The sequence below is a fragment of the Lissotriton vulgaris genome, chromosome 2_1, assembly GCF_964263255.1.
Source record: "Lissotriton vulgaris chromosome 2_1, aLisVul1.2, whole genome shotgun sequence".
NCBI lineage: Eukaryota > Metazoa > Chordata > Amphibia > Caudata > Salamandridae > Lissotriton > Lissotriton vulgaris.
Genome location: NC_141687.1, coordinates 1,863,537,307 through 1,863,681,485, shown reverse-complemented (window position 1 = coordinate 1,863,681,485; position 144,179 = coordinate 1,863,537,307). Strand labels below are relative to the sequence as shown.

General features: G+C 46.9%; 1 protein-coding gene across 1 annotated transcript; it reads right to left on the bottom strand.

Moving 5' to 3' along the window:
* Nucleotides 1-32,272: 32,272 nt before the first annotated feature.
* On the bottom strand, nt 32,273-139,630 carry SNRPA1 (small nuclear ribonucleoprotein polypeptide A'). The gene is made up of 10 exons (XM_086958054.1): nt 139,579-139,630; nt 138,447-138,557; nt 112,246-112,393; nt 92,143-92,221; nt 60,747-60,793; nt 58,120-58,222; nt 54,224-54,303; nt 53,726-53,801; nt 51,784-51,877; nt 32,273-32,505 (listed from the first exon to the last, which is right to left on the bottom strand). Exons 1-10 carry the CDS (start codon nt 139,589-139,591, stop codon nt 32,444-32,446), a joined length of 813 nt encoding a protein of 270 aa, XP_086814180.1. The 5' UTR covers nt 139,592-139,630; the 3' UTR covers nt 32,273-32,443.
* Nucleotides 139,631-144,179: the final 4,549 nt, after the last annotated feature.

Below are 144,179 nucleotides of genomic sequence, written 5' to 3'. Positions count from 1 at the left end.
ACCTTTGTTGAGTGTATTTTTTGTGACATAATACAAATCCTACCTCGATCCCCTGTGCCACGTGATACTCCTAGTGTGGACGCCCTCCCCTGGGACACGCAGGCCACGCCCACCACCTGTCAGGCCACACCCCTTCCTCCACCTCTACTTATTATGTGTTGCCACCGGAAGCGCAGCGGACGAGCGCAGCGGGAGCGCCGTTTGCGCGCCGAAGGCGCGCCTAAGGCGCGCCCGTCTGCGCCCGTCCGCGACCATACCGCGGCCGGGGCCAGACATGCTGCCGGCAGTGGACCACAAGGTGGAAGGATAGCGTGGTCAGGTGAGGACCTAAAGGCGCTCGATCCCCCATCTAAATGCTGCCCTCACTCTACAGACCCTATGACCTTCGACCCCCCTCAGATCTGCAACAACTGCGGGATAGCTATCGGCAGTGATGCCTCTGTGATACCCCCTAATCCCAAATCCCCACCTCAAACAAGCCTTAGGGCTGGCCTACTTAACTGCAGATCCTTAGCCAAACATGCAGATGATGTCTGGCTTCTACTAGAAGAGCAGGAATGGGATATCCTGTTTTTAACAGAAACTTGGATCAAGGAGGACAACTTGACCTCCATTGCACTTGCAGTCCCTCTGGGATTTAAAATATGCCTCGCCAACCGCCCTGGGACAAAAAGAGGCGGTGGTGTAGCCATTATTAGGTCTCGCCTGTCGATGCGCATGCGCATCGAGCAAGCGAGACTATGGGGGCTTATCCACTCTTTATCCACTGCAAGGAATCGTGGCGATTCCTTGCAGTGCCCGTGACTTTTAAGCTCAATGCGCATGCGCATTGAGCTTAAAAGCGCGTGCACGTCCGTCTTGTTTTACCCGCTCCGCCCCCTCCCCTTCCCGCCGTGTCGCATTTCTCCTCCCCCTCCCCTCTCCTCCGTCCGTCTTGTTTGTTTAATTTAACCCGCTCCGCCCCCTCCCCTTCCCGCCGTGTCGCATTTCTCCTCCCCCCTCCCCTCTCTTCCCTCCGTCTCGTTTGTTTAATTTAACCCGCTCCGCCCCCTCCCCTTCCCGCCGTGTCGCATTTCTCCTCCCCCCTCCCCTCTCTTCCCTCCGTCTCGTTTCAGACTCCCTCCCATCTTTCAAGAGACCACCCTTGTGCGCATGTAAGCTGTATAGCGCCATGTGGGTGTAGTAGGGTATCCTCTCTCCCACCCCTTCACCCCATAATATTACAATTATCGAACCAAGAGCAAAAAAGTTGGCGTCAAGGTTCTGTTTTTTTTTTCTGAAAGCCCCAAATGTATATTCCTTCTTTCCTGTGCACCCCATCCACAAATGCACCTTTTCTTTTCGTTTTAAGCAGTTAAATAGAAAAAAAAACATTTCCACACGCTCGTATTTCTGCACGCGCACTAATGTACACGAAGCCACAGCTGTTTTAGCTCTAAAACGTCGCGTGGTGGCTATGCGGGCTCTAAGCCACTGCCCGGGGTGATGCCAACGGCAGGCTGGTTCTCCACAATGCCCGCTCCCTGGGCACTGAGGCTCCCGCCAGCCTGGGAATCTTTCACGAGACGCGTGTTGTTTCCGAGAGCGAGAACCCCCGATCGCTTTCTCCTGCCAGGCGGCTGGCGTCTCTCTTTTCAGGCCTGGCAGGCGATAACCACCCTCCTCCTCCCCGTGCAGGAAAGGCAGGCGCTGCTGCCGCCAGTAAATAGAAGCCACGGCCGGGGTTCCATTCTTGCGCTATTTGGCCATTGAACCGCTCAGTACGAGCCTCCATATTCTCTTCCCTCAATTTTTCCAGGTGCCATGTTAATGCTCTATTTGGAATCACCCTGGTTGGTCAAACTGCAGGGTAATGTAATGCACGCTTAATTACCCCGCAGAGGCAGGCACTACAGAGCGGGGCTTTCTGAACTGTGCTTCACTTCACTGAGTTTAATGTTTCCGGCTTAGTTTTGCCCCCGATTCTTTTTTACGATGCTTGCCAAAGTTTTTATTTTTATAATCTTGGAGCGAACCTACCGCATTCTTGCGTACTGTATTTGCGGTTTTGTTACCCAAAGCTAAGCTGCTGTTTCTTTTAACTTTTTTTTTTAAAGCGCCGTTTTTATTGTCGTGTTTTGTGATTTCGCGACACTGTAGGTTTGCACGACTTCCGTTCACGCTTGCTGCGCTAAGTTGGTGGTTTTAAGACAGTCCCAGCCAAGAGGTGGAACCAAAGTTCCACTTCAAACATCCAGTGAGATAGCTCTGCTGAGTTTGTTTGGCTGCGGAAATCTGTTTGGAGGCTGCGGACAACCCGTTCTGCCCTGAACGAAAACGGAACAATAGAGTAAGTTATTTATAGCTCAATGAAGGTGCAAGAGCGTGGCAACAGACGCTACATGACACAGGCTCTTAGCACTTATGCGAGGCCATGCTGATGACAGGAACACGCATACGCTCAAGCTACCTATATCTTTATGTTACTGTGTTCTTGGATGGGGCATCGGCCTCCATCAGTCGTTAGCCGTGTGAATGGTGAGTCACTTGTTGAGTAACATTTTAAACCCCTCACCCTCCCTCACCCTCACCCACACTCACCCTCACTCACCTTCAACACCTCACCCTCACTCACCCTCACCCACACTCACCCTCACTCACCCTCAACGCCTCACCCTCACTCACCCTCAACACCTCACACTCACTCACCCTCTCTCACCCTCAATACCTCACCCTCACTCACCCTCACCCTCACTCACCCTCACCCTCACTCACCCTCACCCTCACCCTCACTCACCCTCACCCTCACCCTCACTCTCACTCACCCTCAACCCCTCACCCTCACTCACCCTCAACCCCTCACCCACCCTCACCTTCACTCGCCCTCAACCCCTCACCCTCACACAGTGCAATAGGTCTCGGAGCATTTGAGTTAGAGCTTTTAGAAATGTTTATGGCTTTTTTTTTTTTAATTCTTTAGCATTGGCTACAGGAAACAAAAATGCTAAAGATTTACAAAAAAACCCATAAACAATTCTAAAAGCACTAACTCTAATGCTGCGAGACCTATTGCATTTCCAATGCTTGTTTTTAAAGAGCATTTAGTATTAACATGCTCAGCCCCCACTGCTATTCAAGGAATCGAAGGCCTCACCCTTTTGCTTCCAAGTGAGCCCTCAGCTATCACTAGCAGGATTAGTGATATATCGCCCCCCGGTCGGCGCAGACCCCTACCTAACTACTTTATTAGACACGATTGTCCAGAGCTCGCTCCTCCACCCCCTTTTTATTGTGGTAGGCGATTTCAACATCCACATGGATAAACCCGACTGTGCCATGGCAGAGCTGCTCAGAACCACGTTAAATACGGCCAGTCTCAGACTGATCAATGAGAGCCCTACACACACAGGGGGCCACACTATTGATCTCATCTTTTATAATATCAAGAATGTGCTGTCTGAGACACCTCTCCCTCTGACATGGTCAGACCACTCACTCGTCCCATTTACACTGAACATTGTGAATGACATCCCTGCTTCGAGTAAATGCTACTTCCTGAAGAGCCAATGGAAAAAACTGACCCCTGATACTATGTGCCCGGTCCTAGCGCAAACCACCCCTTCCTTGACAAACAATGCCAATACGGATGCTCTACTACTCAATGAATGGATTGGAAAGATGGTTTCCACCATTGCTCCAGCCTCTCGGGCTCTATCAAAAAGACTCCCCCTCAGCTCCCTGGTTCTCGCAGGAACTTAGAAATGAGAAAGCGGCCTGTAAAAAACTGGAGAGACTCTGGAGAGCAAACTACGGTCTGGAAGAAAAAGCTAGGTATAAGGAAGCTTCCAAAAAATTCCGGAAAGCCATCAGAAAAAGCAAAAAGCGTTTCTATGCGGACTCGATTCTTCAGGCAGAACAGTCTAGCAAACAGGTCTTCAAAGTGGTACAGTCGTTCTTCAAACCAAAATGCATTGAAAGAGAGGTTGTACCCACAGCTACGCTATGCGAGCAAATTTCAGAGTTTTTGACCATAAAATTAAAAAAGTGTACGACTCTTTTGGTCCAGTAATAAAAACAGTGAAGCAGGACCTAGCGAATAATGGCGAGCCAGGAGAGACCCTCACCCAGTTCATGTATATCCCCTGAATGAGGTAAGGCAAGAACTTAGCCGCTGCAAATCCGGCTCCCCTGACGACCCCTGCCCAGCTAAACTATGGAGTGCCATAGCGGACTCGGTAGCTCCCACACTGCAATGTATCTGGAACTCTTCCATCATTTCGGGCATTTTCCCGGACGTCTGGAAGCACGCTACTCTCCTACCCCTAAAGAAAAAACCTAATGGGGACCCAGATGACCTTACGAATCTCCGCCCAATATCCCTATTAGCTGCCCAGGGAAAAATGCTGGAAAAAGTTATACAGCGCCAACTGAGCAAATTTGTGGAAACTAACAACATTTTACATGAAACTCAATCTGGCTTCCGTCCCGGCTTTAGCACAGAAACAGCGCTCATTGAGGTAGCCGAGTCAGTGAGGTGGTCGATGGATGCAGGAAACTCAGCAATGCTGGTACTCCTGGATCTGTCGGCCGCCTTCGATACGGTGGACCACGCCAGATTACTCAGCCGGCTGGCTGAGATAGGTATTCAGGACAGAGCGCTGGGGTGGATAAACTCCTACCTATCTCTGAGAACGCAGAAGGTGGCACTCGGGACGATTTCTTCTACACCCAAAACCCTCAGCTGTGGAGTCCCGCAGGGGTCGGCCCTCAGCCCCCTTTTGTTCAACATCTACCTGGCTCCTCGCTTTACGCTAATTGCCAACTGGGGCGTCAAGGCAATCTCATATGCCGACGACACCCAGTTGGTATTTCCGTACTCTGAGATGACGCAGGATTCTTTCTCAAATTTCAAAGGCTGTCTCCAGGATATAGCACACTGGATGAACACTAATGAATTAAAACTAAATGCCAATAAAACCGAAGTCATCTTCTTCGGCAAGGGTCCCACCCCCGCCCCAGAACTCTGGTGGCCTACGGAGATGGGCCCGCCCCCTTCACCCAGTCACTCGGCAAAAAATCTTGGAGTGAGATGGGATGATAACATGTCCTTTACATCCCATATGCAACAAGTTGCCGGTTGCTGCCTGAGCAAGCTGAGAAACCTCCGAAAAATCCTAAGACTCCTATCGGAGAGCTGCAGAAAAACGGTTGTCCACGCGACTGTCACCTCACGGCTGGATTATGCCAATGGTTTATACCTTGGCCTCCCAAAATACCTGACTCACAAGCTTCAGGTAGTTCAAAATGCGGCTGCGAGACTGCTACTGCGAATCCCTTTCAAGCAGCCAGTCTCTCCGCATCTTCGAACCCTGCATTGGCTGCCAGTTGCCAACAGAATAAAATTCAAAGCTCTGACGCTTGCGTTCAGATCTCTGCATGGCTCCTGCCCACAATACCTGAAAAACCGCCTTCCAAGATACTCCCAAAGCCGCGCACTACGGTCTAACGACCGTGTCCAACTGGCCGTCCCGCGCGCAAAAAAGGCCCGACTAGGCGGTCGGACCTTTTCAGCAAACGTCTCCGCTCTGTGGAACTCCCTGCCACAAGCAATCCAACAGGCCCCTTCCGAACCCTGCTTTAAGAAACTACTAAAGACCTGGCTTTTCACCCAGCCACGCTAGCTTTCCTATCTTTGGCCCAGGTCATCTGTGTTCTACTAGCGCCGGGACACCTCCTCGCGAGGTAGCTGTTCGCGCTGTATAAAATCCAGTATTATTATTATTATTACTCGTTACCAGATCACAAAGACTGCCATTATTGTTTCACTCATGCCGCTGGCAGTCTCCACAGTACCTGCAGCGCCCCTCGCTGTGCTTTTTCTGGCTCCCTCCACTTGTTTTCTCAAGCATCAATATTAAACGCAGCTCCATTCATCCCTTCCTTCATTTGAAAAAGAACCTTAGTCAAAAAAATAATTGCTTAACGTTCACATAGGTATAGGATGGCCACATAGTGGTCTGAACATCTTGGACATTTTATTACATTTGATAGGGGAATGAAATGTCCATGTTATCACGTCTCTTATGATTCCGTCCAATAATAGTTTATTCCATGTGAAATAGCAAGTTGCTTGTAGGTGATCCACGGTGCTACAGTACTGCAGACATGTGCCCACCCCCTCTCTGCAGAGGAGCCTCACAATCTACTAGAGCACCGTTATTTTACTTTACCATCCCTGCCACGGAGAGCTCCCCTATATCAGGTCTGGCTGCTAGGTGTTTTCCCCTCCTATGCTGAATTATCGTCATTCCTACTAATCATGACGAGCTCAGCTCGTCATCAGCACAGCTCAACCGTGCATCATGACGAGCTGAGCTCGTCATGAGCATGGAAAGGGTTAAGCATTTCCTTGGCTGGCACTCTCCACTCTTGGGAGATGGCGGGAAGGAAAAAACAGCATCAAATAAGCCCCATCCATCCTAATCAGAGGCGCTTTATTGGAGTTGAAATGCAGTGCGCGCAGAATCCTGCAGCGTTAGGAGAGTCGGGATTCCGGAGCCACGTGGAGGTTTTTCCCATTTTAGCATGCAGTAACAGTCTCATGATGCAGTCAGAGTAGCTTCCCTGACCCTCACATACATCAGACATGTAACAAAGCGCAGAGATGACAAAGCCGGACGGCGTTTCAGCTGCCTGCACAACTCTTACAGTAGTAACCTTGCAGGCTCCCCTCCAAAGTTACCTGCAGGCAGCAGCTTTGTGTCCTGTATCGTGTTCTCTACAAGCTTTCCCTTCATTTTCATGAAAGCTTTTGTCATGTAGTCGAACAATTCAAAGTGTTTGGTGCAGTGAAGGAGAAATACTGTGATTTGTTGGAGCCAGATAGGTCGGTACGTTTAGAGTCTGCAGCATAGCGTTCTGTAAACTGCCCTTAGATGTACATCACTTGACAGGGAGGAATCAGCCCGAAAAAAAAAACGGACCCGATTTTCTTAATGAATTTTCTTCAGCTTACGTTCAGTACCTTCATGTGTATTCCACAGAAAACAGATACCCCCATCATTCACACCCTGTAGTGCTGCCACAAAACCTTGGATATTATGCCATATTTTGGATCCTCTCTCCATCCTGGTTCTTTGCTAGTCTAATAAAATATAGATGTAATGGCCTAGCATGTCTCAGTTCAGCACCATGCAAGTCTGAGCTGATCACATTTCTGTGAATGGGAAGTGTTTAGAGACCCCTTCCCTTCTTAAGCCCCTGCTGCTGCATATCTTACAAATGGTCCGGTGTCATGTGTAATCCCATTAGCCTTTTTTTTTTTAGATTTTTTTTTAAATTTTATATTTTTGATTTTAACTTTGTATGTGTTGGCTGAACAATCTCATCTTACAAAGCGATGTCTACTAAAATACCAGGGCTGGCTGAGGATAGGTACTTAGCTCCTTCAAGAAGGGTGTTGAAGCAGTTAGGGGAATCATCAGCATTCGAAACAAGCATTGGCATAGCCAATAGGTCTCGCTTTTGGTACCTTTTAAGTATTTAGTTATGCAGCACAATATCCTTGGTGCAACAACATAAACTGTTGCATGGCTAAACACTTATATGGTCCCAAAGGAGAGACCTATTGGCTATGCCAATGCTTGTTTTGTATGGTGTAAATGTACCTAAAAATGAATACCTGTTAAAAACCCTTATAAGTACTTGTTCTATCTGCCCTGAAAACATACATATTATGTAAAGTAACCCCAAAAAGACAGCATATTAAACACCACCTTTGACTTTAATAAAAAGCAGGACTTCTTCACCAACTGGCCTGGCGAATCTCCAATTTTATTACAAAACAGGAGGCTCATACTATGCATGTTTAAAGCATCTCAGCAATGGTCACATCTGCATATTAAATTGGCTAAAGGTCTTAAATATGGACACCATAGACCAAACCACCAACTTAAGGCTATTCTCTTAAGCTAGCTCCTTCCCAAAATGCTTTTGATGCCATAGCTCCCCAGGCCGAATAAGCACCAAAACACTTTAGGTTCAACCCCGCAATGGCAATCACCCTTCTAGCCATCTACTTCGGGTAGTTGCACATAATGGAATGGGCTGCATAATGACATTAAAATTCGGGGTGAAAGTCCAGTACCTCCATCACCTTCACATAATGTAAGTCACCTCACCACACACAGCTTAGGGTGTGAAGGAAATAAAGGAAACTTTGTAGAGGTAGAAGCATTCTTGGCATATCTCATAACTGTACAATTGATCCCTCCTGGCGAAGAAATATACAGGACTCTAACATCATAATTGCTTAATCAACTTAGTGGACAATAAGGTAAAAGTAAGCTTCCTCATGATTGGAACATTTGTAAAAAACAAATTTACATCCCATATAGTAGGGTATGTGCTGTTCCTGGAGCCAGAGCACCTCTTCCTGTAGTTACTCGGATCTCCTCACAGCTAGATTCATGTTCTTCCAGCATGGAGACCCCATCTCCCATCAACGATAGTTCTGGACGGGTCTCTTTCAGGACCTTTGACGGGCTCTTAATGGTTTGAAGGTCCTCCCATAGGTTAGCAAACAAGGCCTCTAGGAAAGCAGTCAACTGGCCTCTTATTATCATCGCTCTTGGTATGGTGCTCCGTGCAGGCTGGAGGGGGTTGGTCTCCTGTCTGGCTTCTAGTTGGTTTGGTCAGCATTTCTTTTAGGGAGTTTTCTTAACTGGGGCGATAGCCATGGCTGGCCCAGGGTTTGTGTCTCCTGTCTGGGTGCAACACTGTGGAAGTCACTCCCCCACCCCAGCATCCAAGTGCGTGTGCACTGCGCTTCAGAGGTCCACAAGGCCTGGCACCCCTCCACAGATCTCCTAGGGGCGGGCCCCTGTATTACTCAGCACCCATCCTGCTTCAACTTCCTCTTGCTGGCAGTGTCTCAGGCCTTCATCCTAAGCTCATGGGGTCAGTCAGATGGACCCTGGACAGGAGCACCAGGTCACTCCCCTCAGATATCCAAAAGGCAGTGGACCAATTTCTTCAGCCAGGCTCACACAAGTCCTGAGCCCCCTCAGTGTGGGCCACTTAGTGTCACTTGAACAGCCCTCCTCCCAACAGGTCCCACCAAGTTTCACAGCAGGCGCAAGGGAGGCCCTAGTCTATGAATGCACAAGGCAGGGAGCATCTGGTCAAAGATCAGCCAGGGGAACCGAATTCCAATCACATACTGCCCTCGCTTGACCCGGTCAAGATTCTCTCACCCTCCCCGCCAGCACCTCATTAGGGTGCACAGGTACTCTCACCTAGTCTCTCATCATTAATACTGTGGCCTACTTCTGTGGCACTTGTTCAGGTTGATCGTAGATATGCTTTGGTGAGATCTGTTAGTGCGAGAGGAGTCCACAGGGTAAGATTGAATACTGAGATAATGATGCCTGGGGGGGGGGTTCTCGGCAATTTGTGAATGTCTCCCGCTTTCTCTCTATCAAAGGCTCTCACTCTTCACAGCAACAGTCAGTCTCCAGGGCCCTCCTCATCATCTCGCCACAGCAGCCCCTCTGCAGCTGTCGCCCTGATTGGCCCAGGCAGATTGCGGATTATCAATCTGCCAGCTGATGTGGTGGCGAGGGGTCTCACGCTTGCCTCCACTCCGCTGCAGCTCGGTGTGGAGCCGTATGTAGGTTCCAGGGGCACCTCTCTTTCTGCAAACACCTACCCTCCCAAGATAACTTGAGGCTCCCTGGGTGCATAGCAGCTTCTGTCAGGCTTTAAGGAAGGCCACTCTGCAGCAGGGACAGAGGAACAGAAGAAGAGTCCTACACATCCGCCATCTTGGCTACGCCCTCTTTGACACCTTTTAAAAAGACACGTAGAATATAGACCTGGCAAAACCTCACATTTTAACATAGCAACGTTTAAAATTATTAAGAAAATCTAGGCAACGAGCAGAAAAAAAAAAGGCAAACTCAAATACACACTTACATCGAGATCTGACAATATGGAACAGAGCGTGGTATGCCAGTTAGAGGGAACAAATGGCTATGGAACAGCTTTTCGCGCTGTCCTCTGCAGTAAACTCACCCGCCAGCAGCTTCAATAAACTCCAAATGAGTATTCCTATATTTTTTCAATTCCCGTAGCCCACCAAATGTATGGCGAAATTCGGAGACACACTTACCCTAATAAAGGCTGTATCTCGCAACAATCCAAAAGCGAAAGAAAAACAGAAATGGTGTAGTCGCCTCACGCAATCCAGCAGAATGAACACATAATTTGATAATGGCAGGACATTTGTGACAGTGGTTTGAAAAGTTGAACGCTACTACAAAAGTACACGAATTTCAGTTAAATTAGACATACACATTTCTCTGCTCAAGTTGTGAGCTCAATACACAGCTGATATTGACAAGTGATTTGAACATCTGCATCTCACGATAAAAGAATTACTTGGTAATACCAACACATCTTCAGTTTTATCAAATCAAAAGTGCGCTTTTCCACTGCATTGTGTCCATAACAGTCAAGGAAGTAATATCCATAAAGGATCACCTCCATCCACTCACAAATGACACACCTTGGAGAACTTCTACCCACAAAGCCCATAAAAACCCAGGAACAAAAAAATGCCAGTCAACTTCAAATGGGACAGAATGTGTGGTAGCATAATGCATATACATTGAGACATTGTAGACGAAAACAGGGGTGAACAGCCTAGCCCCACTGAATGCTCAGATAAAAAAAAAAGACCTATTATTGGAACCACCGGTCTTCTCAAATAAAACAAGCATTGGCAATGCAATAGGTCTCGCATTATTAAAGTTTGAGCAGTTGGCATTGAAAATGGCAATGTTGTTAGTGCTAGTTATTGAATTGCAATTATACTGAAATTCAATCACATGTAATGTGTAGATGTATTAAAAAGTTAAATGATAGATAAAGGTGTTGAAGAAGTAGTTAATAAATTATTGATGTATGTATTTTGCATCTTTTTTTGAAAATCTTAGTTATGCAATGGGTATGTACGAAAAACATGTTTGTGACTTTGATTCACAGTTTGCGAAAAAGAAAACGCATTTTGCAAGTAAAACATGTTTATTGATATTGAAAATGCAAACTTCTTTAATGACAGTTGTAGGTAAGAGCACACATTACTAAATTTGACTCTATAGGAAATATTGCACGCTTTGAATAAGTATACAGTTGTAGGTAAATGGCCACATTACTAAAACTGACCTTATAGGAAATACAGGAAACTTTATTCAATTGTTTCTAAAACCAGCAATCGGTGCATAAACACGCACTTTGAACGTATAGTTCTTGCTTACGATGAGCAAGGCTGAGCAGTAAAAGACTGCCAGCCTTGCTTCTCATAAGCATGGACTATAAGTACAAAGTGCTTTACGCACCGATGCAAATTAATAAAAGGCATAGTAATTTACAATGCCAATAGCTCAAACTTTAATAATGCAAGACCTATTGCATTGCAAGATGAGGTGCACCTCCAGGTTCAACTAACAACCATTGACAAAGTCAATGGTCCTGCCTTGTTGTAGGTATGAGGTCACTCGTATATCTGGATGCAATGACAGAAACATCAAAATACAAGTCGGGCGGCACAGCGTGCTAAACACAGATTTTTAGCTCAAGTGTTTTAAATCAAGCCCTTAATTACAGTGCGAAACAAAAGGGGATGATGGACGGAGCGTTTGAGCAAATCAAACACTCACCCCATGTCAACTGATCTGGGTTTAATCCATCACCATTCTTTAGCTCACTCAGCCACCCCAGTTCAGACATGGCCATATGCAAATCAGTCTGACCCTGTGCCTCATGGGAACAGTCCAGCCCGAACTGCCAAGCCATGTCTTCCCTGGACCAGAAACAAGCTTCCGAGGACCGGTTTCTGGCATTTCAGCCATCTTCAGCCCGGCTTGCTTGAATCCAGTGGTGTGGAGAGCATGGGACTCACGTCTGAGCATACCCTTCACACTCTGGGTGACAAATGCAAGAACCACAGTTGATGGACAGAATGCAGAACAATGTCATACATTCACCCCAGTACAGAGATCTGGGCCTAAATCCATCGTTTTTCGGTCCAGGAAAGACATGGCCTGGCAGTTCGCGCTGGACTGTTCCCATGAGGCACAGGGTCAGACTGATTTGCATATGGCCATGTCTGAACTGGGGTGGTGTGGAGTGCAAAAACCGATGGATTTAGGCCCAGATCTCTGTACTGGGGTGAATGTATGACAATGTTCTGCATTCTGTCCATCAACTGTTTTTGCATTTGTCATCCCGAGTGGGATGGGTATGCTCAGACGTGAGTCCCATGCTCTCCACACCACTGGAGTCAAGCTATCCTGGATGAAGACGGCTGATAGCCAGAAACTGGGGTGAATGTATGACATTGTTCTGCATTCTGTCCATCAACTGTTTTTGCACTGAATTAAAGCTAGCCTAGCTGATGGATAACCTGGAGGACTGGGATGCTGGCGAAAGTCTAATTCTGTCGAATCAATGGAGAATTAGAGCCATGTCAAGGACCACCTGGTTGCGCACTCTATGATTATCAAGAAATGCACTTAAAAAAAGAAAAACAGTTGTATGCCTGTTTCGTGGATTTCACAAAGGCTTTCGGCCATGTGAACAGGAACAATCTCTATAGAACGCTAGCTGGAATAGCACCCACAAAGCTGTTACAGGCCACTCAATTACTATACTCCAATATGTTTGCAAAAGTTATTTGTGGCCTGAACCAAGAGCAGTCGTCAAAAAAAATTAACAGGGGCTTGTAGAAAGGATGTGTCTGTTTGCTCGAACGCATTTTAATGTTTTCATTTCAGATTTAAAAGACAAACACGCACACAGGTCAATGCCAGGTGTCTTCACTGCAATACGTGGATGATGTAGTACTCATGAATTTGACTGGAATAGGACTGCAGAGGTTATTCTTCAACCTACTGCATTAAAAATGAATGGGTCAACCTTGCAAAAACACAGGTTGTGGTATTTGGAAGAAAAATTAGGAAAGGAAGCTGGTCTCTGCGCAGAAATTCTGTTTCTAGAAGGATGATTCATAAATTCCTTGGGGTTTGGCTCAGTGCAAGATAGTTTGTCTCATCGTCTGCACCTAAACTCAATAAAGCAGAGGATCACTTCAACTGCAGCATTCCAGTCCCTGCAAAGCAAACTGCATCGACCAACTCTGTCCCCACTTCTAACAGTCAAAGGCCAAGCTCTTTCCAACAATGTTTTAGAATGAAAACAATGTTTTAGAATGAACGCTTTCCCTGAAAGGTTAGGCCCTCTTTCGAATTTTACATAGAGCAAGGTTTTTAACCTTATTTTACCTCCTACATAGTTGATCTCAGTCGAAGATCCGATTGGAATTTGGCCTAATCCATCCAGAGCTGGCACAAAAGTCCCAACACGCAAGTAATAGTCTTTTTTTTTTTAAATTGTTTTTTTAAAGAAAACGGACCAGGTAACACTGCTTTCTCAGATATGGAAAGAAATACAAAATAGGCCTCCTGACAAAATCAAGTAGTTGGGTGCGGGCCTTTGAGTTGACACTGAAGGACTTCTATGCAACACAGATGTGGGAACAGGCCCTACCTCACAACTCATTTTAAACAGTTCTTAATAAACAAAGAGGATTTCATGGAAAAGAGACACATTTTCAGCAAAAGAGGCTCTGCATGGGTGCCTATTAACATCTACAAACATCACTTATCGCAGAACTACTTAACAGTCTTACTTAAATGCTTTCATGAAACTAAATGCTTTCATGAAACAAAATCATTTGGGCATTTCTCAATGGCTGACTGTCTTCCAAAATGGATCTGAGGTCTTCCATAACTAAGTGCAGACTTTGCCATCAAAAAGAAGAGACCCCGATTCACATCTTATCAATATGCCCTGTTTTAATCACTGAACGCAAGACTTTGATGCATAACATCCTCAACCAACACAGCATTAGATCTTGCCATTGTAGGAAAGTGGTTCGGTTGCAGCAAGCCCTACCCACCCACACACTTTTTGCCAGATTTCTGATGCACTTTGACTAAGTGTGGCCTGGGTCCCTGCCAATCAGATTCCCAGGGCCTGTGTTCTTTCCCCAACCTGCACTACTGTTCCCACAAATAACACTATTCTGGCCTACCTGCAAGTCCCTTATAAGGGGTACCCATGGTTCGATGGGCCTGGTAGCCAGTGAAAGGCCGCCGAGGGCTGCAGCATGCATTATGCCACCCTCCGAGACCTCTCACCACAAACATGTACCACTGCCATTGCAACCTGCGTGTTCTGGTGCAGCTAAAATTGAAGTCAACATGACACATCCATGTGTGCCATGCCTGCCCAGCACTGCATGAGTGATAGGTTAGTCACCCTTAAGGCAGGGTGCCCTATACCTCATATGAAGCCCTATCTGCATGAGCAGACAGGCCCCTAAAATATCTAAGGCCATTCTTAAGATATTCTAAGTGCACAGTAGAGCTATACGGAGTATATAGTCTGCAAACTGGACACTACGAGTTTCATAGTACCATAATGGCTGTTCTCAATCCTGGGATGTTTGATATCAAACATCTCAGAATAAACCTGCACTCAGGTGTCCATTCTAAGGGGGGGGGGTCCCCTCAACCAAGCCAACCACTGGTGGGTTTCCCAACTTGCTAACACGAGACAGGGTTCTGGACTCCTGGGGTGGGAGCCTTTGCTCCCAGGGCCCAGAAACAAAGCCTTTCCTGGGCGGAGGTGTTCACACCTCCCCCAGGTCAGGAAGAGCCATCTGTGGCCTGGAGATTCAAAGGCCTTGCCGCCTTTTTGTAATGCAACCCCAGCCTCCACTGCTATCAGGAGCAGGACCCTTTCCTGTCTCACCCCCATTTCGGCAGGAAAATGTTGAATAGCCTCAGCCAACCCCACCCTTCAGTTGTGGAGGTACGAGGGGGTAGGGGGGAAGGCAAGGTGAAGCATACTTAAGTGCCCGCTGTTGGAAGTTGCCCTTTTTGCAGGGTTATCCCCAAACTTTATGCTTCTTCCTCTTGTTTTTCCAGACCCGTGGTTGTTGGCAATAGGACTCTGGGCACTATAACCACTGATGATCAGTGCTAAAGTGCATATGCTCTCTTTGTAAATTGAATTGTGATTGGTTATCCACGATTGGCATATTTGTGTTATCAGGAAGGCCCTGGTAAAGTGCACTGAGTGTGCCAGGGCAGGTGATTCAAATGCTACTAGTGGGCCTGCAGAACGGATTGTGCCACCCACATGAGTAGCCCTAAAATAGTGTCTCAGGCCTGCCACCGCAGTGCCTGTGTGCAGTTGCTAAATGCCATATTGACCTGACAAGTGTCCACACTGGCCAGGCCTAACCCTTCCCTTTCTGTACACATTGGACACCCCCATGGAAGGCTCAAGGTACCTCCCCCCCCCCCCACGCCGCCCCCCCCCCCGGGCAGGGTGCAGTGTATGTGAAAGGTAGAGCATGTACTAGTGTAGGTGACATGCTCTGGTAGTGAATTACAGCCATTTTCGTTTTTCACTATTGAAAAGCTATCTTGCCCATAGCCTATAATGGGGAATGCTGTGTATAATGTTTACCTGCATATCTTCCCATAGGAGCAAGATGGAAAATTGAAGTCTGGTATGCCTGAACTCAGAATTTAATAGGAATATGCTACTTACCAGTATGCATGTTCTTGGCATGTAGGGCTGCTGACATTCATATCTGTGCATAGATCGCCGCCTAGTGTTGGGTCCGGATGATTGCACATTGTTGTCCTGGCAGAGTCTTCAAAGTATCACTAGATAGGTGGCTCCTCCCGTGGACTACAGTGCGCATGGGCATCCTCTCCATGCTCAGATTGTTTTTGCCATTGTGACAGATGGAGTATAGTACAGTAAGGGATGTCCATGCAAAGAGTGAATGCTACAGCTGCGACAGGCACCGGGGAGGCGGGTGGGCGATATGAAGGTCAGCTGCCCTACATGCCAAGAACAGATGCATACTGGTAAGTAGCATATTCCGTTCGAGGCATGTGGGCTGCTGAATTCATATCTGTGCATAGAATGTATAGCAGTATCTCCCCTAGCGGTGGCTGCCTGTGCCAGCTGCAGCAGTCTGAAAGAGTGTTTTGAGAACAGCCTGTCCTACAGCAGCTTGCTGTTTGGAATGTACATCTACACAGTAGTGTTTGGTAAATGTATGTATGGTTGTCCATGTGGCTGCTCTACAAATTTCATGTAAAGGAATGTTTCCCAGAAAAGCCAGGGATGCCCCTAGTTTGCGTGTAGAATGCGCCCTAGGGGGAACTGTTAAGGTGCGTTTTGCCTTTAAGTAACATATCTCTAATGCACTTAACGATCCATCTGGCTATCCCCGATTTAGAAATGGGGTTGCCTTTGTGTTGTGGGGCGAAAGCAACAAACAACCGTTTTGTTTTTCGAAATGCCTTAGTTCCCTCTATGTAATATAGTAGAGCTCTTTTATTTTTATTTATTTTATTTTGAAAGTTTTATATAGCGCGGACAAGATCCTTGCAGATATCAGAGCGCTTTACAAAGAGAAGTACATGAGGGAGCATGGTTAAACAGATAAATCAATAGTTCAATTAGTACAAATAGGTGGCAACTAAGCCCAACATGATTACAAAGTAGTACCAATAGGTGGCTACAAAGCCAAACATGTGAGTAATAAGTCAGTTAATACAAATAATCAAAAGGGTCAAACATGTAGTATAGATCGGTGCAGAGTACTAACAGTGATCAAGATAGTAGTTCAGGTGTATTTAGCCATGAGGATAGCTTTTACTTCATTTTTAAAGAGTGTGGTGGAAGAGATAAGCCTGGTTTCGGGCGGGAGAGAGTTCCAGATCCTAGGCGCCATTCCCGAGAAGGAGCGCTTATATGTTTTTTCCTTCCGGATTCTTCGAGGTTTCAACAGAAGATTGTTAGTGCCTCTGGTGTTTCTAGCTCCTCCAGAGATTGTCAGTTTCTGAGCGAGGTATCCGGGTGAGTTTAGATGTACCGCCTTGTGTGTCATGCAGGCGATTTTCAGATGTATTCTAGCTTCAAATGGCAGCCAGTTCAGGGATTTCAAGTCAGGGGTAATATGGGAGTGTTTTTTTTTGACCCAGTGATGCGTCTCGCTGCAGCGTTTAGAGAAGCTCTTAGGGGTGCGGTTGTAGTTAGGGGGAGTCCACAGAGGGCGATGCTGCCGTATTCAATTCGAGGGATGACTAGTGCTTGTACTGCGGTTTGGAAGTTTTTGGCTGGGAGGTAGGGTTTAAGTTTCCTCAGAGTGTTGATCTGGCAGTTTGCTCCCTTTGTTGCCTTGCTGATATGTTGCTGCATGTTCAGATTGGTGTCGAGTGTTATGCCTAGGGATTTTGCTGAGTCCACGATGGTGGGTTGGACATTGAGTGCAGTTAGGTCTTTGAGCCAAATTTGAGTGGTGGAGACCTTCGCTGGAGGTGAGATCAGAAGGAACTCTGTTTTCAGGGCATTGAGTTTGAGATGATTATCGGCCAGCAAGGATTGGGTGCATCTGATCGTTGAGTTCAGGAGCAAGATGTCCTTGGGGGACTGTAATTTGAGATAAAGTTGGGTGTCATCTGCGTACATGTGAAGGTGTACATTGGATGCTTGTAGCAAGGTGGTGAGCGGTTCCATGACTAGGTTGAACAGAGTTGGGGATAGAGAGGATCCTTGGGGGACACCTAGCGTTACGGGTATTGGCGAGGACATCAGGTTGTTGCTCTTGAATTTCTGCGACCTGTTGTGAAGAAAGGAGGTGAACCACTTGAGAACAGTTCCAGATAAGCCCATTCTTGTGTTTAGAAGCTCTAGTAGATTCTCATGTTTAACGGTATCAAATGCTGAAGAGAGATCAAGGAGGATGAGGAGGCAGGTGTCGTTTTGGTCTAGCATTTGAAGTGCGTCAATTATGTGAGTCATAGCCGTTTCTGTGCTGTGCCCTGCTCGGAAGCCTGACTGGTGTGGGTTGAGGAGATCAAATTGCTCAATGTGTTTAGTCAATTGTAGTTGTGCGCATTTTTCCAGCAGTTTGGCGAGAGTGGGAATATTGGTAATGGGACGGTAATTGTTGAGATCAGAGGGGTCGGCTGTAGGTTTCTTTAGGAGAGGTGTGACCTGACCAATTTTTAGGGAGTCAGGTATGCTACCTTGTTGGAGAGCTGTTGATAATTTTAGTCCAGAGAGGGATAAGCAAGGGGGTAAAGTCTTTTACTGCTGCAGCAGGAAGGGGGTCCGTGAGGTGATTGGATGGTTTCAGGGTGCTGAGCAGTTTGCCAATTTCTTCTTCTGAGTATGTGCCAAAGGTTGACCATGTGGCATTGTTTTTTGGTTCAGTGGCTGCTAGGCACTGTGGTTTGGAGTAGAGGCTTGCGTCAATGAGGAGATCACTCTATGTTGTCAGTTTTTTGGGAAAAGAAGCAGCGAAGCCTTCACAGGATGGTGCCTCACGCGCAGTGATGAGTGGTTGGGGTTGATCCTTGGATTGTGATCTGATTAGCTCAAACCGTTTTCTCGGACGGTTTTTTGCTTGGTCAAGCTGGAGGCTGAAGAAGTCTGATTTTGAGCGTTTTATTTTCCTGAAGTAAGCATTTCTCTTTTTCTTTAGATCTTTTAGGTGCATTGCTGAGGGAGCTGATCTCCAGGTACGCTCTGCCATTCGCATGTCTCATCTATCTTCATTGAGTCTCCCGTCGTACCATGGATTGGAGATTTTGGTAGAGGCTCTTTTTAGCTGCAAAGGTGCAGCCTCATTAATTATGGAGGTCATTGTGTTGAGATAATGGTCAGTCAGTGTTTGAACGTCCGTATCGCCTGTCGGTGGCAGTAGGAGATTGCACCTATTAGGGGGCAGAGAGCCTGGGTTGAGTTTTTTCATGTCTCTTTTCCAGACTTTTGGCTTGGATACTTGAGCCGGGTTAACTTTAACATTGATAAAGAATGTGACAGTATGATGATCTGACCAGTCACAGGATTGGATGGAGTCGAGTTGGATAGATTCCTCTTTGGAGATGACCAGGTCGAGGATAGAACCGCTCTCGTGGGTCGGGCTGTTGCATATTTGGGTGAGGTTGAAGGCATCGAGGAAGTTAAGACTATTTACCACCGCGTCCTTGCAATCGTTCCAGTGGAGGTTGAAGTCACCAAGGTATATTTAGGTGAGCTGCCGTCCGGAATTGGATGAGATCATATCCATGATTTGTTGGGAAAAGGTGAAGTTGTTCCTGGGTGGGTGGTAGATGCTGTGAAGAGAACATATCGGTTTGCCCTCACTGATAATGTCAAGGCAGATGTATTCCCAGGTTGTTGGGGATGGTAGGGAGGAAGAGTTGACTTTCTGAACAGAGAGGTTATTCCTGTAGATGCATGCGATTCCACCACCTAATTTACCTGTTCTATCTAGCCTGATAATGTGGTAGTTGGGAGGAACCAGAATGTCCATTATAGGTGTCGAAGATTCAGTTAGCCATGTTTCGGTCAGGATGATTAGGTCAAGATCCGTTGATAAGAGGAGATCAGCAATAGCGGCAGAGTGTTTCGAGGCCGATCTACAGTTGAGGAGAGTGCATTTGAGACAAGGTGTGTTGAGGGTGGGAGACGGTTCTAGAGAGAGAGGGTCTTTTTTAAGGTTATTGGGGATGGAGAATCTGCTGTTTAGTGTGGGGGGGTCTAAGGGGATTTCAGTGTATTGTGGCAATGTTGAGGTGTGGGGTGGTTATGTGATTTTGGGGGGCTGGGTCGTAGGAGCGGAGAAGGGTGAGAGTGTCGCGGTCAGAAGTAGAGTTGTGGGTGCGACGAGGGCGGTTGTTGCGATTGCTAGCTGGGAGTGAGGTCAGGTTGGGGGAGAGTTGAGTGAGAGAGTTAGTCGGAAGGGTGGGGGACCCGTTGGGCGGGGAGGTGTAGTTGTGTGAGGGGGGGGGGGTTGTAGGGACGACGAGGGGGACGAGGGCAATTGCTGCGCCTATGGGCAGCAATTGACGCCCGGTTTGGGGCGTATTGAGTGAGGGAGTCAGCTGGAGGGGTAGGGGACAGGTTGGGAGGGGAGGTGGGTGCTGGGTGTATGGGGTGGGTGGTGAGTAGTTCCTTGATGTTGTGTATGTCTTCTTTGATCGATGTGAGGGTGGCCATGATGATGTCCATCGTGGGGTAGGTGGTGGAGGTGGGGGCAGCAGTCAGAGGTGAATGGCTGACCAGGGAATTCGTGTGCAGGTAGGAGCGTGGGCTGGTGTTCGAGGAGGTATGCGTTGTGTTGGTGTACGGGAAGGTGTTAGGGAGGAGAGATGTTTTGGGCGGGAGGGGTGTGGATGAGGTAGGGAGGAGGTTGGTGGTATGTGTGAGGGCATTGGTGGTAGGCGGGGGGGGTCAGGGTGTATGCTGGGAGACTGATAGACGTGGTGGGGGAGCAGGAAGGGTAATGGAGGCTGAGAGTAGGAGGGGAAATGGGATAGGGGATGGTCATGTTGTGGGGAGGGGGGAGTTAAATTAAGAGAGGAGATGTGTTCTGCGTGATTGGTTAGAGGGTAATGGGGACTGAGAATGGGGGGATGAAGGGGGGGGGATTTGTCGCAGTGCGTGTTGTTCTGGTGCTGGACTGGGTTAGGTGTGTTGTGTGTGAGAGCTGTGCTGTTAGGGGTGAGCGGCGTAGTGATGCCCGCTGTAGGTGTGAGAGGAGTGTTGATGGTATGTGTGTAGGTCTGGGTGTTAGTAAGAGGGGTGGGGGTGTGATTGTAGTATGAGGGGGAGCGATCTGTGTATGTGTTTGAGGCGTGTGTTGCAACTGCATGGTGCTGAACTGGGATAGAGGGGTTGTGGGTGGGAGATGGGCGATCAGGGATGGTAGGTGTGTCCCTGATTAAGGAGTATGTGGCTGTGAGGTCATAGTTGGTGGGACTGGAGGGGATATGAGTGTTGGACCGCGAATGGGAGAGGTGCTCTTTGAAGGTGGGGAACAGGTTGTCTAGCAGTTTAAGGTTCCGGTCTGTGGATTGAGTTAGGACAATCCCGTTATTGTAAATGGTGATGGTGGCTCTGCCTGGAAAGAGATGGGATGGAGAGAGTTAGGCTGTGAGCGGATTTCCTGGTGGAGGAGACGGTGAGTAGGGTGAGGAACGCTTTTCTCCATTGAGCTCTGCGAGTGGTATGGAATATGATATCAGTGTTCATGGATCCATTGACCGGTGAGAAGTAGGTGTCAGCAAAGGGGGTTTCAGGGTGTGACCTAAGGAAGTTGTGTTTAAAGCGTTTAGCGGCTTTTTTGGTGAGTGACGGTGGGTAGTTGATTTTATAAGTGTGATTGCCGATAGGATCCATGTTGCGATGATGGTTTAGGAGGGAATGGGGGAATGCAGTAAAGTGGTACACATGTGCAGGAAAACAAATACATACAGTAGGTTACACAGTGCAAGAGTAGTACTAGTGATCAATCAGCATAGCCCAAATGTAAGAGTGTGCAGAGAAACATATACATACAGTAAGTTATAGAGTACAAGAGTGGCACTAGTGATCAATCAGCATAACCAGGATATACGAGTGTGCAGTATATCAAATACATACGATAGTACAGTATAGCAAATACATACGATATTACAAAGTAGAGCAAATATATAAGGCATTACAACGTACAAAAGTGAAGTAAAATACTGGGAAAGGGTACAGATGCATGTATCAAGTTACATTGACGTCTAGAGTATGCAAGGCCCTTTCAGCAACCGTCTGTGGGTTTTGAAAGAACACCGGCAGGTCTATTGTTTGATTTATATGGCGCTGGGATACCACTTTTGGCATGAATTATGGTTTGGTTCTGAAAACTACTCTATTTGCATGTACTTGAATGAATGGATCCTGAATAGTTAGGGCTTGCAGCTCACTAACTAAGTGAAGTAATGGCAACAAGGAAAGCCACTTTCCAAGTACGAAATTTTAGTTCGCACGAGTGTAGTGGTTCAAAAGGTGGTCCCATAAGTCTGGTTAAAACGATGTTCAAATTCCAGACTGGTGAAGGGGGTGCCTTGGGGGAATTACTCGTTTAAGTCCCTCCATGAATGCTTTAATTGCTGGCACTCTAAATAGTGAGAGGTGTTGCCCGTTTTGGAGATATGCTGCTAACGCAGCTAGATGTATCCTAATGGACGAGTAGGCTAAGTTGCAACGTTGTAGGTGCAAGAGATAGCAAATGTTTTGCGTGGAAGCGTCTAATGGGTTTAGGTCGTTGTTTCTGCAGTAAATGACTAATCGTTTCCACTTGGCCGCATAACATGCCCTGGTAGTGGGTCTACTTGCCTCTTTGATAATATTCATGCAGTCTGGAGGCAAGTTCAGGTATCCAAACTCTAGGATCTCAGGAGCCAGATCGCTAGGTTCAGTTGTTGCGGGTCTGGGTGTTGGATTTCGCCACGGTTCTGAGTTAGAAGACTGGGTGTTAGTCGCAGTTTTTGATGAGGCACCACTGACAGTTCTAGGAACGTCGTGTACCATGGTTGTCTCGCCCATGTGGGAGCAACTAGGATAAGCGTCAGTGAATGTTGGTGCATTTTGCGTGCCACTAGCAGTATTAGTGGAGCTGGGGGAAAAGCGTACGCAAATTTGCCTGACCAGTTCATCCATATCGCATTGCCCTGCGAATGTGGGAACCTGGCGGCAAAGTATTGGCATTTTGCGTTTTCGCATGTGGCAAACAGATCTATCTCCGGTTGTCCCCATAACCGAAGAATGGTTGGAGCACATTGGGATGAATCACCCATTCGTGCATCTGTTGTCTGTGCCTGCTGAGCATGGTCGGCCATCTGATTGTCTTTGCCTGGGAGGTGTTCTCCCATGAGAAACATGTTCCTTTGAATGGCCCATTTCCACATGCTTTGAGCCAGATGCGACAGCTGTGGGGAGTGTGTCCCTCCTGGTTTCTGGATATAATACATCGCTGTCATGTTGTCCATCCGGATCAACAGTCTTGTTGCATAAGTGTTTTTGAATGCTTTTAGTGCTAGGAAGATTGCCATCAACTCCAGAAGGTTGATGTGCATTTTTTTCTGTTGCATAGTCCATAGTCCCTGAACTGTGTAATGCAGGACATGAGCTCCCCAGCCTTGCATCACTATTTGTGGGACAGGCTCTTGGAACAGTCATCCTTTGCAAAGGTTTTGTGGATTCCACCAATGCAGAGAGTTGTATGCCCAACTGGTCACCAACACTAGGTGTTTTAATTGCCCTTGAGCCTGGTTCCACTGCCTTGCTAGGCACTCTTGAAGCGGACGCATGTGTAACCTGGCATGCGGGACTATGAATATGCACGAGGCCATCATGCCTATGAGTTGCATAAACACTCGAGCTGGCAATGAGTGTGGGGGTCTGAACCTTTGGATTAAGTTTGCATTCCGTTGATTCGTGCTGCGTTGGGATATGCCTTTGCTGCTAGTGTATTTATAGTTGCTCCCAGGTACTGTTGTACGTGGGAGGGTTGCAGGTGGGATTTTGGGTAGTTTAGCGAAAAGCCCAGGCTGTGCAGGAGATGAATGGTCTGACATGTGGCTGGCACATTGTTCGGCTGATGGCGCGTGTATTAGCCAATCGTCCAGATATGGGTAGACATGAATGTGTTGTCTCCTGAGATGTGCCGCCACTGTTGCCAGGCATTTGGTGAACACCCGTGGAGCTGTTACACCAAATGGTAGGACTTTGAACTGGTAGTGTTGTCCTTGAATTGTAAACCGTAGATACTTTCTGTGAGCAGGGTGTATTGGTATATGAAAGTATGCGTCCTTGAGGTCTAGATTTGCTAGGAAGTCTCCCTGTTGAAGAAGCGGTAAGACTTGAAGAGTGAGCATATGAAAATGCTCTGACAAAACGTACATGTTGAGGGGCCTGCGGTCTAATATTGGTCTGAGCGAACCGTCCTTTTTCGGAATGAGGAAGTATAGTGAGTATACTCCTGGTCCCTGATGTTGTAGTGGGACTGGTTCTATGGCCCCCTTTTGTAGCATACTGATGAACTCTTGCTGCAGTAATGTTATATGTTCCTGCGACATTGGACGGTGTACGGGTGGTATGTTGTTGACGTGAGTTCTAGGCAATAGCCATGTTGGATAATTTGCCTTACCCACCTGTCTGTAGTGATGTTTAACCAGACTGGTAGGAATTGTTGCAGTCTTCCCGACCGGTGTTATATGGCCTGGGGGTAGTGCCAAGAAGTCACCGTTTAGTGAGGGTGGAGGATCTATTGGCATTGCCTCCACGACCACTGCCCTTTGTGTTATTTCCTCTGTATCCACCCCTGTTCGTGTTTTTATTGTATGTGGATTGCGTATTAGTTTTGCTGCGATATCTTACCTCACGCCATTCCTCTATAACTGGAGTGACGAAAGGAGCCTCTGTGTTGTTGGGACTGAAGGGCTCCCATGGACTTAGCGGTTTCGTAGTCCTTTTTCATTTTGTCCAGAATTGAGTCAACTGCTGGACCAAACAAAAAATCTGGATTTATAGGCTGGTTAAGAATTGTGGCCTGTACTTCGTTTTTGAATCCAGATATGCGAAGCCACGCGTGCCTTCTAAGCAGCACGCTTGTGTTAGATCTGGCAGCTGTATCTGCCGCGTCTAGAGCACACTTACTGGAGGCATTGGTGATTAGCTTTCCCTCCTGTATAAGTTCATCTGCCTGCTCTTTGTAAGGCTCGGGTAAATGTTGGAGAAGTCCTTCTAAAGTATCATAGTGTGCCCAGTCATACCTGGCCAGCAAAGCCTGTGTATTGGCTATTCTCCATGAGTTTGCTGCTTGCGCTGCTACTCTTTTTCCCGATGCTTCTAAAATCTTAAGACTCCTTGTCAGGAGGAGGAGCCTCACCAGTTGTTTGTGAATTTGCACGCTTTCGTGCATTGGATACTACCAATGAGTCTAAAGGCAGTTGTACCCCGATGTATGTAGGGTCTACTGGTGCAGCCCTATACTTTCTCTATTCTAGGGTTAATGACACGTGCCCTAGCAGTGTCTTTGAAAATGTCATTTGCGTGCTTTAGGACGCCCTTTAACATGGGGAGTATTTTGACCCTCCTTTCTGATGTTGCCAGTGTGTCGAATAGAAAGTCCTCTTCTATAGCATCAGAATGCATGTCTACATTATGGTAGGTTGCAGCTCTGTCTATTAATGAGTTAAAAGCCACTGTCTTCTGTGGGTGATGGCTTAGCTGGGTATACAGTAGGGTCTGTAATGGGTAGAGCCCCCTCATTGTCTGGCTCACCCCCATGGTTGTGTATTGGGGTCTACATATGGGTTTTGATTATCTCCAAAACCCCCCTCTGCATCCTGATCTTCATCTAGGTTGTAGTCAGAGCGTGCAGGTGAGTGTGGCATGTATGGAGTAGCAGGCATAGCTGGAAAAGAATAGGAGAGGTAGCACAGTCTCTTTTCTTTTTGAGGGGAATTTTTGAAGGGTCAATATATAGTTTTGACTAATCTTCTGTGGATGGGTCTGGATGGATGATCTCTTCCACAGTTTTTAGCTTCAGTGCCGTAGTTTTTGGGCTGTCCTTTTTCGGTGCGATACCTTTACTGGGTTCGACCGCTTTTGGTGCCTGGATTGGTTTTTGAGGTTTGTTGGTCCGACGTCTTTTACTAGCTTCACCACGGTTTTCGGACCGAGCGGTTTCGTCGGTTTGGTAACCTGTTTAGGTTTTAGAGTTGCGTCTGGAGTTAGCTGTTTTGGCTCGACGCCCCTTTTCGGATCGATGGGCTTTGGCTCGACCGATCTGGTGTGGTCTACTTTTGGTTTCTGTTTCAGTTCGATGACCCCTTGGGGTAGGCCTTTTTAGTTCGTCGACGCCCTTTTTTCCTTTTGACAGTCGAACCCGATTTGCTAGAGTCGACGGCCTTTGGCTTCGAGGTAGATTCGACAGCCTTTGGCTTCGAGGTAGATGCGACAGCCTTTGGCTTCGAGGTAGATGCGACAGCCTTTGGCTTCGAGGTAGATGCGACAGCCTTTGGCTTCGAGGTAGATGCGACAGCCTTTGGCTTCGAGGTAGATGCGACAGCCTTTGGCTTCGAGGTAGATGCGACAGCCTTTGGCTTCGAGGTAGATGCGACAGCCTTTGGCTTCGAGGTAGATGCGACAGCCTTTGGCTTCGAGGTAGATGCGACAGCCTTTGGCTTCGAGGTAGATGCGACAGCCTTTGGCTTCGAGGTAGATTCGACAGTCTTTGGCTTCGAGGTAGATTCGACAGCCTTTGGCTTCGAGGTAGATTCGACAGCCTTTGGCTTCGAAGGTGTTGATGGAACGGTAGCCTTCGAGTCGATGCCCTTTGGCTTTATCACCTTTGGTTCGACAACGTTCGGTCCGGAGACTGTCGTGTTGATTAGTTTCGGTTTCGATGGGCTTGGCCTTGGAAAATGTGTCTCAGACGGCTCTTTTAGTATGTTCTTAGCCGGGCGGTATGGCGGGCTGTAGAACCAGTATATTGGTCTAGGCTAAGGCCTGTTGGCGATGCCTCGCCCTGAGTCCGATATTGGTCTAGTGTCTATATGGGGCGGTGTACTCACAGTTCGCCCCTCGTTGCCATCGGAGTAGTCTTCGACAGCTACAATATCTTTGTCGTATTCTTCGACCTAGACGATTTCTTCGTCGTCGTTGTAATAGTCAGAGTCGTGCTCGGAGAATTGATCTCTCTTGTTCCGAGTCTTCGGCGTCAACCAGTTCATCGAAGATATTCTCAGGCTCTGGTGCCGACCTCTGCATTTCTTGCCTTTGCGCCCGTCGATTACGGATAGTCTTTATGGATCAGAACTGGGCACAAGCTAGGCAACGGTCTTCATTGTGATCTGGAGACAAGCATTTGTTGACACTGGATGTTTATCTGTGTGCGGGAACTTCGAGTTGCACTGCGGGCCACGATTCGACGACCGGAGTGCAAAGTAAAGTTAAAGAAGGTTATCGGTACCGATCGCAAACAATACCGACGAAACAGAAGGCCTTTTGGCCTTTCGAAAATTTTTCCGAACTTGGAGTGCTTGAAAGTGCATCCTAACCCAATGGCGGAAAAAAACAATCTCAGCATGGAGGGTATGCCCATGCGCACTGTAGTCTAAGGGAGGAGCCACCTATCTCGTGATACTTCGAAGACTCTTCCAGGACAACAATGTGCAATCATCCGGACCCAACACTAGGCGGCGATCTATGCACAGATATGAATTCAGCAGCCCACATGCCTCGAACACATCTTTTAGGAAGGATGGTTTTTAAATCCGGTGTTGGAAAGCGGCACTTTTAGAAAGTGGCTGCTTTGTCTGACCTTTGTGTGCCTTTTGCGGTTTATGAATGGACTGTCTGGTTTGTGAGTAACAGGGCTGGGGGATTCCAGGAGACAGAATGAGTCCGCCCAGTGGTGAATAGAGATCTGCATCTAGATGGGAAGGAGTTGCTGCAACTGAGACCTATATAGGACTGTGCCTGCCCCACACAGTGCTGGCTCCACCCCCTGTGGTGCGTCTGATGTCTTTGCCATGACCTGTGAAAGGAGAGACTGAATCATGTCAACAATGTGCTCCATGGCTGTGCTGTCCCTACACAATGCTGGCTCCATCTCCTGTGGGGCGTCTGATGTTTCTGCTCTGCACTGTGAAAGGAAAGAAGGAGTCATGCAAACAGAGTGCTCCCGAACTGGTTTGGACCGGGCTCGGAACCCTCCTGCAAGGGAACACAGCCTTTTTGGGGTACAAGTACAGGACCCCAGACCACTGAACTTTAGATCACCCTGGAATCAAGAAGGAACCTTTGCCAAGGTGCAAGTTGCAGTGCCTCTGCAAGTTGCAGTGCCTCTGCAAGTTGCAGTGCCTCTGCAAGTTGCAGTGCCTCTGCAAGTTGCAGTGCCTCTGCAAGTTGCAGTGCCTCTGCAAGTTGCAGTGCCTCTGCAAGTTGCAGTGCCTCTGCAAGTTGCAGTGCCTCTGCAAGTTGCAGTGCCTCTGCAAGTTGCAGTGCCTCTGCAAGTTGCAGTGCCTCTGCAAGTTGCAGTGCCTCTGCAAGTTGCAGTGCCTCTGCAAGTTGCAGTGCCTCTGCAAGTTGCAGTGCCTCTGCAAGTTGCAGTGCCTGTGGATTATTTTAACGCAACCGTAGGAACCCATTTGAAACATTCTTGAACTGTGTATGTTGGATTTTTGGCGTTTTGGTCTTGTTTAGTTTAAATACTTCTATTTTTCTAAACTGTTTTGGAGTCAGTTTGTGGTGTTTTCACTGTGTTACTGGGAGTGTTGGTACAAATACTTTGCACATTGCCTTCGATAAGCCTGACTGCTCGTGCCAAGCTACCAAGGGGGTGAGCAGGGGTTATCTGAAGAGTAAAGCCTTCTTACCCTGACTAGAAGCAAGGGTCCCTATTTGGACAGTGATACCTACCTCTGCCAACTAGAGACCCCCAGTTCGAACACCCGCCATCTTGCAGATGGCAGGCACCCTATCAGGGTTAGGGATGGTGCCCACTCCCCTGTAGTCACCCTACGGTCAGTAGCCCACTGGCTACTGACCTCGAGACCCCAAAAATGTCCCCCAAATACAGTATTTAGAGGGCATCCCTGAACCCGGGACACTGGATTCCTGCAACCTATGAAGGCGGACGTAAGAAGTTGCACAGCAGCAGAGACTGTGGAGAAGAAACGACTTGGCCCCAGCCCTACTTGCCAGTCTGCAGTTTCCAGAGATCCTGCGCCAAATGTTGACTTGTCATGCAGCCAGCAACCTCCAAGACCACTGGTATTTGTTTATTTGTATTTAGAAAGTTTTATATAGTGCATACATGACCACCGAGGGTATCCGAGCGCTTTACAGATTGCATGTACTCGTCCTACTGCACAAACACAAATAACATATCGAAAAGTACATGAGTCTAGCATCTAGAATACAAAACTGCATCGGATGGCCCGGGAGTCAAGGGGGTGGGGGGTAGAAATGTCTTGATCAAGAGCCTTTTAACTTCTGATTTGAAGAGGACAGTGGAAGGGACTTCGGGGAGGTGGGAGGGGCGGGGGGGGAGAAGAGAGAGAGAGAGAGAGAGAGAGAGAGAGAGAGAGAGAGAGAGAGAGAGAGAGAGAGAGAGAGAGAGAGAGAGAGAGAGAGAGAGAGAGAAGAGTTCCAGATCCTTGGCACCATACCTGAAAATGTTCGATTAGGTCTTTTTTATTCTTGAATTTGTGTGATTTGAGTAAGAGGGCTCTGGCACTTCTGGAGGCTACATCGGGGTCTTGAGGTGGATGGCTTTGTGCGTCATGCATGCAATTTTCAGCTGTATTCGAGCTTCATATGGGAGCCATTTCAGAACGAGCAGGTCCGGAGAGATGTGGATTTTTTTGTGCCCGGATAAGGAGGAATTCAGTTTTTAGAGCATTTACTTTTGAGGTGATTACATGTCAGCCAGCTTTGTGTTTCCAGTAGGACTGAGTTGAGGGACTGAATGTTCTCAGGGGAGGCGATATTCAGGTATAATTGAGTATCGTCCGCATACATGGGATAGTGAATGCTGGATGATTTCAGAATTTCTGTTAGACGCTCCATGAACAATTTAAAGAGCGTGGGACAGAGTGCTGAACCTTGGAGAACCCCCAGCAAAACCGGTGCAGGATGGAACAGGGATTGGTTCACCTTGAAGTGATGGTATCTATTCAGGAGGAACGAAGAGAACCAATTAAGCACAGGCCCAGCCAACCCCATCCTGTGTTCCAGGAAGAAGGATCAGTAGGCACAACTCATAGCGGTCCAGCATTCTGAACACCTCATCGACAATGTGCGTTAGGGCAGCCTCTGTGCTATGGTCCGAGCGGAAGCCAGATTGGCATTGGTCCAGGAGTTGGAAATGGTCGATATGGTTACAGAGTTGGCCAAGCACAATTTTCTCCAGGAGCTTTGCTAAGGTGGTGATGGGCCGTAAGGTCGTGGACATCCGACATGTTCAGTGGTAGGGGCAGGATGTTATCATAGAGAGCAGCCAGATTATGAGGGTTGATGTTCCGTAGGCATCTTTTTAACTGTTTTGGGTTCTTGGGCTGGGCTTTACTTGTTCTTACCAAATCCAGGATACGGAAGGTGATGCAATAGTGATCTGTCCAATCCCATGGGGATAAAGGCTTGGAGCTTGTTGAGGACGGAGAAAAAACTCCTGTAACAACCACTGCACCCTTCACCTACGGCCCGAGTCCAAGTGGCCCAATTGTCCCAACGAGATAGCCCCCTCCAGGACAAAGTGCTCCTACATCCTCAAACCTCCCAACTTACCTGCCCAGCTGTTGGTTCCTCTGTTAAGACTTCCTGGACCAAGCCTGCAACCAAAATCCCAAACCGGCATCCTCTATAGGATTGCATTGGGCTCCCGACACCGCCTAAGCACCCTGCCGCCCCTGGTTGTGTGGATTTGGTGCAGACATGGGACCCCCTTTGCCCGGACCTGAAGTCTAGGAGCTTGGCTCTCTAGACAGAATGGCCTGCCTGTGAGCAGTCCCCAAACAAGGTGCCCCCAACCCCATTGGCTATGATTGGCACCCTGCACCCAGCTGCCCTAGTGCAGCTGCTCCTGGAGTGCCAACCTGAACCTTGGTTCTAACCCCAAAAACTCCAATCTTAAAACAATTTTGCTCATCTGTAAACTTAACACTTAGTCTTCACTATAGGACCTAATGATGGGTTTCCTCCGAAAATTCTTTTAAGTGTTGAGCTGTCTTGTACTGCAACAAAAGTAACTTAGTGCTTTGAAAAAGAGTTCAACTGTTTCCTAATGTCCTGTGTTGCTTACACTGTTACGAATTAGTAACTAGAAAAGTCATTACAAAGTAATCTCAAAGTTAGCTAAAAGTAATTTTTTGAACAGCTAACAAAGCTTTTTTCCAACTGCAAAAGTAATCTGAATGTTCCAACAAAACAAGTGTTCGCTGTCTTTTAAAAAGTATCATCGTATGAAAAGTATAACTTACCTGCTACAAAGTAAATCTTGGTTCAGCAAACAAAACCTACTTTTTATACACACAATTGGTCTGGATTCAGACAGTGTGTGAGATAATTTCTTGCCTGAGTGCGTACAACAAGTGCTTAACACTACCCTTCTGATAAGCAGGGCTGCTTAACCACACTACCACAAGAGTGTGGTATTATCTACTTTAGCCTTGGCTATACCTTTGGGGATCCACTGGACTTTGTTCAAACTATACCTTAATTTGGTATAGTATATACAGAGCCAGCTTCCTACAGCCGTCATACATTATTCTTTTGCATGAAAGGAGACTCACCTCCCCCTGCCCCGCACCCCGGGACTGCATCTTTCATAAAATTAATGCTAAAAGAAAATATGTTGCTAAAAGCTGAGGGGTCAACAGTCACTTGGATTTTAGTAAAAAAAAAAACAAACTGAGCCAGTTGTACCACTTCACTTTAAATTTCAAATTTGCATTTTATAGCACAGTTTGCACGTACACCTCTGCACTCCGTTTCAGAAACACAGGAGTGATAACATAAGGCGCTAGAGGAGCTTACCTAAAATGATCATCAAGCAGCAGAAGGACTCCGCGATTTTAGAATTATTGTTGGACTTTGTCAAACATTTGTTCGTAAGACCCACACTGCTTTTATTTCATCTTTTTAAGTGGACTGAAATGTCATTCTGTTGATATGTAAAATGTTTTTGGTTTTATTTAATTTAATTAAACTTTTTTGGACTCAAGTTTTATTTGACACTGTAGTATTCCACCATGAGTCTTTTTAAAGATGATAACTTGCCTACCCCTTTGAAGTAGCTGCATCCACTTTTGCAGGTAGCTTCAGCTTGAACGCTTAGTTGAAAATGAATAACAATTTTTATGACTAAATACTTTAGGGAGAGTTCTTGGGTTCCACTGGACCTCCACAGAATATACCACATTCATTGAGGAGACAGACAATCATGTTTCAAAACCATAATTATATGAGTTTTATAATATGAAAATCTGCAATTTGTCTTTGTGAACAGCAAAGCGGTAAACAGACACAAAAATCCTAGCAGCCATTTTGTTCAAAGAAAATCATGAATGGACAACCATTAGGATAGCCCAGTAGAAGTAGCATTATAGTAAAGACGAAAAATTTAAATATAGAAACTTTACTCCGGTATAGCGAACGTTGTAACCCTCTCAAACAGAAAGCAAGGGCATTGTGAGTTACAGAAAGCAGCAGCAGTCTACTGTCCAGGCACATTTATAATACCATGCTAAAATGTTTAGATTAAATTGGTAATATAACTAAAATGCTCACCATTAAACGGACTCAAAAATAAGGAAAATACAAGAAGTTTATTAAATGAACATTTACAATTACATCACAGTTTCAATTCTAAAACAAAGAATATCCACTGTTAACAAAACCATCTTTAGGGCATTACAAAACAAGGAAACAATAACACTTCTGACTGCCGTACTGTACACTTTACAAACGATTCAACACCTCATGATCCATTAGTTACTGTTTCTTCTAGATCATCTTCTTCTGCAACATCCACTGTTGGACCTGTACAGAGAAAAAGACAGAAGCATTCATAAAACATACATGTCAGGGAAAGTCACCAGCTCAAATAGAAGAATCCAGTTAATGGTCCAATACACATTTAGGCATGCAAAAATCAGAGCCTAAAATATATTTGAAAAGCATTCATAATACAATTCCAGTGTACTTAACCTCTGGGAATAAAATCAGCCTAACATTTTAATTTCAGCCTGATTTTTAAGGGATTAGATCAGAGTTGGATTGGCGGAATGTCTCCTGGCATATTATCACTGAGAGGTACAGAAACATGTTGGCGGCAGCCAGACTACCATATTTTGGTGCATGAACACCGTGACGTGATGCGATTATTCATGTACAAAAGTACTTGCATACATCCCAGATGAACTGGTATGTATCCCACATTACATAAGATGATGTAGCTTGAGTTGATGGTTTTGGGCGCCCAAGAGGGTGAAGGGGGTTTTGGCGATGGAAAGCAAGCAATGACTGTTAGATCATTCGTACACCTGCGGCACCATACATGTGCAAGCCAGCGAAATAGCAGGGGGGGGGGGGCTGGAAGGGGGGGGGAGGGGGGGTTGGGGAGTCATTTCCTTTGTTTACCAGTCAAAGATGGAGGACGCCAACAGGATAGGTAAGGATTATGTTACGTACCCAGTAAGCATCAGTTCTTGACAAGTAAAGCTGTAGATTCACATGCTTTGCATACTCCTTTCATATAGTGTTTGGTCAGGATGTTTGCAAGTTGTTTTTCTTTGATGACGTCTTTCCAGTCACAAGGTAAGGTGAATCCTCCTTTTGGTGATAATGTGCATGGGCATCGACTTCATTGTTAGATTGTCACGCAAGAGGGTGAGAATGGAGTGGGTGTAGTAAAGAGATGTCCATGAATATGCAATGTAATAAAAGAGAACCGCAACTACAGGTGTACGGGGAGGGTGCATGTGAATCTACAGCTCTACATGCCAAGAACAGATGCTTACTGGGTAACAATACGTTCAAAGCATGTGTGCTGTAGACACATGCTTTGCATAGAATATATAGCAGTATTCTCTCAAAGCGGTGGCTAACCAGTAGATGTTGCAGTGGTCTGAAAGAGTGGCTTTAGCACTTCCTGCCCTACATTGGCTTGTTGGCATGCTAATACATCCACACAATAGTGTTTAATGTGTGTGGTTTAGACCATGTTGCTGCCTTACAGATGTCAGCTATAAGAATGTTACCTAAAAAAACCAGTAGATCCCCCTTTTTTGCGAGTGGAATGCGCTCTAGGGGGTATAAAGTTATTTTAGCTTTTACATAGCAAGATTGAATGCATTTAACAACCCATCTTGAAATGCCATATTTGGAGATAAGATTGCCCTAGTGAGGTGGCGCAAAAGCAACAAACAGTTGCTTTGTTTTCAGAAAAAGTGGTCCTTTCAATAGAATACAATAACGCTCTTCTGTCATCAAGTGGGTGAAGTGCTCGTTCTGCAACAGAATCAAGTTGAGGAAAGAACACCGGTAACGCATGATTGGTTAAGATGAAAAGCAGAAACTACTTTAGGGACGAATTTTGGGTTGGTACGAAGAACTACCCTATCTTTATGAAGCTGAAAGAAGAGTTCTTATAAGGTGAATGCCTGAAGCTCACAAACTCCATAATGAAGCGATTGCAATGAGGAACGCAAACCTTCCACGAAAGGAACTGTAAAGGACAATTGTGTAATGGTTCGAAGGGTGGACCCATGAGTCTTGTAAGTAAAATGTTGATACCATCCAGAATACCCCCGGCACCAGTATGTTATTACTCTTTTTAAGCCTTCCATAAAGGCTTTAATCATAGGAGTTTGAACATAAATAAATGCTGTCTGTTTTGAAAATATGCCACCACTGCTGCAAGATGCAATTAAATAGATGTGTAGGCTAGATTAGTTTGCTGTAGGTGTTGAAGGTAACAAACAATATTTTGAACTGAAGCATCCAGAGGATTCATTTTGTTATTACTATCTATTGTGAAAACAAAATGAATCCTCTGGATGCTTCTGTTATCACATGGCGGGAAATAAAGATCATCAAGAAGCAGTATAAAATTCAAATTTGGAAGGATCAGAAAGCGCAACAGGAGACCCTCTGCAGGAAACTACTTTTTAGTACCAAACAAGTAAACAGGCTCTTCTGGGAACTATTTTAACAGACAATAAGATCAAAAAAAGTGATCAACAACGCCTCGGTATCAGAGAATGCATGGGCAGTCCATCTAAATAAAACATTTGAAGAAGAATGTGAATCTCCTTGACATACAGATCAATGACTGGTTAAAAACAGCAAGCGATCACTTTGCCCCCCCATAAAAGATCAAAATTAACCGGATAAACTTAACACATTCTTCCTAGAAAAAAATCACAGCTATTAAAGCCAGCATCAAGTGTTCACCGTCAGCTGTGATCCCCCCTGACTGTCAGGAATACCCATACAATGGACTGTTTCCCCACTATCAATGCAGATTCACTCATCTCCTTGATGTCCAAGGTCAAATCTGGATCCCCCCGGGATTGCTGCCCCCCACATATTATGAGAGAAGTTTTTTCCACCATTCCTCAACCTGCTCTATCCCTTTTAAATTCATCAATTACTCAAGGCTGTGTCCCAAAATCATTTAAAGGTGCCACTGTGGTCCCCCTGATAAAAAAGGTTGGCGCCGATTTATTAGAGCCATCTAACTATCGCCCCATCTCTTTGCTTCCCTACTTAGCTAAGATTTTGGAGGCACATGTTGCAAAATCTTTGTCGGCCTTTATAGAACAAACCGAACATCTAGACCCTCATCAAGCTGGCTTTCGCCCAGGGCATTCAACTGAGATGGTCATCTTGGCAGTCCTGGACGAGCTCCGCAGGGAGGCTGACACCGGTACCCCCCAGGCTCTGGTTCTCCTTGATCTGTCTGCCACGTTCGACACGGTGGACCATAAGATCTTGTTGGACTGTGTCGAGCGCGCAGGCATCCAGGGTAGGGCCCTAAGTTGGATCACCTCATTCTTGGAGGATCGTACACAGGCTGTTCGCCTGGCAAATTTCACAGCGCCTGGGCTGAATATTACATGTGGGGTTCCCCAGGGCTCCTCCCTATCCCCACATTTGTTTAACATCTATTTACTCCCCCTAATTAAAGCCTTAAAACAGAGGAAAGTAACGACCTTCAACTACGCAGACGATCTGCAGCTTTCCTTTACGATAGACAACTCCACTGAATCAATCTCCAACTTTCAGGACACCTTGGTGTTTATCCGCAACTGGATGGATCACAACCACCTAAAATTGAACCCCGGAAAGACCGAGGTACTGCTGATAGGAGATAGTTTTATCTCCTGGGGGCCTCACTATTGGCCAGCAGAACTAGGGACGTTCCCTAAACCCTCCTCTTCTGTAAAAAGCATAGGGGTGACTATTGACAAAGATCTGTCCCTAAACACTCAAGTGGGCTCGGTTGTATCTAAATGCTTTTTCCAGCTTCGGAAGATCCAAAAGATACACCACCTACTCTCCCAGGCAGCACTGATACAAGTTGTGATTGGCCTAGTCTTATCCCACCTAGACTATGCAAATTCAATCTATCTAGGCCTCCCCTCCTATCAGATCAAGAGGCTCCAGCTTGTACAGAACCAGGCAGCAAGATTTATTTATCAGCAGCCTAAGTGGCAATCGGCCAGAGCTCTGCTAAAAAAACTCCATTGGCTCCCACTGCTTCAGCGGGCCACCTTTAAAACTGCCTGCCTCACATTTAAATCTCTAAATTGTTATAGCCCAGTTTTTATTAACAATCTGATACTGAGGTATGTTCCATCCCGGGATCTCCGTTCCAAACATCAGAATCTGCTGGTGAGCACAGAATTCAAACGCAAACGACATGGTGGGTGTCGCTTTGGACATTTGGCACCACAACTATGGAACTCACTTCCATGGGAAATCCGTTCTTGCCCCGATCTACTTCGGTTCAGAAAGCAACTTAAGACATGGCTGTTCATATAGGCACATGAGTAACCATCCCTTCAGAAGTCACGTCAGAACAGTTAACTCACAATTGCTCAAAACAGCGCCATGAAACCTTGGTCTAAGTGCGCTTTATAAATTGGTTATAACATAACATATCACATATCATCCACGAAACATGTGAACAGAGATATTCCAATCCCAGAGCTCACAGGGAAGAATCACCCTGGATCGCAAGATCCCAGGACCATCATAGCCCTGGAAAGTCAATGCCACACAGTAGGAAATATTGCCAGAATAATAAAAAAAGGGTCGCAATGATGGGGCCCCAGGCCCAAATGGCATCCCCCAGGCCATTTTCAGGGCTGATCCAGACTATTGGGCAAAATCGCTCTCAGGTCTTTACAATGAAATCAGTTTAACACCTTCGCTGCTATTGATATTTTCCTCCAGTGTTGAATTGTTTGAAAGCCCATTGTTCATGACGAGCTCAGCTCGTCATCAGCACAGCTCCACTGTGCCTCATGACGAGCTGAGATAGTCATGAGCATCGAAGGGGTTAACAAATACCCTCCCCACAAGCTGGAAGGGGTCCATTTTTAATCCGATCCTTAAGGGGGGGTGACAGGGCAGATGTGGCAAATTATCGGTTAATTGCACTCATGCATGTGGAAGCACAATACTTCGCCTCAATCCTGGAGGATCTGGTAGAGTGGTCAAATGTAAACTGGCTGATTCCGTTAAACCAAACCGGATTCCGTAAAGTATGCAGCACCACAACAAATATTTTAGCCCTTGCCACAATAGCTGATAAGTGCGAACGTCAGCAAAGACCACTACAATTGTGTTTTATAGATTTCAAGTCTGCATTTGATCGAGTGAATCGCGGGCTACTATGGACCAAACTACAGAATCTGGGTCTCCCGGAAATAATATTACGTCCCATTATACAACTGTACACGCACACGTGGGTTCGTGTGAACATGGCAAATGGTACTAAATTATCGAAAAAGATACAAACTGAGATTGGATTAAAACAAGGCTGTGTATTAGCCCCCCATTTATTCAACCTTTTTATGGCAGACCTCTAACCCAGATTAGATCTAGCAAACACACATCCACCCCGTCTGGGAACATTGCCCATAACACATCTCTTAGGCAGATGATATACTTTTGTTCAACCTGACCAGAGTAGGTCTACAAAGAGCACTTAATGAACTCCTGATGTTTGCCAACACCAACGCACTGGAGATTAACGATACCAAAACAAAAACTATGAAATCAAATGAAAAGAGCATTTATATAGAGCAATAGTTACCCTCAGGAGTCCTAGCGCTGCAGACATCATGCTTAGTACACAACGATTCAGGCTATTCTGGTTTGTTAAAAAGCAGGGTTTTTAGGAGTTTACGGAAGGTGAGTAGTTTAGGCTCTGATCTGAGTTGGATGGGGAGGGAGTTCCAGAGCCTGGTCGAGTTGAGGGAGAACGAGCGGCCTCCACATCTTGCTCTTGAACCTCGGTGTTACGGGCAGAAAAGAGGATCCGGATCTGAGCTGTCTGTTTGGGTGATAGGCTTTTATCAGAGATTGATTAATGGTAGCGCCTGTTCTCCAGAAGGCTCGGTAAGCAATGAACATTGCTTTAAATTCGACCCTTTCCCTCACTGGTAGCCAGTGGAGGTCCTTCAGTCTGGGTTTAACCAGGACTCGGCGGGGGATCTGGATAAGGATTCTGGCTTCACAGTTTTGGATGATCTGGAGCTTGCTTTAGGTCGTCTGGGGTGAGCCTAGGTAGAGGGCATTCCTGAAGTCCAGACGAGAGGTTCAGACCCTGGACCACTATCTGTCTAGCATGAAAAGGCAGTAGAGGAAGAATTTTTTGCAAAAGCCTTAGCAGCCCAAAGCAAATGGCTGAGAGTTTGGCTGCGTAGTAGTTGAAATTAAGGGATTTGTCCAGCCAGATGCCCAGGCTTTTGATCGTGTCTTAGGCACAGGGGCAGGTCAGAGGCAGGGGGGACAGAATGGGTTGATAGTGCTATAAATGGGACTACCATGGAGCATGAGCTCCGTTTTGTCCCCATTCATTTTGGGGCAGGAAGAGGTCATCCACTCAGCGACTGCTTACAGGCAGTTTTTGAGACAGTTGGGTGTGGCTTGAGGGGGGTTGAGAGCCACCACTAGCTGAGTGTCGTCCGCATAAGTGACAATTTTCATTCCAAGAGGGCGGACGATCTTGGCTAGGGGGCTCATGTATAGATTAAATAATGTAGGGCTCAGGAAGGAGCCCTGCGGCACCCCGCAGTCAAGGGGCTTGCTAGGGGAGATAAAGTCACCCTCAAAAACCTGGAAGGAGCGATTGGAGAGGAAGGACCTGAGCCAGGTGATTGCGGTCCCTGATATTCCCTTACTGCTAAGTCGGTGCAGTAGGATGTTATGGCTCACAGTGTCGAAGGCGGCACTTAGGTCGAGGAGGATGATGGCTGCAGAGCCTCCCTGATCTATAATTCTCCTGGCCTCCTCCATCACAACGATCAAGGCGGTTTCAGTCCCATGTAGGGGGAGGAACCCCGTCTGAGTGGAGTATAAGAGATTGTTGGCTTCCAGGAACTCTGTTGACACTGTGTTGGCAGGATTTTACTAAGCCAAGGCAACAGGGAAATGGGTAGATAGTTGGTGGGGTTGTTCGGTTCCAGATTAGATAGGTCACTCACGAACTGCATACGCTATCAGTATCTATTCAAAATGGGAGGGACGCGCCTCGGAAGAGTAAGTACCTACAAGTACTTGGGGTATACATAGACAAAAGACTGTACATTCAATTTCAGAAACAATACCTTGAAAAAAAAAAAAGAAATTTAATTGTTTTTGCTTGTTGTGCTATCGCAAAAAGCTACATGGTCCTTAATTTACGCCACTAATTTCTGTGATGGCCGCGAAGCTACTACCTGCATTAACCTATGCAAGCATAGTGTTGAATGGTAAAGATGGAAAAATCCTAGACTCTTAACAAACAAATGCCTACAAAAAAGTCTTCATTCTACCACAGTCAGCAGCTCAGTCACAGGTCTGACTGGAATTCGGTCTTGTAAAGCAGGAAATTGTGAGAAAATATGCTGTGATCAAAACTTGGTACAAATTGTGACAGAATCGATCAAACATACTGAACGACGCTCTGTGGCAAGCCCAGGACGATCCAAACTCAAGCTATGGCAAATTCTTGAGAGGCTTTGAAGGATACCGAGACGATTGATCTATGGACGAGGAACCCTTCCTTCCAAATCTTTCGTAGCTTAACAAACAAAGCAGCAAAGTTACAATCATTATTGGAAGATGAATGTACTTTAGCAAAAAGATCTCACAGCTGGATGGTTCTGCAGTCCTATACATCACTCCGACCGGCAGAATATCTCGGCGCAACATACTCGCCCCACATGAAACGTAAACTAATGGCAATTAGATTTGGGGTTTTACCAAGCTTGGCAGAACAACCATCATGGAAGTATACTGGCGTCAAATCTTGTGGCTTATGTGGTGAAGCCTGGCAAGATATTATCCATCTAATATGTGTCTGCCCCAGCCTAAAAACAAAATGCAGGAATTCGAACTTGTAGATCTGCAATTAGAGGACTTGGCACTACAGACCCTCAGCTGACCTGTAAAATGATGACATTCCTATTGTTTTATGAGAAAAACTATGTGGCACTCCCAAAACAATAATGTTTAGAACCTTATTGCAACTGTATAACAAAACGTTAAAATATTTATATATCGCTACGTGCAATATGATTACAACATAATGTGGCAGAATTATGAACATACTTTAAATTGGCATCATGAGAAGGATAGTTTCTGGTTATTAGGACTGAACAATTAACATGTTTATTCTTTTTTTTTAAAAAGACCTTTTAACCCCTTCGATGCTGATGACGAGCTGAGCTAGTCATGTAACGCGGCTTTTGGAAAAAAGCCGCATAGCGCAAAAATAACCCCCGCACGCATGTGGTTAATCATTTTATAGGGTATCATATTTGTACTATGACCTAGTTATGGTTTTAAATAACTTAAATATTATTATTATTATACACCAATAGATAACTTTGTTTCCATTTTGCTGCATAACCAGCTCCTAGTGGGCTTTCTTGCTTCTTTTAGAATAGTCATACAGTCTGGAGGCAGATTTAAGTATCCAAACTCTACGGCTTCAGGAGCCAAATCGCTACGTTGAGCTCCTTGGGGTTTGGGCGTCTCATGGTTCTGAGTAAGGCTGGAATTGAGGTACAGTTTTTGATGCAGAACTACTGAGTTTCAAAAGTGTGGTGTACCATGTTTGACGGGCCCATGTGGGAGCTACCAAAATCTGTGTGAGCGAGCGAGGTTTGAAGCTTTCAAATCAGAAACAGAAGGACTGGGCAGGAGTGTAAGCAAATCTCTTTGACCAATAGATCCACAGGAAATTGCTTTTGGAGCAAGGGTGTGGGAACATGGAGGCAAAGTTTAGGCAATTCACGTAGTCCCATGTGGCAAACAGATCAATTTGTGGTGATCCCTATTGTTAAAAGAATGGAAGGTCACCATGCGCTGCATAGAAGACCTTTAGCAATAGATTCCCTTTTTCTGCCAAAAAAAGTGAATGCATTGCTTTGAATAGCAACGTGTGCACGTTTGGCGATTCCCTTGTGGGAGCGAGCTTTGAAACCATTAACAGATGGTTCCTGCTCGCTCCCGCAAGGGAATCAGGTGCAGGCCCCCTCCTCCCCCTGCTGCCTCCGTTCAGCGCAAGGCGGCTCGTTTGTTCTCCCTTTCTTCACCTTACATTTTATGGGCTCACCATTGCTTTTTACTTTCCCCGAGGGTGCTCTCTGCTAGTCTTTACGTGGATCTCTCACTGTGCTCCTACGTGGATCTCACTGTGCTCCTCCGTGTGCATCTATCTTTTATTCAGGCTCCCTTTCACCGACCACCCCTCCATCTCCCTACCTTCCTACCTCGAAGGCTTCGCTGTGGAGTATTTTGCACTGCTCTTCCTCCCGATAAACGACTACTTCACCTTTCTGAGCGGCTGCGTCCCTCATAGCTCCTTTCTCTGTTGCAGCCTCACTGGGTTAGAGACACCGACCTTCCCCTCTCACGCCCACATTATGGGCAGCCAGCATGTGTGCTGCCACCTTTCTCCGCAATTTGATTCTTGCAATAACTGCTTTTCTCACTTCCTGGGCGGCCCTCAGCCACTGCTCTGTGTCAGCTTCTCCTGATGCCACTTTCCATGCCGTGTTTGCTGTGGAGTTCGGGACAAGCACTCTCCTCCTCCTCCTCCACGCCCCCCTTGTCAAGTGTTTCCATGTCGCACGTAGTGACAACAGAGGTGCGGTTATCGTGTCCGGAACACGGCGCTCCTCAGTGTGAGGGCGGAAGAAGTGTTAGGCACACTGTTCAGAGCTCAGTAAGGAGCAGCTCTGGAGGTTCCTTCAGGGAGTTTCTTAAAAATTCACTACATGAACCCAGCACAGGTTTCACCAATTAATTCCTCCCTCCCCATGTCAGCTCACCAGATTGTTCAGGATTACCGTGATTAAACTACCAGAGCCCAGTAGTGGCCCAAGAGTCCGGTCGGACAGGTGGCCATCCTCACAGCCTCCCCTCAGTGAGATCACAGCGGCCCCCTCCCCTCAGACACATAGGCTCCCTCAGCCGGCTCACCACAGCTCACCTCAGTCTGGTGAGCACAGCACCATAGCTCCCCTCAGTGAGATCACAGCGCCCCCTCACCCCTCAGGCTCACCAAAGCTCTGGAGAGCACAATCTCCCCTCGGTCAGATCAAAGCGCCCCCTCCCCTCAGAGACACTCCGGCTCTCCTCTGCCTGCTCATCACAGCTCCCCTCAATGCAGTGAGCACAGCCCCACAGCACCCTCGCTGGCTCCTTCAGCCAGCTCACCACAGCTCCCCTCAGTCCAGTGAGCACAGCCCCATAGCTCCCCTCAGTGAGATCACAGTGCCCCCTCCCCTCTAAGGCCCACCACAGCTATCCTCCCTGTGTAGAGCACAGCCCAACAGGCTGCCCTCGGTGAGATCACAGCGCCCCCTCGGAGGTAACAAAAATGCTTAACACTTGATTATAACTTTTCAACATGATGCACAGCAGCCACAATGCTCTACAACAGGGGTCTCCAACCTTTTGTGTAGTCAGACTTCTGGCCAGTGAAAATCGTTTTGCGCTACTGAACCAGAAGCAACTCGTGCATTTTTCCGCAAGACAGGCCTGACTTAAGAGTTCCCTAGAACACCAAAAAGAATGACCTTGGATTTGTGACGCTTCAAGACATTTCAATTAATAGGTCCAAAATTTCAGAGACACTGCTAACGAGTACTAATTATAAAACAATAAAGTAGTACTATCAAAAAATTAGCTGCAATACACCATATAATTTGTCTTTTTTGCTGCATGATTTTGTCAAACTTGCTGCATAATTTGGTCCCCCAGTGCCACATAATACCAGTGGCCCTGAACCATGACTTCACAGTCATGCCCCCTCAATCCCATGCCCCCCATACCCCTCTACTCCCCCCGCCTCATCATGAGCTTGGCCTGGACTACTGGATACAGATAACTGTAGAGTTGTAAGAGGTAGTGGTACCCAAGGGCTTGTGGAAAGTGAGCAATCAGACAGCAGCACGAAAATCCTACTGCTGATCCTGGCTGTATCTATTTTTACCTGCCTGCCAAGTAGCGGTAACCTAAACACATGTGACTCAACATTTTATTGCTTTTATTGTATTGCCTGTATCATCATTGTTGTGTCTGACTGCTGTTTTCTGTCTTCCCCCGCTGCCTGTACGTGGTCCGTGCCCCTTTTTCTTCCCTCTGTCCCCTCGCTGTCCCCGTGCTCTGTCCTGTCTTTCCTTCTGTACCCCTCGCTACCCCCGTGCCTCTGCCCGTTCTGCCTTCTGTTCTTAGCTGCCCCTATATTTCTGTATTCTGTATTTTGCCCTGTGCCACTCGTTTGTGCTCGTCAGCCCTCTGTTCCACTCGTCTCCCCTTGTTTTTTGTGCCTTTCTGCCCTCCGTTCCACTCGTTTTTCCTTCCTAACTGGCGCTCTGACGCATTGTCAGCCATCCCTCCCACGGGATCCGTAATTCCACCATTGAACTTACCTGCGGTGGTAGTCACGTCTCCCACTGCTCCGCGCTGGCACCAGACGATGATGTCACAAGAATCAGACTCATGAGGAGTCTGCAGCTCCAGAAGAGCAGCGTCATCCTCTTCGCCCGCCCCCACCCCAGCGTGGCTCCAATCAGAGCGGATGGTTTGGGCAAGGGCGGGCAAATGGAGCCGGAAAGCCTAATAGCCCAAAATACCACCAAATACTACTGAAGGGCTACACGAGCTACTCTCCGCGAGCTACCGGTAGCTCGCGATCGACCAGTTGGAGACCCCGGCTCTACAACATAGCAAAAAGTTCTGGCTAAACACATAAGGTCCCAAAGGCGAGACCTGTTGGCTATGCCAATGGTTGTTCATTTTTTTATAAATCCTGATCGACTTCAGGACCAAACCGGTGTTGCTTGTCCAAAGAGGTGTTTAAAAAGGATTGCAGTACTTTAAAACCCAAAATCCTAAGCCATGCAGGCCTTCTCAAAAGAATGCTGGTATTTACCACCCCCTTTTCTGAATCGTTTTGTCCACCATAAGCGTGGAAGGGTATGCTCAGACATGAGTCCCTTGCTCACTGCACCATCAGGATTCAAGCAAGCCGGGCCGAAGACGGCTGTAATGCCAGAAACCGGTCCCCGGAAGCTGGTTTCCTTTCCAGTAAAAGAATTGGCTTGGTAGTTTGGTCTGCCCTGTTCCCATGATGCACTGGGCCAGGGACAGACTAATTTGCATGTAGCCAGGTTCTGATCTGGGATGGTGCAGTGAGCTAAAAAACGGTGATGGATCAAGCCCTGATCTGTTGACTGGGTAGGAGTGTTCTGCTTTATTCAGATACTCTGTCCATCACCACCCCCTCTGAATCGGTATTTATCTCCATAGCAACGGTTTCAGCAGCATCTAGAGCACATCTGATAGAGGAGTTAGAAAGGAGTTTGCCCTCCAGAACTAACTCTTGTGACTTGCTTTTGTGTTCGTCTGGGAGATATTGGAGCAGTTGCTCCATTTCATCACAGTGTGCCAAGTCGTACCTCGCTAGTAGGCCCGGTGTGTTTGCGATGCACCAGTTGTTAGCAGCTTGAACAGCCACTTGTTTCCCCCCCCCCCGAGGCATCTAGAAGCTTGGATTCTTTATCTGGGTGAGGTGCATCAACAGAGGTTTGTCAATTAGCCCTTTTGCAAGCATTGGACACCACTAAGGAATTGTGTTAGCTGTCCTTTGACTAACCTAGGATCAGGTGGACAAGGTTTAGATTTCTTATCAACTCTGGGAGTTAAAATACATGCTTGACAGGGTCTTTGAAGAGGTCATCTGAATGCCTCATAAAGCTCTTTAGCATAGGGAGCGTTTGACTTTACCTGTGTGTAGACCTAAGAGTTTCAAATAAAAAGTCTTCCTCTAAGGACTCCTTATGTATATTGCTGCTCTAGCAATAAGTTCCCGATAAGCTACATCATCATCAAGTGGTGATGGGGTTTCAGTGTAGAGGTCTTGGTCAGTACCCAACGGAAGGTCAATGGTGTAGTAACTCCTTGGGTATACAGGCAAATTAGCATCTTCATCAATGATGCCTCTTCTCATCCTATCCCTAGTTTCCTAGGGTCATACCTCGCCTGTTACCTTCCCAGCGCCTCTGGGACCATCTTCTTGCACTCTGCATTTCTGTAACCCCTTTCCTAGGACAGTATTCTCAAGTTACTTGCATCACACTTATTTCCATCTCCCTCCAGCTCCACTAAGCTCAATATGGATACCAATTTATCCACAGCCTCACTCTCGCACCTGGAGCCTACAGACCTTAACGCGTATAAAATCATATAGCCCCTCCCCAACTGGTCTTACAACCCAGCAAAAAAAAAAAAACTTAACAGCGACTCCTTAAATCACACCCAGAAACCTTGATCTCGGATCCTTTTTTCTGCATAAGAGGAGCTTTAATCTGATCTTATCTTCTATACCCAAAGGTGCGCACTATGGAGAAGCGCTTTATACTCACTACTCACAATCCCCACATCCAAAAAAACTTCCCACGGTCTAAGAATCATGGTTGCCCACTCACCAGCTTATAATATTAGCTCCCTCTACAATAATGGAACTAGCCTTATTCAATCCTCTACTCGCAACATTGACCTGTTCTCTGCCCCCCTCCAATCATCATCATCATCATCATCATCAACGTAAAACCGTAATCCGCCCCCACCCGAAACCATCTTAGCCCTCCTGCCGATCCTTGGTCCCTCACCCCACATCCGTCCCCAACCAAGATGGCCTTCCTGTCCCTTCCCTCCACCCCCACTCCTCTAATGATATCTGCTTACCTGACACCAACCCATCATCTCCTTCTACGGGGTCTGAGCAGCCAGCCCCCTAGCATGCGCCAAACCTGCCCTCACTCCCACTGCCCTCCCAGAGTAGTTAGCCCTGAGACACACAACTGACAATCTCATTTGCCCCTTCCTTACCCATGAGCTACCACAACTCTAGCAACAGGCCCAAAACCATAATCAAAGGCTCATCTTCCTCACAGTCCGGTACAGAACTTCCAACCCCAGATAGTAGTCTGACCCCCCCCCCCCCCCACTTGCCAGTGTCCACATATAGCCACTTAATGTGCCCTCTTTTATTGCCAGTCAAAACACGCTCCTCCCATAACCCTCCCTCACTTCAGATGGCTCTCACTGGCCAACCTCTTCCAGTGACTATCCCTTTGAACACCCCCCTCCCACACAACTTCCTGCCTCAAGTTTTTGATCCTCACACCTACTCTCTCTGTTCCAAGTTGGAGATCTCCCTGGCCATCCTACAACTCAAGTCCGACATTAAAAGCATTCTACTACTCACCTCGGGACTGGCGAAAAAGGGGCGTCTATGCAATTCTTGACTCAAACATTCATAACTACGCCTTTCCCACATACCTCGAACTTAAGCCTCCAGCAAGTCACCCCTCAAAAAGCTCTACAAATCTCAACCCCCCCCCCAACCTCAAATGGAAATCTTCCCCCTCCCAAATGACCCCTTCCAAACCCATTACAGCAACACATCCTGTGACTGACATGGATATTCTCTCGCTCCTACGACTCAACATTCGACAATACTCCCCATCACGGTCACATCGAGGTCATTAAAGCTGACCTGCACAGAGAACCCATGACTAATCCCAGAGCCTTAACAATAACCTAACACTAGTCTCCACCTCCCACAAATCCCCGGTCAACACCAATCCAAAGCACAAATGCATCCTCCTAAACAGATCGCTGCCCTCATTCTTGGCCAAGAGCCTGATCTCTTAATGTTGAATGAAGCCTGGCTAAATGTCTCCTCTCCTCCTATCCTTGAGCTACTTGTCCCGCCTAACTATGACATTATTAAGCTAGACAGATCTTGCGGGCGGTATTGCTTGCATCTATCACAGCAATCTGGTGGTTACACAACTCTGTTCTGCTGCTCCTCCTGCGTACGAATACCTATGCATCGACGCAGTGAGCAAAACCAGACAAGTCTGGCAATTCCATTTGTTCTATCTTCCCCCCAGTGACAATATTTCCTTTATTGAACTGATTATGGAAATTATCTCCAACAAAGCAAATCATGGCACAAGATCTTTCTTGGAGATTTTAACATCCACTGGAATTACCTTAATGACCTTTCTGTAGATAGTCTCAAATCTTTCCTGACCAAATTCGATCTAACCCAGATATTGGACAGCCCAACGCATGTCAAAGGAGCTACCCTAGATCTAATAATTGGCAACACGAAATCCATCCAACTTGACTCCATCGTCCCTTGTGAATGGACTATAAACCACTGCACCTTCCTCATCTCAAATTAAGTCAGCACAAGCATAACGCAACCAAAAAAACCAAGCATTGGCAAAGATAACTGAGAAAAATTAACCTTGAGGCCTTGAAAACTCAATAACATACTACCCACCCGATCCTATGACCGACGTCCACGATCTCACTGACCACTACAATGGTTCCATGACAACCATTCTAGACTCAGTAGCCCCTTTAGAGCTAAAAAGAATACCTTCCAAAGTCTCCAAGCCCTGGTATAACAGCAGTCTAAACGCTGAGAGAAGGAACCGGAGACAAGCGGATAGACTGTGGAGATAATTCCCATCCCTTGCTCACCTCAAACATCTTAGATCACTTAGGAACCTCTATAACAAACACATAAGGCTATGCAAATCTAACTTTTTCACAAACCAAGAAAACCTAGCAAAAAAAAAAAAAAAAAAAACCTATTTGAAATTGTTAAATCCCAATCGAACAGCAATATCAACATTTCCCCCGATCTGAGCACGTCCTTGCCGAATTGTGAAGATTTCTCCTCTTCATCGGAAAGACATCCAAGAAGGAACTTGAGCTGCAGTCTGCTTTGGAGTTCTTGCCTATCTCTCCTCCTATCAGTTCATACCCCCCCTCAATGTCTAGCACCATCTCTCGCTCCAGCTCTTACCCAAGAACGCATCTTGAAGCGCTTTCGAAATCTTGGACGATATCATTCTCCAAACGCTCACAACACTGAAACAATCCAATCAATTAAATTACCGTCTTCCATCGAATTTCTTCAAGGAGATAAATGTATCCCTACTCCAGCTTTGGGCCAAAATGGTCACTGCCTCACTGATTCAAGGCTCTATTCAAGACTGTCTTAAAGCTTGACAGGTTACCCCCATTCTTAAAGAACCATCGGCAGATCAAGCCGATCTTAACAATTTCTGCCCTATCTGCAACATTTAGACCTTGGCCAAGTTATTTGAGAAATGTGTCCACCTTCAGCTTTCAATACCATAGATCGCTTCCAACTTCTAGACCAATTCCAATCTGGGTTCCGTCATGGTCATAGTACAGAATCCGCCACCACTGACATTGTTGATGATGCTCTCAAAATGCTGGATCAGAACGACTCCTGCCTTCTAATCCTCCTCCACCCATCGTTAGCTTTTGACACAGTACAACATGACTGCTTACTCGACCTACTGGAACATAGGATGGGGTTTTAAGGGCACGTCCTTAATTGGTTCACATCCTTTCTCCACAATAGAACTCAAAGATTAAAGGTGAACCAATCTTTCTTACCCTTCTCAGTCCACCTCGGGATTCCGCAAGGGTCCACACCCTCTCCAACTTGTTCATGGAGCCTCTAACTGAAATCTTAGAAGTATCCAATATCCACTATCATATGTATGCTGGCGATACCCAACTGTACCTGAAAGTCTCCTCACCTGATGAGGTCAATGCCCTCAACTCTACCCTACTGAAAGCCCAAAACTGGTTAACTCTAAACCATCTCAAACGTAAAGCTCTGAAAACTGAATTACTGTTAATAGCCCCACCCAACAACTCCCCGGTCATCTATGAATGGATGAATCAGCCAACAGCTCTTCACTGCATACCTCACATCATTGACTCCACGAGTTCCTTGGGCATAATGCTAGACAAGAGTCTGAACATGCAGAAACATATTGCCACCCTCACCAATGGAGCTAATTTCCCAATTAGCATCCTAAGGAAAATTAAACCTTTTCTGCCCACCAATTACTTCAAATCCGCGGTACAATCTCTGGTGATCTCAAAGTTGGACTACGGTAGCGCAAACCTCTGTGGACTCCAGAGATCAAAGCTGTTACCACTCGGGCCTTTCAAATTCTGCTGCCAGACTCATCACTGGTTCAAAAAGATACCATATTACACCGGCGCTTAAAATCTTAAATGGTCTCTCTTACAAAGGAAGGATAAAACCAAAAAATAAAAAAAATAGCTTGCATGACTCAAAGCCTTACACTACAACACCCTACTATATACCTTGCACAAAAACTCGTTCTATAGAGGGGCTCCAAGTCCTCCAGAAGTACTAGCACCCTTCTGCTGAAGCATCAAATTCCGTAAATCAAAAATTCATGATCAAGCCTTCTCAGGTATTGCCCGAGAATTTGGAACTCCCTGCCTCCGGAAATCAGGACGGTCCCTTCTACTATTAACTACAAAAAGGAAGTTAAAGCTCTTCTGATGAACAAATGTTTGCCTTAAATTCCCATGCCTTATTAAGCACTTCAAAGACTTTGTCCCTCCCTGGTTTGTACCGATATTTACTTTTATTGAACTTGTATTGATTTGATGCACTTTTGTACTCTTTTTATGCTCAGTCGTCCCTCCCCCTCCCACAACTAATCGTTCAGGTCATTGTAACTTGCTTAGTTTTTGTTCTTTTATTCTCCATACCCTAAACTGTTTATATTTATGTATTACATGCCAATATAGTGGTTTTTCTGCCCTTGCACTCCTTACCACACTGTTTGATTGCTAGGTCTCCTCTCTTTTTCACTCACCTGTAAAGCGCTCAGATACCCTCATGGGTCTTGTTCGCGCTATAGAAAACCTTTCAAATAAAATAAATGAATCCCCTTCAGGCAGTGTATGTGGATATCCCGGAGGGGTTATGTGTAAAGGATCTTGTGGTAAATGTGGAGAAAATGGTGGAGGGGATTGCGGGCAGGATAAACAGGGCTGGTGGCCATGTCCTTTTTCTCATTCAGAGGGATTTTATCTGCAGTGTCCTCTGAAGGAAGTTTGCGATTGACTGGTGCTTTGGAAGAAAGATATCCTGTATCAGGATGGATATAAATCTTCTGTTTAGGGTCCAATTTAGCCTTGAGAACGTCTCGGGAGGCTCGGAGAGGCTGTCCTTTGATTTCGGCACCAAAATAGATTTGTTTTTAGAGCAGAAGGTTTCGGCTCCAAACCAGATCTGTCCTAACCGTAGGGTTTCAAATCCGAAGATAGTTTCGGCCTTCTTAGTCCTAAGCTGGAAGGCTAGACGATTTGTTTTGGTGCCGTGCCAGAAGGGGGGGGCCATCGGAAACATTGTGTCGGTGCAGACCTTGGCCAGAAGGTGCCTTAGCCATATGTTTTTTGGGAAAAAGTTGAGGGGCAAGGGTTTTTCGTTACTCACAGCACCTTGTCCCGGAGGCACATCTTAGTCCAAGTCAATCTCTAGTTCCAAATCCGACTCTGGGACGGAGATGGCCTCTTCTTCCGACGCAGACGCTGCGACCTCTTTGTGTTTGGAATCTTTGCCGAAGAGGTCTTGAGTGGGTTGAATGCTTTGGTGTTGCATTTCACGTCGTCAAGCCCAACGATCATGTAGTTTTCTTCAACTGAAACGACATATAGGAGTCGTAGTCTTCCTCCTTGTGCTCCGGTGTAAGGCACAAGTAACAAACTTGATGTAGGTCGGTGCTATGGTACTTGGAGCGGCACAGAGGACAAAATGGAATGGAGTTTGTTCCATCAACGGAAGGGTGGACCAATGCAGCTAAGCCAGAGGGCCGTCACCGTTGCTTCAGACCGAAGCCTAAGTTTCCTGATCGATTCGATAACCGGAGACCAGGAAAACATGTTTGCGAAAAATACAGCTAAGGGTAGGGAGGACTGCACACCGAGGGGAACTAAAGAACTGTTTCGCACCGGAGCGCAGCAATACACGTCAGAAGCAGGTAGCGAAAAAAAAAAACAAGGGAGTAGATGCCCATGCGCACTATCACTGAAAGGAGTTGTCAGCTTACCTCGTGATTGGAAATACTTCTTCGAAGAAGAAAAAAACTTGCAAAGATCCGGAACCACCACTAGATGGCAGGAGTATGCAAAGCATGTGCATCTACAGCACACATGCCTCAGACTATTTTTACACAAAAGCACTTTCTGCTTTGCAGACTGGCCTGCAGTAAATGGCAACCGACATATCCTCCAAAGCAAAGAATATATAAAAACTAAATATTTAAAAAATGGTCCTTAAGGGGGCTGGGAAGCAATTAAGGAGCATGGGTAGAGGGAAGAAGCAGGGAGTGTTTGAGGGAGGAGTAAAACAAAACGTCACACATGTGGAAGCAACACAGGGCAGGAGAGGAGCAAAATGGGCAGAGAAAGTATACAAGTCAGTCAAAAAGACAGTGAAGAGTCTAGATGAGATGGACAAAGAAGGAGAAAGCACGCCAAAGAATAAAAGGAGCCAAGAACAATGACCATAAGGTCAGCCACTGAGAAGCAAAGTATGGGCTTTAATGCCAGTGTGTATTCTTGTTACACCAATAAAAGGTCTTTCACAACAAGCCAGATTGCTTTGTCTGGCAGCCAAGACCTAAAAAAGAAACATACCTGGTTTCTTCTCTTTTCCCGGAATCTGACCAGACTGCAGTAAGCCCTTTAGTCGATCGACTTCCGCTAGTGTGCTGGCACTAGCAATAGCATTCTGTAATAAGTACAAAATATCACAAATAATCAGAAGAATCTACCAAATAAATTACCATCACACTTAAGGGGGAAAAAAAGTTAACTTCTGGGTGGGGGCAGAAATAAGAATGTGGTGACATTGGTAGACTTCCATAAAAGAAAAATAAATTAGGGTAAATTAGACAAAAGCAATTATTCAGATATTTCAGTTCAGAAAGGTGCCACATATTCAACAGCCAAAAATCAAGTGTGTATTCTACAGACCTTCCTCTCGTTTACACCAGCAACCCATAATGTAGCTCAGGGTTACTTCAAATTAAATGAAAGCTTTGAATTATTTTAAGATGGTCTCATTACAAAGTCAGCTTCTCAGTATCCTCTTTTGATAAATTTGCCCTATAGCACCAATGTCCCACTAAAAGGACAAAACGTTTGTTAGATTACTTGATTTAACTAGGTCGAATCACTGTTAGTGCGATTAGTTGTTTCAATGGAGAGGCATGGGGATAAGCACAGCGTGATGCAAGATTCAACAGTCAAACTATATAGAACTAAATCCCATGACCCTGACGACAATTGCCAAGGTGCCACTAAAACTCTGGGTGATAGAGATAGCCTTGAGAGGTTAGTACAAACCAACCCCAATTGGTCACTGGCCTAAGAACGTACACAGACAACTTCATAGGCTAAACATCCAAAGCGGTAATAAAACTAAAAGGCATGTGGATAGTAATCAGTTGTCAAAATGCATATGGAAGAGGGTGCCAATCCAAGGACTGTTGGAGACCAGTTTAGATATTTAAGCGGGTAGACATTTTAAAAGCAGTCTTTATTGGAAAGTACAAAACTTGTGCAAGAAACAAAAAAGCTAAACCAACCACAAAGGACTGATTAAGAGAACATGGTTTCGATTCCATGACACACCTAGTTCAAGTCTTTCACCTTAAAGTGGCTGTCTGATTACTTTATTATTAAGACTAGGGTGAGGTGAGCAGGAAGATTCACTTCATATGCATTACAGTGCAGAATAGTGGAAAAACCTTTATTTAACTTTCCAAACACCCCAACATCTTTCCAGATCAGATCCGCATTTTTTTTGATTGCAAAAAAGTAAAAAGCATTTAACCTAGACTTTCAATAAAATCTTTTATAAGCAGACCATCTTCACAGCACGACAGGATTATTAGAACATTTCCACTAAAAGTGTATCATTTTTGAAGCTTCGACCGCTATTACAAAATTAACTGCTTCAATAAAGTTTAAGAATCTAAATCAATTAATGATAGTTTCACATTCAAACCACTGACTCTATAGAGTTTGGATTGCCTGGCTTTACCTCACAAAACATTTACATTGTTGCCCTGACTACATAGTTCTAAACACAAATTAGATTTGGCAACATGGAGGAAATACTGATATAAAGCATATCTACTTTCATATCAGAAGTGGTTTAGTTAAAGTTTAATACTTAAAGCCAGATTAACTTAGATCTCCAACATGAAGAAAGCCTTGAAATTACTCACAACTGTAGAGTATAAATTGTGTAGGTGCGATCAACTGTCTGGACAACCATGACAGCGACTCAAGTTGGTTTTCCAATTAAACAATAGAATGAATATAAGTTAAATTGTTGTACAATTGTAGATCATTGCTTGGAGTAGAGTATTTTTTTTTTTTTATAGTTAAAAAAATATCCAAATAAGTTATTTGGCTAGAACATGCCAAACAGCCAGGACACAAAAGACCACAACTTCCTGTTCTCTGAACAATTATGAAGCATAAAAGACAGAAGTGAACAGTGTGTGAACTCTCCCAGTGCAACAGATAGGAAAAGTTCTACATAAATCCCAAAATGATCCATATATACCTTTATAGCTTCAACATCTCCTGGGGATGGACCAGTTTTCTTTTTGTCAGTTGGTAAGCTAGCATTTGGGTTAAACCTTAAAGGGAAAAAATGAAATATTAACTCAACCACAGAGTCTTTTAATATTCTGCCTCCCGAAACTTCCAAAGGTAAACTTTGGAAATCAGTTCAAAACCAGTGTAGTATCTTATCTTTGTTAACAAACTGATACATTGAAGCAAAATCTTCTCCAGAAACACCATGGCTTGGAGAACAGGTGGGGCCATTTAATCAACATACCCCCTACATCCCGCCACCACTCCCCTTAGGGCAGAAGATAAAGTGTAAGTACCGAAATCAGTTAGTATAGCTTCAACCATTTTAAATATATTTAAATAGTGGCTAAGGAACAGATTTCACACCATCACGGACAGCCACGAGATTCAGTTTCGAGCAGTGCTCCAAGACAGGGTGTTTTGGAAGGTGAACTTCATGTGAAGTTAGATCTTTGTATCTTACGTTTTGGTTCTCTTGGCAATATCCTTTGCAAGCTGCACACCCCGTTTGCCCTTGAACATTTTCGCTGCCTCCTCGCGCTCCTGCAGCGATATCATACACATAAAAGGTTAATATAAAATCCAAACAATAAGACATTTCATTTGTCTTTACCTCCAACTTGAAACCCGATAGGCAGGTAACAGCATGCTCTACTAAAAAAACATGTTTAGGGTAGGAATCTATACAGTAGTAATACACTTACGACTAGAAATTAATTATGAAGCCTGACACAGCCCAAATTGATAGTCTCCAACATGACAGCTCCTCCTTTAATCCATTAACTGCAAATAAGATGCAAGTATTGCGGATGTCTAATAGTAGTGCAGCATTTTCACACAACCATAAGAGTGATGGAAGGAAAGCACAGAAAAGCTGAAGAAAAGGGAGAAAATAGGCAGCAACAGCAAGTTTTGTACGACTCCAGCTTTAATTAAACAACGCACATTAATAGCAAATATCCACTTGGTTACTGTGGAGCACATGCTTGAATGAGAAGGCCAAAGCCTACATCAGAGGTGCCCAACACAGGACACAGAGGCCCGATCCCATTCCAGATTTTAGGAATAGCTATGTAAATTACTTTTGTTTAGAGTAATGAACGTAAATGTATCTTAGGTGGCTGTCCTAAAAATCTGACATGGATCGGGACATGTTCACCCTCCCATGTGCAAATGAAGCAAAATAAAAGCACAAAGAGAAACAAGCATCCTCCAAATGAGGTTAACAACTAATGAATCCTAGTCGGGGATTGAAGATCTAATTGAAGAAGGAAAGAGACGCGAGATAGCCATAAGTGATGATGGGCAGAGGGTGGGAACTTGGTAGGAACACAAACAAAGCAAAAGCACCAAGGGATTCAAACGCAAGTTGAGCAAGTGAAGAAAGTTATAAAAATGCTGCAACATGGAGCTAACCCATTAAATAAAAGTGAAAGACGGTTGTACATAATCATCACACTTTATATTTCTTTTCATAACTATGTAACTATAAGCCTCAACCTCTGCAGTTGGTTACAAACATACTAAGTAGATCTGACAAATCAAGCAATTCAGTCTGTACCTCAAAACAGGAGGTGCCAAGTAATGGCTTATGCTAGTGACTCAATCACTGAGTGCAAAGCGTAAATATCCACAAACCTGCACCCAGTCAGATTATGTACGTCGCCATAGAAGTCACATGCTTCCATAATGTTATTTCCTACTCCACTTGTAAACAAGCATTGGCATAGCTAATAGGTCTAGTCTTTGGGACCTTAAAAGTATTAAGCAACGCAGAACATTATTCTGGGTGCTACAACATCTACAGTTACTTCATGTGCCACTGGTGAATGGCCACACACCCAAGGATGGGCTTCCGTACTATTTAATCAAAATATGATAAGTTTCTTAAAAATTCTTAAGTGTATTTCTTAAATGAAGAAGCTTTGACACCAATAGGTACATTATAACACTGCAATAAGACGTCGTTTTTTGGGTTCAACTGGTAGTCTGAACTTCTATATCTGGAAGTGCTTTTATACGCGATGAAGAAAAAATGTTTTCGCAAAATAAGATAAGAGGCATGTTCAACCAGGACATTAAATACCAAAAACCCCAAAGCATCAAAAACGGATCACATTGATCAAGCTCCTAAAAATAAAAGCTAAATAAAAAAAAAAACTCAAAAACCAATTAAAATGCACAAACTGGAGAAATACGGTTGATGTATTTTAAACTCTAAAGTTCCTGAGGAAGTGCATGAGCAAATTAGGAGTTGTTCCTTTCACTGCAAAACAAACTTCTGAACTCCTCAAGACTATCGGACAAAATTAATGTAGAGGTGATAAGCCTAAATAAAAACTTTGTAGCAAAAATGTAAGGGACAAGGACAGAGCAGGTTACTTGCAGGTAATGCAGCCTCTGCAGATCTCTGGATAGATGGCATGAGACACTCAGGCATGACCAAGAATAGACTGGGTGAGACAGCCACACTCTGAATATGTAGTGCGATACGCACACATCTGACTTGTGACTGATATTTGAACAGACTGAATGAGACATTTACAATCGACTAGAGAACTCCAAAGAGTCCTGGTGAAGACACTCGCACTGGATATGGGACAGTTTGTATCTTCAATTAGAAAATGGTATATATGCCACCAGGAGGACTGCTAGAAAGCACAGCATAGGCTTAATGAAACGTGCACACACATGGCATAAGACAGCCTAACACTCTACATAGACAATGGGCTTCAACTGTACATCTAGCGGAATGTCCCCCTTTTAAGACCAGTCAGCAGAACCCCTCTGAGCTTCCTCTGGCATTCCCTGTGGCGGCGGGAGCAGAGTCCATGCCCTGAATGCCAGGCAGTTGCCAGGGAATCTCTCAGTCCTAGCAGCAAAGAGAACGAGGAGGGACAACGTCACATAATCGAATCATTGAAATAGAAAGCACCATTGTGAAGCTATTGCCCCAAATACAAGGTTTTGTTAAGTAATAGATGGGTATAGCGCTTTAGACCCAGTGGTTGAAGTGCATTAAAACAAGCCGGCAGATCAAAAGAAAGGGCTGTGGCCTCCCGATGCGGCTATCATGCCGGGTAGAGTTAATGCCACAACAATTAATGCAAATTGTTCCATTCCAAGCAGAGTCTGGGAGCTACCTTTTGTTAAGGTTAAGGGGGGGAAGGTCCGGGAGATGTTCAACATGTGAGGAGGTGGGAGAGACGAATGCTGCAATAAAATGCAAGCAGCTAAGGGCCTGAAGCTGAACACGCACCCACAATGTGGCACGAGCAGGGAAGAAACAAAGAAATAGTCCCCCAAACGACAGATGAACAACTAAAGAGTAAAGATACAGCACTACGTCCTTGTTCCGTGGGAGTAAATTAAAGAGCAAAAGGAGGAAACTACCACTAGGAAGCAAGGATTTTTAAAGGACACTGAAACAGAAATGAAAATCAGTGGGCAGGCTGTAAGCACACAAAGTAGTAAATACTAAAGAGGTCTTGAATGCTCGACCTAAAAAAAAAAGCTACAGGAACCAGGTTCTCAATATCAACTTACTATTCGAACAGCAAAAGGTTAAAGTAAAGAAAATTAGAAATTATATTAATCACAGAAACCTGGACATGGTCCAGCACTCTGAAATGAATCCAATCAATCATATAGACGCATGTGCACAATTAAAAAAAGAAAACTGGGCCAACCGCTGGGCCTTATTGATCATTACAATTATTGAATATCAGAGGCTACTGTTATAAGAGTGCTTGAGATTATCATTAACTAGAAAACTATTTTAGATTTATATGCATTTGTGGAAATACAAGAAACACAGCACTTAGTTCATACATGGTACCTAAGAACATGGGGATTTGGTAGGCCAATTTAGCTTTGCTGTTGAAAGTAAGGTTAATGGATTTAAAAAAAATTCAAAGCTGAAAAACCATTATCTAGCACATCAATTCTTCAAGATAAACATCTTACATAACAATCAGCACAGCATTAAGAAAAGTACATTTTCTGGCACCACACAATTAACTAGATGATGAGCCCAGGAAGATGCCGCTTTTTGAAACTTCCCAAACGAGAAACTTAGATAGTAAGCATAATAGGGCAGTCATTTGCAAATACGCTTCCTACACCTTTTGCTAAAAAGCTTCACAGTCAAGACAGTTGTGAAACTGGACACCGTAACGTCATCAGTATTTAGATCAGAAGAAAAAGGTATTGCTCTAGGAATTAACATGGAGGTAAACTTTAATATGATAAATACTACTAAACAAAACCGCATCACATTTGTGGTCTTAGTCATTGACTGAGCATTAAAACACAATATAGATTTAGAATGAGGCAATACTAGAGCCCTATCCAACTTACCTTCATCTTCACTTTCTGGAAGTCCAGCACCCGAATCTGTGGAATCTTATGAATTATGTATAATCTGTAATGCTTTTTGTTGGTTACTGGATTCCTCAAAACACTAAAAAACAAAAAGAATATATATTGTCCTTGTTAAAACATCTGCTTCACTTGTAGCATCTTGCTAGCTTAAGCAAAAAATAAAAAAAACAACAAGGTGAGTGTCTGGTTTGTAGCTACATGGCTGTTCTTTTTCCCTATTAACAAAATATTGGCATGGTACTTAAGGAGTACAAATCCCAATATGACACTTCCTTTTTTTGGTTAGATCTGAAATGGGAGGGAGTGCAAGGCTTCCACACAGGTCAAAATCAGCAATGCTTGCTATTCATCTATAAAGACAAGTTAGCAAAAATAAACCTGTCACTGCATCTCAATAGCTCACCATCCATTGAGCTATGTGCATCTCTAGCTAGTCATTTCATAAAAAGAAAACCTCGAAGAATATTCTTTCAGTTAAGTCCAGTCATGCAAGTCCCAAAGTTACTATGCAATGAATCAAGGAATTAACTCCACTTCAACCCTCTTAAAACTTTAGAATTAAGAAATACAATAACTTAATTTAGAAAAACAAAATGTAGAGGCACAAGATGAGTGAATTAAGTTACTTAAAACAACTTGATACTAGAGCTTGATTTCCAGGAATATACATTTGTCTGACAGTATCAAACTTTGATTCAGGTTGTGTTCACAAGGATACAGGGTACAATTACATTTTATAAATTGTTTGTCAACATGCATTTGCCACTTAATCATGGCATAAACATGGTGTTCTGTAAATCAACATTTCAAGTGCAAGTAATACCTAAAGTGAACACAGAAAAAAGTGTACATTCAATGCACCGTAAGTACATAGTTGGGACTACTCAAAAACATTTCAAAATTCGCAAAGACTCCATGAAAGCAGGTGGCCAAGAACTTCTAACCTTGTTTAATATGATTGTACACCAAAGAAGCGGACAACTTACTTTGAAGTCCCTACAAAGTCACCCTGGTTTCATCTGTAAACTCCGCTTACAGAAGCTGCACAGCGGAAACCTGCCACAACATACAAGCATGTGATCGCAACCTGCGCATTTCGCCTCAAGGTGGGTAAAAATTTAGGCTTCCTAGAAAATGGTTGGATTACAGATCCTCAAAGAGTTCTAGTCTGTCACAATGAAGATCTCGACAAGATCCTCATTCCAAGATACATATATTACAAAATTAAAGTCCGGTTAGAGTGTCCTTTCGTGGCATCATACATAAAATTATTATTATTTGGATGAAACAAATAAACAATAAGATTAAAAAAAATAAAAAACACATGCGCCTATAATTATTAACTGCAACAAATTAAAACAAATTAGATGCTGGGGTTTGATGAAAATGAAATCCCACCATATGTTGACAATGTGTTATCCAATGAAAGTTTACACTATGTATACTGGTCAAAGTAACAAGAGCACACTCTAGTGAGAACATAATATCGGTCTTGCATTAAGGGAAAACTTGCAAAGGTTGAAACATTGTCCAAAAGAGATGGGCTACTCGTGGTGCATTGTGTTCCTATGGAGTAGCACCTCCACTTAATAAGCTTCTCCACATTCTTTCCTTTCAAATTTGGTCAGAGCTATGTCCAAGTACAGGTGCACGTAAATGAAGAAGCCTCTTAGGATCACACCTGATACTTTCTTTCCAGTTATAACTGGCCTATACTGTCCATATTTTACTCATTACTTAAATAAGAAGGGAATGTTTTCACCACCAAATGCACAGATCCCCAAATGCACCTGTAAAGCCAAGATATCTGCTTCCACCTTCCAGGGCAGTAGGCATGGTGATATCAAACATTGCAAGCACATTTTATTGTGGAAGCAGTTGGCCCCAGCTTTACAGTCTAATTCTTACAACAGGAATTAACATGCATAAGCCATGCATGTTCCTCAGTTCACTATGAAAAGACTTACACTGTAGGACGTATTCTGAATAAAAGTCTGCTTTTTAAAAAGCGGTCTGCTACTGATGCTCTCCAGTCTAAGGGAACTACTTCCTTGTAGGATTTGTAACCAGGGAAGTTTATCCAAGTGGTTGTGTTTTCAGCATCAAATCATGAGAGAATGTACTTTACTCACAATGACCCCAGAAAATTCACACTTTTCACTTCCTTTCTTGCAGTCTCCTGTGGATTTATGTTGTGGAGAAACATCTGTAACTGGAAGCCCAAACTGTAGAACGAACAAGACTTCTAGCACTGTAGCAATGAAACTTCGATTCGACCTCACATACCCGAGCAACCTAGTAATCAGAGTGCAACCATCAACCACATCAAATTAAAATCAAGCAGATTGCTTTGTTACAAGTAAGTGTAAAAGGTTAACTGGGGGAATGCCGGCGATAAATCACAGCCACTGGCAATTGCTTTGGTCAAATTCACATCCAGGCACACATTACTAACACCTATTACAATTCTGGGCAGGCACACAATGCATAAACATGGGTTTCAGATCAGATATCACCAAACTATAAGCCAAGACTTACAGGTCAACCTTGTGTAAAGGGATGTAAAGAGTTACCAACTGAATATACAGGTTACCTTTACATACCTCATATATGTCAAAGTTTTAACAGATGCAAGAGGATCCAAGTCACCCTATGGAAGACAAAATGAAGATCACCACTGTTAATCATATCGCACTGCAATTTACAAATTGAAAGGGTGTTTTTATCTAGCACAAAATGTAGAGCATATACTGCAGAAATCATATGAAGAAATTACAGTAAGCCAGGAGTCTGTCAATGTTTTGTATGTAAAACCCATTGTCCTTCTCTAGGGTGCAAAGAACCGGCCTGGGAGTAACCCGCTATCATCCAGTAGTGCGATTTTTAATTTCATGGTAAGCAAAAATGTTCTTGCCCATGGTTCAACAAAACAAGTTTACCTAGTTCTTAACTCTGAGATTCTAATCCTCATTGTGTATCATGTTAAAAAGTTTGCTAGTAATTTACCAAACACAATTGAGCTAAAAAGTCAGTGTAGGCTCTGACAACGAAGAAATACTCTGTGAAGCTGAAGCAATATCTTACCATGAACCTAGACCAAGGCACTCCTACATAAGATTAAAGCATAGGTTACATGCCTCCTTCACGGAGGTTTTGCATTTATTAATTGATGTACATTTCACAGACACCCCTTGGAGCCGGATTCACACTTTAAACAAATGAAACATTTATTAAACAAAAACTCATGTACTCATTAGGTAACCTATTGTGATCCAGATTATAGTGGAAAGATTCCATCAGAATAGGTATTAGAAGTTTTGTACGACAAAATGGCACCTTCTTGGAAATTCTGCTAGGAAAAACATGGCATAAAACTGTACCCCAAGGCACAGTCATTGAGGCGGTGGCTTACCCCTCATTCAGAGGATCTGGACTATAATCAGAAATGAAACTCCCGCTCAATAAGAACAGCTTAACTCATGAGCTATAGGCACTGTGCAGAATTAAGACTAAACCTGTAATAAAAACCTTTAAACAAGCATTTGCAATGCAATAGGTCTCGCATTAGGAAAGTTTGAGCTATTGGTCTTGTAAATGACACATTTTTTATTTATCTGTTTGTTTTGTAAATAGCGAAATAGCTTTGTCATTTACAATGCCAATAGTTGTAACTTTTGCAAATGTGACACCTATAGCATTTGTAATGCAATAGGTGTTGTATTTACGTGACTTAGATGTATTGATATTACAAGTAACAATGGCTTTTAATTTGTTTAATAATTAATACTTAAAACTTAAATAGTTATTGTAGTTTATAATGGCAATAGCTTAAACTTTTGTAAATAACTTTTGTGAAGATTATGTTCAATGTATTTTATTGTGACGAAAATCCAAGAACAGAAGTGAAATATTAACATCTTTTTGTGACATTTGTAATAAAGCTTGAAACATTGAGAGAACATATTTGAACCAGTTGAATGGTGGCGACGGGTGATGCTGGCGCATTCAGTGATGCTGTGGTAGCGCATACTGATGTTGTGGGGCGATCGATAGAGTGAGGGCGATAGTGTAATTATGTGGCACTGAGTGGTATTTGGAGTGTATGTTGCATGGAGTGCAGTGTAAATATTTAGCATATAATTATGTGGCACTGAGTGGTATTATGAGGAGTGTATGTTGTATTCAGTAGAGTAATTTTGTGGAGTGTGATTATGTGGCACTGAGTGGTATTGTGTGGAGTGTTGCATTCAGTAGAGTGTAATCATGTGGTGTGCAATTATGTGGCACTGAGTTGTATTTGGAGTGTATGTTGCATGGAGTGCAGTGTAATTATGTGGCACTGAGTGGTATTTGGAGTGTATGTTGCATGGAGTGCAGTGTAATTATGTGGCACTGAGTTGTATTTGGAGTGTATGTTGCATGGAGTGCAGTGTAATTATGTGGCACTGAGTTGTATTTGGAGTGTATGTTGCATGGAGTGCAGTGTAATTATGTGGCACGGAGTGGTATTTGGAGTGTATGTTGCATGGAGTGCAGTGTAATTATGTGGCACGTAGTGGTATTTGGAGTGTATGTTGCATGGAGTGCAGTGTAATTATGTGGCACGTAGTTGTATTTGGAGTGTATGTTGCATGGAGTGCAGTGTAATTATGTGGCACGGAGTGGTATTTGGAGTGTATGTTGCATGGAGTGCAGTGTAATTATGTGGCACGGAGTGGTATTTGAAGTGTATGTTGCATTGAGTGCAGTGTAATTATGTGGCAATGAGTGGTATTTGGAGTGTATGTTGCATTGAGTGCAGTGTAATTGTGTGGCGTGTAATTATGTGGCACTGAGTGGTATTGTTTGGAGTGTATGTGGGATGTTGGGAAGGGGGCTGGGGAGTGAGGGGGGCACCTGGTTCCCTTCCATATTGCTGGAATAATGTAGGGGCAGGGGGCTGCCTCCCAGGCCTGCTCTTCTCACTCTGGGAACTGCTGTCTGTCTAGTGTGCAGAGTTACCTACAGCCCACCTTGGGGCGTAACTGGGAATGGGACATTCTCAGAAACTGCCCACAATGTGTAGGCCAATATTGAAGGGGGGTGGGGGATTAGTCTAACGTGGAAGAGGATGTGGTGCTACGGCCAGAGCTGTTCACTTTGGAACCGGGAATCTGGTTCCAATCTCTGCGTCAGCTCAACATCCTGCGATTCTGGGCAAATCACTTTATCGCCCCTTGCCTATAAAAATAAGAACATAAAATGAATGTGAATGTAACGGGTGTTCTTCCGGTCCAGGTCGCGATCCATAAAGCCGCCCCCTGTCCAGCTCACTCTGCCTGTGCAGCGTCGGGTGAGATAAACTAATGACGTCACCGGAGTGGAACGTGCTAGCTGTAGCGCTCTATGGTCCCGGAGGCTCTGTCTGTGCGGAGACAGTGCCTGTTCCAGGCTGCAGTGCTATACTTCAAAGCTTTAAGTCTTTTATGGCCGTAGGAAGCGCCCCAGGGGGTTGGGAGCACTGGCCTGTTCAATGCCGATCAAAGGTTCTTTGGTGAGGTCTAAGATTGGAGAGGGGGGAGAGGGTTTTCGGGGGGACAAGGGTTCACTGTAAGGCCTAGTAGCTGCTGGATAATCAGCAGAGCTGGGGTCTGGGGATGGCAAGAAACATCTGCTCTGCCTATGGGGGCCTCGTGACACCAGATGGGTGACTCACCCACCGAGGTTTTCCTTTCTTTAAAGCGTTAGATTTTTCTTGTGTGTTTTTTCTGCACTTTTATTTAGCGCAAACTCTATCGGAAGGTATTGCAGCGCTTTAAATTAACACCAGTTACATCACACAAGGTCACTTTTTTAAACAAGAAAAACAAGCATTTTCGGAAATTATGTAGAATATTCTATTTGTGGAGTGCTGCAGTCGGGCCGGAGCTGAATTTTAATCGGGGGGGGGGGGGGGAGGCGGGACTGCAGTGTGAGAAGAAAGGAGGAGGGGCGACGAGAGGGATAAAAGGAGGAGGGGATTATGAGGGAGGAGAACAGAAGTGGATTGACTGAATAAAGACTAAGGAAATAAAGCGCGAAAGCGAGAGAAAACTAAGTAAGCAGTAGAGGCAGGCATGCAGGGTAGAAGGAATAGAGGGGAAAGATCGACAGGGTAGAAAGAGAATGGTAGGAATAAAGACGGGAAGCTGCACATGGGGACACAAGAAATAATGAGCAGAAGGAGAGACGTAGAAAGGCAGAAGCACAGAGAAAGAACGACTGAAGAGGATGGGGCAATGTTGCAAAGAATGAGGTAAGAAAGAAAACAGGAACGAGAACAAGGAAGGTGGAATAAAGAAGAGGAAATCAAATAAGGAAGGCAGTAATAAAGAAGACATGAGAATACAGGCAATAAAGTGGTAGAAAATATGGAGGAAGGGGAAGAAAGGAGAAAGTACACAAAAGCATGTAAGAAAATAAAAGATGCATCGAAGATGAAGAATGGGAGACAGGGAGATGAATGACAAAGAGGAATACAGGAAGGAGGAGAAGGGTGGTGAGAGCAGCAGCAATAAAGGAAAGCAGGGGAAAGAGAAAGGGCAGGGCGAGGACAAAGAATTAAAGGACGAAACCAGCATTTACAATGCAACGTTCTCGCCTTTGCCAAAGTTAGAGCTATTGGCATTGTAAATGACAACATTTTTATTTATGTGTTGGTTTTTAAAACAGATGTGTAGGAAGGTGGATACCCGACTATGGTTACCCCAGATTTTTTGGCTAGTGTTTAGTTTTCGACTTAGTTGGCCTGGGATCCTGCTAATCAGGGCCCCAGGCTATCTGCTCTTACTGTAAAATGGGCTCCATGTACTTTAGGTAAATCTCCAATTGGGAATTGGGTCACCTTATGAGCCCCTGTACAGGGTACTATAGGTACCCAGGGCATAGGTGCATCCAAGGCCTACCAGGGGCTGCAGCATATCTTTTGCCAACTCTGGCTGGCCATCCAAACTGACACAACTGGCTGATCACTCAGCTGGGGCAAGGTCGTGTAATCACCCATTGCTTAGATATAGTATTCCTATATCTAACCTTATATCTAGACACATATACACCTATAAGTCACTCCTATGGCAGGCCTTAACAATCCTGGAGGCAGAGTGCTTGGTTTTACTTGAGATGAGGCTCTAGCATGAGCTGAGCATGTCTGCAGCTTTCGGAACCATGTCCTTATAGCTGTTCTAGGATATAGCCATACCATATACTAAGTGCATTATGAACCTCGCGGTTAAATGCTAACTCTGGTTTGGCTTTATCAAAACATGTCGTGTAAGGTGTCATACGCTTTGGAATACTACCCCCTCGCCAGTTCTGGCGACGGGGGTAGCATTCCACCCTTCTAGAGGGAGAAGACCTGTTGTTCCTACTAATCCCGGTTAAAGTTAACCAGAGCCTCAGCATCACAAAATGGATGCTGCTGCCACAGACACAACGAATATGCTACTTACCAGAATGCATCTGTTCTTTGCATGTAGGGCTGCTGACATTCATATCTGTGCATGGATCGCCGCCTAGTGTTGGGTCCAGATGATTGCACATTGTTGTCCTGGAAGAGTCTTCGAAGTATCACGAGATAGGTGGCTCCTACCCTGGACTACAGTGCGCATGGGCATCCTCTCCATCCTCAGATTGTTTTTCGCCATTGTGGCAGAGATGGAGAGTAATACAGTGAGTGATGTCCATGCTACATAGTAATTCTGAATTCTACAGCTGCTACAGGCGCCGGGGAGGAGGGTGGGCGATATGAATGTCAGCAGCCCTACATGCCAAGAACAGATGCATACTGGTAAGTAGCATATTCGGTTCGAGGCATGTGGGCTGCTGAATTCATATCAGTGCATAGATTACATAGCAGTCCCCCTTGTTAGCGGCGGCTGCCCGTGCCAGCTGCAGCAGTCTGAAAAAGTTTTGAGAACAGCCTGTCCTACAGCTGCCTGCTTTTTTGAATGTACATCTACGCAGTAGTGTTTCGTAAATGTATGTGTAGTGGACCATGTGGCTGCTTTACATATTTCTTCTAAAGGAATATTCCCCAGGAAAGCCATGGACGCTCCTAACTTACATGTGGAGTGTGCGTTTAGCCTTTGCATTGCAAATCTGTATACACTTAACGATCCATCTGGCTATCCCTGCTTTGGAAATGGGGTTGCCTTTGTGCTGTGGAGAAAAGGCAACAAACAGTTTTGTTTTCCTGAAATCCTTTGTTCTGTCTATATAGTACATAAGAGCTCTCTTCACATCCAATGTGTGTAGAGATCTCCCTGCAACATTTTCTGGATTAGGAAAGAAAACTGGCAGTTCTATGGTTTGGTTCATGTAGAACTGCGAAATCACCTTCGGCATGAATGTAGGGTTGGTGCATAGTACAACTCCATTTGCGTGGACCTGTAGGAATGGCTCTTGAATGGTTAGTGCCTGGAGTTCACTAACCCTTCGTAGTGAGGTAATGGCTACTAGGAAAGCAACTTTCCAGGTCAGAAATTGATTCTCACAAGAGTGTAGAGGTTCAAAAGGTGGTCCCATCAGTCTGGTGAGGACCACATTTAGGTTCCAGACTGGTGAAGGTGGGTGTCTGGGAGGGATCACTCTTTTGAGTCCCTCCAGAAAAGCTTTAATGGCAGGCACTCTGAATAGTGAGAGGTGCTGCCTGTTTTGAAGATAAGCTGCTATTGCGGATAAATGTATACGAATGGAACTGTACGCCAGATTACATCTGTATAAGTGCAACAAATAACAGATAATGTTTTGAATAGATGCATCCAGTGGGTTAATGTCATTATTGTTACAATACATGACAAACCTTTTCCATTTAGCCGCATAGCATGCTCTGGTTGTGGGTCGTCTTGCCTCCTTGACGATATTCATACATTCTGGCGGCAAGTTGAGGTAGCCAAATTCTAAGACTTCTGGAGCCAGATCGCCAGGTTGAGCTGTTGCGGATCTGGATGCTGAATGTCGCCATGGCTCTGCGTCAAAAGCCTGGGTGTGAGGTGCAGCCTTTGATGCGGTACCAGAGTTCTAGAAACATGGTGTACCATGGTTGGCGTGCCCACATTGGAGCAACCAGGATGAGTGTCAGAGTGTTGCTTCAGCTTGCGTGCCACCAGCGGTATTAGAGGTGCTGGGGGAAAAGCATATGCAAATTTGCCTGACCAGTTAATCCATATCGCATTGCCCTGTGACTGCGGATGTGGGAACCTGGCGGCGAAGCTTTGGCATTTTGCGTTTTCCCTTGTGGCGAATAGGTCTATCTGTGGAGGACCCCACTGCTGGAAGTACATTTGGAGTACTGATGGGTGTATCTCCCACTCGTGCATCTGGTGTCTGTGCCTGCTGAGCAGATCCGCCATCTGGTTGTGTTTGCCCGGGAGGTGTTCCGCCATGAGGAAGATGTTCCTCTGAATGGCCCACTTCCACATGCTCCGAGCCAGATGAGAAAACTGTGGAGAGTGTGTTCCTCCCTGCTTCTGTATGTAGTACATGGCAGTTATGTTGTCCGTCCGGATCAACACAACCTTGTTGCACAAGTGTACTTTGAAAGCTTTCATTGCCATGAAGATTGCCATCAATTCCAGAAGGTTGATGTGCATCTTCTTTTGCTGTGCTGTCCATAGTCCCTGCACTGTGTAGTGGAGTACATGAGCTCCCCATCCCTGGAGAGATGCGTCCGTCGTCAGTATAATCTGTGGCACAGGCTCCTGGAACAGTCGGCCCTTGCAAAGGTTTTGTGGGTTCCACCAATGCAGAGAGTTGTACGCCCGACCGCTCACCAACACTAGGTCTTTCAACTGTCCTTGAGCCGGATTCCAAGCACTCCTGAAGCGGGCGCATATGTAGTCTCGCGTGCGGGACTATGAAGATGCAGGAGGCCATCATGCCTATCAACTGCATGAACACTCTTGCTGGAAGGGAGTGTTGGGGTCTGAATTTTTGTATCAGCAATTGCATGCGGTCTATCCTCGCTGAATTTGGCTGAGCTTTGGCTGCCAGAGTGTTTGTCGCGCCCAGGTACTGTCGCACGTGGGCAGGCTGAAGATGTGACTTTGGATAATTCAGCGAGAATCCCAGATTGTGAAGAAGATGAATGGTGTGGGACATGTGGCTGGCACACTGCTGGGCCGTATTTGCTTGAATAAGCCAGTCGTGCAGATCAGGGTAGAAATGTATGTGCTGTCTCCTTAGGTGTGCTGCTACTGTCGCCAGGCACTTTGTGAACACCCTGGGTGCCATAGTTACTCCGAACGGGAGGACTTTGAACTGATAATGTTGATTTTTGAATAGTGAACCTGAGATACTGTCTGTGTGATGGGTGTATGGGTTTATGGAAATACGCATCTTTCAGATCTAGTGTTGCGAGGAAGTCTCCCTGACTGAGTAACGGTAGAACCTGCTGTAAAGTGAGCATATGAAAATGCTCTGACAGAATGTAGCTGTTTAGAGGCCTGAGGTCCAGTATGGGTCTGAGAGACCCGTCCTTTTTGGGTATTAAGAAATACAGAGAATACACCCCTGAGTCTTGGTCTTCTAGAGGCACGAGCTCTATGGCTCCTTTTTGCAGCATGCTGACGACCTCCTGCTGCAATAAGTGTAAGTGCTCTGAGGACATAGGACGGTGTCTTGGTGGTATGTTGGGTGGAGTGGATGTCAGCTCTAGACAGTACCCGTACTGGACAATGTCTCTCACCCACCTGTCTGTGGGGATGGATTTCCAGACCGACAGGAACTGTTGGAGTCTTTCCCCCTCCCCTCCCCCTCCCCTACCACCCCCCCCCTCCCCTCACCCAACAGGTGTTACATGGTCGGGGCAGTGACAGGGCGTCACGGTTTGTTATTGGCAGAGATCTGGAATTGTTGTTTCCTCTTCCTCTGCCCTTGATGTAGTTTCCACGGTATCCACCTCGGTTCTGTTTATTGTAGGAGGTTTGTGTACCTCCTTTATTATACTGGGTCTGCTGTGTGTTTTAGCCTCTTGAAGGTCCTCTAGTATTGGAGCGACGAAAAGAGCCACCCCGAAACTGCTGTGACTGCAGAGCCCCCATAGACTTTACAGTCTCGTTGTCCTTTTTAATCTTCAAGGATGGAGTCAACCTCAGGTCCAAATAAGTAGTCCGGGTTAACTGGCTGATTGAGGATAGTAGTTTGAATTTCTGGTTTGAATCCCGAGATTCTTAACCAGGCATGTCTTCTTAACATGACGCTAGTGTTAATGGCCCTGGCTGCAGTGTCAGCTGCGTCTAGCGCGCACTTAATGGAAGCATTAGTTATAAGCTTGCCTTCTTGGATTAGTAGCTCTGCTCCCTCCTTGTACTGATCTGGTAGGTGTTGCAACAGTGTCTCAAGGGTATCGTAATGGGACCGGTCATATCTGGCTAAGAGTGCCTGAGTGTTGGCAATGCGCCAGATGTTAGCTGCCTGCGCTGCCACTCTTTTTCCCGAAGTTTCTAGTACTTTTGACTCTTTGTCAGGAGGGGGAGCAACACCTGTAGTCTGGGAGTTTGCTCTCTTACGTGCATTAGAAACTAATGAGTCCAACGGCAACTGTCCTCTTATATAAGTAGGGTCCACAGGTGCCGGTCTATATTTTTTTTTCAATCCTAGGGTTTAATACCCTTGCCCTGGAGGTCTCCTTAAAAATGTCACCAGCATGCTTAAGGACCCCTTTCAGCATGGGCAGAGTCTTGACGGTTCTTTCCGAAGTGGAAAAGGTGTCGACCAAAAAATCTTACTCAACAGGGTCAGCATGTAGTTGCACATCATGGTTACCTGCCGCTCTTTCAATAAGGGCGTTACAGGCAGTAGTGTCCTCAGTAGGAGATGTTTTTACATTGTATGCATGTGTGTCAGGGGCATTTTGCGGATCTCTTGGGTCAGCAGGGTCTGCCCATGGTTGGGTCTGATCATCGGGATCAGTGTCCATATGATAAGTGTCATCCTCGTTCGTCATCCCCTGCATCCACATCTGAGTATGTGGGTGAAAAAGAGTGAGGTTCTTGTCCATAGGATTGCAGAGGTTCCACAAGAGCTGGCGATGTGGTTGAATCCCTTTTCTTCTTTAATGGAATCCTGTATGACTCCATGGGTGTTTCTGGTATTATTATCCTTTTATACAAGACAGTCTACCAGTGTCGGAGTCGATGAACTGTCTCGACTCCTGTTCCTCAGGCTCCTCCGTAGCCCCAAGTCCCATCGACACTCCTTTATTGGCTCCGATACCTTTTCGTGGTTCAAAGATCTTCGGTCGCACCATCGGTAGCAACCCAAATTGGATTGGTGTCGATGCTATCTGAATGTTTCCGACCAACTTTGGGGTTGGGGCCTCTTTCGGTCCAACCGTTGTAGCCTTTTCCCTGATGCGTTGAAGTGATTCAGAAACCTCTTTGGACACGAATGGGGTCGGCTGCGTCGACTAGACAGGGTCCTTGGAGCCGGTCATGGATTTGGCCGCAGGCCTCGTCCGAGGATCGACCCCCTCTCTTGGGTCGAGCACTTTGTCTGTGTCGACTGTCTTCGGCGCAGACTTAGTTAGTTCGACAGCCTTGACTTTGGTCTTCGGCGCCCCAATCTTCGGCTCGATGACCTTTTTGAATTTGTCGGTATCAACGTCTTTTTTTGTTTCTTCGGCTCCGAGGGGTTTGAGGCCTTGGAACCGAACAGAGTTAGCTGCACTTTTGGTTTCAGTTTTGGCAGTGATGCTTTCGGTTTCTTTGGATCGACCGATGGCAGTTTTGATACCGATGGCTCTTTATATATGTCCGTAGCCGGGCCTTTATGCGGGGCTATCGAACGAGTCGGCAGATCTTGGGTAAGGCCTTGTGGCGATCCCTCGACCTGAGCCTTATCCAGTGCTTTATCGTTGGCCCCCATTTCGACGGTTCGGCCTAGCTCTTCGCCCGAGTTATCTTCTACGGCCCCAAGGGCCTCTGCGTCGTCTCCTACCTCATAGACGACGATTTCTTCTTCTTCTAATATTTCTTTATCTTCGGCGTCATACTCAGAGTCATGGCTCGAAACAGGATCAGAGTGTTCTCCCTGATCCTCTAGATCAGGGGTCTTCAATCTGTGGGGCGCAACCCCCAGGGGGGTGCGTGGAGACTTACACAGGGGGTTGCGCATTCCCGGTCGCACTCCTGCATTAAACTGCCTGGATCCGGAATCCCAAACGTTTGCTCTTCGTTTTGGATTCAGAATAGTGTGTCTCAATGTGCTCTCTGATTGGAGGACATCGTAAATGAATACAACGTCATCCACGACTGTCCTCCAATCAGAGAGACTGCAGGATGAACATCAGGAAATGCCGGGCAGTGAACTGAGGCCATACATATACAGCTGTGGAATTTATTTATTTTATTTATTTGTGCGATTTTATATAGCGCGAACTTTACCCAAAGGTGTCAGAGCGCACTCTGGAGTGCTTCGATATTATTTTGTCCCGCTTCATTGCACTCCGTACTGTTGCCTTTCCCGGTCTCTCGTTGCTGCTGCTGTTTTTTCAGCTGTGTCCTTTTAGTGCTTCTTCCTCGTGTCTGCCTTTGCAATCCTCTCTAAGCTGTGTCCATGTTGCCAAGGCAACCAAAGCTTCGTAGAACTTGTAAATCAGCGGCCTCATCCACCATGCCCTGACTTTTCACCCCTGCCGCACACATTCTTATCTATAAGAATTTTCCTGCTTGAAACTGTTTCCCACAATACCTTCTTCCTCCTTGAAGATGTTCTCTTTTTTTTTAAATAAGGTAGAGTATTTCTTAGGGCATGCAAAAAGGGATGTTTTAATAAGGCATGTGTATATTAGCCTTGGGCCTGTTTTGGTTGCTGAATTTTACGGCCTCTTATAGTATTTTGCATATTTTTCTGAAGTGCAGTTAAGGCTCCGAAGAGTGTCAAAGTGCTACACGGGGATACACACACAGAGGCAAACATGGAGCCAGACTTCGCAATTTCTATTCTGCTTTTTTGCATATATTGTGTCCTATAAACCATAACAACAAAAAAGCTTGAGGACAATCTGGATTAAAGGGTTACTTTACCCCAAACTTGCGAAGTGCCCCTCAAACTTTGCATAAGGAGCAAGAAAAAACGTGCAAATACTTGGAAGATGATGTATAACGAAGAAATAGGAATAAACAGACAGCTAAAATAGAAAACCAAACATACTGGGCCTTTACATACAGAAGAAATATTGGTTAACAACATGTACCATAATATGTTATGAACGCGGATGGGAGATGGGTCCATGCGAGACCGACTGGAAGGCAAGGATAGAGGTGCGGAGTGAGAGGCAGGCTGCAGGTATGAGAGGGGACTGTAGAGAAGGGGTGGATGATGTGAGTGAAGTGAGCAGACGCAAGGTGAGAGACATGAGTGAGAGGGTGAGAGGAGACAGCCAAGAGAGGTGACGAGGGCAGCAATGGAGAGTGAGAATTCGATTTAAGGGGTCAGGGATGAGGAGAATTGTGAAGAGGCGAAGGAAGTGCGGAAATGCAAGAGGAGAGGTGAGGGCAGAGAGGAGAGCTACTGTTGAAGGGTGAGAGAAGATAGCTGAGAGGTGGACTATGAGGTTTGCTATCAAAATGATTTTCGGTGACCATTTAATTATCTGTTGAATGTGCGAATCAGGAATGGGTCCTTACACCGGAAAATTTTGACCTCTGCTCTAGATGGAGTAGTTTCTGTCCTGTAACTCCAGTTCTGTAGTAGGGGTATCTCTGTTATAGTCATAATCTAGTGAATAGTCCCGCCCATGTGCGTGGACCCCGGCAATCAAAAATAATGTCTTAAGTTGTCAAATCATGCAGAAACTGCAAAGACACTTAAGAGAGAATTTAAAGACAAATAATGCAGCCTATATCCACAGGTCACACTGTCCAGTACTTCAACTAGAAATTCCACCAAAGAACACCACACACAACACAGCCTGCCCAGTTTCCACCATAGAGAAACTTGCCTCCACCAGTTAACCGCATCGCTGCGGCGGCGTTTCCCGCTGTGCGCGGCATTTTCAAAAATCCCGCGTAACGTGACAAAGCCAGCTCGTCATCCGCGCAGCGCAGGTAACGCCCATGACGAGCTGGCTTTGTCATTAGCGTCGAAGGGGTTAAAGACTCTGGAATGATAGAGAGGAAGGCCTGGACAGACAAGCCCCATAGGCTGCCATTATGTGGCTTAAATAGGATACTGTGCCTTTAAGAGAACTTTCTCCCAGTATCCAAGAATGCATAGCAGGTCCCTCTTACTTTCAGTTCTTTTTTCCGGCTCCTGCTAACAGGACCCTGGCATTGAGCTCTCCCTTTTGTCAAGGGTTTATTGGATTTTTGTCACTTTTTTGGATAAAAGTGTTTGAGTACTTATTTCTTGGTGCTTCTCTGCTCTCCTGTATGTTTGTTCAGGCTTTTTAGGGCTCTAAAATGCCTTGTCTTTTCGACAAATGCCCAGCATGTGGAAGGAAGAAGGCCAAGAGTGATCCACACGACGTCTGCATAGTCTGTCTCCCTGAAACACATGTCCCTGAAGACTGTGCCATCTGCCAGCAACTTTCAGCAAGGACCCTGAGAGACAGGCTGAAGATTAGGCTTCAAGGCCTTGAAGAGAGACAACTGCAGGTGGGTCTGGGCAGGCTGGGAAGGTTCCCTCTGCCTCTGCTGAGGCTTCTGGGGGGGCTCCCCAGAGGAAGGAAGACCAGCAAACGGTCCCGGTCTCCGTCTGCGTCGATTGCTTGACTACGGTATGTTCCCCATCTCTCCGGGTCGAGACGGCGTGAAGATTCGACGTCGAAAAGCCTGGATAGGCCGCCGTCAAGACCACCGTCGACGGCATCTTCATCGTCAGCGTCGACTTCAGCGTCGACCTATCGACGTCTAAGAAGGAGCGATCACTAGATAATGACTATACACAGAGATCCCCTACTACAGAACAACGACTTCTTCGTCTTCGGTACCGAAGATGTTTACTGGATTAGGCGCCGATTTCTGCGACTCCAATTGAGCCGCGCGTCGAATCCGAAGAGTTTTAACCTGAACCGGGCACAGGCCATACAGTTGGCCTCGTTGTGATCCGGGGACAGGCACTTGTTGCACACCGGGTGGACATCGATGTGTGGGTATTTGCATTGCAAAGTGGACACCTTTTGAATGGGCTTCTTTCCATCGTATATCGAAGATCGGGTCGAGTCTGGAAAAGAAAATCCGTCCGATTCCTCGATGTCCTCTCGAAGCAAAGTTATCGGTACTGAACAAAACTATACCGACGCTGTTGAAAGCCTTTTGGCTTTGTAGAAAGTTTTCCTAACTTGAGCTAAGATAGTAACATCCGAACCCAATGGCGGAAAAAAACCAATCTGAGGATGGATAGGATGCCCATGCGCACTGTAGTCTATGGGAGGAGCTACCTATCTCGTGATACTTCGAAGACTCTTCCAGGACAACAATGTGCAATCATCCAGACCCAACACTAGGCGGCGATCTATGCACAGATTAATTCAGCAGCCCACATGCCTTGAACGTCTGACCTCCTGCTGCTGGGAGTCCTTCCAGCGAGGGAGGTTTGGACAATAGGTTTCCTGTCTTGGGAGGTGCTAGCACCACCCCAGACAGGCTCTAGTGTATTGGGGCAGGGAGGGCTGAATGAAATGAGACACTGCCTGGGGCACACAAGGTGTCCCATGCATAGTCCAGTTCAAACCGGTGCTGGGGCACCCCAGCCCCAGCGTGAAACTGGACAAAGGGAAAGGGGTGTAACCACCCCCTTCCCTGGTCCCACCCATAGGAGGGACCTAGCAGGTAATCCAGCCCCTAGATTTGGTATATAGGTAGGAGCGGAGTCCCAAGACTTTAGATTAATCCTGACTGAAACTTGAAACGTAACTCTGGACCTTTGACGTTCTACTTTAAGATAGAAGACTGAAGAATCTCCCTTGTGGTCAAGGAGTGACCACCATGCACAAGCAGGCACCATCAAGCTATCAACGGTTTGCTTTGTCGTCGCTCCCGCCGGAGCCCGAACAGAGCCTGACAAGACCCGGACTTCCAGACTTCCTTCAGCCCGATCCACAGCCACAGCAAAGCTGAGACCCGTGGAGGTGACGTGGGACAGGCCATCTTGGAAAGCCAGCGAATTGCTTTCTGTGCAACTTTTGAGGCACCCTCGAAGTTGTGCATTGGGATTAAGAAGCCCCAGCCCAGAGCATCATCTGCACCAAAGATCATCCCTCCACACTCCGAGTGCTGCGTGGGGCCCTTTTGCATTTTCCTGCTCGACGCGTCTGTCCGGTCACTTGCTCGTTGGCTAGTGGCCTCTGCGACGACGAAATCTTGAATCTACACCGCTGGTCTGGTTGCTCCAGACTGGCCCTTGCTCCCCTGAAAAGGAGCAGCCCATCAGACCTTGCTGGTCTGATTAAGAAGCCATCTTTGATTCCCGCGTGGGTTGCCTTAGCCAAGGCTTGTTGACTCCAATCCGGAAGCAGACACCGCCGACAGCGAGAGCCTTCGTGGGACAGTCCGTGCCGGACTCCTGGTCGTCGTCGACGCCTCCTGGTCCACGTGGCTGCAGAGACAAGCTTCACGACATCACCTGAATGCTTCACGACATCGCCTGGTTCCTTCCTGGTCACTTGCTAGTGACCCAGACTCTGTCCCCTTTGCTTTCAGGTACTCTTCATCCTCGATCCGCCCTTGGATCCAACCTGACACTTCCCTCCTGGTCGCCTGCAGCATCTTTCTTCAAGGCTCCATAGGATTCAGCGACGAAACCCAACACACTTTGACATCTATGCACCCGCTTCCTGTGGGTGAGGTAACGAGAGTACTCCGGTGCTCCTGTGGGTAGTAACTATCCTAGTATCTAACTTTCAAGTAGCTTTCTCCTAGTCCATCCGGAAGTGACCTAAAAACTAGTTTCCAATTCTTTTGTTCCCATTCTAACTCTATGGTAACTTGCGTGTGTGTAAAGACACTGCACACGCCTCCCGTGGGCCTCCCGCTTCCTATCCTTTGGTAGTACAGTGTTGCCCCAGCGATTCCCTAGGCCTATCCTTTGTTCGCGACATGGTTCTTATACCACTATTTTAATATATGGTTTGAAGTGCTCCTAGGGCTCTACTGTATTTTGTGCAACTTATCGTATGATAATTAAGTATTTTGTTATGTGCTTGTGCCTCTGTTCTCATAAAGAGCCCAGAGGGGTTGTTTAGAAATAAATACATACATATTTTATATATATCCTGTGTGGTGTCCTTTCATTTGGTAATCAAGGGGTTACATATGTTAAACAGCTGGCTTTACATGCCCTCTGAAGTTTTAGCCTAAGACTGCTTTGTACAGGCTACCACTAGGATAGCTGGTCTATAAGGTTGACTTTACAACCATCACCATAAGGGTTGTTTGGACTGATACAGGGTGCCCACTAGAATAGTGGACATCACATATCAGGCCAACTTCTCACAATAAATAAATGGCATTGTCATTTACAATGTTAATAGCTTAATCTCTCGCAAATGCGAGACCTATTGCACTTGCACCCACACACACAGGCCCCCCCACACACACAGGCCCCCCACAGCGCCCACCCCCCACACACACAGCGCCCACCCCCCACACACACAGACAGCACCCACCCCACACACACAGCACCCACCCCACACACACAGCGCCCCCCCACACACACAGCCCCCCCCCCCCCACACACACCCCCCCCACACACACCCCCCCACACCCCCCCCCCACACACACCCCCCCACACACACACAGCGCCCCCCACACACACAGCGCCCCCCACACCCACACACAGCGCCCCCCTCACCCACACACAGCGCCCCCCTCACCCACACACAGCACCCCCCTCACCCACACACAGCGCCCCCCTCACCCACACACAGCGCCCCCCTCACCCACACACAGCGCCCCCCTCACCCCCACAGCGCCCCCCTCACCCCCACAGCGCCCCCCCCCACACACACGCCCCCCACCCACACACACGCCCCCACACACAGCGCCCCCACACACAGCGCCCCCACACACAGCGCCCCCCTCACCCACACACAGCACCCCCCTCACCCACACACAGCGCCCCCCACACACACACACAGCGCTCCCACACACAGCGCCACCCCACCAACCCACACACAGCGCCCCCCCACCAACCCACACACAGCGCCCCCCCACCAACCCACACACAGCGCCCCCCCCACAGCACCCCCCCCACCCACACACAGACCCACCCACCCACACAGAGACCCAAAAAAACATTTCGCTGGATCCCCACCAAAACAAGAATAACGATCACCCACGCACTGGTTACAAGCCGTCTGGACTACGGAAACACCCTGTACGCCGGTACCACCGCAAAACTGCAGATAAAACTCCAACGCATCCAAAATGCTTCAGCCAGACTCATACTAGACATCCCCCGCACAGACCACATTTCCGTTCACCTGAAAGACCTTCACTGGCTCCCCGTCAACAAGAGGATAACGTTCCGTCTCCTCACCAACGCACACAAAGCCCTCCAAGAACTTGGACCCGATTGTCTCAACACGCGCCTTTCCTTTTACACTCCCACCCGCCAGCTGCGTTCGTCCAACCAAGCCCTCGCCTCTGTTCCGCGCATCCACAAAGCCACCATGGGGGGACGATCCTTCTCCTTAGCGGCCAAAAGCTGGAATTCCCTTCCCATCCACCTCCGCCTTACTCAAAACCACCTAGCCTTCAGAAAACAGCTTAAACCTGGATATTCGATAAGCAAACCCCCCCCCCCCCCTTTCTCAAGCGCCTTGAGACCCTCTGGGTATGTAGTGCGCTATATAAATTTTGACTTGACCCACCCACACAGAGACCCACACCCCACCCCCCCACCCCCACCCACAGAGACCCACATCCCCCACACCCCACCCACAGAGACCCACATCCCCCACACCCCACCCACAGACCCCCACCCACAGAGACCCACATCCCCCACACCCCACCCACAGACCCCCACCCACAGACCCACCCCCCCACCCACAGACCCACGACCCAGACCCGCACACACACACACAGACCCACAGACCCGCACACACACACACACAGACCCACAGACCCGCACACACACACACAGACCCACAGACCCACACACACACACACACAGACCCACAGACCCACACACACACACAGACCCACAGACCCGCACACACACACACAGACCCACAGACCCGCACACACACACACAGACCCACAGACCCGCACACACACACACAGACCCACAGACCCCCCACACACACACAGACCCCCCACACACACACACACACACAGACCCCCCACACACACACACACACAGACTCCCCACACACACACACACACAGACCCCCCACATACACAGACCCCCCACACACACAGACCCCCCACACACACAGACCCCCCCACACACAGACCCCCCCCACACACACAGACCCCCCCCCACACACACACAGACCCCCCCCACACACACAGACCCCCCCCACACACACAGACCCCCCCCACACACACAGACCCCCCCCCCACACACACAGACCCCCCCACACACACACAGACCCCCCCACACACACACAGACCCCCCCACACACACACAGACCCCCCCACACACACACAGACCCCCCCCCACACACACAGACCCCCCCACACACACAGACCCCCCCACACACACAGACCCCCCCACACACACACAGACCCCCCCACACACACACAGACCCCCCCACACACACACAGACCCCCCCACACACACACAGACCCCCCCACACACACACAGAGCCCCCCACACACACACAGAGCCCCCCACACACACACAGAGCCCCCCACACACACACAGAGCCCCCCACACACAGAGCCCCCCCCCACACACAGACCCCCACACACACACACACAGACCCCCACACACACACAGACCCCCCCACACACACAGACCCCCCCCACACACAGACCCCCCCACACACAGACCCCCCCCCACACACAGACCCCCCCCACACACAGACCCCCCCCACACACACACAGACCCCCCCCACACACACACAGACCCCCCCCCACACACACAGACCCCCCCCCACACACACAGACCCCCCCCCACACACAGACAGACCCCCCCCCCCCACACACAGACCCCCCCCCACACACACAGACCCCCCCACACACACACAGACCCCCCCCACACACACAGACCCCTCACCCACACACAGCGCCCCCCTCACCCACACACAGCGCCCCCCTCACCCACACACAGCGCCCCCCTCACCCACACACAGCGCCCCCCTCACCCACACACAGCGCCCCCCTCACCCACACACAGCGCCCCCCTCACCCACACACAGCGCCCCTCACCCACACACAGAGCCCCCCCCACACACACACACAGAGCCCCCCCCCACACACACACAGACCCCCACACACACACAGACCCCCCCACACACACAGAGCCCCCCCACACACAGAGCCCCCCCACACACACAGAGCCCCCCCCACACACACAGAGCCCCCCCCAACACACAGAGCCCCCCCCAACACACAGAGCCCCCCCCAACACACAGAGCCCCCCCCAACACACAGAGCCCCCCCCAACACACAGAGCCCCCCCCAACACACAGAGCCCCCCCCAACACACAGAGCCCCCCCCCACACACACACAGAGCCCCCCCCAACACACAGAGCCCCCCCCAACACACAGAGCCCCCCACACACACAGACCCCCCCACACACACAGACCCCCCCACACACACAGACCCCCACACACACACAGACCCCCACACACACACAGACCCCCACACACACACAGACCCCCCCACACACACAGACCCCCCCCACACACACAGACCCCCCCCACACACACAGACCCCCCCCACACACACAGACCCCCCCCACACACACAGACCCCCCCCACACACACAGACCCCCCCCACACACACAGACCCCCCCCACACACACAGACCCCCCCACACACACAGACCCCCCCACACACACACAGCGCCCCCACACACACACAGACCCCCCCCCACACACACAGCGCCCCCCCCACACACACAGCGCCCCCCTCACCCCCACAGCGCCCCCCTCACCCCCACAGCGCCCCCCTCACCCCCACAGCGCCCCCCACACACACACGCCCCCCCACACACACACGCCCCCCACACAGCGCCCCCACACACAGCACCCCCACACACAGCACCCCCCTCACCCACACACAGCACCCCCCTCACCCACACACAGCACCCCCCTCACCCACACACAGCGCCCCCTCACCCACACACAGCGCCCCCCACACCCACACACAGCGCCCCCCACACCCACACACAGCGCCCCCCACACACACACACAGCGCCCCCCACACACACACACAGCGCCCCCCACACACACACACAGCGCCCCCCACACACACACACAGCGCCCCCACACACACACACAGCGCCCCCACACACACACACAGCGCCCACACACACAGCGCCACCCCACACAGCGCCCCCCCACCAACCCACACATAGCGCCCCCCCACCAACCCACACACAGCACCCCCCCACCAACCCACACACAGCACCCCCCCACCAACCCACACACAGCACCCCCCCACCAACCCACACACAGCACCCCCCCACCCACCCACACACAGCGCCCCCCCACCCACACACACACAGCGCCCCCCCACCCACACACAGACCCACCCACCCACACAGAGACCCAAAAAAACATTTCGCTGGATCCCCACCAAAACAAGAATAACGATCACCCACGCACTGGTTACAAGCCGTCTGGACTACGGAAACACCCTGTACGCCGGTACCACCGCAAAACTGCAGATAAAACTCCAACGCATCCAAAATGCTTCAGCCAGACTCATACTAGACATCCCCCGCACAGACCACATTTCCGTTCACCTGAAAGACCTTCACTGGCTCCCCGTCAACAAGAGGATAACGTTCCGTCTCCTCACCCACGCACACAAAGCCCTCTAAGAACTTGGACCCGATTGTCTCAACACGCGCCTTTCCTTTTACACTCCCACCCGCCAGCTGCGTTCGTCCAACCAAGCCCTCGCCTCTGTTCCGCGCATCCACAAAGCCACCATGGGGGGACGATCCTTCTCCTTAGCGGCCAAAAGCTGGAATTCCCTTCCCATCCACCTTACTCAAAACCACCTAGCCTTCAGAAAACAGCTTAAACCTGGATATTCGATAAGCAAACCTCCCCCCCCCCCCTTTCTCAAGCGCCTTGAGACCCTCTGGGTATGTAGTGCGCTATATAAATTTTGACTTGACCCACCCACACAGAGACCCACCCCCCCACCCCCACCCACAGAGACCCACACCCCACCCCCCCACCCCCAGAGACCCACATCCCCCACACCCCACCCACAGAGACCCACATCCCCCACACCCCACCCACAGACCCCCACCCACAGAGACCCACATCCCCCACACCCCACCCACAGACCCCCACCCACAGACCCACCCCCCCACCCACAGACCCACGACCCAGACCCGCACACACACACACACAGACCCGCACACACACACACACAGACAGACAGACCCACACACACACACAGACCCACAGACCCACACACAGACCCACAGACCCGCACAGACCCACACACACACACACACACACACAGACCCACACACACACACACACACACACAGAGCCACAGACCCACACGCAGACGCACACCCACAGACCCACAGACCCACACCCACACACACAGACCCACACCCACACACACAGACCCACACCCACACACAGACCCACACCCACACACAGACCCACACCCACACACAGACCCACACCCACACACAGACCCACACCCACACACAGACCCACACCCACACACAGACCCACACACACACACAGACCCCCACACACACACAGACCCCCCCACACACACAGACCCCCCCACACACACAGACCCCCCCACACACACAGACCCCCCACACACACACAGACCCCCCCACACACACACAGACCCCCCCACACACACACAGACCCCCCCACACACACACAGACCCCCCCACACACACACAGACCCCCCCACCCACACACAGACCCCCCCACCCACACACAGACCCCCCCACCCACACACAGACCCCCCCACCCACACACAGACCCCCCCACACACACACAGACCCCCCCACACACACACAGACCCCCCCACACACACACAGACCCCCCCCCACACACACAGACCCCCCCACACACACACAGACCCACACACACAGCACCCCCACACACAGCACCCCCCTCACCCACACACAGCGCCCCCTCACCCACACACAGCGCCCCCCACACCCACACACAGCGCCCCCCACACCCACACACAGCGCCCCCACACACACACAGCCCCCCCCCACACACAGACCCCCCCCACACACAGACCCCCCCCACACACAGACCCCCCCCACACACAGACCCCCCACACACACAGACCCCCCACACACACAGACCCCCCCCCACACACAGACCCCCCCCACACACACAGACCCCCCCACACACACAGACCCCCCCACACACACACACAGACCCCCCCACACACACACACAGACCCCCCCCCACACACACACAGACACCCCCCCCCCACACACAGACCCCCCCCCACACACAGACCCCCCCCCACACACAGACCCCCCCACACACACACAGACCCCCCCACACACACACAGACCCCCCCACACACACACAGACCCCCCCACACACACACAGACCCCCACACACACACAGACCCCCACACACACACAGACCCCCACACACACACAGACCCCCACACACACAGACCCCCACACACACAGACCCCCACACACACAGACCCCCACACACACAGACCCCCACACACACAGACCCCCACACACACAGACCCCCCCACACACACACAGACCCCCCCACACACACACAGACCCCCCACACACACACAGACCCCCACACACACAGACCCCCACACACACACAGCACCCCCCTCACCCACACACAGTGCCCCCTCACCCACACACAGCGCCCCCCACACCCACACACAGCGCCCCCCACACCCACACACAGCGCCCCCCACACCCACACACAGCGCCCCCCACACCCACACACAGCGCCCCCCACACCCACACAGCGCCCCCCACACACCCACACAGCGCCCCCACACACACACACAGCGCCCCCACACACACAGACCCCCCCCACACACACAGACCCCCCCCACACACACAGACCCCCACACACACACAGCACCCCCCTCACCCACACACAGTGCCCCCTCACCCACACACAGCGCCCCCCACACCCACACACAGCGCCCCCCACACCCACACACAGCGCCCCCCACACCCACACACAGCGCCCCCCACACCCACACACAGCGCCCCCCACACACCCACACAGCGCCCCCCACACACACACACAGCACCCCCCCACACACAGACCCCCCCCACACACACAGACCCCCCCCACACACACAGCCCCCCCCACACACACAGACCCCCCCACACACACAGAACCCCCACACACACAGACCCCCCCCACACACACAGACCCCCCCCACACACACAGACCCCCCCACACACACAGACCCCCCCACACACACAGACCCCCCCCCACACACACAGACCCCCCCCCACACACAGACCCCCCCCCCACACACAGACCCCCCACACACACACAGACCCCCCCACACACACACAGACCCCCCCACACACACAGACCCCCCCACACACACAGACCCCCACACACACACAGACCCCCACACACACAGACCCCCACACACACAGACCCCCACACACACAGACCCCCACACACACAGACCCCCACACACACAGACCCCCACACACACAGACCCCCACACACACAGACCCCCACACACACAGACCCCCACACACACAGACCCCCACACACACAGACCCCCACACACACAGACCCCCACACACACAGACCCCCACACACACAGACCCCCACACACAGACCCCCACACACACCATTCCATCACACCAATAAAATTCACAAACGCAAAACATGGCTTTGAAAACGACGCCAGTATCAGTAAAATGCAGCAGTGTTGCCAGGCAGGATTGAACCCTGCCCATTGGATGCCAACCAGGTCAAACTTTACGCCGTCCCAAGCCCTTCTCTCTGCAGCTGGAGCAGCAGAAAATCGCGCGGTGACGTCACAGCTTGCATGGCAACAGCTATCATTCTTCACACGTCTCAGTGCCAGATGGCAAACTAAATAAAATGACAGTGAGATTAGTGCTGATAAATAGCTGGTGAAGTGTGCAATTTAAGGCTCTATGTCACGCTGCCATCCGTTATGCCAGCCTGCACGAGGTCACCATTTGGGTGGTGTTCACCAGTCTCTGATGGTGTTCTTTGATGGCCCTGCTGCTGCACACATTGTTTATTTGTGATGTAATGTTCTTGATGAAACAGATATATCGATCACGCTAAAATTGTTAATTTAAGAGGTAACTGGCACAGCAGGCATCTGCTCCAGGGTTAGCAAGAGGAGATGGGCAGAGTGAAAATATCTACACTGTAGGAAACAAGCATTGGCCCCGATCGGGAGTGGTTTGTGCGCACATGCAGTGAAAGAAGGAAAGACAACACGCTCTCGGCATAGCATTGCAAAAAACAGTTGATGGACAGAATGCAGAACAATGTCATACATTCACCCCAGTACAAGGATCTGGGCCTAAATCCATCGTTTTTTTGCACTCCACACCACCCTGGGTTAGACACTTGCTCACTTGGCCACTGGATTCAAGATAGCCTGGCTGATGAGGATTATGAATCCGAAGCCGGTCCCAGGATGTTGGTTTCCGGTTCAGGGAAGACATGGCTTGGCAGTTCGAGCTGGACTGTTCCCATGAGGCACAGGGTCAGACTGATTTGCATATGGCCATGTCTGAACTGGGGTGGCTGAGTGAGCTAAAGAATGGTGATGTATTAAACCCAGATCAGTTGACTGGGGGTGAGGGTTTGATTTGCTCAAATGCTCCGTCCATCATCCCCTTTTGTATCGCTCTCGGCATAGCATGGCGGGGTGCGGGGCAGCGGCGCCATATACACCAGACAATTGCCAGCAGTTGAAAACAACCATTGGCCCCCGATCGGGAGTTGTGTGCACGAGTAACACATTCCAGACTGGCTCACATAGATGGGAAAGACAAGCGTGCTGGTTCACTTGAAACCGGGAATGAGCCTAAAAAATTCAAAGAATGATGGACATATCTCTGGGGGCGGTGGCGTGGCATGCAAAACCTGGGGTCAGAGCTCCGTTCCGAAAGCCAGGCTTGGAGAACGGTGCAGGCCAATCCTCGTGGAACAGATGCAAGTTACAGCGCAGAGTGAAAGAGAGAGGAGAAACAAATGAAAGACACCAGACAGAATTGCCAGCAGTTCAAAACAAGCATTGGCCCCGATCGGGAGTTGTGTGCACGCATGCAGTGAAAGAAGGAAAGACGACAACAAGCTCTTGGCAAATCCAATATATTAGTTTCTCATGATTTTGGAAATGTTCCAAGCTTTCGCATAAATAAATTATGCAATTTCCTGCGATTTTTTAAAATGTATATCGAAAGTTATATTAGTTCTGCCCTTTAAATTTAAATTGTGTCTAATTCAAACGGCACCCAACAGCCATGCGCCGAGAGAGTGGACGCGGACGCCGCGTCCCCGGCGCACCCCTTGCCTGTAGCAGCCTCTGCGGACCCGGAGACGCCCCAGCCGGCTCCCAGCCCCCGGATGTGGGAGGTAGCCATGAGTAAGTCATTGTTTGAAGATGGGGACGCATTGTAATGGGGTGAACTGAATGGGGGCAAATCCAGTTAATTTACACATTTTGTTTCTTTTTGCTGTTAAAAACGTATCCCCTTTCCTCCGTTTAATTTCGAGTAGCGCAGCCACTTTGAGGACTTGGGAGTAATCCCCTCCTAATAGGGGAGTGTGTCTCCATTCACAGAAGCCTCGTGTGTATGCCGGCTTCTTTTGCCAGTGCATGCACTGCTTTGAGAAGAGGGGGATTTGCTATGCCGGTCAGTTCTATTCTTCCCGGAAGAATAGAACTGACCGGCCCGGTCGCTGGCCCATGCGATGCCCTTGGTGCACCACACCGCGCATCAGCTTTATGCATGGGGCAGGAAGCCGTTCCTGTTCGGCGCCCCTGTGACCCGAGCCAGGGCACGTGACGTCACAATGAACGGTCCGAGACTCTGCACGCTTCGCTGCCTGTGCGTCCTCATGACGGCAAAGTCCCTTGACCACCCAAGAACACCTTTAAGGCGCCGGGCGGCAGTTGAACTGGAGCACAACGGTCAGACAAATTGTGTTACGTCAGTGCGTCGAGGAGTTTACGTATCCCGGCTGTCGTGACATCTCGTTTCAGAGTCGTTATGTCGCCTAGATGTTAATCCTGTGGCTGAGAAGCAGGCGGGAAACCAAGTAGCACCACCAGGTTTCTCCGAGGCGAAGCAGAAATGCCTCGGAGAAATCAGCATCATTTCTGGGAGAGAGAGGTGTGTTTTTCGATCTCTCCTCTTCCCATTGGCTGGAACGTAAAATTCCAGCCAATGGGAAGAGGAGAGAAAGAAAAGAGAAACGTAAAAAAAAAACCAAAAAAACACCCCTCAAGCCCAAAAAGACGGGGCTTGAATGGAGTGACTCCTCTCCTCCAATGGCTGGCCTCCGTTTAGGAAGCCAGCCAATGGAGAAGAGCGGCGGGTTCAAGCCCCACTCTCTGAAACATCAGTTCTCCCAGCGAGAGCTGCGCAAGCGCAGCCTTCGCTAGGCGAAACCTAAAACATATAGAAATAGGGAGGAGCGGAGGATGGAAGCAGAGAAGGAACATTAAGTAGACCTGAAAGAAAAACACAGAGCACAAACCAAGAAAGTAGACAAGTAAATAAGTATACCCAGAACAATCTATAGAAAAAGTGAAAACAAAAGACAACTGACCTAGAAGGAGATAGGAATGGAAGGAAAGTGAACAAGTCAGTGTGAACAAGTCAGTGTAAAGTGGTAGGTGGAATGAAGCATTGGCAGCGCGGCCAGGACGCAAAGAACAAAAAAAACGTGAGAAAAACAAACTCTGGCATTGCGAAGGGGGGGCGGGGAAGCGGCTTCCTTTGAAGTCTGATTTTCCCAAAAGGTCCAACCACAACAGTCAGTCAAAGTGATCTCTTCACGAGACTACACAAGCAACACCAGTCACAGAACAGACTTAGTAACTTAAAAGTATTACTTCAAGCATTTTATGCTAATCTTTTGTAATAGCCGGCATTTCGTTAAGTATGTTGAACCAGGTATAGACATGGACTTATTTGCTGAGCAGACACTGTGCCAATAACAGGCCCAAAGGTCTAAATTCATGCACAGATGACTTGCCCCATCGGTTCAGCCTAGGCTGCTGCTTTTTGGTGTAGGTTTGGATATATCTGCCGACCTACCAAATGACGGAACACTACAGAGAAATGCAAAATCCAACAGTTGATGTGTTAGTGCAAACGTTTCCATCACACTAATGAGCACTCTTCTTCCCAGTTCAACTAAGGAAATTCTAGACTAGTCCCCCGTGACGAGTAGTATGATCATTGTTATTTTGTTTGTAGTTCTTTCCACCCACCTCTTTCACAGGTTGCAACTTACTGAGAAGGATGCGGCTAGGCTCACTTGAGGTCTTCATATTTTGGTCAGGATCTTTGCTCATCTAACCAGTTTTCACTGACTTCATGTGACTTAGAGACACACTTTTAAGGCTCTCGATTTCTGCTGTAAGACTCTTCACAGCGCCCCTTACAATAGCTATATATAGGCCTGTTTCCTAGATGCTCTCCATTTAAACTACTGCATCCACATTCTCATCTCGCAATCATACTCCTGTTTTACAGAAAGTTGATTGGTGGCCATACCTTCTCTGTCATCACAGCACAGGCCTGATTGTCTCCCTCTTGCCAACTGCGCTGAAACAGAGCCTTTGAGATTTTGCAAACTTTTCTCTTCTAGCAATCAGCCTCACCTCATTTTCTTAATATTTTCAGTGCCAGGACACCTTCAGGTAATTGCACGCTTTTTAAACCCAAAATCACAAAGTATTGCAAGGAATAAATACAGTTGGTCATCTCATTAAAAAATAATTGGAAAGTAAGCCTTTTCCTCAATACTTATGCTCTCTACAGTTAGATTTATGGGATAGGCAGAGATGCTTGGATGCGAGATAGTCATCCTCAGCATTTTATGCTGCTACATTTTGTATATTCCAAAATCAACTCAACTAAATACGAATATCATATTTCTAGGAAAACATGGATGTGCTAAACAATAGTGTGCAGAAATGTCCTATCAACGGTTTACTTCTATACACCAGTGCGGATCACAATGACCGCTCCTAATTGTATAGTATATAATTGTATAGTATTCCAAGAATGTCAACAGTTTACATCTTTCAAGTTGGGGCACACTCCGCACTAGAGCAATGGATGGGTGCAAGTAACCCAGCACCAGAGCGGTGTACAAAAGACCCTAGTGTAGGAAGCTGGGTTTCTGTTGCAGGAACCCCCCCACGTTTTGCCAGACTACTGATGCACTTCAACTTGATGTGCCCTGGGTCCCTCTCAATCAGGTTCCCAGGGCCTATGTTCTTTCCCCAAAACTGTACTTAAACCCCCAATTGGCACCTCTCTGGCCACATGTCAGTCCCGTGTAAAAGGTACCATGGGTACCAAGGGTACCGTGGCCAGGGAAGGCCTTCAAGGATTGCAGCACTTCTTGTGCCACCCGTAGAGGCCATGTACCTTTACACACTGCCTGCTGCGTGTTATGGTGCAGAACCAAGTGAAGTCGACATGGCACACATCCCTGTGTGCCATGCCTACAACGCAAGGCCCTGGCATAGGTCAGCCACCCCTCTAGCTGGGGGCACTATACCAGTGGTGAGGGTACAGGTGCATGAGCCCTGTACCTCTACAGTGTCTAGACCAATTCCTACACATTGTAAGTTCAGTAAAGCCATTTTTGGTATCAAACGTCTCAGCATATTAAACCCAAACTGATGCAAGTGTGGGATTTAAAGGAAAATGCACTCCAAGGGCATCTTAGAGATGCCCCCTGAAAAACGACCAGCCTCTGGTGGGTACTCAGACTGGCACACCAGCCTGCCACCACAAGACATGTTTCTGGCCCCCCTGGGGCGGGAGTCTTTGCTCCCTGAGCCCAGAAAAAAAGCCTTGCCTAGGTAGAGGTGTTCACACCTCCTACAGGCCAGGAAGCGCCATCTGTTGTAGGGGAGCTTCAAAGGCCTTGCAGCCTTTGTAATGCGACCCCCAGCCTATCCTGCCATCAGGAGCAGACCCCCTTATTGTCTCCCCTATTGACAGGCAGGAAAAATTAGCCAGCCCAATAGGTGTGCCCAACTCTACCAACTCCACCCCTCAGGTGGGGAAGGCGAGGTGATGCCCACTCTTCAGTGCCTGTCATCTTGCAGATGACAGGTACTCAACAATCAGGATTAGGGATTGTGCTCACTTCCCACATGGGGTGAGCACACCAAGGGTATAGTCACCCTAGGGTCAGTTGCCCACTGGCTCCTGACCCAGAGACCCCTAAAATGCCCCCTAAATACAGTATTTAGGGGCCAGCCCGAACCAAGAACTCAAACAAGAACCTACAAGAAAAGAAGAAGCGAATAGCTGTGCCGAAGCTAAGAGCAGGACGCCCACTGACTTGCCCCCAGCTTTACCAGCCTGTCCCTACCTCAAGCCTGTAAAAGCGAAACTGAGGCGTGTCCTGCAGCCAGCAACCTCAAGAACCCGGAAGGACCTGCTTTGTCTTCCGAACCAAAGAAGGTCTTCCGTGAACACCAGATTTGTTCATCAACAGACTCCAGCTCCTGTGAAATCTGTAAGTCTGCACCACTCTGCACCAGATGCCCCCGGCCTGAGTTAGGGTGGACCAACACCACGAGGGAGGTCTCCCTGGCAACCCCGACCCAAGATCCATTGAACCTGCCTCAAGCCTCCAGTCGATGGCTGCAGCCTAAATCCGGATGGTTCCCCAAAAACGTCCAGGAGCTGGTAAGAAGATCTGACCCTAAAGTACACCCCTACAGCAGACGCTCCACGGCCTTTGGTGGCCCAACCGACTGTCCAGCCAACCCCCAGCACCCCAACTTACCTCTCCAAGTGGTGGTCGCACCCAGAAGAACGTTGTCCAAGAGCCTGCGGTGTGTTTGCAAACTGGAGAAACACCATTGAAAGTAACAGGGCGCCAGACGCCAAAACAGCACTCTGCACCCGTACACCCTAGTGCTGCGGAGGGTGTACCTTTGGTGCAATCTTAAACCCCAATTTGCCCTGAGCTTAAGTCCAGGAGCTTGGCTCTCACAACCTTGTGGCCTGCTTGTAAGCAGCCACCAACCAGAGGCCCCCTTATATAACATTGGACCTCAGTACTCTGCACCCGGCCGTCCCAGTGCCGCTGAGGGTGTAACAAGAGTGCATCCTTGACCCTGGGAGAACCCTAAGTCTACCCCCAGAATACCAACTCCCACAACCGAATACTTGCCTTTGAGCCAATAACACTATTTTCCTCCAGAGAAGAACATTGACTTTTTCTGTGAAAAGTTTCTAAGTGTGGAGTTGGGAAATCTATGAAAATCTTTAAAAAACTGTACCCGAATAACCAAAACGCTTTTACTTATTCATTTACAGGAAATGTCCCAGCGTAGTATCTAGGTATACTACACTGTGTAAGAAAAGTAATCTGTAAAGTAATCTACTTGGCATCCTATTGAAAAGTCAATACAAAGTATATGTATACTATTAACAGTATTGCATTACAAGTAATTCAAATATATATAGTACTTATCACTTACCTGTCCCAGGCTTGCTTGGTTCTAGGAAATATAAGAACTAAAAATATATATTTTATACAAAACCAATTGGTATGAAGTTCAGTCGTTGAGTGTGATATCATTTGCTGATTGAGCATGTACAACAAATGCTTAACACTACCCTCTAATAAAGCTTAACTGCTCGACCACACTACCACAAATAGAGAGTAAGGTACTATCTATTTTTACCTCTGCCTACATTTGGGGTTCCACTGCACACTATACCTCACTTTGGTATAGTATATACAGAGCAAGCTTCCTACACCTAGTCACTCACCAGTTAAGGAGGAGATATAAAATGGGGTAAGAGTAGAAGATTTTTCACAAATCATTAAAAATTGTGTTAATTACGGATTTGAATAGGAAACAATGGGAAAAAATGTGGGGTTTAGGATGGTGATCTGGTCCTGAATAATCTGCGGATGCAGGACTGAAGATATGTTCCAGGACAAGAGTGACTGAGAGGGTTTAGCTTTGTGGGCATAGCGGTTTCAACAGTAGTCTGGTACAGTGAGTTGAAGTTCGGAAAGTAAGTGATTTGGTTGCAGAAAACGGCTGATTGTTATTAAATTCCAGCTTAATTTTGGTAGAATTGTGAAGAGTTTGAGGGCTTGCACTTTCGTTGCGGATGAGCTGTTTAATGTGAAAGCAGAAGAGTGGAGAGAATACCTGTGATGATGATAGAGCGAGGATTTTAAATAAAACTATTTTTTCCACATTTGATTTCCTCCATTCCAACTCCTAAAGTAAAATGTTGTTGCTCACAGGTACCCTCAGCTGTCCCAATTCACAAAGGTAAAATTAGAAGTTTGGTCTAAGCTTAAACGAAATGTCTAAGTTTACAACTTTGCGAATTTATAAAGGGCATTTAGAGTACTATCTTAATGCCTGTACTCAATGGATCTGGTCTCTTGAAATTATAATATTGGTGGCACATTCTCCCGAGGAATAGGGCAGGAGGAGTTCTTTGTAAACACCTTTGTATGGGATTTCTGTAGCACATTCAGGGATGTGTATTTTTTCCAGAGTAAGCTACTGATATAAACTTATCAAATGTCTCCTCAATATCTGGCACATGGTCATAGGATCATCAGTAGCAAACGATAACACCCATCACCAGTGAACCCAAAGAAAAATACTCACCAACTCAACAAGGTTGTTGCTGGTAAGAATTAGCTCTGTCAGGTTGGGCAAAACCTGTTCTAGTCCTTCACCTATGCGACTGAAACAAGAATAATACAAATTACTTTCTTTGCAAGGAAAATAACAACAACATAGAAAATCAAGACCTCAAAGTGCTGGTCAGTTTGGCACCCGAATGCAAAAGGAGTCAAAGCACTAAGGTGGATTATCAGCCTGTGAATAGCCCTGAAGCGGTGATCTCAGCAACTGGCACATTCATACCATTTTACCAAGCAAAGTAAATTTTCTATTGATGCAACAGGGATGTATTAATTCACATGGATATAGAACGTGGGGCATACTGTGCTATTAAAATCTATACCTATGCATGGTCAACAAATTTAGTCAATGGATCAGAATGCCAACTCATTCAAGTCCAGGAAGTCACAAGTAAGGTTAATAACACTTTTAATTTAGAAATTTGCCAAATCTAGTTAGCACCTTCATAACTGGACTCTTGCCACCAATAGGGGACTTTATGCCAATATGTGGAACTTTTCTAGAGAAGACTGGCTAAGCAAGCTGGAGGTGCACTAAGGGACAAAGTTACTGTTGAAGCTAACAAAAGTGTGAGGCGTCAAAACTTATTCGTGCCAATTAAATGTTTGGTTAACAGATTCTATTAATAGAAAACAAATGTGAGGAGGAAGCTATGTTGTGCACCAGTCACTCAGGAACTACTCCTTATAAACTAACCCCTTTAGATGGATTCCCCAAGAAGAGATGCCACCTGTCGCTGCTAGAAGCTTGCATGATGAACACTTTGCGGTGCCTGCAGATACCACCTATAGCCATAAGATACAAATCTCCCAGTGTATATTGAGGGACCAAACAGCCATTAGACCATTCGAGGTCTCCTTTTCTGTGATCAAATACTAAGATCAGGCCTCGAAGAAATCTACTTTCCCCACTCGCTACGACGAGTCAGATTTTATCAGGTCGAGCTATTTTTAGCACCTATTCGTCCTTCTGGCAAGTGACCTTAAGATGGAACAGGTGTTCTGTTCATTCAGTGAATGAGCAGTCAAGATTCTGGTTTTTATCGGGACATTAGCAGTCTGTTCCAGGAGAGGTCAGATGTCAGTTTGTCTTTTTATTAATTGTCTATAGAAACAGAGAGAGGGAGAGAGTGCATTTTTGTGTGTGTGTGTGTGTGTGTGTAAAGCTTCCTGGTGAACTCCGACACCTCCCAAAACCAACTGAAAGCACATGCACCCAACTATTTATCACTAAATTAATTTATTAAGCTACTCCCCTGACAGAAACTGGCGGACCGCGGTGTAGCACCAAAATTAGAACCGCTGTGCTCCGCCAGTATCAAAACACAGGGAAGCGCCATATTTATAAGAATGCCATGCAATACACATTGCGCTGGTGCTAAAAATGCTGCTTAGCACTAGCGCAGGCACCCGGACGTCATTTTGTTGGGGTGATTGCGCTGCAGGTGCAATGGTTTATGTACAGGAAGGGACACCTTCCTGCAAATAAACAATATTTACAGGAGATGTGTAGCACATATGGAAAGCATAATACGAGCAGAAAGAAAACATTTCTCCTCTTACCAGGTATTATTGCGGTGTGAATAAGGGCATAATTTACAAGGCAGCATCCAGCCACATTAATTGGCTTATGCCACCTTATAAATAAGGCGGAGTTAAAGCATGTGTGGGAAGCTGGGTTCTGTTGTAGTAACCCCCCCATTTTATGACAGATTTCTGATGCACTTTGACTATGTGCCCTGGGTCCCTGCCAATCACGTACCCAGGGCCTGTGTTCTTCCCAAAACTGTGCCTTTGTACCCCCAATTGGCACCTCTGACACATGCAAGTCCCTTGTAAAAAGGTGCCATGGGTACCAGGGGCACTGTGACCAGGGAAGGCTTCTAATGGCTGAAGCGCATATTGTAATGAATAATGTAGTTGAAGAGCGCACTCTATTAGTGAAATTAATCTGTGTATTACGGTATGTGTGCAGTGTTGGTAATATGCCTGCGTAGCAGGAGTAGGAAACCATAAAAGTGGCCTAGCCCCAAATGGCGATTAGTACTCCAACACGCACTACTTATTAAACAATTCCAACATTCAATGCAAATATTTTTTTCAAAATAATCAATTCTTTATAGTTCAATTCTGTCACATACAATTTTCTTGTATTTATATAAGTTTGATGTTTGAAAAATAAAACAACCTTAAACCAGATTTAGAATAAAACAAATTCTTGTATGCAATAAATTGCAATAACCCAATGCATTTCGGGACATGTACTACCTTCATCAGGGTGTTCTGTAAAGAGAAAGGAAACGAAACATTTCAGATGAAGCACTTTGGGATCAGTTGTGAGGTGTAACTCTTATGTGATTATGATGTGTCATGCACACCACGGAGACGTGAAGTATCAATGATTAGGCAGCTGTACTTACTCTCAATTCACAGCACTATGCTAGATCACCATAGGGACAACCAAAAAAAGTGAATGAAACAAATTGTCAGTCACTTCCACCTGATCATCTCTCTATCAACTCAGGACATCTAACCCAGTCTCGTAATTCGACATGCCTGCGATTCAGTAGTTAGTTTCACTACTGGAGATTTCAAAATGATTAGACAGTGAACAAACACCTGTTGATTAAGGAACGCATCTTGAGAACACACCTTTGGATCAACTGCCTACTGTGAATGCCTGTCAGTGCATTCAGGAATTTATCAAGCTCACCTTATTAGTGTTATGTGAAACTCCAAATGTTGCAGTGGAGAGTATTAAATCCACTGGACTGAAATACCAATAACATGAAGTCAGTAAACCAACCACATACCATTTGTACTACCGACTGTACGCAAACTGATGCAGTAGCCACTGACCGCCAGAATGTTCCAGTGTTGCCAAGGAGTACACGAACGTAAGTTACTTCATCACTACACAAGCTCCCGATGCACCTGAGGAATTAGAGAAAATCGTGAGGAAACACTACTTCCTCTCATGGTCTAATACTGTACTCTTTCTGTAAGCCGACGGGCACAAAGACATGCGCGGTACAAAACTCAGTTCCACAAATAGATCAAACTCCCGTTCGTTATTTTAATCCGGTGCTAATCATTACATGAGCTAGCTGTCACCACATACGCGCTGAGTTACTGAACCCTATTCTAAGCAAAGCTCACCATTCGAAGCCTCAGTTCCACTGTTGAAAAAACTCCAGCAAAATCAACTCCCTCGCCTTTCGAATCAGCGCGGTTCCTACTTGCGTATCAACAGCGATACTGCCTGGTATTTGTAAACACAGCGATCACGTAGTCACGTGATCCCAGAAAGTAAGGGAAATAAACAGCGGACTCTGTAGACTCCCTAGTAACCACAGCGCAAATTCATTTCTAAAACCAATATAACTGTCACAGCGTTCCTAGACTCCTGTGTCCGCCTGAAAAATAACTTAGCACTCCAAGTTTCAGGAGTGCTGGACGATGTGCTGTAGTGCTAACGAGTTAGTAGGAAAGCATGCAGTGTCTATGTTCATGTCGATACAATTGCAATATTGACATTAGACTGATAATCTCTATCCCACAATTTAAGACTCACCAGAAAGGAGTGGTCTGTGCCCACTTATGTATGTGTGTGTTCTGTCTTGATGTGTGTGTGTGTGCCAGAGTGGTGTGTGTTTTACACCCAAGATAAATCTTTAAGCGATTCTATGTTGGGATCCCTTAATGGTGGTCATCTTCTTGGTGTGTGTCATTTAAAGGAAGCATGCAAGTTCTAATTTGTCATTTAGACCTTTTGGCGTCAGACTCTGAAGTCTTTTGATCCAAAAGACTTCTCTAAGATTTTTGGAATGGTCTGTACCTGGTATTTTCGCGACTTGGTCTAGGATTTGGAATTTAAGTTGCGAGATGTTATGGTGGTGTTTTTCCCAATGCGCTGACAGACTAGAACTGCTGTTTGTGTGCGCATCTTGCTTTTATGGTCTGTTAATCTAATTTTCATCTTTCTCTCCGTTTTGCCCACGCAAAGCAGTCCACAGGGGCATTTGATTGCGTAAACCCCCTTTTTCTCCAAGTACTACCAATTGCAACTCAGAAAACATCGTTTACGCAATCAAATGCCCAGGTGGACTGCTTTACGTGGGCAAAACCGAGAAAGATGAAAATTAGATTAACAGAACATAAAAGCAAGACACACACAAAAAACAGGAGTTCCAGTCTGGGGGCGCATTGGGAAAAAGAACACCATAACATCGCGCAACTTAAATTCCAAATCATAGAGCAATTCGCGAAAATACCAGGTGCAGACAATTCCAAAAATCTTAGAGAGAAGTCTTTTGGATCCAAAGACTTCAGACTGACACCAAAAGGTCTAAATGACAAATTAGAAGAAAACAAGTTACTTACCTGTAACTTTAGTTCTCCAGTATTGGAAGCTTTCATAGATTCACATGCCTGAAGCATTCCCAGTCGTCGAGATGGGAGTCTCCGGTATATAAAAAAGCAATGCTTAGTAGTATAGCAAACTGAAAAGAGGCCTAAGCCCATTTCCCTTTTGCAACCCATAGCCTTTATCTAAAAAAGGCCCAAACTTTTCCCTGAACCAATCAGAGCTCCTCACCTTCTAGAACACTCCTGAGAGAACCTTCTGCCCCTCAGATTTTTCGCGCACTTGTGCATATAAAACACTTTTTGTGCTAAATCCGAGGTGAGCCTCTCAGGGGAAGAGGGTGGGTGCATGTGAATCTATGAAAGCTTTGGGTGCATGTGAATCTATGAAAGCTTCCAATACTGGAGAACTAAGGTTACAGGTAAGTAACTTGTTTTCTTACTCCAGTATTGGAACTTTCATAGATTCACATGCCTGAATCAGAATAGCGAGCAGTGAAATACAAAGCACATTTCTCGGATACATTTCATAATCATGCAATAAGATTTAAAAATGAAGCATAATCTCATACCTGTATACACATATATAAAATGTGAATTTGTAAAAACAAGAGAAATTACGGATGGAGGGATGGAAAAAAGGCTCACCATTACTGGATGATATTCCGCAGTACCGCCTCTCCCACAGCCGCATCAGACTCTGCGGCTGCCTCCAAGCAGTAGTGCCTAGTGAAGGTGTGCGTAGATGCCCAGGTCGCTGCTCTGCAGATATCCTGGATTGGCACTCCTCCAAACAGTGCAGTGGATGTGGCCACTGCCCTCAGGGAATGGGCACGAACTCTTGCATTCAGAGGATTTCCAGCAGCTTGATGACAGTAGATAATCGCACTGGAAATTCATCTGGCAATTCCCCTCTTTGACAGCGTGAAACCTTTCCTGGGTGCGCTGAAAGCGACGAATAGCTGAGAAGATTTGCAAAAAGTCTAACGGCCACATGCATCAAAGTCCGGATTTGCGATTCCTTATTTGCGATTTTTAGGGAATCGCAAATAAGGAATCGCAAAACGGGATGCACGATTGAAAGTGTATAAAATTTGTGATTCGGTAAAAATCGCTATTTTTACCGAATCGCAAATATTATGCGAATTCCAATTTGTGATTTTGCAATTCCCATGGATTCCTATGGGCCAAAAAGCCCATAGGAATCAATGGGAATTGCAAATCGCAAATTAGAATTCGCAAAATGTTCATGCATTCCATGGGTGCAGGGGGGGTCCAAAGGACCCCACCCGCACTCCTGAAATGTATTTTGAAGTGCATGATGCAAACACACGTCCTAAGGACATGTGTCTGTAACATGACAGTGTTTTGAAATGCAAATTAGAGCATTAACACATTTTCGCAAATTGCCACGAGGTTCAACCTTGTGGTAATTTGCACCCCCTAATTGCGAATTCTCCATTTTTAAATTAATCATGCATTGCTTTTAAGGAATCGCAAATTTGCGATTCCTTAAAAGCAATCGCATTTTTGGAATTCGCTAAAAATAGCGATTTTACCAAAAATCTTGATGCATCCCAAAAACCTATTTAGGAATCGCAAACGGCCGATTTTTGCGATTCGCACCGTTTGCCCTTCCTAAATAGGTTGATGCATGTGGCCATTAGTTTCTTTCAAGTAAAATTTCATACATCTTTGAATGTCCAGTGAGTGCAACACTCTTTCCGCTGCTGTTGACGGATGAGGAAATAAACATTTTAACACCAACGGCTCATTCAGATGAAAATCAGTTGGCACCTTAGGAATGAACTTCGGGTTCGTCCTGAGAATAATCCTATCCTCTTGAAACTGTAGGAAAGGCTCCCGAATCGTGAGCCCCTGTAGTTCACCTACTCTTCTCGCTGAAGTCAATGCAATGAGAAGAGCCACTTTCCAGGACAAGAACTTTAAGGTTCTGTGTATCGGCTCAAACGGTGGTTTCATCAATTGAGAGAGTACTATATTCAGATTCCATAGTGGTGGTGAAGGCTTTACTGGAGGAAAGACCCTGAATATCCCCTTCATAAATTGTTTGATGATCCTTGATGACCATAAGGACGGGCCTGACGAGGACCTCCTGTAGCGGGATAACGCAGCCAAATGCACCTTGATGGAAGCGTGTGCTAATCCTGACTTTGCTAATAGCAGAATGTAAGGTATAATTTGATGAGGTGCAGCATGTAAGGTATAATTTGATGAGGTGCAGCAGTAAGAGGGTGAAGGTTAGGTCTTACACCACAGACAAAACCTCTTCCATTTCATCCTGTAGGTTTTGTTGGTACTCTCCGCTCTGGACAGGATCTCCCTACATTCGTGTGAGATGTTTAGATGACTAAACTCAGTGTTCAGGAGAAAGGCTGCTAATCGCAAGGATTTCGGGTCCGGATAGAGCACCTCACCCCTGGACATTGTCAGAAGCGATGGAATTGGACGCAACCGAATTGGACGGTCCTCCGACAGCAGTAGCAGTTCTGTGAACCAGTGTTGTCTGGGCCACCACGGGACTACTAGGATCAGCCTGCACGGTTCTTTCTTGATTTTCACCAGTACGCGGGGAAGAAGAGGAATTGGAGGAAAACCGTAGGCAAAGACGCCGGACTATGCCATGGAAAACGCATTCCCCCAAGATCCCTTCTGGGGAAGCCAGCTTGCGAAGTACTGGCATTTCCTGTTTTCCCTTGTAGCGAAGAGGTCCACTATCGGTGTTCCCCATCTTCGAAAGATGCTGTCCAGGATCCCCTGGTCCAGCTCCCATTTGTGGCAGGACGATTTGAGCCTGCAGAGACTATCCGCCTTGACATTCTGATCCCCCGGGAGGTGTTCTGCTGCCAATGATATTCCTTGCTGAAGAGCCCATTCCCATATCTCCTGGGCTCCGAGACAGGGAGAGAGATCTTGTTCCCCCTTGCTTGTTTAAATAGTGCATCGCCGTAGTGTTGTCTGTTCTTGCCAACACCGGCGAACCTCTTATCCTTGGTAGAAAAGCTTGCAATGCCAAGTGTATCGCCCTGAGCTCCAGCAGATTTATGTGCAATTGCTGCTAGTGTACCTTCCAACAACCGCTGACTTGAAGGTCCTGAAGGAAAGCTCCCCATCCTTCTAGAGACGCATCAGTCGTCACCACTAGAGGAACCGCTCTTGCCAGAGACTTTGAGATACATTTCCTTTTGGTGTCCACCACTCTGCTGCCTGTACCATCACTGGTGTCACCCATATTGTGTCGAAGGATCCCTTTGCTTGACGCCATTGGAGATCGATCTGCTCCTGCCATGGGCGCATCCTTACCCTGCAGTAAGGTACCAGGGGAATGCAAGACGACATCATGCCCAGCAAGGATTTGTACCTGCGGACTGAAAGACTTTTTTTTACAAAGTCTTGGAAGAGGGACACAATCCTCAGTTGCCTTTCTTCGGAGGGGGAACACCTTGTTGCAGTCTGTGTCTAATATTGCCCCCAGAAATGTGATCACTTTTGTTGGGTGGAGGTTTGACTTTCCCTCGTGGAGTCAATCCCAGTTTGGCGAACAAGTCTATGCAGGCCTGTGTGGACGCTCTGGCTTGTATTTTTGATGGTGCTTTGACTAACCAGTCGTCAAGGTAAGGAAATATTTGATGTTTTTGCTTCCTCAACACAGCCGCTACTGGAGCCAGGCATTTCGTGAATACTCTCGGCGCCGACTTTAAGCCGAAAGACAGTACCCTGAATTGGTAATGCCTTCCGGCTACTAAGAACCGAAGGCACTGTCTGTGTGCGGGCTGGATCGGCATGTGGAAATACGAGTCTTGTAGGTCTAATGTAGTCATATGATCTCCTGGGTTCAATAACGGAAGTATGTTCTGCAGAGGCACCATCCTGAAAGATTGCTTCTTGAGATAGGTGATTAAGGATCTGAGATCCAGAATGGGGCACCATTGGAGCTTGTTTTTCTGGACAAGAAAAAACCGGGAGTAAAACCCCTTGTTTTCCTGGACTTTCGGTACCGGTTCTATTGCTCCGTTTGAGCATTGTCCGAATCTCCTGCCGGAGTTGATGCAGATGGTTGGCTCTCTGGTGCATCAATGGCGTACAAGGGGGCGTTTGAAGAAATTCTAGGGTGTGACCGAATTGAACAATTTTGAGGACCCATTGGTCCGTTGTTATTTTCCGCCAATTGTGAAGATAGTGAGCAATCTTTCCACCGAGGGGGGAGCATCTGATATAGCCGGAAGATGGAGGTTGTCATTGCAGACGGCCACCCCGTCCTCTTGAAATTGATTTTGTATATCCTCCTGATTGACGCTGACTGTACTGTTGACGGTAAGGCTGCAATGAGGCTGAATAAGAAGATCTCCCTTGTGGATATCCTCCTCTATACGAGGACTGCCCTCTACCCCTGGAGCCACGAAAAGGGGGTTCTCTGTATTGCAGTGTCCCCAAAGCCTTCGCCGTATCGGTATCCTTCTTGATACTCTGCAGAGTATCATCGATATGCTTCCCAAATAGATCTTCTCCATTGAAAGGGAGGTCTAATATCTTGTTTTGCACCTCCGGCCTAAACGCAGTTGCTCGCAGCCAACCTTGCCTGCGCAGGACTGCTGCTCCTCCCAAGGATCTAAAAGCTGTGGTCGCTATATCCATAGCGCAGTCTATGACTTCAGCCGAAGTCCTCTCCCCTTCCAGGAGAATCTTCTTCGCCTCCTGCTTCTCTGGTTCCGGCACCTGGTTAATGTATGGAGACAGGTCGCAACTCGTTTGCCTGTCGTACCAAGATAGCGAGGGCATTAGCTGCTTTCACCAGCAGAGCCGACATTAAGGAAAAACGTTTTCCTGCATTATCCAACCTTCTGCCCTCTCTGTCCGGAGGTGTTGTGATCGGAGCAGATGGGTTCCTGGATTTCTGCTGTGCCGCCTGAGTAATCACAGAATCCGGTTTGGGATGACCCAAAAGGCAAGCTGGTGCATCAATAGGTGCCTTATACTTTTTATCTAGTCTGGCCAGAACCGGCGTCACCGTAGCTTGAGTCTCCATGACTTTTAATCCTTCCTCCCAAATATGAGACACTATAGGCAAGGATCGCACAGATTTGCGATAAGATTCCTTGAAGTCGTATAAAAAGCATTCCGCTTTCTCCTCAGTCATGGACAGTGCAAATCTCTTAGTGGCTCTTTCCATCAAATTATGAAAACCACCAATGTCCTGCAGTGGAGAATCTACTGGCCTCGGCGTAGGAGTTGAAGGTGAGGGGATGAGATAGTCATTCCATTCTGAACTTGGTTCCGCAATCTCCCCATCCGCATGATCGTCAGAGGTATCGTGATGTGACGTCGGTGGTGGAGACCTAGCAGTAGGCTGCGGCAAAATCCCTCTCCTACGTACCGGTGTCCCTGGTACCGACCGTGGACGCGAGTAACCTCTGGGACTTGCTGAGTGGCTAGAGTCGCTGGGTATCTCCTCCTATAATCCTCCAACATGCCCTGGAGGTCCTTCAAAAAAGAGGATGGCACACTTGTCATCTCCTCACGTTGCTGATGGCAATATCGGCGCTGTTCTTGGGGATGTTCTCGAAAACTCACATATTCTTCCCCAGAATCCACCTCCTGGTACTTGACCTGCAATTGCGACGGGCTACTCGCAAACCCCTACTAGTCATCTTCCTCCTCCGAATCTTCCTCTTCCAGCAGGTGGGATCGCACCAATGGAGAGACCTTGCTCGGAGATGTAACCTCTGGCGTTTTAGGCTTTTTCCAAGGTACCAATCTTTTCTCTGGTGTTTTTTCCCTAGTCGACGAGCCAGTCGACGACTGCGATGGGAATCTCGTTGACGGGCTCGCTGTCCTAGTCGACGCTGCAGTCGTCGACGCTGCAGTCGACGGTGAAACAGTCGACTATATCGCCGACTGTGAAAGTCGACGCTGTTTTCTCACCAGCTTTAACACCATCTTTCTTCGTCGACGCAGATGCTTTTGTCGTAGACTAGGACACCTTTTCCTCGACGGTCCCGTCGGCAGTGCTGAAACACTACCTTTCTCCTCAGAAGGCGCAGAGGAAGTCCGTTTGATGGTCATCTTGATTTTCTGAGGCGATTTTGGTGGATCTGAGGCAGATTTCACTTGTTTCACCTCGGAGGCAGAACCCTTCTTCTACTTAGCTTTAACTGAAGGGGATTTCGAGGGACTGCGCCCTGAAGACCCTGGGGTGGTCTTTTTTGGGGCCTTCTCAGGTCTTTCTCCTGGGGAATGTGTCTGAGGAGATCTGCTTCTCTTCTGAGATCTTAGACGGCACAGACTCCTCCTCACTTACTTGAGAGGATTTCTTTCCTGGCTTTAACCTTCTGGAGCCAGATAGCAGCCTTCCCTCACGATCCCTCAAGGTTTTATTCGAAAAGGTTCGACATACCTTACAATCTGCTGCCTTATGGTCTGGATAGAGGCAGTAGATGCAATCTTTGTGAGGGCCATATGTATAAAGCCTCTTCTTAGAGCAGGTGGAACAAGCTCTAAATAATCCCTTTTTCTCCTTCTCAGACATGTTAGAGGAATAAGGAACTCCAATAAGAAGAAATTAGATGAGACCTCAAATCTCAGCCAAAATACTGTTGAAGTAAAGAATTTGAGCAGAGCTCAAAGGAGACTCCCTAGCACAACGTGCGGTAGAAAAATCTGAGGGGCAGAAGGTTCTCTCAGGAGTGTTCTAGAGGGTGAGGAGCTCTGATTGGTTAAGGGAAAAGTTTGGGCTTTTTTTTACATAACAAAGGCTATGGGTTGCAAAAGTGAAATGGACCTAGGCCTCTTTTCAGTTTGCTATACTACTAAGCATTGCTTTTTTATATACCGGAGACTCCCGCCTCGACGACTGGGAATGATTCAGGCATGTGAATCTATGAAAGTTCCAATACTGGAGTAACTTGCATGCTTCCTTAAAACGACACACACCAGGAAGATGACCACCATTAAGGGATCCCAACATAAAATTGCTTAAAGATTTATCATGTGTGTAAAACACACACCACTCGAGCACACACACATCAATACAGAACACACATACACAAGGGGAACAGACAACTCCTCTCTGGTGCGTCCTAAATTGTGGGATAGATATTATATCAGTCTAATGTCAATCACGCAATTGTATACTTGAAAGGTACTACTGATGACTAGTTTCAAAAGCATTGTTGAAAACTATTGTTCTTTGTTTTTAGTTTTCCGCATTTCCTTTACTTCCTTTGTTGACCATAATGCATTGCAATCGACATGAACATGGACACTGCATGCTTTCCTACCAACTCATTAGCACTACAGCACATCGTCCAGCACTCATTGAAACTTGGAGTGCTAAGTTATTTTTCAGGCAGACACAGAAGTCTAGGAACGCTGTGACAGTTATATCGGTTTTAGAAATGAATTTGCACTGTGGTTATGGGGGGGGAGTCTACACAGAGTCCGCTGTTTATTTCCCTTACTTTCCGGGATCATGCGACTACGTGATCGCGGTGTTACAAATACCAGGAAGTATCGTCGTTTATACGCAAGTCGGAACCGCGCTGATTTGAAAGGCGAGGGAGTTGGTTTTGCTACAGTTTGACTGTGGAACTGAGGCTTCGAATGGTGAGCTTTGCTTAGAATAAGGTTCAGTAACTCAGCACGTATGTGGTGACTGCTGGCTCATTTAATGATTAGCACCGAATTAAAATAACGAACGGTAGTTTGATGTCTTTGTGGAAATAGAGTTTTGTACCGCGCAGGTCTTTGTCCCTGTCGGCTTACTGAAAGAGTACAGTATTAGACACTGAGAGAAAGTGGTGTTTCCTCACGATTTTCTCTAATTCCGTAGGTGCATTGGGAGCTTGTGTAGTGATTAAGTAGCTTATGCTTGTGTACTCATTGGCAACACATGTAACATTCTGTAGGTTAGTGGCTACTGCATCAGTTTGCATACAGTCAGTAGTACAAATGGTATGGTTGGTTTACTGGCTTCATGCTATTGATATTTCAGTCCCGTGGAATTAATACTCAAGCCACTGCAACATTTGGACTTTCACATAGCACTAATAAGGCGAGCTTGATAAATTCCTGAATGCACTGACAGGCATTTACAGTAGGCAGTTGATCCAAATGTGTGTTCTCAAGATGTGTTCCTTATTCAACAGGTGTCTGTTCACCGTCTAATTGTTTTGAAATCTCCAGTAGTGGAACTAACTACTGAATCACAGGTATGTTGAATTAAGAGACTGGGTTAGATGGCCTGAGTTGATAGAGAGATGATCAGGTGGAAGTGACTGACAATTTGCTTCATTAATTTTTTATGGTTGCCCCTATGGTGATCTAGCATAGTGCTGTGAATTGAGAGTAAGTACAGGTGCCTAATCATTGATAATTCACGTCACCGTGGTGTGGGTTGCATGACATCATAATCACATAAAGTTACACCTTCACAACCGATCTTAAAGTGCTTCATCTGAAATGTTTCCTTTCTTTTGACAGAATACCCCTGACGAAGGGACTACATGCCCCGAAATGCATTGGGTTATTGCATACAAGAATTTGTTGTATTCTAAATCTGGTTTAAGATGGTTTGTGAGGTTTGAAAAATAACAAATACAAGAAAATTGTATGCGACAGAATTGAACTATAAAGAATGGATTCTTTTGAAAAAAAATGTTTTGCATTGAATGTTTGAATTGTTTAATTGGTTAACCCCTTCCATGCTCATGACAAGGTCAACTCGTCATGGGTTTTACCTGGGCTGTGCGTTTGACGAGTTGACCTCGTCATGAACAATGGGGTTCATGAAGGATCAGCACCGGAGGGGAAAACCCCCTAGCACCCAAGGTGTTAATAAGTAGTGCATGTTGGAGTCCTAGTCGCCATTTGGGGCTAGGCCACTTTCATGAAGCACATATTGTGCCACCCTTAGAAGGCCTGTATCTGAATACACAGCTTGCCATTGCAGGTTGCGCGTTTTGGTGCAGAGAAAAAGAGTAGAGTCGACATGGCACAAAGGACTGCAGCCCACTGCCTATGGTATAGGTAAGACACCCTCTAGCTGGGTGCACTATGCCACTGGTGAGGGTACAGTTGCATGAGCACTGTACCCCTACAGTGCCCAAGTACATTCTTACACATTTTAAGTGCAGTAAAGCCATGAAAGAGTATATGATATGGAAGTTTGTCATTACGAACTCCACAGCACCATAAAGGCTTTTCTGAATTCTGGGAAGTTTGGTAGCAGACCTCTCAGCATAATTGACCCACACTGATGCCAGTGTGGGATTTATTATACAACTAAGTATAGAGGGAGATACCCATTCCTTTTCCAAGTAAAAGGGTAACATGTATACACATAACAAATATCCTTTCCCAAAATCTTTGGGGGGTGGAAAAACCTTACAAGTCACTATTTTATGTATGGACAAGCAAATTAATGTGAAGAAAGTCTTCCATACATCGATCCCTGGCTGTTATACAGCCAGGGAACGATGTATGGAATGAATGTATAGTACATAAATGTCCAAAACTTTAGATGTGTGAAAAACATGAGCCAGTACATTTACTTAACTGATTGTTATTGTATACTTTTTTTTAGATGTGTTTGTATTGAACATCAATGTCCTGAAGAAGGTGCAGATTGTGTAGATCACCGAAACGCCGCGTCGACAATTTGTTTGTTAATAAATTTCTATTGCAAAGAAAAAAAAAATGTTATTGTGAATTTTTGAAGTTGGTACTAAATATGTTTTAAAGAATGTGATCATTTGTTTTAAACTGTACAAATTGACTCCAGTACTGTACTGATATTTCAACTAATTATTAAAAAAATACATATTGAATCTCAAGAACGGGTTGTGTGTAACCTTGCCCTTGTCTAACAGTTATTTGACATAAGTAGTTCTGTAAATTTGGTAACCTGTGCAAAGACTTTCTTCACATTAATTTGCTTGTCCATACATAAAATAGTGACTTGTAAGGTTTTTCCACCCCCCCAAAGATTTTGGAAAAGGAAATTTGTGGATTTATTATACAATGCATTTGAAGGGCATCTAAGAGCTGCTCCCTGAAAAACGGCAAGTCTATGGTGCCACCCAGAGACATGTTTCTGGAAACTGTGGGAGCCTTTGCTCTTTTAGCCTAGAAACAAAGCCTTTCCTGGGATGCTCTAACTTCCCCCAGGTCAGGAAGAGCCACCTGTGGCAGGGGCACTACAAAGGCCTTGCCGCTTTTGTAACATGACCCCCAGCCTCTCCCGTTATAAGAGAGCAGGCCCCCTTTCGGTCTCCCCTCCTTTACTACAGGAAAATTAAAAAACGGCCGAGAAGGTGTGCCCACCTCTGCCAATCCCACCCCTCAGGTGGGGAGGAGAGGAAAAGCCTACTCTTCAGTGCCAGCCATCTTGCATATGGCAGGCACTCTCCTATGAGGGTTAAAGATTGTGTCCACTGTCCCATGGGGTGAGCACACCAAGGGTGTAGATACCCTGGGGTTAGTAGCCCATTGACTACTGACCTCGAGGCCCCTAAAACTGGACTGATCAACTGGCCTCAGTGTCCACTGAGCCTGAAGTCTGGAGATCCCACCGCTGCCACCAATGTTAGAGACGGCTTCCTGGGCAACAGGGCACTCAGGGGTAACTGCGCTCCAATCGCATCAACTGGAGTGTTCCCCCACTGGTGCCCTGGGGCCCCAGTACTAGTGGACCCAAAACTGGATAACCAAGTACTCCTCTCCAGCACTTAACTCTCTCAGGGTAGCGAGTCAGAACAGGCAAAGGCTTACTCAAGGTGGTGAGGTGGGGTGGGGGGTGAGACATTTCGAATACAGTGCACACTGTACCACCAGCCGATAAAATCAATGTCCAGTCAGTGCTTTAATTTTTTATAAAAGAAGAGTACTTTAATAAACTAGATAATTATACTACACATAAAACTAGGATAAACAGTGAAAACCAGATGTCTCTACAACCCTCTGGGACAGAGTTCTGACACCAAACAGTATTATAGCGCCTAGACGCCAAGCACTATAAAAACACAGTTAACATGAAAACACACAATAAGCATTGCATATTACAGACCAGGTTACACAGGACTGCTCTCATTCAATAGTGCCTTGATACCAATCTTTGGATTGAAAGGATATAGTTTCAGCATATGATGTGAAGTCAAATGTTCTTGATCAGCCCCATAACCCCCCACCCAAAGCAACAGAAGTGCCCTCCCTTCGTGCGTGAGGACACCGCTCTAGTAGTGTCAGGGATCCGACCACAGGTGCCTGATGTCTTGGCACAGTTCACCGGAGTCCCACTAGTCCAGTAGCCACTGGCTAGCTGTAGGAGGGTAGTGGCTGGACAGAGTGCCAGTTCACACTGATACCCCCAGAGATCACAAAAAGAAAGGTGGGGGCCTGTTTCACTGGCCTCTATTCCCAGCTACTGTTTGTACAGGCTCCCCCAGCGCAGGTAGACAAAGTCAACAGGACCACAGGCATGGCAGACTGCACAGACTTGGTCAGGAGTGTGCCTAGGGACTCACCCCTCCTGAATGAAGATTTATTACTGCCACCACTGTCAGTCTACCACAGCCTTAATAGAGAGGAGAGTAGCCACACTCTGAAATATAGGGGTGCACTAGGCATGCCCCCTCAACCTCAGAGCCAAGCTCTAGGGTCTCAATCGATGTAAACAGGGAGAACCTCAATGGACATGTAGGATTGTCATGCTCACTTAGGTAGGGATCTAGAACCCATACAGTAGCTTTTGAGTGACTTGCCTGGAGATTAGCATAAAGCAGGAGAAGCACTCTCTAGACAATGAGCATGCCTCTTTTTACACATCAGGTTATATGGTTAAATAAATAACATTACTTTGGTGTTGCTCACAGAGGTCTGTCGTGAGACGCAGGGTTGGTCTTTTTTTGTGTGCCGAGGTGTTGGTCAATCGGTTGCGAGGCAGTGTTAGTCCATCGACTGCGAGGCAGAAAATCTGATTCCTGGTCCCGATTACTTATTGCACAATAACAACCAAGCTGTAGAGCTCCGCAATGGCCTACAGTCCAGTTACCAAGCCTTGCAAAATATCAAGACCCATACAGACTAAACATGGGGCATTCCAAACAGCATGGGAAGAAGAGTACTTGTTTGTTGATGCTCAAGAGAGAAAGCCACCCATTTGCTACGGCAGGAGAAAGTAAATGTCCGTAAGCGATATAACTTGGAACGGCACCACAAAACTCGGCACTCCAGCTATACTGAAAGTTTCCCATTGCAAACAAAACTGCGTTCCGCAAGAGTGGCATCCCAGCAGAAGCTCTTCCTTTGCACGATGAAGGCTGAGGCTGTTACAGAAGCATCCTTCCAACTATGCTATTTGCTTGCCAATATATAAAAAACTATTCACGGAGGAAGAGCTGGGGAAGAAAGGTTTACTTTCTGCAGCTGAAACTATTTGAAAACTATATTAATAAAGACAGCATTTTAAAGGAAACGAGTGCATTACAGCGATCCGATTCCACATGTGCATTCGCAATAGAGGCAATGGGTGGCAACGTCCACAAGCAGGTGATCTAAGCAGTCAGAGCGTCAACGCTCTACAGTATTGCTATGGAAGAGTCCACAGTTCTAGGTGATGTGGCCCAGTTATTAACCTTGGTGAGGTATTTGGACCTTTCGCCTCATTCCAAAGGAAAGCTCCTGAGCCTTCTACCACTTCAAGGGCACACAAGAGGAGAAGATATACTGAAACACATTGGACACTCTTGCCAGCATCACAACAGATGAGGCTCCTGGCATGGTAGGCCATGACAGAGGTTTTGTATATCTGCTTAAAAAGAAGCTCAAAGAACAGACTGTTAGACTACCACGGCATTATTCATCAAGAAGTGTTGTGCGCAAAGTTAAAGCACAGAGAAATGAACAACGTCCTAAAACTTGCAGCGATAGCCCTTAACTCTAGACTTTAAAGCAATGCTGCAGGATTCAGATGTTGAATATACAGACCTCTTGATGCACACTGAAGTGCGGAGGCTAAGCAAAGGGAAAGTTCTGGAGCAGTTCATTGCTTTGCTTCCTGAAATTGAACAGTTTGTACACAGTAGAGATCAGGCATTCCCAGAACTAAAGAATGCGAAATTGCTTATAATGATCCATTTTATTTCAGATCTATTCACACACTTCAATGCTCTCAATTTGTTGCAGAAAGGCAAGCAACAGCTTGTGTGCTCCATGATGAATGCTATTTACATCTTTGAAAGTAAGCTTTAAAAGGAACACACTGATGTTGCAGACTTCACCCACTTCCCAAAACTGTTGGCTGCGACTCAGTTTTCCAATTGCACAAGCAATGCGGTCAATGCTAGACCGTGGTGCATGTCTCGAGGGAATTTCTGGGGAGATTAAAAGGGGTTCTCTCAAATCAGAGCCCTCACCCCTCTGTTCCGGCGGGCTGAAAAGCCCTGGATGGAGAGTACACGAAATGTTAACGTTGTGGAACTTCTTGGCATGAAAGAGCACAAGCATTACATGCAGCACAATTAAGCTGTTGCAGCATCTTTAGGGGCAGGCTCCGGAAGAAATCTGGAAAATTGTACCTTCTGACAAATTTACTCTTTTTACAGTGGCCCAGAAAGTAATTTGCATGTCCGGCTTAACATGCGTTTGTGAAAGTTCGTTTTCGACAAGGGGACTGCTGAAGAATAAACTAAGAAATGAGCTTACAGACTTGCATCTGGATCAGCTCTTAAAACTTGGCGTTTCAGACAAAGTACCAGATTACTGAACAATAATCAGAGACATTAAGTGTAAAATAAGTTCCAGGTATATCGGTCTTTATTTGTTTGACTCACTTAAACCTGTGCTGCATTGGGCCTCTGCTGAAAATCCGTTTAATGAGAATCACCATGCAATGCCTCTTAGGATTGCTATTGTCGGATAATAAAAAGCTATTATGAAAATGCCCTTCTTGTAGCTTTGTAGTTACATCTGCTTTCCAAACTTTCCTTGGTAGTACCCTTGAGTTAGATTAAGCCACAAAAAGCAACAACATGTATGCTTTTTAACAACAAGCACTGGCAAAGCCAAGGCACCCAGCTTATACTGTATGAAGAGCTTGGCAGAGTTGTGAGAGAACCACATTCTGGAAGAGTGCAACTAGTAGGGCTGCAGACCTATGACCTGAAGGCATAGCCCGTAAAGAAGATATTTCTGCTGCAGACTGAACTGCACTGGCTGTGACAAGTCGCATACTACTTTTCCACACCATCAAAGCATCAATGGCACAGTGTAATTATTGGTAAAATTTTGTGGCCCTTTACTAATCATATTAGGGCTCACAACAGACAGTTAAAGAGGTTTGTGGCCAGAAACTAAACATCGGAGTACACTCCTGTCAGTCTTTGGCGATATGGAATATGCAAAGCGTGACTAGAACTGGAAAAGAGATCTCCAAAGCAACACTGCAAGCAAAATTGCTCCAGAGGGTGACAAAGATCAACACGATACATCAAGGACCAAGCAGCAATCCAGAGACCGCATAAGAAGGAATAAAGATCTTACAGGAAAAATGTTCATCCTACAGAATTATACACGCAGTAAAAAAATAAAAATATTAACCCTTCACTTAACAGCTTCACGCTACCACACAACAAATTAATCACAAATAGGTATTGTTGGCAGGCCTTCAGACGGTGGCACAAGTGTTCTTGTACCGTAAATTTTAAATTGACTTTCCACATTAAAGTGTGAACATCTTCAATACAGGTGGTGAGGAACGCCCATTAAGAGATCCAAAGACGAATGATTTGAATTTTTCAGATCCTGGTAGCACAGGTTAGCCAAAGACAGAGGGTAATGTCTAATCCTTTTGCGACAATGGACAAACACCATTCAGGGAGGACCCTTTTTTTGCTACGAGTGACTACTGAATGTAAGGGCTTAATTACTAAGGGATGCAAGAAAAAAAGGCAAGGTTTCTGCACCAGACACACTCCAAGACGTTTGAATGTGTTATGCATTTAAGAGTAATTTGCTAAATTGAGATTGCCAGCAGGGTAGAGTAAATTAAACGGCCAAAAAAGGTACGTATTGTGATATTACTTAATTTTTACCCTGTCTGGGCATTGAGTGCACTTCATTAGTACCCGTTTAACACCCAAATACAGCAATAAGAAAAAGACAGGTGACTAGTCAACCTTTGCAAAGGGACTTCCACTGCACAGCAACACGTGTTGCTAAATTTGTGACATTTGAGCCGTTTGAGCTAGAAACAATTTTTCTGCTAAAATCTACCGATTATTCAGCAGATGATGGATTGTGTGGCAAATGCAACAATTCTAGAATTATGCTAAAAACTGTGGCCGCACAATCGCATAACTCTAGTGACCCTGCCTATTTGCCATGTACACTGTTAAAGCAAAATCTCTCCAAATCTGGCCACCATACTGTAAGTATGATCAGCGATTTTAAGGAAATACAAGTTTAGAGAGGAAACCCGCAGTAAGTAATAAAAAACCTGACAGGAAAAAACACTGGACATTAAATGACTCCAGTTTACATTGTTGCAATTTATGGGGAGAAAAAAAAAAGAAATCAAAAGTGTATTCCAACATTGGAACATGGGGTGTGGTAAAAAAAAACAAGAGAAAACCAGTAGATGCCCTACACGCTTAAGTAATGGCATGTTCACAACAATAGCACTTACCATATTCTATTGTTATTCATCAGTAATGTTTTAAGCCTCTTCAACAGAGGAAATCCTTCAACTTTCCGGATTTCATTATCTGAGAAATCTATTGTATCAAACTGATCCAAAGTTGCACCCAAATTTTCAATAACTGGAATCTTGTATCCTGCAAAGAAGAAACGTAAAGGTTACCTTAAGGAAGTTGGATTTTAGTAAAAAGTCCATACAATTTAAAAGCAACTGAAGATTACTAATCCCTCGTTGCATCCCTTCAAACTTTTTCATTGTCCTTGTTTTCTAAGTTGGGGTCTACAATTAGAAGCCCTATTCAGGAATGGCATTGCTTAAGTTGTGGTTTACAACTAAATGGGAAACCAGCAATACTCAAAAACTTACACACAATGTTGCTTATATTCTAAGGGATTCATCACTACAGACATGTAAATGGAGATAAAATATTTTCATAACTTGTTCAGTTACAGTACACAGAGGCACTTTGTAGGGATGCCATCAAAAAAAGTCATAGGTAGCAGCCAGGCTTTTTATTTTTGGGAAAGAGGGGGCACAATCAATATATGTTCAGAAATTAAAACCAAAACTAACATTTATAAATGCAGAACGTGTGGAGTATAATTCCCCCAGCTATAAGACTAGGCCTGAGACAACACCCAGTGGACAGCAGTGGGTAAAGGTGTGTGTGGCAGGCAGAGAAAAGGTGAGAACAACCATGTGGATACAAAGGACAGAGAGCAGGAGACAGAACAACAATACAAGGAAGACAGTAGTAGGCAGAGACAGCACCCCAACCTCCTGCACTGTTCCGAAGAGAGCAAGACAAAGACTCCCCATTCACCACCACAGCTGAAACATGGTAAGAATAGGACACCTACTCAGCTTTGAATGGACGGCTAAAAGTAGAGGATAATACTAAAGCCAATACTACTAATCCCAGGGTTACTGGTGCTACTGGGTCTCGGTAAGCAAAGATACGGGATGCAGAGAGCAGAGTCCAAATGAGATGGAATGCAAGAAGCATAGTGAAGGAAAAAAAATTACAGATGTAGGAAAACAAAGAAATGGTAGTTACAAAAGAAGGGAGGAAGGTATTAAAAGGAGGAGTTGAAGATTAGGAAAAAAAGGAGTTAAATAGTACAGCAAGTAAAGGAATGAGGAACGAAATAGAGAAACCTGAGTAAATATAGGGAAAAAAGAATGGCAAATAAAAACTAGAAAAGGAGGAATTAAAGAAAATTAGACTGATGGCAAAACAAAATGCAGAAATAATAACCAAACGTGCGGAACAAGGAGAAGAAAGTATAAATGGCCAAGTATAAAGGGGACAGATTGGAAATAGACAGAAGAAATTAAGCGTGTACATGGATAATGGAGTAATGAAAGGATCGAGAAAGGACAGACAGATGGAGAAAGGAATTAAAAAAGGTAGGAAACAAAAGAAAAGTGAAAAAGTAAAGTTTAAGGAAGGAATGGCAGAGGTAAGAAATATGGCCTAGACAGCGAGTTACTGCTGATTCTAAAATCTGGTTCTTCATCCCAGCTTCTTCTCTGTCCAAAATAGTGAAATCATGGGATCAACAAGATACACTATGACTGAACATTAACAGGTACTTGGAAATACGGTGAATATACACTTAATACCTAAACTAAAAAAAACTTACTTGGTAGAAGGAAAACTCAGGAAGAGACATTGGCATTACTATTTGCCGGTTGCTTTTTGCTTCTGGGATAGTTTCTGCCCTACATAAGCTTTATGGGGAGGGGATCACTCACCTTTTGTCCCCCACTGCCAAGGATAAATACATGCACGTTCAGCAGTACACTAATTTAGGGCGGATATGTGACCAACCATTGAACACCTGCATTTGTCTGAAGTGACAAGTATGTTAAAATGTAGCTGTGCTAACCTCGGATCATGTAACCTGTATCAACAACCCCTTTCTTAGGCCAATTAATCTAGTAACCAAAGACCTAGTTTTGTAGCGAGGCAGATTTTTGTTTCCTTGGCACCTCAAACATGAATTTAAGGGAAAAAAGGTTTTCAATCTAGATCCTCATGTTAGAAACCATTAAAGAATACACTGTTTTGCTGCTTCACATCTCAATCCTGCACGTATTGCTTAAAGTAGCTTACGTTTTAACCATGGGAATTTAATCTAGGAGCTTCCGGTCTCAGCTGTGTGTGCGCGTTACCTCTCCTGCGGGAGCCGTTCTCCTCAGTGAATACCGGGTTCCTGGTGGGGGACTTGTGATAAGGTTTTTTTCTTCTTTTTTAATAAATACATTTTGCAGACTCAACCTGAGTGTCCTATAAAGCCCTTCCACTATCTTGCCTCTTACAGTAGTCAGAGACTGGACCTGCAGTTTGAAAAGTTTGTTATTTAACAAAAAATAAATCAGACCATGAATACTTCGCTTACAAAATATCCTCATGAGTGACTGGGTGGAGAGCTTAAAATTCTAAAAATAGAGAAACCAAAGAACATGGGTAATATATCTGCTCACATTTAAAAAAGGAAAACCCTCATGAGTAAGAAATAAACCTACCCTTAGCACAAATAGACTTTTTTGATTTTGGTGACCTAGGAGTTACTGTCAACTGTCGGAGGTTTAAACTGGAATTTAACTTTACCTATGTCAATTACGGTTTTGAAATAGTAGCAGTGACTACGAATGGTTGTTGGTGTGTAACAGGTGCAACTACGACTACAACAGAGAACATGTCCTTCAGAACTTCTTTTGTCCATATATACCAAGACTATTCATACCACTGTTTATACATTGACTCAATTCAGTGTCCGTATAGGAAGCTATAAAACAAGCATTTACAATGCAATGGTCTCGGCAATATTATAGGTAGAGCTATTGGTATTGATCATTTTTTATCTTTTTGTTATCCCTAAATAAATGGAATTGTCATTTCTATTGGCATTAGCTTTTTTTTTTTGCATATGTGATGTCCGCAGACTCCAGCCCGCTCCAGACACAGACGCACTGCACTGTCCGGACGCGCCAGGCCATGGGGGCCCAACGTAGGCCCAGGAGGGCCTGGTCGCTGCGAGGGCTCCAAGATACTCACATAAAGTCAAATAACTATAGTCTATGGTAAATGCAACAATGTCTATAGTCCGTGGTTATCAGGCGTAGATCAAGCCCTCTTGCGCCTACGCTGGACAGCCCTGTACTACTAACACACTACCTCCTAGCAATAACAGACACATTGCTAACCCTTGTACCAGCTACACTGCTTTCACCGGGCAGCGGGTCCTCTCCGCCATATTACACACACTGCAGAACTTCCCGCGCCCCCCACCCCCTATTACAGATACAATGTCCAGGCCCTCCTTAGAACCGACAAAAACCCTCCCTCCCCACTAGGCGCACGGACCCTCCTTCCCAGATACTGTCCAGGCCCCGTTAAGTAACTGGCAAACTGTCCCTCCCGCCTCCCTCCAAGTAACAGACACACCGCGCAGCCCCCTACACGTGACATACAAACTGCCCTCTCCAAACAGCAGCCGCCGAAGCTGCCTCTGCCCGGGCTGACTCACACGACGAGGAGAGACACAAATGGATGTTGCGCGCCTGCACAGAGTCTGCAGATGCAGAGACTGTGGTTGTGAACACAAAACTATCAGAGGGCATGAACTACAGATGTTCTCGCTGAGCCTGCAGATGGCATTTACATGTGGGTGTATGTGCACACGGAACCCGGGGAGGCATAGACGAGGTTATGCACTGATCTTTCGCAGAACATACACTTTGGGCGTGCATAAACGTTGCAGAAATTTAAAAAAAATGGGTGGGGAAGGCTACATATAAAGTCGAGAACATAGAGTGTTACTATGCAGTGTACGTACCAGTGTTGGGTCAGTGACTGCACACACCTTGGGGATGGGGGCTGACTATAGAACCACACAGGGTATGGGGGGCATTTGAAGGCAAAGACTGTGGATAAGTAAATGATTCTGGGAGAGTGCATGGGCTCTGTATGTAGTTGCAGAGATTTAGGTCATGAGGTGGGCTGCGCTGCTCTCTTAAGCGACTACAGGTTTATGTAAACAGAGCCTTGTCGGGCGGGCGGCATACGGACGCGCGTCTAAGAAACGCAGGGATTATAGATGTGCCCATAAAGCCGGGTGCACAGAACGGGGATAGCCAGCTTTGATATACCCAGGGAAGGACATGGGATCTCCACACAGAGTCTGGAAGGGCACCAGCCGTTGAGCGCGCGCCTAAGAAGTGCATGGACTGCAGATGTGTTCCCATGGAGCCGGTTGCCACAGACTGTGGATGGGCTACTAGAACCAGCGAAGACATGCCTGGGATTGGACATTGGCTCGCCACACAGAGCAGAGCTGTGATTCCGAGTCTTAAATAAACTGGGATCGTTTATGCATGTCGTGTGTGTCCTCCCTCGTGTCCCTCAATCCCCTCCCTTTTCGCAGCCCCTTCAAGATAATAACCTCACCTCGTTATTCTCCCCGTTCTGGGATGACCGGGCAACTACCTCCATGGGTCCAGGGCTCTCCCTTCAGCTGCAGCACATTCTCCCCTCCCCTTTCTTAATCGCGGCTAGATTTTTTCACTGCCTGCAGAAGTACGTATATTACAACAGCCATGAATGTCTCCAAGTGCACATTGTACAGGTACACCCTCCATACACACAAGCGCACTGAAGCCGCCTGTCAGGCGCTACAGCCACGTGCACGAGGACTGAGCACAACACGCATGAAGTGACCGTGCAGCGGCTGTTTGCAGCCAGCCAGTGTGCCCTGCCGGGCCAGTGTGTGGTATTTCGGGTGGGTGAAGGGGCAAAGGTGGATAAAATGCGGAGACCTGTTTGGTGAACACTGCGATGTCCTCGTTAAAAAAGAGTCGGAGGAGCAGACATCGCCATGCCGGGCTGGGGGGGGGGGGGGGGGGGGGGGGGGGGGGGGGGGGGGGGGGGGGGAGTTGCAGGTGGCCAGCTCACAAGACCAGGGCGAGAACGGGGGAGAAGAGCGGGTGGCTGGGGGGCGGGAGGAGAAGAAGAGGAGAGCATGTTAAAATCAGGAGTTACACGCGGAGGGGACACATGCGTTGGTGAGCACGCGCTGCCCTGTGTCAAGGACTGGGAGGGTGATTAGCACATTGAAACCCCGCAGGCACCCCCATGTCTAAACATGCAAGAGATGCTCAGCGCGCTGCTCTCCTTCCGCCCGTCTGATCATCTCCCACGGTGCCTCGGTCTGCTGGAGCGGGCCGAGCTGCTGATGCCGGGAGCAGAGTCTGGACGGCCGGGTGATTTGAAAATCACCAATGATACCCACACAACCGCATGCGAGTGTACGTTTCCTAACACTCACCTTCCCCTCCTTCTGGACCTCATGGCCACCGAGGTTGTGCGTCGCTTGTGAGACACCGCGCAATGCATTCCCGCAGCGGGCCCATGTCTTCTTTAGACCCACACGTAGCTTTTTGCTCCCGACATCTGCCTCAATCCGCGGCATTCGATCCGCCTCCTTTCTCCGTTGTCTGCCGCGCAGAAACCACAAACCAGGTTTCGCCGTGCCTGGCGGGCATGCAGCACATTTCCCCGAGGTCCCGATGCCCCGCAAGAATGGGAGCGGGAATGTGGGTGGCAGGCGGAAAATAATAAAAACCATTCTCTTTTCTTTAGAAACAAGAAACAAGGCTGCCCCCGTGTGTTGTACACCTCCAATGAGAACTGCATTGGACGGGAGAGGGGAGAAATTCCTTCGGCAGTTCCGCGAGGCCCCACATTCCGCCGTGCTCTGAAGCCCTCGTCATCTCCCCCGCTCCTGGCACTCCACGCAGCAGCAACAACGAGACTACACTTTCAAAAGAAGTTACTTGCAAAATAAATTATTGAAAATAAATTACAGGCCTGTCCTCTGCTTTAGCCACGATCTTACCTTCACTGCGAAGGATCGAAAATGGCGGACACAAGCTCCGAGATTTTTTTCGATTTGGGGGCGTGGTTTTGATGTTCTGAGTGACGGACAACGTCACTGTCTAAAGAACATCAAAAATTACGCCCCCAAATCCGAAAAGGACGGAGCTTGTTTGGAGTGACGCATCTCTCCTCCAATGGCTGGCCTCCGTTTAGGAAGCCAGCCAATGAAGGAGAGATGGGGCACGGAGGCGGGACCTTCGCCGCTACTCAGACTCATTAAATCTCCGGCCTAAGACTGCGCAAGCGCAGCCTTTTAGGCCTTCGACCTAAACAAGCATTTGCAATGTAATAGGTTTCGCATGGGCACGATTTCGAGCTATTGGCATTGTGAATAACAATGCCTTCTGTTTAAGGTTTAGGTTTTAAAACATAAATAAAAGGCATTGTTATTTACAATACTAATAGAGCATAGGGAAGACATAGCCCTCTGCTGGTGCTGCTCGATCTTCCATAACACTATACCTTCTACGCAGGAAGGGGACTGGGGGAACTAATTTACTAGTGGGTTTTCTGGTGAGATTAGGTGCACCAATGGTCCTGCGCACAACTCAGCGAGCATTAACACAGCACTCAAGAGGCCCCCACAAAGCCACCGTCAGACATCTACATTCACCTATATGTAGCCTCAACAGACCTTCGCTGCACCAAATCTAGAAAAAATGCACTCACATGCCAATCTTGGCATTGTGCCTATCTGAGAAAAAAAAATTCACGACTAACCCGACTTTCAAATACTTTAAATAGTTATTTTCTAAAACTAAATCCACATATACAGAAAATAAAATGTAAACAAGAAATTCATTTTATATTAAAAAAGATATACTTCACACACACTTCTCTAAGGCATGCTGAGGGAGGTGAAGTTAATCTGACATGGTACTTGCCTTACTGAGGATTCAAAATAGATATTAGCCTACCAACCTATGAGGGGAGGTCTGGCATTAACTTTGCACCAGGAAAGCGCATCTTTTTGGAAAATCGCCACAATTTTAATCAAGCAGAGAAGATGTTCCGCATTTTAATATATTTAACTTTGCAGGTGGCAAGCAACTATTCTAGAGACTGAAAACACAATGCATTTTATACTCTGCATTTTATGGCGATGCATTCAAACTAAGTTACTCCTTTCAACCTCCACAGACTACATTTGTGTACGTACATCTGATCCATCTCTCCCTCAGCACTTCTCAGCGTCCCTATGTGTGTAAAGCAGTTACCAAGGCAAGAATGGAAAAAAATAACAATCTCTCTTGTAGATAGAGGAATGTGTGTACCATGTGTCCTTCCGGTCACAACTGCAGTGCCTGTACAAGTGAAGAAATCTCACGTGTACCACTTCGAAAAGATTAAAACACGGCCACAGCTAGGCATGCATCGATCACTCGCTATGCTGGGCATCACGTTGAGTGCATAAACCCTTCCCGATGGGTCACTGGCATTTTTCATTGGCAGAAAATGTGATGGTCAAAGACAGCCTTGATTGCCCCTTACCATTTGCACGACAATCCCTCCGACCAGCGCCGTCTCCCCTGGGTCAGACTACACTCAAAGCAGTATCCAGTCGGTCTTATCACCACGGTCTCTCCTCTCCAATTCCACTGAGCGTCTGTCATACTAGCAATTCTCTACTCGCTCGCTTATTCTGTTACTTCCTTTCGACACCCCAATCGGGCCCTTACATCTACCCAGCCTGTCAAACCTCATCCGATCTTCTCTTTGGAATGTCACACTACTTTCCCAACCTCTCCTACACCACCTGTCACCCCTTCCATTGTCCCCTCTCGTCACCTCTTCTGAGACCCCTGCCACCCTCACAGCCCTGCTAGGTCAAATCTCATGCCATCCTCGCCCCCCATTTTCCCCTAATGACACAAGTCCCTCTCACCACCCCCTTCCGCGACACCTCAACCAATCTCTGGGCCAAAAGCACCACCACTGTCCCACTTCAAAACACCCCAATCCACACCTCCCCTCCTTCCGCAGCCCTTCCCACGTGGCTCTTCGGCCTCAGTCTGCTCATCTTCCTCCCCCTCCCAGGTGCACACCTATCTGCAGTGCTTCTCACCATGCATGCCCTTCGGGAGGGAGGGCACACCCGAGCCGGAGAGGTAATGGCAGATGGGAACTTAGGAGGCGGATCACAGGGGCCAGCCTGAGCCAGGGGCGCAGCAATAAGACTTCGAACTGCACCAGAACCCGGACTGACGGGGGGGGGGGAGGAAAGCAGAGCTGCAGAGTGGGGAGGGAGGATACCAGGAACAAGGAAGCAGCTGTAGAGAGGAGGGGCAGAGGGTGGGCCTTCCTCGGAGTCCAGCGTTGCCATAGTTGCTGCCAACTATGGTCTCATCGATGTGCGGGGAACTGGTCCGCCCCGGGGGATGGGGGGGGGGTAGGGGGGGGGGGTTGACATAGAAGCAACTATTGAATGGTTCGGTTATATAGCGTTTACTATGTTCTGTAAGCGTTGGGGCCTTAGGCCCTCACGCAGTTAGAAAACAAGTATCGCAGCCTGTTGCCTTCTGGAGGGGAGGGGGGCATCCCTCGAGGAGGGTGGTGGTAGTTTTGTTGAACATGCATGATCTGGGGAATTACTAGCATCCTAGGCAGGAACGTTCTTGGTTACCACCACATCTCCTTTTGGGACGGCCCATCCGGACTGGGTCCTTTGCTTCACGGCGTCTTGTTTAGATAACAAGCCTACTTGCGATAAGAAATTGCTTCAGCCGTGAATCAATCGATCCAGTCTGGAGGGGCCGTCCCAAAAGGCGAAAGGGTTTTTAAAAAACTAATTTCTAATGGCAGGCCACCGTTTAGCATAAACGGTGCCGCCAGCCAATGGAATTAAGGGGCAGGGCTTCAAGACCCCCTTCTGAAATCTCTCACAATATCTCTCGCCAGCGAGCAGCGCATGCGCTGCAATGCTGGGCGAGACCTAAAAAACATCCATGTATGAGCTTGCTTCCCTTATGGTAGCCTGAAAAAACACATTAAAAAATAGAGGCTATTGGAAATTAGGATACTTGTTAGATTTAAAAGTAAACTGGTTGGGACTAAAGGGAAAGGACATTAGAAGCTGAGTGGATGCGACTTGGGAAAGTTTCTACAGACTAAGAAGGAGCATGTTGGTTAAGGGGTTTTGGAGTTCACTTATGTCCAATCAACAGAACAGCAAATGCTGGAAGATGATTAACTCAAGACATTGCCATTTCCCCGTTACAGGAGGTCCCAATATCTCAAACAAATCAGCACAGAAAAACTTGTAGCACTGAAGATAGAGGCAGACTTAGATCGCAAGATTCCCACAGAGAGCAATGTGGGTTACTCCAGATCAGTGAGACACAAAGTTTTGCTGGATGCTTTTCTAAATCTTTCATTACAGTAGTGGGGAAGCCATGAACACAGGATGTTGTATGCTCTAAATCCTTTGGTATGCAAAAAGGCATCTGCCAACCGCAACAGAATACAACAAAGGGCATTATGTATGGAGTGTGAGCGCTCTCATTTACAGCAAATAAACATCTGTTAGAGCAGTATCTCATTATCAACAGCTGGTGTTGGACCAATACTGAGAGAGTCTGGCTTTCTGGAGCAACACAATTCAACAAGCATTTGCAATGCAATAGGTCTCAAATTTGCAAAACTTTCAGCTACAGGTATTGTAAATGACAAAGCTTTTTATCTATGTGTTGATTTTAAAAACAGATAAAAAAGGCATTGTCATTTACAATGCCAATAGCTTAACATTTCACAAATGCAAGACCTATTGCATTGCAAATGCTTGTTTTCTTAGTGAGTAATTACTCTACCAGAGTGTCTTTTTCAGCGGCCCCCCTCGTGCAAGTCCCCACCGCCGTGTTCCACCCACCTGCCTTGCTCCTGTTGACCCTAGGGCTGCCACCTCTCATGCACTCTACCTCCTTCCCTGTGGTGTTGCTCTCGATCACCCACCCGCCCTCCTCTCCTTCCACGGTCAGAGGTTTTGCCCCCCTTCTTACCTTTTTGTCTGTGTTGGCCTATCCCACCCTCCTTCCCTTCTTTTTTCCGTGGTGCCACCCGCACATCTCCCCCATAACCACCCAAAAACCTCCACCCCACAAATGGCAGCAAACTGCTCTTTCGTGGTTGTCAGTTCCATCTCTTATTCCACATAACCCCGTCCCCATTGCCAGATTCGAGGTATAGGCATACATTCCTGTTTGCCTGCACTGGTCTTGCCCTCACTCCACCCTTAGTCAACTCAGCCTTCGTAACTTCTGCCACCCCTCCTACGACTCCAGTCAGCAGACACATTTAGTTATAAACATGTTCTCCCAGACTTTGGATTTTGAGCCGACTTGGTTGGGAATGGTACAGAATTTACAAATCTTGTCAAAGGTGTGATCCTGAGCAAGCTACGTAGCCTCATGGCTCTTTTCCAAGAGTGGGGCTTCCTAGCACCCATACGAAAGCTGTGATAGGTGCTGTACAAAGCCGGAAACCCATTCATTTAGATATAGGAATATGCCTCCCATGTCAATAGGTCTGGGGCAGAATCAGTCAGATGACCGGTGGAACCAAATGAGCTGCCTTACAGAGAGTAGCACCGTTGATCTGCAGTTGGCTTTAGGTGCATTAATCCCATGAGCTATCAGGGAGTATATGTGCTGCGCGTGCACCTGCCTTACAAGCATTGATACACAAAGGCTAGGGTTTTAGTATAGAGGAAGAAGTGGCGCTCTGCACAGTTTACAGAGGTCAATTGGACATCGGTCAATTAATGATGCTAACAGGAAAGAGTCGACTCTACCAACCCCTTTCTTTGTGGTGGCAAACCAACCACATACAACAATTGCAACAGTCCTGTGCACACATAAGCAGTCGAACCTAAACAGTGTGTATTCGTATTCAGTATAACAAAACAAAATTTGCTGTGGTTTTCTTGGTTCCTTTTAATGTGTATTGGCACAGAGAGCAGCAAGCCGACACGTGTTCGTCAGAGAAACAGTGCTCTCCGACTCTTCAGGGCCAAAGTCTAGGTAGACAGTATGTATAATCCCAGTACCGTTGATAATTCCAACCCGGTCAGGTTTCCTAGAGTGTATCACAGTATTCGAGTACACTATTCAGGCATATAATGCAACACTAGATGGCTATACTCGGAATGAATTGGTTACTGCTAAGACACAGGGCCGGATACATATATTGATTGACACATACACGTGTCTTTAAGGAACATCTTGGATTCCTTCGGCCTTGAAACCTTGTCTTGGACTGAAATTATCCCTTCCTGTTTGACCCCGTATTGGCGTTTTTCGCTCTTCACTGTGTACTCCCAAGTGAAATATTATCCTGGTCATTAGAATTAGCCGTGGTGTATGCCGGTCTGCACACTATACCGCCTGGGCTTGGGATCACAATCCCTGGTTATGCCCCCTCCACTCCCCCATCCACAGCAATCATCAGCAACAAAGAAAGTCATGGAGGACTACAAGCAAATTTGACAATTTACCGGGAAGGAGACTATAGTGAGCTCCCTGCCCAAGTAGGCTTCAGCGTGGAGTCTGTACATTGATTGGGAGTGCTGCTGTGCTGGTGAAAGGCACAACGTGCCTGACAAACTGTTGAAAAATCGGGCGGCTTGTGGTGAGATTGAGACACTGTCTGGATGCGGATGGTGGGCGATTGCTGAGCTCTCTGCTAGGAGAATTCCTCAGGCTGAGTGCTCTGCAGGCCATCGAGGCTTGGGGGCACCGGGCTCTGCGCTGCAGTGGTCACCTACTGTTGAGATGTTGGAGGGAGCATCTGTGCAGCAGCTGAACCAGTGATGTCCGACAGGTAGTCCATCTCCCGCCATTTGCTGAGGGCTCGCTTGCCCTCTGCAGTCCCCACTCTCCTCGACTTCTTAAGCCGGAGTTCTTGTCTGGGGCCGATTAGTGGCTCCCGTCGTACTGGTCAACACAGTGGCCATCTTGGGATCTCTTCATATCGTCACTTGCTCGCCTCCCTAGCCCGCCATCTCGCGATGTCCCTTCTGCCTGGGCGGACGATATCTCGATATGGATTCCCTCGTCTGGGATGTGACTTATGCCAGCAGCTCCCAGCGCTGCTCAAATGTTGTAAATTGAGCTGTAATCATTCTCCCGGATACCTCAAAGTCTTGATTTGCTTGGAGCTGGTATGGGGAGTCACTTGTCCCTTTTTAACCCCTGTTTGGAGAGCAGGACCTCTGCAGCCTTTACGCACTTGTGGGCCGATGGAGTTGGTTAATGCATGCAAATGATGATGATCGTTCCACATTGCTGACCTATGTGTGCTCCCTCGAGGACTTTTGATGGAGTCCAACTGAATCTTAGGTCGCTCACCCCCATTTTGATTTGTTACCCCCCTTACTATCTTTCCCATTGCAGCCATCTTTCCCGTTTATCTCCTCAATTCCCTACTTTTCAGAAAACAATGTACACCAGACTAGATCTGTTTTTCACGGCAAACTAATAGAATTCCCTGATCTTGCTTTAGCCCAGAGATCCACCTTGTGGCCCAATTATGAACATCAACCCATACACTTTAGGGCTCGCCTCAGTCAGCGCATGCGCTGGTCTGGCGAGACATGTAGTAACTGGGCTTTTAAAAGCCCTACCAGACGCTTTGGTGGCCTTGAGCGTGCAGTTACGCGCACAATGATGAGCAGAGGCGCCATCTAGCTTTCCTCTCATCATGGTGCTCGCACATCGCACACCACTCGCCAGGCGTGTTTTTTTTAGTTTTTTTTTTTACTTGCAGCGTGAGGCGCGCACTCTTGTCTTTTTCCTGTACTAATGCTTACTCGTTCCTTAGAGCACCATGCAAAACCTCGATCTAAAAACAGGCAGAGGTTGTAAAGGCTTTTACATCCCCCAAGCCAAGAAAAAAAACATGGTTTCTTTTATAACGCAGCCTTCGGTAGACCTATCGTAGTGAAATAATTGTTTTTCTTCCCTGTACAGTGCAACTACTGCTAAACAGAAACTTGCATCGGTCTCATGGCATTCGTTCATGTTTTTTACACCGTTCGCCTGTTTGCCATCTTTGTTGATTCCAGCTGACGAAGGACTTTGTGGTGTAGTTTGTATAACTCATGCAAGCTAAAAAAAAACTAAAAAAAATAACATATCCTCGCTCTTCTGCTTGAAGTCTAAGACAAGCATTGTAACAACACCAACGCTGAAATGTCTTTCCCCAAGTTCTCTCTGTCCCCATTTCTGGGTGCCGGCTGCCACCGTGTGGCTAGAATAGTAATTGCTTATTAAGATGTTAAAAATAGATAGGCGCGCAATACTACCAGGCGTGAGTCAGCTTATACCTACCTGTTCAGCATATCTAACTACCTCAGTTTCCGGATTGATCGGTCGGCCAAAATTTGCTTTGGAGTGTATTTGCATTCCATTCTGCCCCTTAAACCACATATATTTAGGTTAATGTTTTCTTTTATGAACTCTTTACCACAGCGAATGCTCCAAGGTCTCAGTTGTATAATGAAGAGCGGAGTTTAAACTGATGCCTTGAGAAATCCTTTCCATTAATTGCTGTATCAGGAATATAGGTTTGCTATCACAGGACACAGTCAAGTTGAGCCATAGTGCCACCAGAGACCAGTAGGACTGAGTACCAGACACAGTTAAGGGGTTCCTGGGGTATTTTGGTGTACAGGAGTCCTCCTTCTGGGATCCAGTGCCAGCAATACGAACCGGAACCCCAGACTTCCCATGAGTGCTGTCAGCATCCAGGGGGTGACAAAACATCAGCTGGCAGGACCAGTTGCCTCAGTACAGGGTGCCTTCTCCCTCCAAGAGCCTAACCGATTACTCCAGGGTGATCACAAAATCCTTCAAGGGCTGTGTCTTCCTCGATATCCTGTACTCAGCAGGTAAGACCGGTGTGTGGTTGTAGCCTGGCTCTTTGACAAACACCACCCGCCAGCCCCTGGATACCCCCCGGGGTGATTAGCAGCACTCTATAAGTACTGATTGACCTGTGTAAAATCGCTGTAGTCTATCAGACTTCTCAAAACTTTGTGCCATAGGATGCTTCTGCCTGTGTTGTGTCCTTCTCTTCAGAGAGGCCCTCCTTCCCCTTTGACATAGAAAGTACTACTTTATTCTGATGTCTGAGACGTTTAGACATTAGATTCCAAAGAGGTCAAAAGCGGTTTCAGATTCTCATGAGTCGGGAATTGGATTGTGCCAAAGCAGCCATATTCAAGTTCTAGAAAGAAGAACATCTCTCTAATATCCCCAAAAACTTGCGCCCGTCTTGGAAATATCTCAGATGACAAGGCCGCTGTGTGTGAGATTTAATTAGTAAAGAGACGCACATTTAAAAGTGGCTTTCAAATAGTGTTTCAATTTTTTGTGAATGGAATTACCAATAATTTTAAGCTTCTTTCAGAATTTTCTGTTTGCTGCAAAACATTTATTTTTGATATACAAACTATGAAAGGATCAAACAATTTTTTTATGCAATAAGGTACAGGCGAGGTGGATGAGAAAGGTTCCATGCTTATTTTATGTGCTGATTTATGTGGTAGTATTAAATTCAATGGCATTGACATCACTGTCAAAAATCGAGTCTGTCTCATAATTTTGTTCGGTTTTATTTAGGTTGCATTTGTTGGTTTTAACTGAGATCATTTTCAGTTATGGGGAACATCTTGTAACTGGCCACAACTCCTTTAATTCCCCCTTCTTTACAACCAACCATTCTCTGCATCTTCATACATGTGCCACATTTCTCCATCACCATCATATAGTCTGCCGTCCATCTTTTCTCCCACCACTTCTACTTTTCCTGCAACCCACAGTCCTTAGTTAAATTTATGGCGAATGCATTACACCTTCCTTCAACAACCTACATTGCTTTTGCGGTCCTATTGGCCCGGTATTGCTCCTTTCTACTTCACAGGAGAGGGAGGGGGGGGGGGTCTGGATAGGTCTAGATGGTACTTATGTAGTCCACACACAGCCTTTTTTAAGCCGAGTGAGTCAGCGCGCAAGCGCTGTCTGCAAGACCTTGAGTACTTGAACAAGCATGGGCATAGCCAATAGGTCTCGCCTTTGGGACCTTATAAGTATTTAGTTTACAGCACAATATCCTTACTGCAACAACATTAACTGCTACATGGCTAAACACTTATAAGGTCCCAAAGGCGAGACCTATTGGCTATGCCAATGCTGGTTTTCTTATGGAACTTATTTCCTTTAACCCTCCATCTGGAACTTCCTATACTGGTTTTATGTCTTCATTTGTGATAGCTTATCAACATTTAGCTAGTGGTATGTAGAAATACTAGAATAGCAAGCGGATATCTTCTCCACAGTAACCATTCCCTTGTTGACAATCTAGTAACCTACTTTCACTATTGAAGACTTTGTAGTTGAACTCACTAGCCCGTTGAGCCTCCGCTAAACTCGATCCCTTAGCAGACATATATGGCAATGACTTAGCACTGTTCTTTCCATTCCTGATCTGTAAGTGTAATTGTTCTGTCCCAGACCATCTAGAATATTTTATCTTGCACTCCTGTGGAGGCCATATTACTACTTTTACTTGCTTATTATCTTGTTGGTGCACATAATTGCAGCAGAGTAGAACACTTGGCAGAAGAGATTCAGTATCCCTCCCACTCTCCCCCCCTGATACATGCCCCCCATTACCGTACCCTTAATTTCCCTCACGACCAAACTCTACTTCCCATCCCAACATGCCCCCCTTCAATCACGCACACATCTCCCATGACTATACTCACTCCAAACATGGCCCTAACTCCTGGACCAACCTTTACCACCCCCCCCCCTCTAATCTGTCTAAAAATGCTAAGAAAAACTTCCAACATAAACTACTCATTCGTAACCCTGAAACACTTATTGTCGATAACTACCTCAGCCTCTCTTACCCCTTAACCACATTGCTGCTTGAGAGATTCCTCTGCTGTGCTGGACAGCAATAAAAACGGGTGTGGTCATGACGAGCTGAGCTCGTCATGAGCATGGAAGAGGATAAAAAAAAAACAACTACATCTTCTATTCCAAACGCCCCTCCAAATGGAAAAGCATTTCCCTACATCAGCTCCCAGTCACTCACCCAATCAAAATACACTATGGATTTAAATTCTCCATCTTCAAAACGGGTAACATCCTCACACAAGCTGCTGAATCGCACCTCGCCATCTTTGAGCATCACTTCAGCACCTTGTCTCTCCACCTAGACAAAATTATCCCTAATCCTGGGCATACCCAACCGCTCAACATCCCTGCTCTCTCCCTCCTCCCTCTTCCTGACATCACACTGCACACCCCTCTCCCAACCACTCACATTCTGCAATGACCTGCACCCCTCAACCCCTTCTAAAATAACTAACCTCTAAGCTCCCTCCTGCACTCTCCCCCCCCCCCCCCTCGACCTGAAGCCCTACCCCTCCACCCTGGCTCTCAGATCGTACTCTAAACCTATCCTTAGCGAATCAATTGACACTGCGTTCCTCACGGAAACCTGGCTCAATAACCTCTCAACGAGCATGCTTGATCTACTCCCGCCCACCCCCCCCCCCCCCCCCCCGGATACTTTATCCTCCGAAAAGACAGAATGTGAATGACACCAATGATCCCACTACCACCCTCTTAACCAACCATCGAGATCAATGACCTCAAACAAAGTCCCCCACCCACACCAAAGGAGCCATCCTGGACGCCACCATTACCAACAATGACTTGGCCTTCCTGACCAACATCATTCCTATTGACTGGTCAAACTACCACCTCATTTTGTTCACCATTGCCTTCACGCCCCCTCCCCACTTAAATTAAACCCATGAAATGGACCAGAAATTTAAAATGTATCCCTCCTGATGAGCTGGAGTCCAAATTCCAAGCTCAACTACTCCTCACTCCTCTGACAAAACACAAATAAGCTTACTGATCACTTTAATAAAGCGGTCCCGGATGTCCTAGACCAATTGGTCCCGCCTAAACTTAAACTCTAAGAAACATCCCTTCCAAACCATGGTTTAACCTAGAACTTAACAATAAATGACGCTCATTAAGACTGATGGAAAGAACCTGGAGACAGTATCCCTCCCACTCAAACCCGAGACTCCTCAGATCAGCTAGATCTACATAAAAAAAAACATCTTTAACGAAAAGGCATCCTTCTTCCGTACACAACTCTATCGGGCCAAAAACAGACCTAGAGAACTGTTCAATATTATCAGTCACCAAACCTCCTCAGCTCCACCTAACAAGATGGTCTTAAGCGCTAGATGTGAAGAAATTGCCCTCTTCTCTTGAAGAAAAAAAAAACCCCCACCAAAATAGATAAATCCTTGCTCTCAACACAGATCCCAACCAGCCCTCTACTTACTCCTGACATCTCCTCTAAATCACAACCCTAACACCTCCTGGTCCCCCCTCATACTCACCTGCTTCCTCACCACACCAAACCCCTCACACATTCCTTCTCCTATTACCACCATAAACTACCCTCCACACCTTCGCACCACTACTCCTCTCAAACCTAACCACCAAAACCCATGACCAAAAAAATAAAAAGGCCTCTTGGCATAAATTCCTCCCTGTAACTGAGCACGAAGTACAACTAAAACCGTCCTCCAATACAAAAGACCCCCTCCCTTCTAACCCTGTCCAAGACCTAAAGCACATCATTGTTTCATCCTGGACCACAACCATAAACACCTCCCTTGCTACTGGGCGTGTCCCTAGCTCCCTTCAACTTGGTCAAATCTCCCCCATTATTAAAAACACTAATACGGATCCTAATGACTTAAACAATCTCCGCCCCATCACTAACCTCCCCCTTCTTTCTAAAGCCCTCGAAAAATGTGTCTTGCTCCAATTAGAAAAACACATCGAAAAATTCAACCTTCTGGACCACTTACAATCAGTTTTCAGAAAAGGCTGCAGCACTGAAACTTCCATACTATACATTGTTGACGACATCCACCACTCCCGTGATAATGGTGAGACATGTCTACTTATCCTCCTTGATCTCTCCGCAGCTTTTGACACAGTTAACCACTCTGCCCTACTTAAGGAGCTCAAAGATAGTTTCGGCCTTAATGGTCCTACCCACAAATGGTTTGTCTCCCATCTTCAATATCGAACCCAGAAAATTAAAATTCAAGACAGTTCATCTAACCCCACTCTTGTCTACCTAGGAATCCCCCAGGGATCTATTAGCTCACCCTCTTTAACCTCTTAATGGAATCCCCTAACCCTCATTCTGAAACAAGCTGGTATCAACTACCATCTTTATGCCGATGACACCAAACTCTACTAGAAATCAAAACCCACGCTGACATCATACACCTTAACACCCTCACTAAAATCCAATCCTGGTTCTACCTTAATCATCTCAAACTCTAACCCAAAAAAACTGAATTCACTCTTCTCCCCTAAAAAACCCCTCTCCCCATTCACATCTGGATCTTGGACCTCAATGCCCTCAACTGCTCTCTCTCCCTGTCCAACTCAGTAAAATCTCTTGGTATCTTTATTGATTACTGTCTTAACCTCAATGTACGCATCAAAAATGTTGCTAAAGGAACCCTCTACACTCTCTGTCATCTCAAGAAAAGTAAACCCTTTCTCATAACTGAAGATTTTAAATTAGTTCAATCCCTGGTCCTTTCGCGAATGGATTACGGCAATGCCATCCTCACCGGAATCCCCAAGGTCCACCTAGCTCCACTCAAATCTGTACTCCGTTCGACCACATTTCCCCAGCCTTCAAAACTCTTATATGGCTCCCCATCAAAGGCAGATCCGCCAACAAAAACGCATGCATATTTAGTTTATTCAATAAAAACTAAGCAGTGCTTAAGAAGCCGCCAATGATCCTCAAGCAGCCACGTCACAGGGAACACCGAGAAAGTGATCACTCACAAGTCACACTGTATCATAATCAGGGAAACAAGAATTCAACAACACCCGTCATGCAACGGTGGTCAGAATAGAAATTAACATGCGGAGGCCACGCCTTTCATGTCGTATTTCACATGTAAAAGGTGTGACTTTATACAGTAAGGAGAGGTGGGCCATGGCATTTGTGAAGAGGTACACAAGCGAGGTGTCACACTGTACCCTATTGTGCTGGATGGCTGGGGTACCCCCGAAGGTTCCCTTTAGCCTGACATACCCAAACATGTGTGGAGTGGTGTGGCTCACTGGTTAGAGGCGGCAGACCTGAGAGCAGAGGCGGCCTGGGACCAGGGTTCAATTCCCGACGCGGCAGGGTCGTGGACCAGGGTCAGCGGACTCGATAATTCTCATCTCGGTGCCTACTCTAACCAGGGATCACACTCGGCAACTCTGGCATTAGCTTGCCTCATTTCCACAACGGCCCCCCACATACGCCAGGGATGCCTGGTTTCACCTTCGAGATACCCAGTAGGGACCATCTCACAGGGAAAGCCAGGACGGGTTCCCCAGCGGTCTACTGCGCAGAGATACTCCTTCGGGAGTCGATTCTAGCGCATTACAAACCCACAATTAATGAATTAAACATTCCACAGATGCGTCTCTCCTTTTGATGCTCCCCGATGCAAGAACAAGAGTTGGTGTGGCATCAGAGTAGCACCCTCTTCCCCCCTCCCCAACACACACACACACACACACAACTCGCTGTCTGTCCTGCACAGCACTGGAAGGCCTCAGCTGAGGAATTCAGCAGCTTTGTGATCCCCCACTGCACACCACACATTCCTGCATGGGACCATAGTGGACAGGGTGCACGGGCCTCCCCTGCACTTAGAGCAGGCTGACGGGAGGGTCAGTGGGGGGCCCTTGCCCCCCACCCTGGCCTACACAGCCACCACCTGCCTTCCGACCGCTTTAAGTGCTCTCCTCCGCTCCAAATCCTCATTTCCAATGGCAGGCCACCGTTTAGCATAAACTGTGACGCAAGCCAATGAAAGAGGGTCAGAGCTTCAAGTCCCCTTCTGAAATCATCTTGCTCACAGGAAGTCACAGAGTGTTGCGATGCAACGCTATGAGAAACCTAAAAACGGCCAGTTTGCATAAGTATTGATATGGTAGGTCAATCAACTGAAGTGACACAAAAATCAATGTTGTACCTACACTTCCCAGGCTGCTATCTGGTACTATTTTTTTTAATTCCCTACACCTGAATTCTGCTAGCCTCGTTTAGGACACGGGGCAGGAAGGGGAATCTGGGCCCACAACTGTGGGGGTGGAGGCCTTTTGCCACCGCTGACCCAGGCCGACAAGTACTTTATGAAAAAAGATTTCCGCTACACATTCCATAATGCTTGAACGCCCAATACAAGGGGCCTCTGCTGACTAATCCAATTATTCCTATGCTTGTTTCTATGCCCCCTCACCCCCATTTCGTCCGTGCTCCCTCTCAGGAGTTAGAGGTAAGATTTATAGGTACAGCTCGTATTCAAATTTGATCTCCTCACCCAAAGTTTGTTCTTAGCAGACAGTCTTTCTGGCCTAGGCTTGCTAAGTCTCTCACCCACTTCGCAAGAGTGACTCCCAGCTGCTTTCAGCCCTCACAGCATCATCTCTCTGGTTGCAGGGAGCTTCCAGGCATCACACAGTCTTAGGGCAGGAGTAGAGGCTTCCTTAAGTGGCCCTGTTCCAGCAGTTGCTTGTGGGTCGTGACTTAGTCTGGCAGGTACTTGGAGGCTCTATTGAAGGGTACAGATAAATGTCCACAGATGCGACGCAGCGGATGCCCAGCGCTATATTCAGCATAAAGCGTCTTGAGGCAATGACCCAGATTCTTCACAAGGCAGCACCAGATTACCTCTCTGTTCAATGGAGTGTTCTGGATTGGTCAAGGCTCAACAGCACACTTGGGCAGTGCCACAGTCATGCAGTCCAATTGAGGGGCATACAGAGCTCCAGCAGGTGCTTATCCTGGCTTTGGTGAATCTACCACTCAGGAACAAATCTCCCAGGGTCTTTGCAGCTACGACGGGGTAGGAGGCTAATACTGCACAGCATGGCTCTGCAGTACAGTGATCATATAGTGCCCTTGCTTAGTGACTCCATCAGACAGACTCTAGGCCAAGGTCCACTAGAACAGTGTCTTCTAGGATTGCCTCCTCCTGCAGGGTTGAGGCTTCCTTCTCGTTTACAAGCAGAATGTTTGGGCACCCAGGACAGTCCTGAAATTCCTCCTTTAGATAAGACTAAAGGTGATGTTCTTTGTGGTGATGGCCTTTGTCATTTTGTAGAAAGTCTCAAAGTGGAGTACCCATAACAGAGGTACAAAGTAGTGTAAGCATGCTACACCTAGCTATTTGCGCCCCTTTCTCACATATCAGGCAGAGAGACCGGAATCTGTGACCCTTCAAAGGCTTCCTGGCCATAACAATGGATGCTGCAGGTCTCACCCTGCACCCCTTGCCATCTAGCTGAAGGCAGCTTCAGTCAGAGTCAATTATAGCCAAAAGTATCAGAAAGGGCCCTGGCATTTCTAAAGAAAGCCCGTCACCTCCTTCATATATCATGTGGTGTTGCGCCGTCCCATTAAGAGATGCCTCCAATACACACATGCTGCCTGGGGAAAGAAGCCTTGCCTATACCTTGTACTCTAGTCCATGTGGAGTGCTTCTAAAAAGGAAGCCGCAAACTTGTATTATTAGTGCATAGTACACCATCAATCCTATTACACACGCACAGGTACAATGCATGGAATTTTGTCAGGATCATAGATCCATTGAGAGCAGCAGAAATTGTAGATAAAAGAGCCTGTAGGTGCACAGCCATGTCTCCCAGTTCAAAAATCCAGTTGCTATAAGTCACCAATAAGGTATGCTGCCCCCACCTTGCTCCACACATGAAAACTGCATCACTATGACAATGTGTTTGGTGTGCCCGTCACGGTTCAGAATAGGTTATAGATAATGTGGTGGTGCTGAGTGATGCTGGGGTTGCTCATGATTCAACGCTTTTCAAAAGCAAAATAGTCCCTCATGCACTTTAATGTAAGCTCTCAGTAGGAGGCAAAATGGTATACAAAACAGTAAATAGCATAAGGTGAGAGAGTGATACTCCTCTGGGCAGAGCCAACGCCTGCTAGATGCATATTTTAAATAATTGGTAACAATAGGTCGTGCTGACAGCTCCATTGTCAAGCTGTCAGCACGACCTATCATTGTCAATAATGGGTACAGGTGGCATACTGGCAAGTGATTTAAATGTATGCACTGATAACAGAAATTAATGTCATACAACTCAAAGGTGCTAATTTTAAGTATCTTTCTTGTATGCGAGACAGATGCATAGGACGCACTCGGAGTAAATTCCTTCAGGTCGCACATCAACCTTTGTAGCACGTGCATTAAGCAACCGAGCTAGCAGATTAGGATAATGAGCAGGGAATCCTACAATGTGATTTCGTCAGATGCCAAGAGTCACAGGGACATTGAGATTATGCCTGCTATCCCAGAAACCCATACCGAAGCTGCTGAAACATCAATTGATTATAAGTCAAACAAGATGACAACATCTGTAATGGGTACATTTATGATAGCACTAATCACCGACAGAAAAAACACATAATGGAAGGGATCCAGAAAGGATGTAAACACCTCTGCTGCGAATCAGACCCCCTAGCCCCCTGAGCCACTGATTTGTTACCCAGGAAAAACACTCTAAATACACTGATTTCTTCAGGTGGGACAGCTCAGCTCGCCCTGTATCATTCCCAAGGCCTTTTACAAATCTCACTCTTTTTCCTCAGATTACATCAACATATTATAATACGACTTGTTTAGGATTTTCCCAATTACGGCAAAAAGAATTGCTTTAATCAATAAGAAAGTAAAAAGTAATACGTCGACCAGTTTCCCTTTCTTCTCTCCCAGCTGAATGGAATCTTTGTTTGGGGGCTGTGTGTTGCCAAGCGAGCCCCTAGCTGCACTGGCTGGCAAATGGTATCAGACATGCTGGTACCCTTAAAACCACTGCTCCCAGAGATCACCAGGACAATGACCTGCGGAAAATGTTTGATCCTCGTGCAAAGCAGGTTTGCCTTTTTTTGGTGCCCTCTGCTTCGGGTTTCATTATTCAAGCCCCTTGAGCATTTAGGTTGAGCCAAACGTTGAAACCTGACCCTCACCGCTTTCAGAGCAGCCAGAACCAAGCTCCGGCCTGCATGCTTATCAGCAACACAGCCACAGCCTGGACAAGAACTCTTGTGCTCGTGGTCACTTCTTGTGCCCACTACAAAGCTGCGTGTCTTCCTCCATTCCGTCCTTTTGTTCGCTTTTATGAACGAATATACCGACTCTTTCACTTAAAAAAAAACTGTAGGGCTTTTTTTGGAATTACTCTACAGGACGCAAAGTTATTCCTACTTAACCTGTTTTGGGATCTGCTTAGCTTTACCATAACTGCCACGTTTCCTCTTGCCATGTCCGACATCCTCTGTTTGCCAGGTTGTTTTAGCCACCGAAGTTGCATTCTGGGAATTGTAGTTTCATTTATTTATGCTGTAAGAAAACAGTGTTTGTAAAAGTCCCAAAATGTGTTACGGGTCAGTTGTTGGTCACCTGGCAGTTCTGCCTACCTTCCAAATGTCTAATTAAATGTTGCTACGTCTAGTTACCTCTTTGCTAAGTCACAATAACACTATATCTAATATTAAAGGTCCCAATTAGAAACACATACATTTCTATTGACATCTCGCAGAAAGGGGGTTGCAAACGCCTGCTTCCACTACGCTTTGTTTTACACCATTAGAATATTAATACCAGTAGGAAGGAATGAAAAATGTGCAACTGCTTGTTGGCAAGGAAACCGACAGCCTCCTCTAAAACAACGTGCAGAGCGAGGAGGGAGAACAAAAGCCGCCTTTAACGCTGTGCTTCCCCAAAAGGGCTGCTGAGCTGAGCTCTGATTGCTCACAGAAGGGGAGCAGTCGAAGCTGAAATAGTTAACCCCTGGAGCATGTTTCAGGTTTCTCACAAAGTTGTAGCTAACCCAGCCTGCTACTCTGCCTGCAGCCTGACCCCTTGGCATTTCCACTCGGCTTCTCCCAGCCATACATAAACTTACACAAACAAACAGGTTGCTCAGACAGAGTGGCTCAAGAGAAAGGCTTTTTTTGCACCTTGCGTCTTATGCTTTCGATTGCCAAAACATGCTTAACTAATGAACCAGAAAGTGAACTGACAAACAAGAGTTATTGGGTAACCAGGAAAGTACAACAGCCAGACAATGTGGAAAGCCCAGTTAACTCGTTGAGTGTGGTGTACCATTCAGGGTTATTACCAAAACCAGAAGTCTTGCAAACAAAGAATGCAAATAATAACCAAGGAAACAAACGAACTGCTGAAATGTGCTCAGTGTAAAATTTGACCATAAGGGTGGAAACTCTTAATTAAACAAGCAACAACGAGTCTAATAGGGGCAGAAAGGCAAAAAAAACCAAAAACGAGGCTAACCGGGGCAGAAAAAATGCAGCCGCGAAATGAAAGTAAATAAACGCGGCCGAATATGAAAGCCTTTGATGCAGCAGGGGGCGGAGCGGACCCCTTTGAAGTGAAGCTGCTGGCCGCACCACGCTGGGGAAGCAACAGATGGTTGGCTTTGATGTAGTGATGCGAGGCAGGCGGATAGAAGCACGTGCATGGGACACATGCACTTCTGGAAATCCGCATTTTTTGAGAGCTTAGTTTAGCCCCAATAGGTTTCGAGTTATAAATAACCTAAAAAAGGGTCATGGATTGTTTGCTTTCTAGTTCAGAAAGGACCTGGCATGGCAGTTTGGGATGGACTGTTCCCATGAGGAGCAGGGTCAAGACTGATTTGCATATCGTGGTGTCCAAGTGGGCAAAAGAACAACGTGTTGTGATGCTACCCCAAGAGATTGATTGCCAATGATTAGACAAATTGCAAGCATTCCTCCCATCAACTTGTGTGTTTCATGGAAGACTGTCTATGTCACTGCACGAAATTAATGTGGTTCCGTCTGCAAACTTGTGGTCTCAGGCACGCCTCTTGGAATCTACACTCTGTAGATATCATTATGAGCTTGCGGGGGGAAAGATAACGCACACACAACAACCCACACTACTCTCTTCCGCACCATTAGTTACTTTACCAGCAATTCACTGCCAATGAGCGTGAGAGAAGAATTAGGAAAAGATGGGAAGAGGGCAAAGACAAGTTAGGTAGAAAAAAGTAAATGCAGACTAACAAAAGGTGAAGAGTAAAGAAAAAAAGAAAATGTATGTTAGAACAGAAAAGCAATAAAAGGAACGATTACAGGCCTACGAATCAACGCTTGAAAAGAGGGTTAGCAAAATGAAAAAGAATATTAAAGACATCTTTGTTGTAAGCTAAAATGTTACTGCGATGTCCAACGAAAAGAGCCTATTACTAAATTGCAGCTGTTCAGGGGTATTACTTCTGATGCTATAGTTTAAGGGTTTAACCGTATACACATTTTAATTACAAAATTATGAATAAATGCACCAATGGCAGCAATTATTGCTTTTTCCTTAGACTACGGTCTAATCCTCGAGCGAATGATCAGTGGGTTAATGCACACAATGCAGATATTGTATGCAATTTATCACAAGTTGTACCTGGTATCCTAAATACGTGGGTCAATGCACAAACAGCAACAATATGCACGTAACGTTTTAGAGGTTTGAGCATTAGCAAAGCAGCACACAGAACTCCGGTTGACATTATCTACACCAATTGAGTTTTAAGGTGAAAAACAAATATTCACTCTGAAAATGTACCAGTGTTCGCAGTATTGGACAGTTTAAATACAAGAGGGAAAAAAACGGGTTTGAGCCAGCATTCTAATTGATCTAGGAAGTAAGTGGACAAATATATTTCTATACAAGGCAATTAGATTTCTGCAGCAGTTTGCTCGCAGCACTAGTAGATTAAAACACAATTTCCACACTCCTGTTGCCCTCTCGAGGGACTCCCAAAAAGTATTCTCTTAGGACTATAATCACAACACCACAGAATATACAACCCTTTCATCTCGTGTAGATGTCGCAATTTAATGCTTCGTTTCAGCCCTCAAACTTTGGTTCATTCTAAGGTTTTTTAGCCCTTCGAATTAGATTCGAGATTTCTCTGCTGGAAGTTTACCTGTTCCCTGAACTCCTCTCTCCAATCATATCCACTCCTTTCCCAAATGCAATTGCCTGGCTTCTCCTTTCCCCCTTACTCTCTTCATCCACCTTGAGTGTCCCTCGTCCCCATGACATGCTTACCCCGAAGGTCCAATTCACGGTCCCTCACGGCGTTAGTATACTGTGCAGCCCCCTCGATGAGTTCGGCGGTTAACTTCACCATCTTGCACACTTTCTGTTCCGCGGCTCTGCCTAGAACAAGAAACACGCCTGAGAAACGCGCCCTATACGTGCGTCCTACATTTACGTCATCACTAGAGGACAATTTCACGTCACGCAAGCACACCCCACCTCGCAGTGGCACCGAGTAATATCTACCGTGGTACTGTTTATTAAGGAAAGTCGTAAAATTAAAACTTTTATTAAATTAAGTAGAAAAGTCTACGGTGTTTGCTTTATTTTAAAACGACACTAGTGCAGTCTCAAGCAGTAGTTAAATACTACAATGATATCCATATTTATATTCTGGAAATTTTCAATGAGAAACACACAAAAAACTTCTACTTTTGCATATTTTTAAAAAGACATTATAAATACAATCCTATTGTTAACCTTTTAAGATGGCCGCCATGCTTACGTGATTGATGTTGCGCCCGCTTTGATGCTAGGCACAATTTAATAGCGAGAACTGGAACGTTAAAGTTCACTCCTAATGACACAATGTCGCGAGATACTCGAAGCTCCCTGTCGGAAAGCGATAGTTTTGTACGTTTGAAGAACTCAAACGGGAAAGGGGCTGGCTTTTTGAATGAGAACTATTTTAAAACGGTCTTGCTTTCGAGTTTACCATGGAAATTAGGTGCCAGCGGTGCCAAGTTTTTAGTTTGCCCATATGTGACATTTTCACGTTTTTAGCCTGCATGTGTGTCACATATCCTGCATTATGCGTGACACTTTTTACCAGAGCACAAGTGAAGAACAGAATGACGGAAAGGCAGCACAAGGACAGAGAGAGAAGAGATGGCATAGATCGATGTGGGACACGTTATAGGCAGCCCTTCCAAGTACTGTACCACTCGGGTGTCCACCTTTCCAAGAGAACAAGCATTTGCAATGTAATAGGTCTTGTATTTTTGAAAGTTAGAGCTCTTGGCGTTGTAAATGATATTGTTTTCTACTAGAAAAGCTTAGAGGACAAAGAATGAGGGATTACAACTGGTAAGAGAGGCAGCTGTAGCACTGCCTAGAGGACTTAGAATGCATGGTTACTTACCGGTAATACACATTACTCCGAGTCCTGGTCTCCCCTTCCCATTCCTGACAAGTGAGCAGCTAGTCTGCTCTACAGAAACCCCTACCTAGCTGAGCTGTTTGCACTTCCCCCTATGATGACGTCACCATCACGTGACTATAAAGGGGGAAGTGCATCTAATCAACATCCTGAAAATACCAAAGAAAACCAGAACGAAAAAACAGACCATCAACCAAATAAAAACCCAAACCAGGGAGGGAGAGAAGGGTTCAGGAATGGGACGGGGAGACCAGGACTCGGAGTAATGTGTATTACCGGTAAGTAACCGGGTATTACCTCCTCGTCCTGTCTCCCCGTCCCATTCCTGGCAAGTGAGCCCATACCCAAGCACACGGTGATTGTGAGAAAAAAACAGACCAGAAAGTATGAGAAAAAACAGGTCCATTTTAATCATCAGGAAACAGTACAAACTATAAATCATGTACAGAAGACAGGACACAAGCCCCAAAGGCAGCAGAGGCCGCCATCCCCAACTGAAGACGGTAATGTGCAACAAAAGTATGGGGAGAAGCCCATGTGGCAGCATTGCAAATGTCTTTAGACAAGGCACCCTTGAACATGGCCCAGGAGGACGACACGCTCCTAGTCGACCTACCCTGAATAGAAGAAGGCAGAGGACAGTGGGCAGAATCGTAAGCAGAAACCACAGCGCCCCTGACCCAACGAGACAAGGTGGCCAAAGAAGGACGAAGCCCCAGCCCAGAGAGGCCATAGGTGACAAAAAGGGAATCAACTTTACGGAAACCAGCTGTACGCTCCAAGTAGATGCGGAGAGCCCTCAGCACATCCAACGAATGGAGGAGCTCCTCCTCGGGAGAGGCAGGAGCCGGAAAAAACACAGGGAGAACAATATCCTCCTGACAGTGAAAGGAAGACACCACCTTAGGGAGGAAGAACTGGCTCGGACGGAGAATGACCTTATCATCGCAAAAGCGCAAGAAGGGGGGGGAAGCCACCAGCGCCCCAATCTCACCAACCTTCCGGCCGGAAGTAATGGCCACAAGGAAAATAACCTTAGCAGAAAGGAATTTCAGGGCCACGGAGTCCAAAGGTTCAAAAGGAGGACCCGTCAAAGCCCGGAGAACCAAGGGAAGATCCCAAGGAGGCACAGGAGAACGAGAGACAGGACGCTGAAGCAAGAAACTCCGCAGGAGGCGAGCCACCAACGGGGAGACTGAGGAAACAGAAGAACCCCGGAAAGCAAGAATGGCAGCCCACTGGGCCCGCAGGGAAGAAACCGCAAGCCCCAAGACGAAACCATCCTGCAAGAAGTCCAAAACCTTCACGGCCTCACAGGAGGCAGAAGAGAGACCCCTCACAAGACACCAGGAGGAGAAATTCTTCCAGTGACGGTCATATGACTTCAAGGTGGAAGGACGCCGAGAAAGCTGGAGACAACGGGCAACCTCAACCGAGCAACCCAGACCCAGTAAACTCAACCTCTCAAGTGCCAAATCCCCAGCCGGAGGCGACGCAGGGAGGCAACCCCCAGAAGAGGAGCCCGCAGCGGGGAGGGGGACAGAGGAAACCTCCAATGAGGGCAAACAGAAAACGTCAGCAGAAGGGGGAACCAAGACTGCCGAGACCATTCCGGAACCACCAAGAGAACCTCCGCCCGATCCCAACGAATCTTCCGGAGGACTCTCGGAATCAAGGCAAACGGAGGGAAGGCAAACAGCAGACCCCTCGACCACGGAACCGAGAAAGCATCGGTAGCCCACGCCAACGGAGAGGGAACTATGCTGCAAAACCGAGGAAGAAGGGCGGACTCCTCCGAGGCAAACAGATCCAGCCAAGGAAGGCGGAACCAGAGGACAATCAGGTCGAACAGATCCAGGGACAGACAAAGGGACACCGAGGAGGGGAACACCCTGCTCAAAGAATCCGCAGGCCTATTCTCCTTCCCCGGAAGATAGACCGCCGTCAGAGACAAGAGATTTGACTCGGCCCAAAGGCCGATCTCCCGGGACAGGAGAAACAGAGCATGACACATGCCCCCCTGGTGATTCACATAAGAACGAACCACCTGATTGTCCGTCTGCACAGAGACCGCCCGACCCCGAAGGAGAGGAGTGAACCGAAGAAGGGCCAACCAAACCGCTCTCAACTCCTTCCAGTTCGATGACTGGAGGGACTCAAAACTGGACCACCGACCCTGAGCCTTGGAGGAACCCAGAACGGCACCCCACCCCAAAGCACTGGCATCCGTGGACAACACGACTACAGACTGAGGAGGAAGGAGATCGAACCCCCGGGAAAGAGAGAGAGGGGACAACCACCACTGGAGATCCGCCCGAATCCCCGGAGTGACAGGGATCAGAGTCTCGTAGTCCAAGGAGGCAGGATCCCAGTGTGACAGGACATGATGCAAAAGGGGGTACAGATGGAGTCTGGACCAAGGAAGGAGATGCAGAGTGGAAGCCATCTCCCCCTGACTCCGCAACCAGAGACGGGCAGACACCCGGGATTGGGACAGAAGCCAGGAAAGGTGACAAAATAAAGTCAACTGGCGCTCCTGCGATAGAAAAACCATGTCCAAGTCCATGCGGAAGAGAACCCCCAGGAACTTCAGGGACTGGGAGGGCACCAGGGAGGACTTCCTGTGGTTGATAAGGAACCCAAAGGAACCGAGCAGAAGACACACCTGGTCCACATCCGACAGAGCCTGTGAAAAAGAAGGAGATACAATCAACCAGTCATCCAGATATGAAAAAACCAGAAGACCCCTGGAATGAAGAATACCCACCAGAGGGGCCAGGAGCTTGGTGAACACCCTGGGCGCTGAGGAAAGGCCAAAAGGGAGCACGCGGAACTGATAGTGAAGGCCCCCCACAGCAAACCGGAGAAAACGCTGGTCTTCCGGATGTACAGGAACGTGCAGATATGCATCCATGAGATCCAGGGACGCCAGGAAGCCCCCCGGCAGGACCAGAGGCAGGATGGACTGGAGTGTCACCATTTTGAACGGACGGTGGACAACGAAGCGATTGACCCGCTTCAGATCCAGAACAGGACGAAGATCCGAAGTGTCCTTCTTTGAGACAAGAAAGAGGATAGAATAGCAACCCCTGCCCCTCTCCAGAGGGGGGACCTCCACAATAGCCCACTTCTCCAACAGGAGCCGCACACCTGTCAACAAAGCATCCCTGCGCAGAGGAAAACGCGGCAGGGGAGTCTGAACAAATCCCGGAGGAGGAGGAGAGGAAAACTCTATCCGGCAACCTTCCGAAACAGTCTGAACCGCCCAGGCACCCGGAACCGACAACCACTGGGCGCGGAAGGACTGGAGGCGACCACCAACCGGCAAGGGCAGACAGTCATTGAGAAGAGGAGGAAGCGGAGGTGGCAACACTGGCAGCGGCCCGGGGCTTGGCACTTCCAGGGGCCCCCCTGCCACGAAAGGGCTGAGAAGCGCCACGAGCAGGAGGCCCAAAAGCGCGACGGTAACCAAATCCACGACCCCGAGAAGGAGGGCGGACCGGAGCCACCAGCTTATGGTTCTCAGCAGACTGCTTGACCATACCCTCCAGCTGAGGACCGAACACCCTGGAACCAGTAAAGGGCAACTTAAGGAGGACCGACTTCTGTGAAGAGTCCGCCTTCCAGGAACGCATCCAAATATGCCGACGTGCAGCGATGGAAGCACCAGAAGAAGGAAATATCCGACAGGTACTTAACCTGTTGCTCCATCAAAGATAAAAGAGGCGTGGCATCCTCGCCGTCCTGCAGCAGAACCGACAGGGACTGAAAATCCTTAAGGAGCGACTGAACCATATAGTTTGAATATGCAGCTGCACGGATGGAAAAATTGGAAGCAGCATAAGAATGCTCCACAGCACCTTCAATACGCTTATCCACAGCGTCCGCAGGAAGGGCGTCCTCAGAAACGACCAAACCCTGAGAAGAAAGGCCAGCCATCAGTTTATCCACCTTCACAGCCTGAGGGAACTCAGAAGCAAAACCCTCCAGAGGGTAACGCAGAGACAGGAAACGAGGAAAAGCAGACTAGTCCACCTCCTGCCATTCGTGGGATAACACCTTGCGAATAGCACCGTGCAAAGGCAAAGAATCTGGAGCAGGCTGGACATATTGCGTGAAGAAGTCATCCTCCAAAACATCAGCGGCAGGAGGAGAGAACCCCAAATTGGACCTAACATGTGCGAACAGTTCAGTGAGCTCAGCACCCTGAACAAAACGTCCATGCACACCCTCATCCTCCTCAGGACCCACGTCATCCTCAGGGTCAGTCTGTGGATCCACAGAAACACGAGGTCTCTTGGGAGGAGGACCAGCCGCATCCCTAGCCAGGAAAGCAGCAGCCACAGCCTCACTGACAAGAAGGTGCAGGGCATCCAGAGGGGTCGCAGAAGATGAAGCCTCAGCATCCATCCTAGAAGCACAAGTCTAAAAACCACACCAACAGGCAAAAACAAGGACAAAAAAACATCCAAGAAGGACCCCATATATACAGGACGAGGACCCGAACACCTGTGGCAGGAAAAGCAATGGGCCGGCATAAAAAGCCCAATTAGCAGCCAACACGCCCCCTAATGCACAAACCA

Coding starts and splice junctions, on each gene's coding strand:
- SNRPA1 (XM_086958054.1), bottom strand. Junction 60,794..92,142: donor GCAACAACCTTGTTGAGTTG/GTGAGTATTTTT, acceptor TGTCTTCCATAG/GGTGACTTGGATCCTCTTGC. Junction 32,506..51,783: donor GGGAAAAGAGAAGAAACCAG/GTATGTTTCTTT, acceptor TTCTCTGTACAG/GTCCAACAGTGGATGTTGCA.